At 38.7% G+C, this 105,974-nt stretch overlaps 1 protein-coding gene across 7 annotated transcripts; it reads left to right on the forward strand.

Annotated features, from left to right (window-relative positions):
* Positions 1–1,652: 1,652 nt before the first annotated feature.
* Positions 1,653–105,213, forward strand: DPY19L1 (dpy-19 like C-mannosyltransferase 1). Of its 7 annotated transcripts, none has more exons than XM_053218235.1 (23): positions 9,397–9,824; positions 27,647–27,671; positions 28,317–28,404; positions 32,176–32,313; positions 35,404–35,524; positions 36,347–36,440; positions 50,077–50,134; positions 61,441–61,532; positions 62,473–62,572; positions 64,728–64,805; positions 73,381–73,467; positions 75,602–75,661; positions 76,198–76,278; positions 82,427–82,528; positions 86,856–86,927; positions 88,890–88,939; positions 91,102–91,126; positions 92,184–92,303; positions 93,951–94,125; positions 94,828–94,927; positions 96,096–96,221; positions 102,399–102,580; positions 103,945–105,213. In XM_053218235.1, the coding sequence occupies exons 1-22, from the start codon at positions 9,527–9,529 to the stop codon at positions 102,553–102,555; spliced, it is 2,247 nt and encodes a 748-aa protein (XP_053074210.1). In that variant the 5' UTR covers positions 9,397–9,526; the 3' UTR covers positions 102,556–102,580; positions 103,945–105,213. The 7 variants fall into 7 exon arrangements, with proteins under 7 accessions (XP_026931048.1, XP_053074210.1, XP_053074211.1 ...); XM_053218236.1 differs by having other exon boundaries at positions 102,399–102,572; XM_053218239.1 differs by lacking the exon at positions 9,397–9,824 and adding exons at positions 15,290–15,752; positions 16,942–17,057 and having other exon boundaries at positions 102,399–105,213.
* The last annotated feature ends 761 nt before the right edge of the window (positions 105,214–105,974 follow it).

Raw genomic sequence — 105,974 nt, forward strand, 5'->3', positions numbered from 1 at the left:
ATCATTTCCTTTTCTCCTAAGGTTGTGGGTCTCTGCCTTACTGTTTTGCAGTCACCTGGGGAGCTTCTAAGAGGTACAGATGATTCCCTTCCTGACTTCATTGGTTTGGGTGAGGTTTGGACTCTGGCATTTCTTAAAGGCTTCCGGGTAAGGTTAATGTTGCCAGAGCTCCCGAGATGAGACCTGGCAGACTTATGGTATTTGCTGAGCAGTTGTAGATTTCCCCAACCTTGTTCCCCCAACTTCAGGCTCCAAGAAAAGGGTCAGGTGACACCAAAGACATCTCCCTCAGTACTCAGAATCACACATCTGTGTAACCTTTTAAGTTTTATAAATAGTACGTGGTCTATTGTTATCTACCTTAGTTTTTTCTTTTTTTCTTTTTTTTGGCAGTATTTTCAAGGCCTGTTTCCAAGATCCTTCTTAAACTACTAAAGAAGAATTATTAGGGACATGCAAGAGCTATTTCTCCAAAATATGACTCAAGAAAAAAAAAAAAAGAATGAAGGATGAACTTTGTGAAAATGTATCTCTATTGCTTTTTTCACTTTTTTTCTACAGGCAAAATCTGCATACTTCTCCTGAATGTCTCCCTTACAAATGTACAGATTATTAAATACTAATAAGAAAGGAATTTGAGAAAAATGTTTATTCGTTTTCAAAAAAAAAATGCAAAATGGAAGCAAAATATTGAATAGGTGCTCGTGGTCTGTCAGGCCCCGAGACACCCCCCAGCGTTGGCCTGGGTGCTGGGCGTGTGCCGCCCAGACCCTCCCTTCAGGTCTGCAACCAGGGGTGTAGGTTGCTGAGGGCTTTGGGTCCCTCTTTAGGAACTGCTCTTGGATGTGCACTTTCCCTGGAGATGCCATGCTCAGATCTCTGCCCCTGCTCCTTGCAAGCAGCCAGCACCAATAACCAATTGATGTGATATCAAAGGCTTGTGACCCTTGCCACAATTTGGGATGATTTTGAAGGGCCATCCTAGCTCCAGAGCTCCCTGTTGGATTGGCCAAAGCCTCTGTGGCAACCACATTGCGGCTCGATTTCTCTTTGCCCAATTGCACCTTCCTCACTCTCTTACAGGTTTTGTTCTTGAGAGCACCCCCCTCCCCCAACACACTGCCCGCATGCAGATTTTCATCTCAGAGTCTGCTTCCTGGGCCACGTGACCTACCACGCGGTTTCCTTCCAGGAACCCTATAGTCTGACGGAGAAGTTGGACAAATAAACAGGCAAATAGACTGTGTGGTAAGTAGTATGACAGAAGACAGTCTTGGTTACTGGCTGTAGAGCCCAGGGGAAGGGGGAGGAAAGTTCCTACAGGAACGGATTTCTAAGTGAGATATGAAGGATGACTCAGCTGTCCTAGTGAAGTGTTAGGGGCAGGGCAGGCAGAAGTGGGGCAGTTCAAGAGAAGACCACACATGCAAGTCCAGGGGAATTGAGGGCACAGAGTATTGGGGCGACATCAGAGACGAGGCTGGAGAAGAAAGAGCAGGGGGAGGGAACAGTATGTCACAGATCATGACGGCACATGACGGCAGTGTAGTAGATCATGTGGAGGAATTTGGGAGGGATGAATGATTTTTTTTTTTTTTAAAGGAGCAACATTATCAAATTCTCATTTTGGAAACAGTTATCTGGAAGACGGATGGGCAAAAGAGAAGATGCAAAGTGACCGGTTAGGAGGTGCTGCCGAAGGCCATGGGAAAAATAATGGTGAGTCATGGCCATAAGGATGGAAAGAAAGGAGTTTATTTGGGAGACATTTATGAGATAGAATCAGTAGGTGTCTGTGATTGATGGGATGAAGAAAGTAAGAGAGAAGAAATAAGAATGACTCCCTGGAAAGGGGGATAGAGGGAGTCCTGGTGGATTTACTGAGATTAGGACACTAGAAGAGAAGCAGGTTTGGATTTGGGGGTTAAGGTGCCAAAAAGACATGTCAGTGTGTCATCAAATGCTCAGTTGTGGATACGGGTCTGAGACTCAGAGAGGAGATCAAGGCTGGAGACAGAAATACCCATCAAAGAGACAGCAGTGAGAATGCCCAGGGAATGTATACAGAGTCAAAATGGGAGAAGCTCCTTTTTGAACCCGCGGGGACATCAACATTTAGTGAACAAGAGGAGCTTTCAAGGGAGATTGGAAAAGAACAGCCAAAGGGACACAACAACCAAGTGTGTGGGTCAGAGAAGTCAAAGGAAGGGTGTGGTCAGATGACAAGATGTGAACCTAGCAACAGGGAGGTTATTAGCAATCTCTGGGTGAGCAGTTCTGCAGAGGGTTGGAGGCAATGCCAGACTTCCGTGAGCTTGAGTGGGAAATGAAGAAGCAGAAATAGTAGATCTAAGGAACTCTATCAGAATGTGTCTGAATGAGGCAAGGAGAGGGAAAAGGCCATTGCCTTGAGGAGTTGTTGGTTTGGAGGAAGGTTCTAATAAAATAGGAGTCAATTGGGCAGGCCTAAGGCTATTTGAAGGCAGCCCAAACAGTGGAAAGGTGCCCAAGCAGTAGTTGGCAGAGGGAGGCACCAAGATGGTGGCATAAGATAGGAGAGGTTGGCTGTGTATGGAAAGCCCCATCCTCCTTAGGATGGAAGGAATGAGGATATTGGGTGAGTTTGTGGGAGAACAGGCAGACAACTCCTTCTGATAGTGGCCCATTTCTCTGCAGTGTAGGAGGAAAAATCATTTTCTGGGAGTATGGGAATTGGTATGAGGGTAGCAGGCTTGAGAAACTAGTTGTCTTAGTTAACTCAGGCTGTTATGATAGAGCACCATAGCCTGGGGGGTGGGGGGGAGGCTGTAAACAACAGAAATTTCTATCTCATTGTTCAGAAGTAGGGAAGTCCAAGATCGAGGCACTGACAGATTTGGTGAGAATCTTTCCTGGTTCATAGATGCCCTTCTTTTTTGCTGTGTCCTTATAAGAAGGAAGAGGTGGAGGAACTCTCTGAGTCTCTTTGATAAGGGCACTAATCCCATCCCGAGGGCCCCAATGATCTTCATGATCTAATCGCCCCCAAAGGCCCCGCCTTCAAACACCACCACCCTGGGGATTACATTTCAACACATGAATTTTGTAAAGACACAAATATTCAGTCCATAGCACCAGCGAACATTTGCTACCCCTGCTCTGGAGAATGGGATAGGGGAACATGGAAGGATTTCAGGCAGCACGTAGGGTTCAGCTGCTGATGGAAACTAAGGGTTCCCAGGGGTTACTTCCTTCCATGTTGTAGGATTTGTCCAGTGTTTCACAGCAGCACAGGTGCAGATTTGAAGTCGGACAGTGACATTTTGCCAGGTTGGTGAGAGAGGAAGGCCATGCAAGGGAGAGGTGGGGATCTTGGTACAGAAAGCTGCAATAATGGGCCCTGACTGTCAGGATGGAATAATCAAGAGACTTAGAGGCATTGGAAGTGGGGTTGTTTGCGTTATAAAATGCAGAGGCAAAGCCAGTTGGGGTGGTGACAAGGATCAGGGTGAGTCCATGAGAGTGGGTGGATGACACAGAGTGTGAGTGCAGGTCACCGGAGACAGGGATGTCAGGGAGCTGGGAGGCTGGGTGTTAGATGGGTGTGGAGGTCCCTCGGAGCACTGGGGAAGACTGAGCAGGCTGGGGCCAGGGCTCGAGGAAGTGCCCGTGCGGGACACAATGATGAAGGGCAAAGATGACTTGGAATTCAGAGAAGCTCTCCAGGTGGCAGAAAGGAGCTCTGGGGAGAGACAGAGTGGCCTTGTGGGGGAATGAACCTATCACAGGAGAGGGGGGCCTCTGGAAAGAGCTGAGAGGTGGAGGCTACCGAGAAGAACTGAGTGTGTCAGAGATGGATTGGTGGTCTCAGGGAGCACGAGGTAAGGCAACAGTTTAGGGGTGAGAGGAAAAATTGTGCAAGGCATCCAGGTGCTTACCCTGGAGAATGGAGACAGGAGACTGTACAATGTGTAGGTCAGTCCGTTCCTTACCTGATCCATACCTGGGGGCCTGGGGGCAGGTGAGGGGCTCAGGCTTCTGGCTGGGAGTCAGCAGAGGCCAGTCAGATGCAAGCGAGTCCTGGCCCAAATCTGAGCCTGGGGGTGGAATTCATTGGCTCCAAGTATTTCTTTTCTTTTCTTTCTTTTTTTCGTTTATTTTGAGAGAGAGAGGGAGAGAGAGAAAGAGAGAGACAGAGAGAGAGAGAGAGAGAGAGAGAGAGAGAGAGAGAGAGAGAACGAGTCAGGGAGGGCCAGAGGGAGAGGGAGAGAGAGAATCCCAAGCAGGCCCCGAGCTGTGCTGTCAGCGCAGAGCCTGTTGTGGGGCTCCATCTCACAAACCGTGAGATGGTGACCTGAGCGGACAAAATCAAGAGTTGGACGCTTAACCAACTGAGCCACCCAGGCGCCCCTGGCTCCCAGTATTTCTCAGGTCACGTGGGTGTGAGGGTCACTCGGCATCCCTCAAGCAGGAGCCTGCTCAGGTCTAGATAGATTTGTGGGGCTTTGAGAGCCAGGAGCCATGTTAAGACACCCTGGGCACGTCATGCTTCAATCATTACTTCATTGATTCATTCTTTAATCCATTTATTTATTCCTGAAACTTACATCAGCTGTTTCTTCCCTTCCTCGTTCCAAAAAGGATTTAAGATGTTCATACTAGCACCCACTATATACCAGGCACATAGGGTTTCGGAAATACGCTGTTCCCCATCTGTAATGCCTTTTCCATGTTTCCTTCTGTTCAAAGTCCATTGTTCGAACAAGGCCTAGACCAAGTTTCATCTCCTATCTGCAAACTCGTCCATCATGTCAGCCATGGTCTTCTCTCCTTAGAGCTCCTTCAGTACTTACACTCTGGATCACATACTTTCCTGCATAACCATACTTTGTTCTAGCCTACCCTGCCTCTCTGACCAAGCTGCAAGCCCTTTGGGGATGGAGACTTAGTATCTGAATTTTTAATGTCTCTAATGTCTATTGAGGCACTAGGGACATAGTGAGCCCTCAGTGCCAGAGACTGCAGCTTGGAGAAACACGGACCTCTGCACTGGAGTGGCTCCTGGTGATGCACTATAACTAGGACTAATAATGCACTCCAGGCCTTTCTCAGGAACACCCATTTGAGCATGAACAGTTTAAATTACAAGGTCAGCTACCAGAGAGACGGAAGATAAAACTTAAAAAGCGATAAAGTAGCAATTTACATTTGTTCTCACCAGAGACTAAAGGAATACATTATAACACAGTGACAAGTTAATGTTGGAGCTTTGCTGGAAGTTGAATGTTACACAGATCTACTTTGTGGCACCCATTTTAAATTTTTGGGAAGTGTTCTGGGATTTGCAGTTTCTTCTCTTGACAGGAGCTACTACTGAGAAATCTAGAACCTGCCAGAATCTAGAACTTGCCCCAAGACACTTCTCCAATAAAGGGATCAAGTGACCTAGTCCAAGGAAATGAGAAATAGATGCCACAGTCAAGATTCTCCTTTTGCTTCATTCTGTGGGCAGGAGTGCGAGTGGGAGGAAATGCAGGAAATTTGGAAGTTTTAATGTTTTTATTTATTTATTTTTATTTTTGAGAGCGAGAGTGAGTACAAGTAGGGGTGGGGCAGAGAGAGAGAGAGAGGGAGAGAGGGAGAGAGAGAGAGAGGGAGACACAGAATCTGAAGCAGGCTCCAAGTCTGGAGCTGTCAGCACAGAGCCCAACTTGGGGCTTGAACCCACGATCCGTGAGATATGATCTGAGCCTAAGTTGGACGCTCAGCCAACTGAGCCACCTGGACACCCGAAATTTGAAAGTGTTAAATGGGGTCTTTAAAATGCCAGTGTAGAGAAACAAGGAAATTGGTTCCTAACATAGTCTTCTCTTGACCAAATTTTGCTTTTCATCACCCATTTAACAATGTTTCCTTGCTTGCTTAATGTAGCTAAGCTTTATTTTGGCGCATTTACTTGCCTTCCTTTATTATTTTATGCTCACTTCCCCTCTTTAACCTCCTCTCTCTGTGCCCAAAGTTAAAAAAAATTTTTTTTAATTAAAAGTTTTTATTTCAAATGTCCAAAGCGTAGCTTTTAGTGAGGGAAAGGATTGGGTTTGCACCCTGGGGACCAAACCCAATGAGTGGTTGTTCTGTTGGGTTTCTGTGTCTGTAATCTGTCTGCCTTGGCCCAGTATTTCTACAATGTCACATAAGGAAGTACCTTCCTGGTGCATCTGTAACTCTTGAAAAGCACACGAAAGGTGGCTACTAACTATAATGCTTAATCCATATTCATTATAATCTTGAATTGATTCATTGGATCATCTGTGCACAACACAGTTTTTAAAATGCAGCTTTCAGTTTGTCTTTTTTTTTTAAAGCATCCACCACTGTGTGGCAGGCACTGGCCTAAAGATACAGATATGAATAAAATGCATTCCCGGCTCTTGTGAATGTCACAGCGATAAATGCACAATGAAATCTGGCATGTAACCTTCCATGACTGTTCTAGTTTCTGTTCCACCACCCATCTCATGTGAAATATGCTTCTCGGGGTGGGGGGAGGTTGGGATGGGGGGGAAGAGTGTCAAGAGGAGATGCCTATTATTTTATCCAGGCTTAATGACCCACCCATGGGCATCATTTGTAAAGCATGTGTGTGAAGCAGGAAAACTTAGGGGAGGTCAACTTCTCAGATAGTTGAGAAGCTTGAATCCCACCCAGTGTAGGACTGGTCCAGAGAGCATACAGCTGTCCTTGTTCTTCTGTGCTCTTCTCCCCTGCATCTTCATACCCATTGGAGACTGTCGGCCTTAGGCTCTGGGAGGACAGAGGACCTGCCATCCTCCTTACATACTGGCCACTGATTTGAACATTTATTGAGAAATTACTCTGATGGAAATAAGTTATATACATTGTATTTAATTTTTACAAACCTGACGGGTAGATATTTTTTATCACTCCCATTTTAGGGATGAGGCAACCAAAACTGAAGAAGGTCTAGTAAATTGGCCAAGGTCGCAGGGCTGGCACACGTCAGAGCAAAGGCTGGTACCTGGGCCTAAAGTCACCATGTTTTTTTTGCCCAATACTCCATACTGCCCCTTGCTGGGATTCTTTACTTGGTCTCCAAACAAAGAAGAGCTCTCATCAGCACTGGTGGAGTTTATAAAAACCTACTGGGTGTGTCTTAAATATAGGTGTCTCTCTTTCCATTAAAAAAAACTCCCATAGCCAGGTTCTGGGTTAGGCTCTGTGGGACAATATGAAATTGAATAGAAAAGATTGTCCTCTAGAAAGTTGAGACTGTGGGAGAGGGCTGCAACAAGGTGACTTTCAAGTGTACTACAGAACACAAGGTTTTGAATTATCATTTGATTATGTCATTTCCTGCATTCATTTACTCATTCATTCATTCATTCATTCAACAAGTATTTTCTCCAGTGAAATGGTACCAGTTAAAGGGATACAGTTCCTGAATCCAGCCTCCCATGTATAGGAGGAGACAGACAAGCAATCCAGTAGTTGAAATACTGAACCTCGTTTTCCATGTGTTTTTCCAATCATTTAAACAAAAATCGGTCAATGAATTATTTGTATTACCTTTAACAGACATTGAGTTAGGTCCCTCTTTCTTTCTTTCCCTTTCTTTCTTTCTTTCTTTCTTTTTCTTTTTCTTTCGTTATTTTTGAGAGAGTGCAAGGGAGGGGCAGAGAGAGGGGAGACAGAGGATCCAATGCAGGCTCTGCGCTGACAGCAGGGAGCCCAATGTGGGCCTTGAACTCACCAAACTCACCAACCATAAGATTATGACCTCAGCTGAAGTCAGATGCTCAATCAACTGAGCCACCCAGGCCCCCTCAGTTAGGTTTCTTTTAATCTAATCGGTAATGATTTAAAAATTAATCCAAGAGGGCAACACTGGATCCATCTGACACATTGTTTTAGAATTCAAGCATTCCCTGCTATCCTTTTGTTTTTTGAAAACTAGTGCCTAAAAATAGTTGTTCCCTGCGCCAATAAAAACAACAGCTGAAAATCCTAATTCACAAAATATAGAGTATGAGGGATTATCAATTAGCATGACTTTTTTCCCGCTTACAAAAGAATTCATTGTCTCTTAAAAAGGTCTAACAGTGAATGTATGCATGTATTAACTTCCCTAATAAAGACATCGCTCAGTGGAGAAACTTCACGGTGAGGATCCATAGTCTCATGAAGCCTCTGTAATTACAATAGAGATAAATGATATGATTTACATGACTTACAAATGATATGATACGATTTACAAAATTGGGACTTAAGGACAACTTTTTGGAACAAGCCCACTGGACACCGCAAGTAAGGGGACCTGCCAGTTAACCATACAGCTGTAGAGCTTTGTGCACAGAATTCAGGAGAGCGGTGGGGTGGAGGAGGAGGGATAACTGGGTTTTGCTTCGTTTTAATTCCTTTACTCCCGCATTCCGCTGCTACGTGAAATAAAATACGTTCTTGACTAAAGTTTTGTCTTTTATCAGCAAATAAAGTTTCTCTAAGTCACAAGGTTGCAGCACTTGAAACTAACAGAACATACTTGTTGATAATCTTTCCTTCTCGGGCCGTTCAATTTTGTCACCTTCCAGCCTGGGCTCCCCCCCTGGTTTTCAGTTTACGGTTGTTAACGTCAGGCACACACTTGTGCCTCGACGCTTATCACTCCCCCTGAGATACTTTGCTGCCATTTTAAGTCGAGTTGCACCGTTGGTCGCATCGGCGGAGGGAGGTGCACTGGGCAGCATTCCCAGATGCGAAGCCACACACTGTGGAGTCAGTGTGAAACCGCGGCTTGACTTTTATCCCCTAGCTTTCCAGCGGCGGGGCCACCGCGCCTGCCGAGCGCGTGCACAGCGCCCCCCTTGGTCGTTCCCGAGCGCTCCTCCCCCGCCCAGCCCACCCCCGCGACCAGCCGCCTGGGCCACGCGGGCTTCTTTGGGCTCCACGCGCACCCTTAATCGGGTCCGAAACTTCGCCAGAGGCTCCCGCCCCGAAAAGGCCCTGCCTTCTTCCCAACCACTCCCAGAGGGAGGAACGGCTGCTCCCGGAAGGAGAGCACCACCCTCGCCCCAACAGAGCCCGTCGCGGGCCACCAGCAGGGCGGGGGTCCCGGGGCCGCGGCTGGGTCGGCTCCCCTTCCGCGCCGGAAGTTCGCGCGTGCGCGCTGGCCGGCCGGGAGCGCGCGTCCGGCGCGGAGAGGCGGAGGGGCGGCGGGGGCGGGGCCGCGGCCGCTCACAGGGTGTCCCCGCCCCCGCCCCCCGGCGTTCCGCGGTCGCCGTGACAACCGGAGCGGCGGCAACGGCGGCAGGAACGCGAGTCCGGCGCCGCCTCCCGGCCGCACCGCCAAAGCAAGCAGCCGCCGCCCGGCCTTGCTGCTCTCCCCGCCTCCCGGCCCGCGGGGAGGGAACGGCCCGCCCTCCGCCCGCCTGCCCGCCGGAGAGTGAGCGGCGCCCGTGCCGCCCCGCCAGCCCGCCGTTCCCCGGCCGCCGTTCGGGCGCGCGCAGCGAGCGGGAGCGACTATGCCAAGATGGTCCTGCAGGCGCGGAACAAGCACCGGGAGGCGGCCCCCAAGCCGCCCCAGCCGCCCCGCGCCTCTCAGTCGCCGCTGAGGGGGGCGCCGGACGCCGGCGCCGGGGAGCCCGGGCCCGAGCGCGCGCCCCGGTCCCCCGGGCGCAAGGGCGCCGCGGGCAGGAAGGGGCCCCGCGCCGAGCCCGCCGCGCCGCCCGCCGCAGGCGGGCTCGGGGGGCGCCTGGCGGCCGGGCTGCGTGGGGCGCTGGGCCTGCGGCGCGCGGGGCGCGGCCGGACCTGGACCACGCTCCTGCTAGGTGAGCAGCCCCAAAGCGCGGGCGCCGCCGGGACGCGGAACTTTGAGGCGCGGGCCCCTCTCCCCCTCCCCTGTATTCCCCTCCCACTTCCGCGCCGCGGAGCCCCGCCGCCCTGTCCCCGTCAGTTTGCAGCCTTCTCCGACTTTTCCTGGGACGTCCTCACCTCCTCCTCCCCTCCCCCTCCTCCTTGCTCAGCCTTGCTCGCTCCCTTCCAGTCCGCACTCTGTCTCTGTTTAAAAAAAAAAAAAAAAAAAAATGGCCCCGAGATCAACAGCTGCCCGGCCTGGCTGCGAACTGACAGGTCTGCGCTAACGAGACTTGGGCGCTGCTGATTGGCGCGGACCGGCCGCCTTCCCGTTATCTCGGCCCCTGCCCGGAGGATGGTTTGCTTTGGGTTGGAAGCGATTCCGTGCTGCTCAAAGTAGAAGCTCATTCCCTATCCTAGAAAGTTGCTAAACTTATAATTGAATTTTCGAGTGCTTTTTTTCTTCTTGGCCGCAGACACCGCCGGTGGCACTTTGTGATTCCCCGCAACACGTCACTTTCCAGGTTGTGTTGTGTTTTGGGCACTGGAGCCTTAATCCTCTGCTGACCTGGGAACGTTTGGTGTGGAGGGCTCCCCTCCGTTCCCGCTACCATGCACCAAATGGGTGATATGCAGCGATGTGCTGAACAAATAAAGTTCAAACAGTCACAGGTTGTGGACATACTTCAGGTTTTCTTTGTTTCCTGATTGACATTCTGATAAGGCAAATTATTAGCAGTTTGGATAATGGGCCTAATTTTTCCAAACCAGTGCTTGGAAAATGGGAAACGCTGTAACACCGCCTTTCCTATATAATACATTAATGGACTTTGGCTACTGCATTATTTAACTGTTGGTGATTTATTCTTTGTTATCCTTTCAGATTCCCTTAGTGACCCAAAAGAATTTGGATTTCAATATAGGTGAAGGAATAGGACACAACAGTCAGCTTCCCTTGAGATAACATCCACCACCAGAAGAAGCCACTCAATCATAAAAAACCAGAGTCATCACCGTGTGTGTGTGTGTGAGTGTGTGTGTGTGTGTGTGTGTGTGTGTGTTAATGGTCTCAGGTTGATATTGTTATTAGAGTACTTTTATATATTGTAGATTCAAGCCTCGAAAAAATCAGTATTTTCAGTATATTTCTCCCCTTTTTAGTAGGGAGCTTGAAAAAAACCTTGCCAGTATGCAGGTTAGATAAGTTCACCTTGGGGAGGCAGCATGGTACAATGGATGAGAACAGGCTCCAAATCCTGTTCAGAGTGGTTAAGTTTGGTTTAAGTTTCAAGTTATTTCCTTTGTGAGCCCTTCCTTCTCTGTAACGTGGGATTATCACCTGCCCTACTTACTCTGAGGAGTAGAACTAAAAGGGGTGGCTAATATGTGGGAAGGCACTTTGTGTCTAAAGCCTTTAACAAGTTTTAGTTGCTATCATAAAAGCATATGCATAATACTGACTTGAGATCTGGTGACAGAATGAAGTTGCATTTTTGTCGAATGGCTAGTATAAACATAAACCACTTTGTAGTGAAATATGGAATGACAGCACTTCTTTTTCAGAGGTTACAGTAACAACCATAGAATAATATCTTGCCATTTTCTTTTCTTGTTATTGCATTTACTTTGAATCTCCTTTTATTGGATACCTTATATTTGGATTTCGTGAGCATTATATTTAATGTTTCTACCTAAATACAGTTTTGTATTAATAGAGCAGTGTGGCACTTTACCTGACTTACCCCTTTGGGCATTGAAAAGAGGTACAGTGAAGGAGCGGTCCCTTATTTTTGGGTGGACTGGTCATCAGATGTATGGAGGTTGGATGATTTTCTGTCCCTGCTAACCACTTAAAAGAGGCCACGGGACAGCCTGAGAGGTGATTCTGGAGAATGGGATGTAGGTTGTTTGGTTCTTCCTCTGGCCCTGTTCCTTGGGATCCTGCAAGAAGGAGCAGAGTTTAGACATTTTTGAAAGCCTCCTCATTCCCTTCCTTCTTGCCCTTCACAGAATGAGTGAGAATTGAGCTGACACTGTATAGGTTTACAGTATGGGATTTTGCTATGACAAAAATGGTTCATTTATGTTTTGGGAAGAAATTTTACAACTTGAACCTCCCTGATAGAAACATACATTTTTAAAAGTTAGAAACTGACTGGAGATTCTCAGTTCTGTTTCTTGCATCTCCTCCATATATGCTAAGCACTGATGGACTCACTATGTACCATGGGGGCCCTTTCCACTGTTGGGCAGTGTTAGTCACTGTTGCAAACATCTAGTCAACAAACGTGTTTTTCTTTTTCTTATTTGGATATCATTTACTATTTATTTAGTGGTAACAGTCATAAAAAGAAATATTTTTCAAATGTGTGTTTTTAGAAGTATCAGTCCAGTAGCTCCCTATATCAGCCAGGGGCAACAGTGGTATAGTAAGAAGAACCATGATGGTGTTTCTCCATCTTTTTTGACCATAACCCACAGTAGGCAATACAATTTACATTAAACCTGCTCACACTTCTGAAAGTGCAACCCAGTACATTTATGCACATTTCTGTCTGTTATTCTGTTTAGGTTTGTCAGTGTCCTGGCAGGAAACAGATTTAATAAACGGACCGTTTTCAAAAGTGAACAGTTTTGTGGAACCCACAGAGGGCATCGAAACACCCAGGCTGTCAGCAGTGAGAAAGTGCTACCATGTCTGGGCCTAATGGGGGAAGGGGAGCTTCATCAGGAGCTGAACCCAAGGAGAGCTGTGATGTGGGAGCAGGATCTCCCCCCAAGAGGAGTGACCCCATACTCTTCTCCAACCTTCTACTTTCCCCACTCATGCCTCTCACTGGCTGACCAACTGGAACCCCTCGGGCAAGGGACCCAACTGAATCATTCTGTAGGGCTGGGAACTAGGCAGAGAAGGGAAGAGAATGGATTTAGATAGGCAAATGAAGTCTGACCAGCAAATATGTGCATATGCTTTAAAACAAGTGTCATGTTAACAATCTTACTTCTGTAATGTACTGCATACTCTGATTTTCTATTCTGTCCCTTTTAAAACAATGCCATTTATAAACTGTTGAGTTTTATGGTCTAGTGTATAACACTAGAAAAACCTACAGTGAAAACATTGCCTTAGAAGAACTGTTTTCTGATTTTTTTTACCTATTTCAAACTAGTTGGGTACCTGAGCAAAGCACTTAGCTTCTCCGAGCCTCAGTTTGTAAGCACATGTAAAAATGGGAAGCCTGGACTAGACTGGTGGCTCTCAATCTTAGCAATACTGGACTAGAGTCATCTGGAAGCTTCAAGAAATCCTAATAGCCAAGCCACACATCTGACCAATTAAATCAAAATCTGGGGATGGGGTGAGGTGGAGGGAAATGTCAGTAATTTTTAAGTCCGATGTCCTGTCTCTCCGTAGAAGCAGCTTGTCTAGCATCACGGGGCTGTAATTCCTACATGGCAGCAATCCCCTAGTACTAAGTGGTTCTCACCTCCCCTCTTTTAGGCGGGGACACACAGTCCAATTTGCCCACGTTTCTCCTAGTCTATTGTTTTCTCAAAACTGGGGCTGTGAGTTGCCATTCATCAACTGATATGGCTGTTATTTTAATTAGAGTTGAGAGAAGAGTGATGTGTTTCTTGTACCCATGTCTATTATCAGAAGAGGGAAGAAAAAAGCATAGTTGGAGAGGGCTGTGTGTTTCAAGGAGAAATGGAAGGGGTGCTATCCTTTGTGGAAGTGAAGAATATACATGTTAAACATGCAAATTGAGCATGCCTGTGGTGAAAGACTGCAAGGTAAGATGCCATTTACAAAACATAATAAATTTGTAACCTGAATATGGAAGAGAAAGATACTGAAAACTACTTTTTTCCCCCTTTCATCTGTCCTGCTTGGTTCGTTAACATACCTGCCTGGTTCCTAGGATCAGTGGCAACCGCACCCTTGCTGAAAGCTGGTTCTGTGTTGGCAAGGCCTCTCAAACACAAAGTGATGACATGTTGGGTTGGATAATTCTTTGCTGGGGGGTGGGGAGGGGCTGCTGTCCTGTGCATGGTGGGATGTTCAGCAGCATCCCTGGCCTCTACCTATTCGATGTCAGTAGCACGTCCCCCGTTGTGACAACCAAAATGTCTCCATATATTGGCAAATGTCCTTTGGGAAGCAAAAATGCTTTTATTCTCCACAATTTATGGGAGTGTGAAAGCCCATATAATAGGAAAGAAATATGGCTTTTTAGGGGCAGAAGGGGTAAGAAAGTGGGTGAAGGCAGAAGATTGAGGCTAGGTGTTAGCCATAGGACTGGGTAGGAGGCAGTGTGGTGTGTTTGAAATAGCACAGGCATCTCAATACTGACCTGCATTTGAGTCTTGTTTCTACACTTAAAAGTTATAGATCCCCAAATATCTCTGACTCTTGCTTGCTTCATCTTTAAAATGGGGATTATATGAGGTGCCTGGGTGGCTTTGTCAGTTAAGTATCCAACTTCGGCTCAGGTCATGATCTCACAGTTCATGGGTTCCAGCCCTGTGTTGGGCTCCACACCGTCAGTGGGATTCTCTCTCTCTCTGCCCCTCCCCAACTCATGCTTTTTCAAAATGAATACACTTTAAAACAAAAAATAAATAAAATGAGGATAAATGCCCCACACGGTTATGGTAAAGAATAAATAATATCTGTAACAGCAGCTCTATTCACATTTACCAATTACTAAATGCCTACTACAGCTGATGCTAGCTTTGGGGGATAAGAGGGAGGACAAGACAAGCTGTATGTAGCCCCTGTCTCCAAGGAACTCCATTCTAAAAGGGCCGGGAACAAATAAGAATAATAGTACATTGTAGTAAGTCCAGTGGAGGAAAGAAAAAGGGCTAAGATAGAAAAAACAGGAGAGACCCACTTCAGGATCAGAAAAATTTTGGGGGAGTTGGCCTTAGAGGCAAGACCTGCGGGTGAGAAGATGCATACTGTCCGGAGAAGAAGGGGCATTGTGGATATGGCACACGACATGTGCTGAGGTAGACCAGAGCTTAGCCTGTTCAACATGAGAAGGCCACAAACCAGAGCTCCTTAAGGAGTTGGGGTTTTATTCCTAGCATGATGGGAAGCCACTGAGGAGTATTAAACAGGAGAGTAACGTGACTTAAATTTTATTTTGGGAAATCTACACTTGGGAAAATGGGCTGTGGAGCACAAGGGCAGAGCTGGGAGCAGCCAGTGGGGAGGCTCTGGCAGGACTCCGGCAAGAGAGTTGTTGGTCATGATGAAGGGGATAGATTTGAGATCTGCTTTGGAGAGAGAAATGGGAGGGTTTGCTGGTGAATTGGGCTTGGATTGAGGAAAAGGGAAGGGCTAGGAATAATTTCTCAGTTTTGGCTGCTGTAACTGGGTATATAGGGTGCATTCACTGAGATCGTGAAGACTAGGGGCATGGTGAGGGGCTGGGTTTGAGGGAAAAGATTGGAATTCTATCCTGGACGTGTTTCCGTTGCAATATTTGTGAGATGTCCAAGTAGAAATGTCAAGCAGGCAGTGGGACATAAGAGAAGATGTCAGAATGGAAACAAAATAGGACATCACCAGCAAATGGGTGTTAATTCCCAAATTAATGGGAATTAATAATAACACCTTTTACTGAAATGGGGTTTACTCTGTGCCAGACATAGTTCTAAGTGCTTTAGATAAACTCATTTATCTTAGACTCAATTCACTGCTAACTCAGGCCTGACCATGACACTGTGATTGCCATACCTGTTTTATCAGACAGGGGATCTGAGGCACACAGCTTTTAAATAACTTGCCCAGGACCATCTCTAGAATGTGGAAGGCTCAGGATTTGAATCCAGGCAATGTGGCTTCAGAGTTCGAGCTCTTAACTGCTCTGCTGTATTTCATCTTCTCCAGGGTGAGTATAGCGAAAGAAGAAATGAAGCCCCAGGACTCTGTTCAGAGAAATGGCAACATTTAATGCTCAATTAAGTGTTAGCTTTCTTGTTTCTTCCTTCAGGGGAAATAAAGCAGAGAGGGATCATGCGTGGAGGTACGGGGACAGGAAGTGGAAAGAGAGCATATTAGGGTGGCATAAAGGATGAGAAAAGCTGAGGAGCTGTGAGGCACAGGGACCACTGGCCATCTTGGTGGGATGGCTGTCAAGCAAACGCTTAGCCACAACCGAGCATCAGCTCTAAGGATGTGTTAATACATAGATGTTGGGCCAGTACATTTCCTTAGAAAGCCAGTGAATAAGATGGGAATTTGGGATTTAAAGGGTTTCTTCAATGTTTAAAACCAGTTTTTTCTTTCTGAAATAGACTCTGGTTAACTCTAAACAACAGTCATAATCACATAATCACATTTTTTTAATTAAAATACACAATTGGAGGGGTTCTGAGTATGTTATATTTGTGTGTGCTCAAGTTAACAAATGTGATGAGTTTAGATTGTGTAAGTATAAAGAGACATTACCAATATGTGATTGATTCTTGGCCCATAGTATGGCATCATTACTGAAAGCAGATACAATTTTATTATACACATATGCATATTTGCATGTTGATAAATTTGAACTGTGGCCATTTTTATAAGTTTTATATGCTTAGCCTGTTAGGCTGTATTAATGTGTCTTAAAATTTATGTTAATGAGATACTTACATTATCATAGAGACCTATAAGCCTGTGTGCATGTTTCTAAGCAGGCCAGCTTTAGGCTGCGTACTTTGTATGTTTAGTTCTAAATTCTTGTGTCGTTAGTTTATCTTTTGCCATCGGATTGTACTTTACCCAAACCATCGGAACATTACTCTTCCAGGAAGGAGTCTGCTAGTTTTCTTTAGTTACCATTCTAATGAGTATTTGTCCTCAGAGTTAGTAAAAATTACATCTATTTCTAGGTCAGGACCTTTATGCTGCTGTTTAATTCTGTAAAAGGCAGTTTCATAGGAAAGATCAATTCTTCATGGATGATCTTTCACAATTCAAGAATCATTGAATAGGAATAAATTTAAAAGTGGAAGTATTGATTTGTAGAGTACATAAATCTACAATTGTTGTAACTTTTCTCTTTTTTGTTTTCATACTACTTTTTATTTTCTCAGCATTGTCCTTTTTCCTCCCTGAATACATTTAAATTAACAGCTCACATGCATATCTTCACGTTTGTCTGGCATATTCCTTCATGTTTGACTTCCTTTCCAGAGTAACTGATTGTCAGGTATGTTTTTCACTACTGTCACTACACATGATCAACGCTTGGACAGCATTTTGTAATTTTAACTTCTTGTAGCAAATGTTAACATAATAACCTAGTCACCAAAATCACAGGAGTTCAGTGTGATTCATTGTACTAAGGATGGGGTGATTTTATCTTCTAGTTTACAGTAGTGCCAACTATATCTTAAACAAAGTTTATAAATTACTTGGCCAATTACTTAGACAATTTTTTAACTTGAGATTGTTGTAATTCAGAAGAGTGAGGCTTTAGTCATTATTTTTATACAACTCAACTCAAATTTGCCCAAAATGCTATTGCTCTGCGTTGAATTTGTCTATTAGTTCCTAACAGTAATCACTAGTTTTTTGTAATGCAGCTTTTCAGTGCTGTTATTGTCAAATCTCAGAATCTTTTCTCCACATTAAAAAAAAAATTTTTAATGTTTTATTTATTTTTGAGAGGGAGAGACAGTACAAGTGGGGGAGGGAGAGAGAGAGAGAGAGAGAGAGAGAGAGAGAGAGAATCCTAAGCAGGCTTCAGGCTCTGACCTGCCGGCACAGAGCCTGATGTGGAGCTCAAACTCATGAACAGTGAGATCATGACCTGAGTCAAAGTCAGATGCTTACCTGACTGAACCACCCAGGCACCCCTCTCCACATTTTAATAATCATCATAAAGTACTTATATAACTGGCACAGTGCTACTGTTTTCCACCACATTTAAAGGGTTTTTTTTTTTAATAAGACCTCATTTCTCATTCTTTTGTCCTCTTTGATCTCCATGGAAATATCATAAGAAATCCAGAGTGAAAGGTTGGTTACTGGAATTTTACATGCGAAGAAAGTAAAGTAGGCCAGGTGAATGGCCTGACATCATTAGTGAGTTCACAGGGGGAAGTTTGAGATTGAAGTTAAGGTCTCTTGGTTTGTTAAGCACATCTGTCAAATTGTAGGTTTCAGATCTATAGTTTAAGGCAGCTGTCAAAGATACATTAATGGGAAAATGACCTGATAACTCTTTTGGCAAGAACACTCCTTTGCTGGCTTCTGCTTATTTGGGGGAGTCACTCTCTTCTATCCTTATGGTCAACTTGTTAGTTTCCATTTTGTTTGTGCTTAACTGTTTTTGAAGATGATTAAATTGTGGATTATTTTTTATTGTGTTGGTTGGGTGTTTGGCATTAGTATAAAAACAGTAAAATAGTAATCAGTGGTATCGTGGTTTTCTTAACCATTTAAAGAATAAAGTACACTTTGTGATATCCAAGGGCAGTTTGCAGTTTGGGGGATGGAATCTATAATCTAAAGATTGGAATGGCTTCTTGATTAATAAACTTGCTAAAATCTTTTGCTTCGTGTGATGGGTCTGGGTTTATATTGTGCACGTGTGGGTTTTCTTTCCCCCTCTAATGAAGAGATGCAGCATCTACACTTTTCACATTAGGTTTACTAAAGTTTTAACAGTTTTTCCATGATTGCTCAGAAACATTAAATGGGCTAGCGTATTATTTTGGGTCTGTATTTATTTAGCTACCTAAAACACTGAAATGCCTTTTTTCAATAAGGAGAAAGTTACTTTATGAAAATGGTTAATGTAGGTAACTGAGTTAGAAATATTTGTATTCATATTATCTGAGAATAAGACTTTTAAAGGAAGTTAGAATTGATTGCTTTAAAAGCCCATATGCTGGGTAATTGTTCTATTAAGTATTCCCTACTTTAATATATGTATATATGTAAATATTTAAAGACGTGAACATTTATTTTGTATATTTCTCTGTTTAGAATAGCCTAATTATATTCTCTTTGAGGATGGTGATATATATTTTCTGTGCTCTGTTTTCATATATTCACCTTAAAATAAGCCTTTGTCCTTGATTTTTGTATTATTTCTAAAGCATCTCCTCCCACATTTGAATGCATTCTTTTGGTTAAATGTGCTTATTAAACATTTTCATGCCTGAGCTTCCAGTCACAAGGACATCAGTGGCCAGAGTCCCAAAATCCAGGATTTTCCTCCAGGCCTTGGTGCATCCCAGTCATGTGACCTTGCACCTCATGGGAAGATAAGAGCCATATTTGACTCATAAGGACTCCTGGTTCTTTTCCCTTAATGTGTGAAAGTGTTTTGTAATCTGCAACTGATAAACAGATGTTAGACATTGTCATTGTAATTGAGAGCCTCCTAATTTTTTCCTGTTGTAATGTACTGTTTTGCTCAATGCCAAATATATGTAGGAGATTCAAATAAAGCCATCATCACATAGATCACTGAATTCTAGATCTTACTAGTAGTGTCTTCAAATCATGCCTGAATATTAAAGGGGTCCTGGTTCTTAAGACTGAGTATCTCTATTAATACATTGAGTGCATTCCTTTTTTTCTCCATTCAAAGAAGAAAACAATAAAAGGACCAAACCTACAAAGACTTTTAGTTTGGGGAGCAGGAAGATGAAAACAAAACCAGAAAATAACCAGGGAAGCAACTTGGAGAATGTGAAGTCCGATGTATTAGTGGTAATTGTTGTGGCTATATGAGGTCACTAAGTGTGAGGAATAGAGATAACCAAGTAAAAACCACTTATTAACATCTGGGAAAAATGAGACTTAGACTAAATAACTTATAAGTCATATAAAATCCAGGGACTCTTTCTTTTTAGGAGTGACATTCTTGCCAAGAGAGGTTAAAAAAAAGGATTTTATTTTCAATTTTAGTTCTTTCCCTTTCTTAATCATTGTTTTCTGCTATCAGGATTTTGACAGTTTTGACTTTCTATCAGAGTATCATTTGAATTAATATTTGCCTTTTCCTAATAAAAATTGCTAAAAGTGTAGATTTCCAAGCCCCCCAAGTGAGAGAGATTGAATTAGGGTCTTTGAGAATGTAATCTTAACATGCCCCTCCTAGGTTAATGTTTTCAATCCTAGTTGCGTATTAGAATCACCCCCAGTGCCAAACCTAGCACATTCAAACCTCCCAGGTGACTCCACTGTGCTGTCAGTGTTGACACATTGTCCTTAAAAGTGTTTACAAGTCATCTGAGGGATCTTGTTAAAATGTAGATTTGGAGCCCGGGATTCCGGGATGGGACCTGAGAGTCTGCATTTCTAGGGAGCTCTCACGTGATACAATTACTGCTGGAGGGCACTTGGAATACAGAGAACCATTTCTCAGGTTACATTTTGTGGACAACTACCTACACTCTGTTCCAGTCATTTTTGTGCCAGTGATAATTAGCCTTGACTGTACATCAGAATCCCTTGTGAATTAAAAAAAAAAAAAATCCCTAGAGTTTCAGATTTAGGGGTTCTGGATTAATACTCAAGTATCTCCAGTTTTATTTAGTGCCAGGGATGATTCTAATGCAATCCCAGGGTTTAGACCACTGTGACTTTATATTATTGTATTAAGATAGATTCTCTGAAACTTTCTTTTCTTTAGTGGCTCAGCGCTTTCCAACCTTTTTCATGTCATGGCACACGTAGGAAATGATAATATTTGTGTGGCGTGGGGTGGGTGAGTGCTCTCTTCAAAACCTGGAGGTTACTGACCCCCGGGACTCTGGTGCTGCCATCCTTAACACTCCAGGCCCCATTGGCTGTCAAACTCCTTTCCTGGTGTTCAGTGGAGCTCTGAGAGCCTGACACACTATACATATAGTGAGTGGGCCCTCAGTGAATATTGTCTTGTTATTGCCATTATAATTTGTGTTCTGTACTATGTATCAGTGATGGAACTTCTTTTTCATGTTCGAGCCCAGTGAACCTACAGCTTTACTGTAGCTGTCTTCTTTTCTGGCTGTCCACCAGAAATCCCTACCTAAGTTGTACTCAAGTCCTGAGCCCTGTCCCTCCCTCCCACCCCCCTTTGATAGACCTTGCCCTGAGAAAGTCATTACTGATCTGCCTTCTCAGATTTTTTTTTACAGTTTGTAGACTTTGTGCCCTTTGTTGAGTGCCTAATGAGTTCTCTCATTATATTGCGTGTGTACCTAAATCATATCTCTCAAATGTTTTATTTTTGATGTTGGATAATGTTTCTTTAAAAAAAATTTTTTATGTCTTTATTTTATTTTGAGAGAGAGACAGAGTGTGAGCAGGGAGAGGGGCAGAGAGAGAGGGAGACATAGAATCTGAAGCAGGCTCCAGGCTCTGAGCTGTCAGCACAGAGCCTGACATGGGGGCTCGAGCTCACAGACTAAGATCATGACCTGAGCTGAAGTCAGATGCTTAACCCACTGAGCCACCCAGGTGCCCCTGATGTTAGATAATATTTCTTTAGTGTTGTTGGTTTCTAGGAAAATGTGTTGTGCATCTAGTAGGCATTTAGATACTTGTTGACTTTAAAGCACTTATAATTCTCAAAAATCTAGGTGCTAGAAAGAAGGCAGGAGCTGAGCTTATGGTATAACAACTGTTTTCTCTTTCTTAAACTGGATCCTACAAAATGTCTTTTCACTTGTTACTTGATTACACAGAAACTGGCCTCTGTTTCATTATAGGTACTATAGACTGAAAATATGATTTCTTCCAATATATTAATTTTATTGTATTATATAGGCCTTCATGTAATGGGAACCCTTTGAACAGTTTGGAATGCTTAGATATTGTCTTTAGGTATTTAGGTTTTTATTTAATGGGGTGCATTCTTTAATTTCTCTTACATGGTGATTGTCATTTAACAGTTCAACCCAGTGAGGTGCCAGGCGTCATGCTAGGACATGTAGATATTAAGAGGAATTAAACACAAGCTCAGCTTCAAGGCCTTTCCATTCTAGCAGAGGAAACTGGCGTGTGCATGACTAGCTATTTAGGTGCTGTAATAAAGGTATTTTAGCTAGGATGGCAGGATCAGCTTCACAAAATGCCACATTTGAATTCCTGTGATTTGAAGGATAAAGTGGGAGTTTACAGACAGAAGCAAAAGCATAGCATCATGAAACACTTGGTATTTTAGGGGACTGTTGCCCAGTGCAGCGCGCATGAAAGGCATGTGGTGGGAATCAAGTGAAAACAGACCGGAGTGTGGGCTCCATGGTTTGAGGCTTCGGGAGTTATGAGACTTTTCAGACAAGGGGATGAGATGCTTAAACCTGTACATTTCGAAATTGACTTCATTCTCCAGGATGGATTGTTGATGTGGAACAAGGAGACAGACTATTTACTGGTGGCTTTACCTTCTGGAAAGAAACTTAAACTCTGAACAGACCCTTGAGAACAATAAGAAATGATTAGTAAGGATTGAGTATAGAACTTGTCAAGGTTGATTTGGAAACCTTGTCCAATAGATTTAAGGGGAGCATCCTTAACCTTTTTTTATGTCATTTGTCACTTGAGGGTTAGGGAGGCTAAAACTCTTTAGAATGCTTTAAGTATGGATTAACCTCAATTTAGGAATAAATTGTATTAAATTTTGCAAGTCATTATGGTCTTAGAATACATTTTTCCATATAAATATTGTTACAAGATGAGGTCAGCAAATGCCCACAAATGGGAGAGGAGGCAGTTCCTTCCCAGTGGGAAGAAAGGGAGGTTTGGAATTAGAACCCCTGGCTCCAGGTGATTCTTGCCGTTTATCAGCTATGTGCCTTTGGGGGAAATGACCTCTGGAAGGCCTAGTTTTTCATTTGTAAAATAGGAATAAATACTCCCACTGCTGTGTGAGAATCAAATGAGACAGTTTGTGAAGGTAGCTCTGAGTTTTAAGTCAAATGCTAGTTACGTAGTACACATGTAAGGGACAATGTAACATGGATGGGATAATATATTCAGGATCAGAAATATCTGTTGGCTGCAGGAGAGCCTCCTGCAGGTTAGCACAGGAGAGCAAAGGCAGAGGCAGCCCACCTTGGCTTCATGGTTCTTGCTCTCACACCTTGAGGAGGTGGAAAAGGAAAGGAAAGGACTGTGCATTAGAGTGCAAAAGACTCAGCTGAGTATCTTAAAGATGCAGATCACAGGGCTCTACTTCGCAGCAATCCAGATGGGGGTTGGTGGGTGTATTCATAAAGGGGTTCTGGACTTCTGAGTCATCTGCTGGGGTGAGGCAACTTGGGGGAAGGGAAGAGGCTGGGAGAGGAGGAGGTGAGGGCCAGCAGGGGCTGGGTGCCGGGCAGAGAGGGATTAGGGTTTAGGAGCCATTGAGGGAGGATTGAGCTGAACCTATGGAAGAGCCCCTTCTCCCATTTCTTTTTCCTTTCCTCCTGCCCTCCCTGCTGCTGCTGACCACTGTGGGCCAGGCATTGGGATGGGGACAGGGGATGTCCCCTCCCCGTTTTCCCAAGACACTGGACTTGCTGGTGTGGAGCAATCCAGAGGAAAAGAACAAAGGCCACCTTGGGGAGCTGTGGCTAGAAGGAGAGGGGTCAAAGGGAACTGAGCTGGGGTGGACTTCTGGGACCTCGCCTGCTCACCTGGGGGTACTCGTCCTCCCCTGCTGCCTGCTGCTGTGCTGCAGTTGAGAGGGGAACTAAAAGCTTAGGCACCTGACTGGTTGGTAGAGGGAGGTTGGTGGGGGTGTCAAATTTGCACTAAGTAAGTGGGGACTCAATTTTTGGAAAAAAAAATCTATTACTTACATACAAGTGTATGTGTGTGTATCCATCAATCAGAGTACATTCAACCTTATTATGTGGACATGATTTAGATGATTTCGTTTCCCCTTTAATTATATCAAGTTGTACCCATTAATTCAGCAAACATTTCATTTGAGCTGTGTGCTCCAGTATGTGGTCAGCTTCCTGTAAGTACTGTGGTATAAACCTCAGTAAAACATCGTTTCTGCCCTCAGGGAGTTACATTCTAGTTTGTTTAAACAAGATTCTAATAACAGGAGAAGAACAATTTTCAGTGGCTAGGCCTCTCAAATCCCATGAAACTGAAAATTGATATAATGTGACATATAATCTGGTACAGAATTTCTTTAATCAGAAAGTGGAAGGAGTGTCCAATTTAGCTTCAGAGTGTTGGTAATTTAAGTGCTTCCAGCAAAACACAAGAGCCTTTCAGAATTCTCAGCCATAGGATTGCAATCTTTTGAATTAGATTACAAAGCAAACCTTTCCTTGAACACTTTTCTTCTTATGGAATCGGCTTGGATTTTTGAAAGTTCGGGTGTTTTTCAATGTTCCGATTAAAAGAAAAAAAACATGCTAAATTCACCACAGTACCTTAGAATGACAAAAAAAAAAAATAGCATGTGTATTAAAATGGAAAAAAAGGGATTATCAATTTTGTGACACTCCCAAAAGACTATATAGACAGGGTTGATGATCACTGGACTAAATTTAGAGAAAAATCATTTATAATCTTTTCTGTAGGCAAGAATGCAAGAAAAGCTCTTTAGGGGTGCCTTCAGAAGTTTTTGTCATTTTATGTCTTTCTGCTTAAATTATATGCTCACAAGGCAGTATCTGCCTTACTGAGGCTTTCATTTTCAAATGAAAAAAAAATGTATATATATAAATATATGTATACACACACATAGCTTATTTCAATTTTGAATAAATTAAATCATAACTCTAAATTTTTATGTAAAAATTAGTAGTTTCTGTAAAGTATCCTGCATATATCAATAGATAAATTGCAACTTTCCACCCCTTTTATCTTAAGGAAAAAAAAAAAAAGAAAGAAGGGAGCAAGATAATTTAAGGTAAGGAAGCCCCGGCTTTTGTCTTACCCTTGCCCCCGCAGTCCTCCTCAAGAGGCCAGGCAGTGTATGGCTTTCACGTTAAAGTTCTTGTCTTCAACTTCCCTTTCTCTGTTTACTTGCTTTGTTTCCTTGGTCAAGTTCCTTCAGTTCTCTGAGCCTCAGTTTCTCACTATATAGTGGGGAAATACTGGTGTCTACCCCATGGGATAGTTGTGGGGATCTACTGGGTTGGTTTAGGTAAAGCACTTCAAAAGTACCTGGCATGTAATAAGAATGAAAATGTCAGCTGCTTTATTATTATTACTACTAAATTGAAAGGAGCAAAGGAATTGAAAACACTGAGCATATTGTGAATCGACCCTGGGGGCTATGAAAGAGCTCCATTCAAATGCCCCAAATTCCAAGAACAGTTTAGTGCTTCAGGGATTGAATTAGAGGAAGGCACCAAAGGCCACTTGGTACCTTCCTTCCTTCCGTTCTTCTCCTGAAGAATTGTGGTATTCTGAGGAAGTAAAGAGGTGATTGCCTTGAGAAATCCTATTTATCACTCCAGAGTCCTGAAGGTTAGAGGCTAATTTAGAAGCAGATGTGAAATGCACTGCCAGTGAAGTCAGTAGAAGGCAGGATGCCCTCTTTTACCAGAATTACTTAGTATTGTTCTAGAAGTCTATTATTATTGTCAAGTGGGAAGAAGATACTAACAGCAAAATTATAAAATATGAGCAAAATTATTTAAAAAAATTTTTTTAATGTTCATTTATTTTTAAGAGAGAGCACAAGTGGGGAGGGGCAGAGAGAAAGGGAGACACTGAATCTGAAGCAGACTCCAGGCTCTGAGCTGTCAGCACAGAGCTGGAAGTGGGAAGTGGGGCTCAAATCCACGAACCATGAGATCATGATCCAAATGGAAGTCAGACGCTTAATGGACTGAGCCACCCAGGTGCCCCGCAAAATTATTATTTTTAAATAATATTGTTCAAAATAGAGAATTGAATATAAACCAAAAAAACGGTAATAAAATTAATAATTTAGTACGAGTCAAAAATAAATACATGGCAAAATAATTACACTTCAAAAATAAGTACATTAACAATATTCAGTAAAGTGTAATAAAAAAGATTTCATGGATATTAGCAGAAAAATGTTAAGCTCACAAAGGAGACTTGAGAAATATGAATTAACTATGTAACTACTATATTAATTCTACCGATAGGATTTTTGTCAAGGGCAATTGAAAAGCAAGTTGAATAATTGAAGGTATGTACTATGTTTATGGGTATATACATATGGATTCATGTCATCACCGTGTAGCTTCTTTCCAAATTAATTTATAAATGAAACTCCAATTACAATCTCAAAGGGATTCCCAAAGTAGAAGGGTGTAAGGTGTTCCATACATTAAAGATGGCATTTACATTCAGTGAGAGAACGATTTATTCAGAACATGATAGTTAGATTATTGAGAAAATAAAGCCCAAATCGTGTTATGTATGGTGAGGTGAAGTCTTTGAAGGCAGAAACCAAAAAAGAAATGGATGGTAGATTTGTCAACAAGAAAAAATCAAAATTTTGGAAGATCCAAGTAATATATATAACAAATGTCAAATGACAAACCTAGTTAAATATTTGCAGTTTTAGTGACCCAGAAGGAGTGATCTGTCTTTTATAACCATTACTATCTCCTAGGTAACATGCATTTTTTAATATTTAAAAATGTAAATACTTGTTTAAGAAAAAGGCAATAAGATCTAGACTGTTTGGTTTTCATTTCTAAGAGTATTTTATAGTTCAGTTCCTTAGTAGTTATTTAATAAGAAGCCTGCAATAGGGTGAATCTTGTGGCATAAGAAAATTGGTATCGTTTGGATTCATCTTAATATGTTTTTTGTACTTGGACAGAAAGCAACTATTGATTCTCCTATGAGACTGATTTTATTATTAGCTTATTTTCTCTCCCTTACCTTTTCTTTCTTCCTTCTGCCCTGATGAGAGAAAAAACAAAAACAAAAAACCTCTAAAAGGCCTGAGATATAAGGGAAGTTATTTTAGATTTCTTTCTAAGTCAGCATGACTGTACATAAATTTGGTTTAAAACAAACACCTGATTTATGGCCCACCACTCCTACATTATACACCTGCTTTGTAAATGAGTAGCCTAAGGAAAACCATCTTGTCCTTAAGATATCGATCATTGCTCTTACTTGCATTCCTTGACATTAAACTTATGTTTGCTGCCTGTATGCTAATCTGTAATCTTTTGAGCTTTTACAAGATGTAAAAAAGTATATAACCTTGTAAAAACTGTTTACTCTCTGAAGCACTTCTCTGTGAAGAGCATGTTTCTTGGGCATCTGTCCTAACTTGGGCTCCCGTAAAACTTTCTTATTTTAGAGATTCTAAAATGTTTGCTTGTTTTGTGTCAACAGCCCTCCCTCTTCCTTCCTTCTTTACTATATTTCATGATAAATTTGTTTAAAAATAGTAAAATTTATCATAAAAATCCAGATATTGCAGCAATATACAATAAGCGATAGTTTCTTATTTTATTCATCCTCAGTGCGGCGCCCTGAGGTCACCATATGTCTTTATTCTTGAGTTATTTCTTACTGTTGTTTCTATTCCTCTGGCAGTTCTGTTTGTGGAAGTTTCCATGTGAGGGTTCCTTGGATAGTTTTTGGCAAATAAAGGGCCCACATTTTGTTGAGTGAGTGAATGAATGAAATTTATAGATACATGCCTAATTCTTTTGTAATCAGGCTGTTGGATTTTAAGCATAGCCCTGGGGTTTCTTCCAAAGAGTCTCTCTTCTTTCCCCAATCGCTAAGAATCCAACATTTTATATCCCAAATTTTACCATGCTTATTTTTGCAATGCTTTTCTGTAAGGTGAACACGTTTCTTTATGCTAACATAGTAATTTAAATTTCTTTTTTCTTCCAGCTGCCTTTGCAGCAGTGTTGCACTGGTAAGATTGTTTTCTTCTCATGTATTTTTATGCAGATCATTACAACTTACCAAAACTATTTCCCATATATATAAAGAAAAAAATTTCAGTATGATAAGGATGAATATATATATATTAATTACTACAGGCAACACAATAACTTGAAAAAGTAGTTTAATTGATAAATCAAGGTCAGAATAATGTAATTTTTTAATAAAAAAAAGAGATCCATTATTGAAGAGGTTATATTTGAGGCTCTATTTCACTTAACGTTAATATAGTGTTCATGTTGAGAGGAAGATTAATTCTTTTAATCTTCTGGATAGAGTGAAATATGAATTTCATTAATCAGATATTTCTGAAATGGGAACCCAATGACATTTATAGTTCATTTATAGTTTTATTGTACGTAGTTTAAAATATTGTTATTCTGGTTCATTCTAATTTTAAAATCTAATTTGAATGTGTTTTCTAATAGAAATTTTAATAGAAATGTTAAGACATACAGAGTGGAAAAACAAATGTGGACACCGTTATCTTTGACTTTCATTACAAAATTATGTGCAAATTTCTAGATTCTTTTATGTTTGCTCTTGGTTTCTTTTCAAAATAATACTTAGCATTAAGTTCAACACTGCTGCTCTGTTAACTCTTTTGTTTTTGCAGGAGCCATATAACACACCTCTTTGAAAATGATCGCCACTTTTCTCACCTCTCAACGTTGGAAAGGGAGATGGCTTTTCGCACTGAAATGGTTAGTTTTCATGTGGTATTTTAGGAATCTAAAAACTTGAAGCTTTTTATCAGGGAAATTTTCAAAGATGTTCCAAAGTAGAAAGAGCAGACACCTCCCATGCCCCATCCTGTGGCTTCAACACCTGGAGACACAGCCATCTTTCTTTCATTCCCTCACCTCCGCACAGCCATCTCTTTTTAAAGGAAGGCTCAGACATCGTATCATTTCGTCTGTAAATACTTTCGTATGTATCTCAAAAGAGGAATTTTTTGTTACCCACAATACTTCTGGCGCACTTGAAAACGATAAACAGCAATTGCTTAATACTATCAAATGTCAGTCAGTGTTTAAGTGACCTACTGGCTTTTTTTTTTTTTTTCCTTTTTACAGTTGGTGTGTTGGTAGGCTTGAATTAGGATTCAGACAATGTCTACACATTGCGCTTAGTTGATGTATCTCTTGTCTTTTAATCTATAAATTCCACTTCTGATTTTTGTTGTTCTGCTCTTTATTTGTTGAAGAATCCAGGTTATTTATCTAACAGAATTACCCACAGTAATTCATGTCATTTATTATGTTCCACTGCCCCAAGTTTCCTGAATAATTGAGAGAGACCTGATAACTGAAGATTCAGTGGTGTTCTTTTTGTCTGTTTTTTTTGTTTGTTTGTTTCGGTAGGAATATTTCATAAGCGGGTGTACATTTGCTGTATCATACAAAGAGGCACACCATATCTGGTTGTCTCACTTTCTGTGATGCCAAGATTGATCAGTGGGTTTAGATATTGTCATGTTGATCCTTCCATTATAGCCTAGCCATCAGCCTAGATCAGTTAATTCATTAAGATTAGCAAATGTTGATGATCTATTCTAATTATTTTTTTCCTGCATTTGTTAACTGTAATTCTTCTATAAAGAAGAATTTTCCCATAATATTTATTTATTTATTATTTAATTATATATTCTCTGGTGTACGCTTTGTACATGTAAGACAAATAAATGCTTGAGTTTTTCTTTTTATTTACTACTTTCTAGAAAAATTAGTTGGTTTCCTAGCATTTTCTTCTGGTAGCTGATGGAGTTCCATCTTTTGGAATAAATCATTATGAACTGATGAATTTTAACATGTTTTATAAACTTGTAAAACTGTCTTTAACTAATGAGAGTCCTTGCATTGACTTTGTGTCCCTTTGATGTGACCTTGCTAATCTTCCATAGCTTTCATACTTTCTGGTACTATTAGGTGTATCCTTTCCAGACCTGGAGTCATCCAGTTTTCCAAGGAGCCCCAATTTCTCTCAGTAGCAAGTGGTAGTTAGAGACCACAGTTTTGGTGCTAGAGGTGTTTATTGCTATTACAGTTGACCTTTGAACAACAAGGGGGTTAGAGGTCCTGACCCCCGTGCAGTCAAACATCCACGTATAACTTTTGACTCCTTCCAAATTTAATGATTAATAGCTTACTGTTTACCGGAAGCCTTACTAATAGCATGAACAGTTGATTAACACATATTTTGTATGTTACATGTATTATTTTTTTTTTAATTTTTTTTCAACGTTTTTTATTTATTTTTGGGACAGAGAGAGACAGAGCATGAACGGGGGAGGGGCAGAGAGAGAGGGAGACACAGAATCGGAAACAGGCTCCAGGCCCTGAGCCATCAGCCCAGAGCCTGATGCGGGGCTCGAACTCACGGACCGCGAGATCGTGACCTGGCTGAAGTCGGACGCTTAACCGACTGCGCCACCCAGGCGCCCCAATTACATGTATTATAAACTATATTCTTCCCATATAGTAAGCTAGAAAAAAGAAAATGTTATTAAGAAAATCATAAGGAAGAGAAAATATACTGTATTTATCCAAAAAAATCTGAGTGGAACTGCGTAGTTCAAACCTGTGTTGTTCTGGGTTCAGATGTATTTGATACTAGATTGGCCATTGTGTCTAAGCCTTTTTAGTAAACAGAACTAAGAAACAATTTTTTAAAGAGAAATTATGGTCTTATATTCATATTTTAAAATGCAAATTTAGGATGAGTTTTTTTACTTACTTTGTATTAAATTTATATCTTTATTGTTAGCTTAGGAATCTTGGTTTCAAGTTACTTGTTTTTGAGGAACAAAAGTACCAAAGGTATTATTAAACATATGATTATTGAAAACATTTTAAGATTTTCTTGCATTTCTTTTTGACTTCAGGATATATTCCATTAGGGATGTACAGTAGAATTACTGTATCTTACAGTTATTTGAACTCTTCCAACTTGATAGTTAATTCCTTTATTTTGATGTTTAGGGTTTAAAAAATTTTTGTTTTGTAATTCAGTAAGATATTTACATGATTCCAAAACAAACCTATAAAACACGATAGGTTGTAGTAGGTTTCTACGGCTAACATAACAAGGGTACAATAAACCAGGTGGCTTAAAAGCAGAGATTTATTCTTTCAGAGTTTTGGAGGCTAGAAGTGTGAAATCAAAGTGTGGGCAAGGCCACGTTCTGTCAGAAGGCTCTGTGGGACAGTCCTTCCTTGCCTCTTCCTAGCTTCTCATGGTTTCCGGCAATCCTTGGCATTCCTTGGCCGGCTTTGGAATTGCCATCACTCCAGGCTCTGCCTCTGTCATCATGAGACATTCTCCCCTGTGTCTCTGTGTTTAAATTTCCCTCTCATTGTAAGGATATCACTTATTAGATGTCCTCGTTTTAATTTGATTATGTCTTCAAGGAACCTATTCCAGATAGGTTCACATTCACAGGTGCCAGTGCGTATGAAATTTTGGGGGATATTATTCAGCTCATTACAGTAGGAGATATTTTTAAAAAGTGATATGAAAGCTAAATACCATAGTAGGAAGAACCATTTTTTTGTTGTTGTTTTCAATAAATATCCAGGTATGCAAATTGCTTTCATATTTATGAGCTTTAAATCCAGTATGGAATTTGACAGCTGATGTGTCCTGGCCGCCAGGGCAGCTGTGGGCAAAATTGTATAGAAGATGCAGTATGTTTCCTGTCTTGCCCCGTACTGCCACTTATACTCCCTCACAAGGGGAGCAAGTACTAGTACTTGCTTATTTTTTGTTCTTTGTATTATTCCAACCTCAATATGTCCTATTCGCTCATAATGGGAGTACCACTGCTGTCCTCCCCGACCCACATGATCCCAGTCCTATGGGGTTCTTACCGTATTCTGAGCTGGAAGGAAAGAAAACAGCCTGGAAAACTGGTTGGCATCTGAATGTAATAATTGATATGTAATACATCAATATGTAGCCTTCCTAATATATTTTCATTCTTACATGCAAATCTGGAGGAAAGATGACTGATAGCAGAATTTTGGGGAATCAGATAAGCAGGAAGGGGGAAACATTTTTGCTGAGGGAAGATTTCTTGGATCATGGTAATTAATGTTCTGTAGTAAACCACTCACTCACCCTGTTCATAAGGTAGCCTTTTCTAACAATTAAATTAGTATGGGACCTGGGGTTTCTTAGATTATGTATGCTGTCTGAGTTATATTACTTTTTAAATGCTAAAACTATTTTTGAGTAAATTTTGTGTTCAATTATTTAATTTATTTTTTTTGAGTTCAATTATTTTAATTAAGGCAAGGTTATACTAACATATGTAGTTCTTTTTTGTAACCTAAGATTGTATTAGTGATCAGAAACTAAAAGCTATTATTTGCCTGATTGCTTTATTTTTCAAAAACAGTGTATTTTTTTTAAGCTGATAAGAGGCATAGTAATTATGTGCTTTTTATTATAACTATAACATATGTTTGTTTCAGGGACTGTATTATTCCTACTTTAAGACTATTGTGGAAGCACCCTCATTTTTGAATGGAGTATGGATGATTATGAATGATAAGCTGACTGAATACCCCCTTGTTATTAATACATTAAAAAGGTTCAATCTTTACCCTGAGGTAAGTTACTTTTTCAATTGTGATTTTTTTTTTTTTTTTTTTTACTTTTTAAAGTGTTACTTGCATTAAATGCTGATTCTAAATGTAAGGTATAGTTCAATATATTCTATTTCATCTTCTACTTTAAAAGAAATTATATATCTTCTTTTGGAAAGAACTATGAAAAAAATTATTAATTTTGGTGGGCTTTAGCCAGTTTCATGGGAACTGTCATGATTTCATGGTTTAGAAAATTTGAAAACTATCTAGATTCGGTGTGTTTACAGAGATGATAGCAAGGGAGTGCCATTACATGTCATTTGCCAAATAATGTTTCTTCCCTGTCTGGGATTCTTCACTTAATTGAATGAATGCCCTTTTTGCGGGGAGGGGAAAGATGGATCCACCCAGGAGGTGATCTCAATGATATCAGTAACTTTTTTGGCCTCTCTTTTACTGTCCCTGCCTTCATTTGACACATCCCTAAGCATTTTCCAGGGCTAAATTGAGATGTGACTCAGTGACATCCTCCTTGACTTGATATGAGGTTCCTCTGTTAACACACTGCCCCTCTGACTCCCCCCTCTTAGCTTGCCTGAGCTGCTAGACAGCATGTTCTCCAGCTAGGGCGGTGGGGGCCTTGGCCTCTGGGGATCTCAAGCTTGGGCTCTGTACCAGGACTTAGCAGGGCTCTCCGTTATTCCCATTCCACGAGAGAGGAGTCCCAAACTCCATCCAGATCAGTGAGTTAGCTGATTGATTAATGAGGAGATAGAGATAGAGGAGGTAGAGACAAAAAACCACCAAGTTCCAGTGTTTTGGTTTTGTTTTTGTTTTTTTAAGTTTATTTATTTTGAGAGAGAGAGAGAGTGAATGGGAGGGGCAGAGAGAGAAAGAGAGAGAGAGGGAGAGAGAGAGACAACCCCAAGCAGGCTCCACACTGTTAGCACAAATCCCAATGCAGGACTTGAACTCATGAATTGTGAGAACATGACCTGAGCAGAAATCAAGAGTTGGAAGCTTAACCTGCTGAGGCACCCAGGCACCCCTGTGTTGTTTTACTAATGTACTGCTTATGAGTACTTTCTATAACTGTGTATACATTTATTTTTACAGAAATGGGATCACATAGCAAATATTCTTTTATAAGTCCTTTTTGTCTTTTAGGATATTTGTAACAATCTTCCTGTGTCATCTTTTCGTCTGCAACATCATTTTTGGTGGCTGTATATCCAATCTCCCATTGTTTATTTAGTCCATCTTTTATGAAAATTTTGGCTGTTTTCAATTTTTTAAATAGTCTAATACTGGCATGAGCATTCTTGAAGCTAAATTTCTATACATGTCCTTACGTTTTTTAAAGTATAAATTTGTTGATGTGGAACTATTTGGTTCAACAAAATATATACTTTAATGACTTCGGTATGTGTTGCTAAAGTGTTTTCTAGATAGGTTATACTAATCAAAATTACCACTGGCAGTGTTTTTGAAAATGTTTGTTTCCTTGAATCCCTGCCAATTTGGTAGACAAAAAAATTGAAATCACATGATATATTTTTCTCATTGCTATATATGTGTGTATATATGTATTTTGTTTGGTGCTATACATTAAAAATGCATTTTTACTTATAAAAGTAATGGTTTATGTCCTTTGTCTATATTCCTATTGCAGTTTTGTAGGGGTGCATTTATTATATTCTGGATGTTAATACCAGGCTATTTGGGTAAACCTTTTCCTCCGGTTTTTGTTTGCCTTTAATTTTGTGTATGATATGTATGTATTTTTTCTGTATAGAAGTAGCATACCTATTAATCTTTTAAATTTATGATTTTTCATATTTGTAAAAAAGTCTTCATTCTTTATTTTAATTATTTTTTTGGCATTTATGTTTTGAATATTTCTGGAATTTATTTTATTGCACAGTATTGGAATAGGAATCTAACCTTATATTTTTTCAAAATGGTCTCATGTGTAACCTAACACTTTGATGAGTGGTCCATCTTCTTTCTCCCTACTGATTTGAAGTAGCTTTCTTTATTATACACAGAATTATTCTACGTATATGCTTGCATCTGTTTTGGGGCTTTGTATTCTGTATTGGGTTAGGTTGAGGTCCTGGAAAGCAGGCTTTCAGATGGAGATTTGCATATAGGAAGTATCTAGAGGAGTGCCCTTGGGGGCAACACCTAAAGGGGATGAAGGAAGTTGGCTGAGGCTGGAGGAGTTGGGCTCTGATGCAGTCGCAACAGAGGCTGCAGGCAATCCCACCCAGAGCTCTGGAACTGAGATGGCCCTGCTGGGAGTTGTCCTTGGCCTTTACATCCCTCCCTATTGACTAGTCTGGTATTGAATGCCCAGTTACCCGTGGGTTGCCTTTGGGTCACCTTTGGGTCAAGGTGTAACCTATAATGAATTTACTGTCCTCCAGTTGAGGGTAGTTCCCAGAGTGGGACTCTGGTGGGAGCTGTCAGCCACCAACCCTCCCAGCCCCTGAAGAAATGAGTGTCTCAGCCCTGGAGGAGGATATGGTAACACTCCTCGAGGCCTCTGCCATGATTACTTTGATCTGTCTGGCTCTTCTTCCCGCATCACACTGTTTTAATTTTTTTAAGTAGCAAGTTTTAGTATCTGTTAGATAGAATATTCCCTTCGGTTATTCTCCTTGTTATATTGCCACATAGCACTTCTAGATAGACACTTGGGATTTTGCTTAGCATTGTTTTATGTTTATGAGTTAATTTGAGGGAGAAGTCACATCTTGAGAAATTAGATCCATTCCAGAGGACAAACTATCTTTCTATTTGTTCATCTCTTCTTTTATGTTCCTTAGTAGAATCTTATAGCGTTTGAAAAATATAAATCTTGCGTGTTTCATGTTATATTTTATTCTTATGTATGGGTGAACAGTTGAAGCCTGGCTAATGAAGAATCTATGTAGGGGATTGTAAAGTTTACTTGACTAAATTTAAAGGGAACCAAGTGGGTAAGTGTAGGAAAGGAAGGTTTAATAATTATCAAAATATCTCAAAAATATTCTAGTAATGAAACTGTTGATGATAATATCTTTTCTCTAAAAATCTAAAAAAATGCCTCTATTTTCTTAAAAATAGGTAATCTTAGCCAGCTGGTACCGGATTTATACCAAAACAATGGACTTGATTGGTCTTCAAACCAAGATATGTTGGACGGTTACCAGAGGAGAAGGACTCAGTCCTATTGAAAGCTGTGAAGGCAAGGTTCTTTCTGTGATATTGTGTCAGAGGCTTCTGCTAGATTCAATGGCTTGGGAACACTGGAATTAATTGGAGACTGCTTTACTTACATTCTGCCCTGCGAGGCTGGGCTCATTTGGGGCTGTCGGTTGGAACACCTACATATGCCTTTTCCATGCATCTTTGGCTTTTGAGCCGGATAGTACCTCAGGGTAATCAGGCTTTTCATGGACTCCAAGTTGGATACTGCTTGGCCTCTTCTAGTCTTAGAAGTCACATAGTATGGCCTCTGCCATTGTCTGTTAAAGCAGTCACAAGCCCAGCCAGACTCAAAAGCATGAGCATAGACCCTCCCCTTCCCCAATACCTCGAAAGGAGGAGTATCTGAATTTGTAGCCCTGTTTTAAAACCACAGCAGTTGGAGCGCCTGGGTAGCTCAGGGAGGTGTCTGACTCCTGACTTCAGCTTACATCATGATCTCAGGGTCCTGTGATCAAGCCCCGCCTTGGGCTGTACGCTGGGCTTGGAGCCTGCTTGAGATTCTCTGTCTCTCTCTGTCTCTGTCTCTCTCTGTCTGTCTGTCTGTCTCTCAATAAATAAACAAATAAATAAGTAAATAAATAACTTTAAAAAATAAAAATAAAAAATAAAACCATCACAGCTACTGCCCTGTTCTCATCTCTGTTCTGCAGTAGTGTCATGTGTTCCTATGGGAACCAAGGCAACCATTGAAGATATCTGTGCCATTTTCAAAATAAGCACATTTTAATATAAATTGCCAGACACACAGAGTAATTTATAGTTAGAACATATGTTTTTTTTTTATTTTTTATTTTTAAAGGATTGGGAGATCCTGCTTGCTTTTATGTGGCTGTAATTTTTATTTTAAATGGACTAATGATGGCATTATTCTTCATATATGGCACATATTTAAGGTAAGACTATTCATCGAGAATATTTTGGTATGTATTATAACACTATATACTAGAACAATAAAAATGGTGAGATAAAGATTAACTTTGGTTCAGTTTTATAATATTTCTAATAGATCTACTTGTAGATACAAAATTCTTTCCTATTTGAATGATTTCACCATTGGCATAGCCAGCCAAACTTAAAATAATTTTAGAGGCTTAAATAGAGAAGGGTGGGGATATTTGATTAATTTTAAATATTTATAGGCTTTTAAGCATAAATAATATATTGTTTACATAAAATATAAGGAAAGGACCACTTATTATCAAATGGTGTTAACAATTCTATTTTGCTGATGTTAAAATAGAAATATATTTTATACAGATATTTAATATCTGACCTGATATACTTCACAGTTGAATAATAGTCCTTAAAGTAAAAGATTGACAAATTTTGTAAGCATCTTTATTTTTCTTCTTTTTTTTGACAGTTTGTTACATTGTGTACTTGTTTGAACAATTTTACCTTGAGAATATGTTTAGAATTTTTTTATATTGCTTATAGATTCCTTGTAGTACAGAAGTATGAGCATAGGTATATGACTTTCAATTTGGGTTAATGAGTTTGAATCTGCTGTTATACCATTATCTTTGCCTTGGAAGTACTGGTATTTTCAGTATAGTGCCTCAAAGATCTCTTTCATTCCTAGCTCAGTGTTTGAGCAGATAACAGTAACTTGATAAATATTTGTCAGATGAGGAAGTTATTAGAAGATCAATTTAAAGTATATTTGCATATAGATTTAAGATACTTTGATGCTAATATTTCTGATTTAGCTATAACAAAGTTTTTTTAATCATGTCACTGGAGGAGACTGAAATGAAAATGCGTGATTAAAAGATGATGTGGAAAATTTTGTTTTTGAAACAAGCCACACAGATATCTTAACCAGAAGTATATATTAATTGGTCAAGAGGAAGCCCACCTGAAGGAGAGCATGGCCAGTGTGCCTTGTATTATGATGAGCCTAAGGTCTCTGCTTTGGGAGGGGGTCCATCATTTTGCTAAGTACTGCCTAGCTGTCTAATGGATGGGTAGCTTTATTGCGTTTGGGATATTTGATTTTGAGGAAAAGAAGTTAAAATATGGAACAACAATATGGCATTGTTGCTAAATTGCCAACCTATAGTTATGCTACCTTTTTAATTGAAAGAAGAATTTCTAAATATTTAATAAGCATGCAGTATCATTTCCTTATAATGCATCGTTTTGAAGGCCAAGGGTATGACATCCGCTGCAGAGACTCCATTTTGTGGTTTTGACTGAGAGGTTTTCGGTGGCTTAGGCCCTGACCTGAGATTTCTCAGTCTTCAGCCCCCACTGTCCCCAGACAGCAGTTTTCTCCCTACATAGGAGACACATGTTCATTTGTCTAGTCCACATAAAGTACGTACCAAGTGGCTTCTTTGTGAGCTGGTGCGCTTGGGTTTTGACAGCATGTGGTGAGGTGAGGTGGGAGATGAAAGTGGTGCTGAGCGCATGTAAATGGGAGACAGCCAACAAGGATAACGTGCTTCTAGTGCTGGTGGCAGAAGTTTGTTCTGGGTGGAGGGTTGCTTTAGCCGTCCCTTGGAGGGTCAGGGCATTTTGGATAGGTGGGGGAGGAAGGAATTCCAGGGAGAGGCAAAGGTAGAAAACGTTGGATGTAGAAAGCAGATGAGTTTTACTGGGATGCAGATTATTGAGGAACATTGTTGAAGATTAAGATTGGAGAAATGGTTTGGCTGGTTGGTGCATGACCTTGGCCGGTTTGAGACCTATTCCAAAGCAAGCGAAGACATTCAGAAATTTGACCAACGGAGAGACAGGATTCAAACTAAACTACGATCTCATGAGACCCTTGATTTTCACCTGTCACTACAGTTAGACAGTAACTCCTTTAGCATAGCATCTGTCAAACTGCAGGGTAAGGCCTACTCGGTGATTTTAGAATTAATTTAATTGGTTTGGCGCAGCAGTATTTTTCACATGAAAAAGAAAAGAATACAAATGTAAATAATAGATTATACAACATTTTGTAAGATAGGTAAGATTTAGAGAAACTTCTATTTGCTATTTATTGTATATATGTGTATACATGTGCATGTGCTGAGTTGTAATGTAAAGTCTCATTTCTTATACTTTGAGTGTAAAAAAAAAAAATCTATAGACCACTGCTACTCGGTATGAGGGAGTGATTACCTTACGCATTTGAGTCTTTCCAAATAGCTGTTTTTGGTTTCTCTTCCTGGCTCCGAGGGCTGCAGCCTGTTTCAGCTTCACCCACTTGCCTGTTTTGTGCCCCAGCCTTTCAGGTGTTGCTTGACTCTTGGACCCTGAGGGTGGTCTGCCTTATGCACCTGGGCTTGGATATAGACCTGCAGTAGTACCACAAGTTTTCACTTCTCTCCTTCTCCCTTTGCTCTGTTTGCGGGCATTTTTTTAACCCTACCTGAGTAATCACTTTAGCTTGAGCCAAATGCATCCTAAACTCATTTCTTTCCAGCCCCAAATGAATATCTAGTTCTTGTACATTAATAGAGCCCCTTCTAGGGAGCCTTGACTATTGCACTGTGCCCTGAGGGCAGATGTGTAAATTAGAGTCCAGTGGTGATCCTGGTTTATATTGTGTTGAAGAGAGTCTTCAGTCACGTCTTTTCTATCAGTTTTTTTCATCGTATTTTAGAATGTTCTTAACATGAGTATTTTTAGAGGTCTTAAATTGCTAGGTAGTTCTTATTGTTTTCTTTCTTGGTGGTTAGTTCTGTCAACCTTCTAACTTTATAAAGTGGGATAAAGCTGCAGACTTCTTAACATGTGGGTTAAGAATAAAGAGGAGGATATCTATAACTGTGGTTAGAATCTTTTTATAAATTGTATTATATAAATTTACAGGCAGATTGAGTATGACATTTTTACTCCAGAAGTATATTTCTTTTTAAATAGTACAGATATAAGTTTTCTGAAGTCAGATAAGTCAATCCATTTCACAAAAAAAAAAAAAAAAAAATGGGAGGAGAAACAGAAAACACAGCCAAATGGTGAAATGGGGCTGGGCTGCCAAGCTCTGACTTGAGATGAAGTAAGATGTTTTGTCAATACAACCTATTCATGATGTATCTCTTTTTCTGGTATTCTCAGTGTTCTGTTTTTGTTTTTGTTTTTAATAAAACATATGTTGTTATTTTCTAAAAGCTGTTTTGTTAATTCATGATTACAGTTATCTATTTCATTAGATACCCTGACATGTTTCAGCTACAGACTAACAGTGTCTGGAGGCCAGTTTCATAAGACTTGGTATGTGCAAGTTTCCATTCTGCAGGAAGGAGGGTTCTCTGAGGGAACCTTCAGGGACTGTTAGGAGCTCAGCTGAGCTAGGAGAGGGAGCTGAGCTGTCAAGTATTGGAGTCGTCCATTAAAGCAACAAGCCAGAAACAAAAGAGTTAAGCCTTCTGTCACTTACTGTGATAACGTAGCATGAGTCTAAAACTGGAGAAAACACAGACTATCCCTGGCCCACTTCCCCCCATGGAACAGTACACTGGTTGATAAGTGGGGGACCAGTGTAGACATGGGGGTCATCTCACTGTTGAGGAAGCCCTGAACAAAAGGCTACAGCAGTTTTATGGACCCTGAGGTAGGTGGGGGAAGGGCAAAGGGGAGATGGCTAGGAATGGAAAAGTACTGGGTACTGAGTCAGACTGGGGGAAAGTATCTTCAGAGCTCCCCCTCTCATCCCTCTATAAGGAGCCCTTGGCAGAGGCATCTGAAGAGGACTTCTGCCCAAAGTCTCAGATAAAGAGACCTAGGAATGAAGGCAGCTGGGGGTAGGAATGCAAAGATGTGAAGGAAGGCCATGACTGGCCAGGACATCCTGAGTCCTCAGAGACTGCCATGCACCAGGTGTGTGGGGGGAGGGTAGCTGTCTCAGTGAGGCCTGTCAGGTAAACCTTTGTAATTGTCTGTGGTTGGGCCTTAGAAATTATCTATGGGTTTTTAACCAGGAGCCCAACTCTGTAGGGCATCTGTGGGCAAGGTCATGAGGACAAAGGGGCATCTGGAAGAACGGGCCTGGTCTGAATGTCCAGCCGAAATATTGTCAGGGGAAGAGCTGTCCCCTGTTTCCAAATTCATCACTGCATCCTGGCTCTCAAAGATATACCAAAACAGAACAATTTCTGTAGGTGAAATGAGCGTCTTTAGCTGATGCCAGTAGTAAGGCATGTGGAAGCCAAGACAAAATATGGACAACAATCTGATCTAGGCTCACCTGGGTATTAATCTCAAGTTAAATAAAACATGAAGGGCACCTGGGTGGCTCCGTGGATTGTGCATCCAACTTAAGCTCAGGTTGTGTTGCGGTTCATGAGTTCAAGCCCCACATCGGGCTTACTGCCTTCAGTGTGGAGCTGGTTTCAGATCCTCTGTCCTCCTCTCTCCACCCTTCCCCAACTTGCATTCTTTCTCTCTCAAAAATAAACAAACATTAAAAAGAAAAAAGTATCTTGGCATGAGTCAGTACTTGGTTCTGTACTGACTGCTTTCTATGGTTTGGTGTCCATCTGTCATCTTGGCGTTTTCCTTCACCACCCAGTGTTCCTTCATTGCTCTCTTATAATGGGATCTCTTGTGCCATATCCTATGTATTCTTTTTTCTTGGTTTATTTTTTCACTCTGGTACATCTTCTAGTGACTAGATGGGAGGTAAGGTTTTGCATATTTGAAAATGTATCTATTTTGTCCTTATATTTGATTGATAGTTTTAGCCAGTATTGAACTCCAGATTGGAAATCATTTTCCTTCAGAATTTTGAAGGCATCACACTATTGTTGTCTTGGTTCACATGGTGCTGTTCAAGTCTAAGTTATTCAGATTCCTAAATTTTTGTATGTGACCTTTTCTCCCCTGTCTTTCCTTCTGAATGATTGTAGAATTTTTTTCTTTGTCACCGTGGTTCTCAGATTTCACAATCTGTCTTGCTGTAGATCTGTTCCCCTTTATTATCTTGTACGTGTGATGGGTTGTTTCAGTGTTGCAGTTTGTGCCCTTGATTTCAGGGAAATTTTCTTGGATTATTTCTTCACTTACATCATTCCTTCTGTTTTCTGTTTCAAAACTTCTGTTTTTTGAGTATTGCATTTCCTGATCTTCTAATTTTCATATATTTTCCTATTTTTAATATCATTGCTATTCTACATTCTAGAATACTTTGTCCACTTTGTTTTTCCAACTCTTCTCACTTTTTCATTTCTGTTATCTTGTTTTTAATTTTCAAGAAATTTTCATTTGTTCTGTGAATGTTCCTTTTTTAAAAAGTAGTATTTTATTTTTGTTTCATGGATTCAATATCTTTCTCTCGGTGGATACTAATGATTTTTTTCTTCCCTAAACAACTTTGGTTTCTTCTGGTTTGCTTTTTTTTAATCTTTTGTCTTCACCTACCATGTTAGAGGTTGTCTTTAGCTGTCTGGCTATCCTAGGCTGTCATGATTGAGACAGGAGGACACAAAAGCAGTATGGAAGCTCCATATCGTGGGTGGAACCTGTTAACATTGAGTTTTTATATAATTTGAATAAATGACGTGGGAAGAACTTAGAGTGACTGCCAGTTCTTTGGTTTGCCTTTAGATGTAAAAGAAAATATAATGTAACAAAGGTTTTTCAGGGTTGTGATAGGGAGGTAAAGTGTTTCATCAAGTTAATTGGAATGAAACATTATAGGAGAATTTTTAAGAAGTGACTGGGTAGGGGGGAAAACACCGAAATGAGTTAGGAGACACTGTCTTCTGTGTGAGACAGAAGATACAATAAGATAATGCTTGCAGGGCACCTAGAAGAAAATTTGCTTTCAGAAAATAGTTTTTAATTGAATGAAGTGAATAAATAAATTATTGGGGAAGAAAAACTTAGCTCTTGATTGCTATTTGCAAAAGGCACAAAAATGATATATTCTTTTTTTTTTTTTAATTTTTTTTTTCTTCAACGTTTTTATTTATTTTTGGGACAGAGAGAGACAGAGCATGAACGGGGGAGGGGCAGAGAGAGAGGGAGACACAGAATCGGAAACAGGCTCCAGGCTCCGAGCCATCAGCCCAGAGCCTGACGCGGGGCTCGAACTCACAGACCGCGAGATCATGACCTGGCTGAAGTCGGACGCTTAACCCACTGCGCCACCCAGGCGCCCCAAAAATGATATATTCTTATCTAGCATATAAGCTTTATTAGCATTTTACCAATTTAGGAAGTATTTTTTCAGTGGATTCATTTGAAGCTTTTCCTCTTCAGATTCCCATCTTAAGATTATTTGTTTACTGAAGAAATACGTTTCTAGCACTTTCAGAGGTAACTCTGAGGAAACAGAGTAACAGGAAAGCCATGGGTCTTTCCTAGGGGTCAGACTTGGGTAGCAAACTTTGTTGGTTTGAAGTGTCATTTGCTGAGATAGTGACCTAAAAAGGGACAAGTTTTTGAGAAAAGATGCCAATATTTTCAACCAATAACTTTCATCAATTTATGTGTACTGAAGAGAAATACTTATCTTTTAAATATTCATATACAACTGTTAGACCAAATGACTAAAGATGTGCTAGCAGGCCAAGTTAATAGAACATTCCAAAAAATAAAAATAAAAAAGCAAAAAACAAACAAACAAAAAAAACCCCTCCACAACAAGAACATGGAGCTGAAGAAATTCGAGCTGGTGCAATTCATAGCTTATTTAAGACATATTTTAGTCAAAAATCCAGCCTGCATAAACAATAATGCTTGATTTTTTAATGAAGCATGAACAACAGAAAAATGTCAAATAAAACAATGGAAGCAAAGCAAAATTGGCATAAAGAATAAGAAGCCCAACTTTGCCTTGAAACAGGTAGTGGTAGGGGGAGTAGTATATTGATCTATAATAAAGAATTGATATGAAAAGCTACTCTATTCTGCCACAGAACCTAAAAGGACATTGAGTCACTTCATCGATAGCTTGGATTGGATCATGAGAAGAGACTAGAAAAACTGGTTATATTAACTATGACTCTTCACTATCATTATTCAGGATAGAAAGGGGGGATGTTAAGCAAAATTAAAAGGAAGATTTGGATATAGACTAATCTTCCATGCTTTCAGGGCTTCTGGAATACTTTTAGAAATAAAGTAGTCAAAAATTCTTTCTGGTATCAAAGAAGCATGAACCTGTAGTGACCAAAGAAAATAATAGAGTAGAGCAGAAAATGAGATGATGAATGCATTATGCTCTGTGACTGGTTGGTTTCTCTTGTGGAAGAAAAGGCATTTTCTGATGACTAGCTATGTCTACAAAAGAATGGCCAGGATTTTCTGACAAGAGCTGAGAAGCAATGGAGGATAAAGTAGAAACAGAGAAAGGTAAATATTCAAGAAGAGAAGGAAGAGATCAGAGACAGATTAGAGTGGCCACAGTGATACAGAGCAGCAGACATTAAATGTAGAGAAGTTCATTAAAAAAGGTCGTTAAAAAGTTCTCCTCAAAAAGCCACCCCAGTGTAAGAGAGGAAGGGAAAAGAGGCACAGGGAACCCGGAACCCTGCCTCCTGTGAGTTAAGACTCTAGGTGTGCCTGGGATGAAGGAGAATAGCTGTGGATTATGGGGAACAAGCTGGAGTGTTGGGAGAGAACCGTTGTGAGAAGGGAAGTGAGAGAAATGAGCTCAGAGGGGCAGGCTTTCAGGAAGGTTCCAGGGTGGTGTCTGAAAGTAGCAACAGAGGAAGCTACTGGCCTCGCCCCCGGGCCTTGAGCCATTCAGGAGCATGGTGGTGTGGGGAGGAGAAACTTCTTCTCAGAGGAGGGTGAGGTTTCAAGACAGGAGAGGGAAGCATCTGGGTAGAGACTGAGGGTGCCGTGAAGGAAGTTGTTTTTCCATGGAATGGAGGTTCTGAAGGGTGCAGTGAAAGGTCTGAATGGGGAGTCAGGTGGTGTGGTGGGTCACAGTAGAGGTTCCACTGAACACATGACACTGATGATGAGCAGGAGTCTGTATCTAGGCCAGTGACCAAGGACAGCAGTAGCATGAGGTGTGGGGTGTTTGAAAGTGCTCCCTTCCCTCCCCTCCCCTGAAAGAAAAGAATGCCAGCCGCCTTTTAAGTGGATTGTCTTCATGTTTTTATTTACTCCTCAGATACCTTTTGATTCTGCCATAGACAACGCTCAGGCTGTGTGTTAGGCACTATGGCAGCCACCATGATGATTTGGGAAGTTCACAATCTGGTAGATAAAAGATTATGTTTTTGGCCCTGGCAGACAAAGAGTTAAATTAAAGGCATTAATTAGTTGCCTCTAATAGACTGGGAGGGCTAAGCTGAGACTTTTCCTAGCCTTCCCGATTATCATTCTTGTTCCTTACCTTTACTTTCTGTGGCTTTCTTTAATGCCCCAGAGGAGCCAAAGAATCCACGTGTAAGTTTAGGGGAAGGTGCTCAGTGGGCCTGCCAGGTGTTTCTTCATCTGGCTAGCAAGGTGCCTAAGTCTTACGTCTCTAACTTGAGACTGAAATTCTCTTAATTCAGTTGTTTCTACATTATTCTCTCATTTTCTCCTTCTTAAGCATTTATACAAGAGTTACTTAACTTCAAGAGTTAGTTAATAACATTTTGAATTAACTGATTAGTTTTTCTTTTTCTCATTGAGTGTTGAACTTTGTATGTTTTACCATTTTTTGGTAAATGGAGGTACAAACATCAGTGATTAATGAAGCCCACAAAATATGATGATTGGTTTGAATCCATGTCACTTAAAGATGTGAGAAGAGAATTATAAGTTATTAAATGTCAGCAATGAAAAGTATTTTTAAGATCTTTCACATTCTTACCCCCTCGTTTTACATCCAATGAAATTGAGGCTGAAGAGGTGAATGAGTAAATATGGTAAATGTTTAGCAAACTTAGAATATTATAAAACTTACACAATAGGAGCTTCAGAATTTTCTGATAGTTGGTGGTAATATTGCAGAAGAAGCTTTTTTTTTTTTTTTAAACCACTAGGGAATGCTGAAATATCAACTATAATGAGGGAAAAAAAAGTCAGTCTTAAGCTTTCTGATTATTATATCTTTTCTGTTTAGAAAAATAAAATGACCTATGTGGTTGTTTGTACGGATCATAGGGGAGGGAGTTAATGCTGGAGACACTATTTTAGATTTGTTGCAAGTCACATCATTTCAAAACGATTGTAACTCAGATATTCCTTGTAGGTAAGCAAATTTTGTTCTCCCTTCCAACTATACAGGACATGAAAGTGTAGGGGAAAATCTGCCCCCCTGGTTAGTTAAGCACAGCTGTTGGTGTTCATGGAAGAGGTTGGGCCATAACCTACTTTGTGGTAATTTGCTGAAAGGGGAGTTTTGTCACACCACTTCTGCCTTTGGGAAAATGTCCAGTTCCAGTTCCGGAGCCCCACAGGTCGTATGGCAATTGAATAAGGGTGGAAGACTTCTTGAGCAGACCTCATCATGAGTTTTGGTTGCGAGATAAAATCGGACTTGTGATCCTTCTGTTCTTGTCCTCCACATCCCTGTCCTTGTCTTTACTCTGCCATTAAAAAAATTCAATTCATAAAATTTCAGTTTTGATTCTTTTTCTGTTCAGGGTATTTTTAAAAGGGAATTTTACATTAATTTCCCAAATTGGTGGTGTTGTTTTGAGTCTCTTTTGTGTTTTAGGTTGGTTTGGATTATAATCAGATAATGAGGTGTCTTTCTAGCCAGGTGCTCCAGGGACATAAAAAAATAATGCATATTCTCTGTATAATTAAAGTACTATATGTATTCATAAAATTGAGCTTATTGATTATCTCATTCAAATTGTTAGTATGTTTTCTTCAGCTTATATGATCTACCAAAATCTGAAAGTGCTAAAATACTTTACTATGATCAGATGTTATTATATCCCTGTATTTCTAGAAGTTTTAACTCTAGTTATCTGACTGCCGTGCTGCTTGTCCATAAAAGTTTTATTTAAAGAAATAGAATTGAATAAATGGAGAGAGACATAATCTCCAGCTGAATGGGCAGACTTACATCACATAAATGGCAGTTCTTCCAACATTATCTCTAAATTTAATGACATTCTGATCAGAAACCCGACACTTTTTTGTGCATGGGAAGGGCATTGGTTAGAATTACCTTTAAAAATGTTAAAAAATAAGAGTACTTGAGGGTGGGGAACTTTCCTTATCATATGTTAAAATTACCATAATGTGGGGTGCCTGGATGGCTCATTTGGTTAAGTGTCGGATTCTTGGTTTCGGCTCAGGTCATGATCTCACGTTTGAGAGAGTTTGAGCCCCGTTTCGGGCTCTGAGCTGACAGTGCAGAGCCTGCTTGGGTTTCTCTCTCTCCCTTTCTCTCTTCCCCTCCCCTGCTCACTTTCTCTGTCTTTCTCGAAATCAATAAATAAACTTAAAAATAAAATAAAATTACCATAATGCTACAGGAATAAAAACAGTGTGATATAGAAAATACAGAATTAAGTCAATTGGCTGGAAATAACAGATTCTAATATTGTAAGAAATTAAAGTAGATAAAGGCTGAATTTCATTAACACTGGAAAAAGGAATGTTTATTTGATAAATGGTGTTAGCATAATTGGCTATCTGTGTCAAAAAGAACAAAATTAGGGCTTTACACTTACATTTCTGTGGATGAAAGATTTAAATGTAAATTACAATGATACTGGAAGATATTTTAGAACACTGTATCATTTTGAGGTAGGAAAGATCTTCACAGACAAGACAGGAAATGCAGAAGAAATAAAGGAAAATATTGACATTTAACTACATAAAATTAACTGCGTAAACTTTTATATTTCTTTCTGGCAGAATACACCATAAATTATTAAAAGACTTAGTCATACATATGACAGTCAAAAAATTGATACCCTTAATCTTTGAATAGGGAAACAGACAATCCAATAGAAAAACAGACAAGAATGTGAACAGGCAATTCATGGAAGAGAAATGCATATTGTCTCCAAAACCCATTAAAATGATGCTCTGTATAAGCAGGAAGGAAGTACAAATAACAGTGAGAAAAAAGTTACCACCTATCCAATGGGGAAAATACAAAAGGGTCTGGGCACATCAGGTTCTGTGTTATGGAGAAGCAGACCCCTCACATGCTGTGGTGGGGGTGTATGTGGACTGGTATGGCGTTTTCTGGAAAGTTCATTCTTTGACTTGGCAGTCTCACAGTAAGGTCTGTCCTATAGAAATGAAAGCACCAGCATATGCATGTACAAGGATATTTATTTTAATGTGTTTTTAATTAATTAATTTTTTTATTTTAGAAAGAGTGTGAGTGGGGGACAGGGGCAGATGAGGAGAAAGAGGGAGGGAGAGAGAGAGAGAGAGAGAGAGAGAGAGAGAGAGAGAGAGAGAGAGAGAAAATCTAAGCAGGCTCTGTGCTGAGCATGGAGCTCGATCCCATGACCCTGGAATTATGACTTGAGCTGAAATCATGAGTCGGACGCTTAACCCACTCAGCCACCCAGGCATCTTTTTAATGTGTTTTTATTACAGTAAGAAATTTAAAAAATATTAGTATGTCCGATAATAGCAAAAAGACAGAACAAATTGTAATACATTTGTACTATGTAATATTTGACGTCCGTTAATAAGAACGTCTTGAGTTACATGTATTGGTTAGGAATCATCTTCATAATAGATTGTTTGGCAAAGGAACAAATTTCAGAGAGGTGTTAGTAGTATGATCAAATTAAAATATATATTTGTATGGGTATAGAAAAAGATTTGGGAGAATGGACACACACAGATATTATTATTTATCTTAGGTGAATAGGATTTGGAGAAGGGTGGCAGGGAGGAGACCAGTTTTTAAACTATATAGATCTTTGCACTTTCTGCTCTGGTGGAATGAGTTCAAAATATTAACATTTATTTATTTAAACCCGTAACTCTAGCTTACATATTCTAAAGTCTCATGACTTTCAATGAAATTTGGGGTTGGCCTGTTTGCTGGTCTTTTTAAGAAGACGTGCTGGGCCTCCAAGGGGAGAATGCTGGCTTTTGCTTCCTGGCCTGTACTACTACTTTCTGGCTCCTTTATTTGTCCCTCTTATTTCTGTGATTCTTCACTTCAGCCATTTTCTGGCCAGTATGCTGTTTCTTTGCCCCTTCATAGGTCATTTGTGCTAGTCCAGGTCGATAGTTGGTGGAGAAAAATTACACAGTTCTTCCATTAGTGTCCTATAAATGTGTGGTGTTCAGTGTCTGATGATCCCTTAAGATGGCTTAGCAGTCCATCTGTTTCCCCTCGTTAGCTCCACTCTTAAATGCATGTGGTATTTCAGACAAGCCTCTTTCTTCAAACTTTAGCACTGCCACTTCTCTAGAGCAGCAAGTGAGGGGCTCAAGACTCTGTAGGGAAAATGGCAACGCCAGAAACTACGTGCTGCTCTGAACACACACACTTAACCTTCCTCTCGTACCAAGGCTGATTAGCCACCTATGCTGGGGAGGCCAGCCCTTCCTATCTCCTTCTGGGGGGATGTGAAGGGTGTGTGTGCTCGTTCCTTGGATTGTCTCCGCCATCTTGTGTATCTCCTCTGTTTCCTTATTCATTCATCTCCAAGGGTAAGTATCATGGCCTACGATACCTGTGTCTGATTCTTCCTTACCTTCCTGACTTGTCTGTGTTATACGTGTACTTGTTGGGTAGATAGAAAGAAGGAAGGCTATTTGGGCACAATAATGAGAAAACAACATGAGCTAAAGAGAGTAGAAGACCTCAAGAGTAAAGATGAAAGAAAGGCAGCACACCTAGAACAGCCTTTTTATCCCCTGTCCAGATGCTTCTGGCCAGGATGGGAGGAGAGTGAGGGGACGTGTATTACTCTTACCTAAGCAAATGAAGATTTAATTGTTTCAACTGCCAAACTATGGCATTGTGACTTCTTAGCTAGAGTGAGAAGCCTGATGGCTGTATTTTGATTTTTGTGTTCTTTTATAAATTTTTGAAAACAGATGAAAGGTAAAAACTTCATCTGTAAACTGATGTTTGCCAAGCATGTTCTATAGGAAAGCTTGGGATGGGGTTTGGGAAATAATGAATTAATCAAATCTTTAATGGGCTGGCATGCTTTCTGAATTTCCAAGAGTAGGAGACCATATGGTGTTTTCTACCTTAATGACCACTAAACCTTTTTCTGCACTTCTCTCCTCCTCTTTCCTTAATCTATTATCCTGTGTCTTCAGAAAAATAGTTTGAGAACTGCTGGAGGACACAAATAAATATATGGTACGAAAGAGTGAAAAAAAAAAAAAAAAGAAAAATATCAGCTTGCTTTATGCCCAGGAATGCGACTATTCACAACTTTTTATTCCCTGTCAGTTTGGGGTTTTTTTGGTACATTTGGAAGATGGAAAATGACTTTTTAAAAATGAAACTAATTTTGACTAATGTTACGGTAAAGGGAATAAACTATTTTGTAAATGAGCACAGTAGAGTGAGGTCTAGTGTGGCTAAAATCTGTGTAGTACTAGAAGTTTATCATATTATACTATTTCATGGTTTCATTAGGGTTGACCTGAATTTCGGTTATTTGAGTTATGTTTTCTTACCTTCTTTTCCAGCGGCAGCCGATTAGGAGGCCTGGTTACAGTGCTGTGCTTCTTTTTCAATCATGGAGAGGTACGTAGTCAACAAATATTTTCAGAATTTTTAGAAGATTGTACTTCCAGAAATACAAGTTTCTTCTTTAGGTAGTCAATCAAATGTTTTTTTAAAAATTTAGGAGATTTTGCTGATGGAAATACAGGTTTCTTTTTAAAATTTAATTTCCTTAAATTTAGTCTATAGTAGCATTCTTTAAATGCTTGATCTTATTTTAATACAAATTTTACACTAGCATTTATTTTAAGTTAACTTTTTGTGAATATTATATCTTTTGTGCCATATATCTCTTAGTGATTTGAAGCAAGATGGGTCTGCATCAATTCTTTATATAATTTAAAAGTGCGGAAGTTCACGTGTAGTGATAATAGAAATAAGCCAGCCATGGATGTAGTTAACTTCCTTGTGTGGGGGTAACTTTTTTTTTTTTTTAAGTTTGTTTATTTATTTTGATAGAGCGAGAAAGAGCCCAAGCAAGGGAGGGGCAGAGAGAGCAAGAGAGCGAGAGAGCGAGAGAATCCCAGGCAGGCTCTGTGCTGTCAACGCAGAGCCTGACGCGGGGCTCCATCTCACGAACTGGGAGACCATGATCTGAGGTGAAATCAGGAGTCAGATGGGTCGGATGCTTAACCAGCTGAGCCACCCAGGTGCCCCAGGGGATAACTTTGTGTTGTTGGAGCTATATAGTATGTTTCTGTTTTAATGCATCTATGTTAAACTTGGATGCATTTTTAAGTCTCCTTTGCAAATACTATTCCTGTAAATTTGCACATATCCAAGGGTTTTCTAAAGAGAACCCTATTATAAAAAAGTATCGACTCTGTCTCCAGGCTACCTGTGTTCAAATCCTGGCTCTGATGTTTAGGGGCTTTGTGACCTGAGCAAGTCATATGTCTCACCTGCCTTAGTTTCCTCTTTGTAAATGGGTGTAATGATGTTACTCATCTCATGAGATTATTGGGGAGATGAAATGAACTCATGAGTGTAAAGCATCTAGAACAATGTTTGGCACATAGTAACTTATGTAACTATTACCTTGTATTATTATTAATAACTTAGTTTAGATTAAATTCTAATATAAATTCAGGATGCCAGTGAAATCCTTCCACTAAATGAATTGTAGTTGTACATGAATTTCTATTAATAGATCTCTATCTGGTTTTCTTTCATGGTAAATTTTGTATGAGGGAAAGGAAAAAAAATTCAGCTTGTTTTGTGTGAAGTAACTTAATCCTTTTATGCATTTATAAACTCAGTGTCTACAGTATTTGAATATGCACACATTAAAAAACCCTAATTATACTAAAATGTAACTGTAGAGTCAAGGTTGAACTTTTTTTTTATTGTTATATTAACTAACATAGGCTTAATATTTAGAATCACAGAAATTTAAAGCCAGAGCAGCCTTAGAGAACAGAGCATTTGAGATAAATCATTGCAGCATGGTTTATCTGACTTTTGAGCAAGAAAAAAAAAACATTTGGTTTTTTTTGCCTCTTTTTGACTGTGGATGCCACTCAGTGTAATAGTGCGGACCATGAGACATGTGGAAGCGTAGATCCTGGGAGAATGACCTAAGAACTAGGAAGTAACTACTTAACAGTGGAGGAAAGGAGCGCTGAGTGTTCACTATGAGATGTTGGAGGAAAGAGATTATAGAAAAATTTGAAGCCAAGGTGCAGTTTTAAAGACGATGGTCTGTTAAGCAGAAAGGTCTATTGTGTTACCCTCAGTCTAAATTAGAGGTGGTCAATTCCCGATCTTATATTTTTCTTACATGATTTTGATGCTCACATAACATGAACATCATTCCTTACAAGGCTTTTCAGTTTATACCAATGAAATTTGGACTATTCTGTTCATTTTTCGGGTTGATAGACTTTCCCTTTGATACTTTTTGGCTATTTGGTGTGTGTAAACATGCTTAGACATCCCTTTCTACTTAGGAAAGGGTCAACTAAATGTGACAAGAATTAGAATTGCAGTTACACTGAAATAGTCAAGTAGATAATTGTACTTAATCAGTAACTTAGCTTTGGAGTAGAAACGTGACCATTCTGAGTAAAAACATTGAAATTTCGTAGAATAAACTGCAGTTTGGGGTAAAGTGAGGGTGAGAACTTAAGTAACTAAAACCATTTATATTATAATTTAGTATTTATTTTGGTTTTCAGACTGTGATTGTCAGACCCTATTTTTTTTCTGAATTTTAAAGATGTTGCTCAAAGTCTATAATTTTTATAGAAGGGAAGCATCTACTCTGGTCGTACCTATTCACATGTTTAGTGAACTGTTCTAGAGCTTCCTGGTGTTTTGCTCACCGGAATTGCTGGTGGTTACTAATCTGGACCCCTCTTTCTTAGGAGAGTTATCTTAATCATGCGAGTGAATGGTTTGTATGCCAAAAAATAGTTATGGGTTGTTACTTGCTTTTAAATTCTATTTCCATTGTTTAGTTTGCTCTCTACTTGAGTCTAAGATAGTATATTTTGAAAACAGTCTTTCACTCAGATGATTTCATAAGGGAACATTTTGGCCTTAACAAAAGAACTACACAATGTATAGTATACAAGAAGTAATCAAATGATTTAAAACAGAAATTTAAAACCTCCAAATCTGAAACCTGTGAAAATGTAACAAAGGACTTATTAATTGCTCATAGTAATAATAATATCGAGCTTGCACATTTCATAATAAAAATTATGTAGATGTTTTCACTTGTCAAGCTTTTTTTTTTTTTTTAATTAAATGTTGATTCTGTCCCAATTGGGAATTATTGCTAAGATGAAAGCTAACAGTTTTGCTCTGCCTTTTAAATCCTTCCTAATTACAAGATCAGATGTATGCCACATGGGTTGATACTGTAGGATTTTTAGCATACTGATTGAAAAGCATTTAGAGGAGTGTATCAAAAAAAACCTAAATACAATATTTCTCTTTAATTTTAGACTGTTAAAAATTCATTATATGTGAAATAGGTTTGTTTAGCTTTTTCATGATGAGATTTTTTAGAAGTTATTACTAAGATGACTAATGGTGTTTTATGTGAAACATGTTCCCAGATAAAATGATAGGCACATGTGAGGAGGAAAATTCTTTTTTTTTTTTTTTTTTTGAAACCAAAGTAATTCAAAGTAGTATATGAAAGGTTTGCTTTAGAGGCATATCTAATTAACCTTTCTTTATTACCCATAATATATTTCTGACCCATATTGGTTTCTTAAATATTTTTGAACTGAACTGAGATAATGTACATGTTCCTAATTAGTTATTGACACAGTTATGTTATTTAAGATTTGGAAAGCAGTTCTTAGAACACTTTGAAAACAGTCTCATTAATCCTTGGGATGTTCTTGTATGGTAGATAAATAGGAGATAATAATATTCCAGTTTGCATAATAATTGGAAGCACTAAAAGGTTAAATGTTTGAGTCAAGGTTGCTAAGCTGGGACAGGATTCTAAGTTTTCTGATTAACCCGTAATCTCTCCAAACTTCTCTCAACACAGATAACTCTCAGAAAAGGGAGTAGGATTTCAAAGATAACACAACAGTTTATCTTTCAGGAGTAAAATTACAGAGATCTTTCGTTGCTAATTTGTGGAACTTTTTCTCTTCCCTTTCTCTTCTCTCTTCCTTTCTTTTTTTTTTTTTTTTCTTCTTCCCTCTCTCCCTTATTCCCTTTCTTGTGATGGTAACATTTTGGCCAGGACATTTATTCTGGGTCTTCTGTTTATTCAACTCAATTAAAACAATGTATACAGAGGGCTCATTGTATGCCAGGTACTTGTAGATGCTGAGGATATGTCAATATGTCAGTAAAACAAGGACCCCTGTCCTTGTGGATAAGCGTCTGAAGGTCAGACCATCTTCTGTCTAAGGTGGGAGAATCCTGGCTTTTGGGGAAAGTAGCAAGGAGGCTATCACAACAGGAGCAGAGAGTAGAAGGGATGAGGCCAGTTAATAATGGGGAGTAGGATGTGGAAGAAGCCAATTGTGTAGTCCTTGTTGGTCACTATAAGGTTCATTTGGAGTAAGTAGGAAGGCCATTGAGGAATTACATGCAGAAGAGTGATGCAGTTTAAATTACTTTTTACATTAATTTGGAAAATTGTGTGAGTATAAAGATGTGTTATTTATTCAGGCTATTGAGAGGTGTGTTTATCAATTTGTGAATTTACATTAAAATTGCATTAACTCCAAAGTCAAAAAAAAGTGTGCTGGTCTTAGATGGGAATGTATCTGTTGATTAGATTTGAAAACCGCCTATAATATAGTAGAAAACTAGCCTCTTGATGACCTGGGCCCTGCTGGGTTCTCAGCACTGTCCAGGCTCTTCTCTTTGCTTAGGGCCCACTGCCCTTCCCCCTCTACTTCCCAAAAGGACCACCCCTTTTCCTTCCTCAGAGCCTTTGTATGTGCTGTGCCTTTGCCCTGCAAACATCCCTCCCTTTTTATCTCCTAGCCATCCTTCACATCTGGACATTTGTGTTTGGGTGTCAGTGATATTTTTCATTCTACAGATCTGGGTTTCCATCTGGTAGAATTTCTCTTTGGTCTTAAGAACTTTATTTAGCGTTGTGGTGAAGATCTGCTGCCAACAGGGTCTCTTAGCTTCTGCCTGTCTAAAAATGTCCTTATTTTGCCTTCTTTTTTTTAAGTGTGTTTTTGCTGGATAAGAATTCTAGGTTGATAGCTTTACCTTTTGGAACTTTAAGTGTTATTCTATTGTCGTCTGCTTTCCGTTGTTTAATGAGAAGTCAGTTATCATTCTTCTTATTACTCTGAATGTAGTACATCTCTTCTGTGGTGGTTTAAAGACTTTCTTTTTATATTTGGTTTTCATTGGTTTGATGGTAATAAATTTAGATGTGGTCTTCTTTGTATGTGCCCTGCTTACGGCTCACTGAACATCTTTGTTCCCTGGGTTGATTCTTTTAAATCGGTTTTGGAAAATTTTTAGCCAGTATCTTCAAATATTTTGTCTTTTCACTTCTTTGAGGATTCTGATTCCATGTATTTTTGATGGGTTTTTCATACTGTCTTCCTCTTGTTTTTATTCATGTTTTGTTTTGTTTTTTCTATCTTTGTCTCTATTTAGATATTTTCTCTTGCCATGTCCTTGAGTTCACTGGTACTTTATTCTAATACATTCAATCTGCTACTCAGTCCGGTGAATTTTTCATTTAAGATATTATGAATTTCAATGTTAGAATTTTGGGGTTTTTTTCGAGCTTCCATTTCTCTATTGAAAATTCACATCTGTTCACCCAGTCTATCTTATTCTATAAATTTTAAAACCTAATTATAGTTATTTTAAAGTCCTTGTCTGTTAATTCCAACATATATGTTGTTTATGGCTTTAATTCTGTTGACTAGAGTTTATCTCTTGATTGTGGGTTCTGTTTCTTTGCTATTTTGCATGTGTCATAGCTTTCTATCTTATGTAAGACATTTTGTATGAAAAAATGAGAAAGCCTGAACTAGATAATTGCTTTCATTTGTTTTTTTCTTTTTCCCAGAGAAGGACCATCTTTTCTCGAGTCAGGCATGTAAGGTGAGGCCCTGAGCATCTGGATCTCACTATGAGTCCTGCTTTAGTTGGGCAGGGCTATACTTTTCATTGTTTCAGTTTGCCTCCAGTTTGAATTAAGGAGATCTCTGCTCTTAGGCTCAATCTCCAGCTTCCCAGCTGCTCAGCCCAGGGCATTAGCTCTTTGATCTTACCAGCATTTGAATTGAGAGGGGGTTTGTTTTCAGCCTTTTAGTTACTTTCAGTCCATCTCTGAATTCAACTTCCCGCAAGTTCCTGGAAGCTAAGCATTGTATGAGATTGTGAGATCTCTGCTTTTTTATGCCTCCCCACTGCTGCCTACTCTGCCAAATTTGTGTGGGGTGTGTGTGTGTGCGTGTGTGTGTGTGTGTGTGTGTGTGTCTGTCTGTCTGTCTTCAGGGTTGGTGTGAGGGGGGGAAGTTGTCAAAAAGATTTATTTTTGTGTCGTGGCTTTTCCAGATTCCAGTTTTTGTTGTTAGAAGTCTATCTGTTTTATATCTGGCACCAGCAAAAACTGTCTGTGGAAGGTCCATACCTAAATTATGCAGTTGTTCCCAGGTGTAAAAGTAGAAGCCAACAGATGTTCTGTCTCTTCTTTTGGGCTCTATCTAATTCCATTGTACATTTTGTCCTAAAAAGGCAGTACCAAAAAACTACATGTTTCTTTACTTAATGTACACATTGTTCTAGATTCACTTCATTTGCCAATTGTAATATTTTCCCACATTTGCTCTCTCTCTCTTATACATGCTCCTACACATTACAGACGTTTTCCTAATCCATTTAAACTAAGTGCAGACATGATGACATATATTTATGTTAAATTAATTCCTAAAGATTTTGTGGGTTTTTTGGGTACTATTCTCTGCCTTTGATATGTCCCCATTTGTCTTTGAACATATCCTTTCTGGAAAAAAAAAAAAAGTTGTTACAGGATCACCTTGCACTTTTCTTATCTCCAGATGTGGAATCCACTGTTTTCTTTAATTTTTTTTTTTATTTAAAACAAAATTTTTTTTAATGTTTATTTATTTTTGAGAGAGAGGGAGAGTGTGAGTGGGAGAGGGGCAGAGAGAGAGAAGGAGACACAGAGTCCGAAGCAGACTCCAGGCTCTGAGATGTCAGCACAGAGCCTGATGCAGGACTCCAGCACACTAATGATGAGATCATGACCTGAGCTGAAGTCAGACACTTAACCGACTGAGCCATCCAGGCGCCCCCTTTTAAAATTTTTGTAATGTTTATTTGTGTGTGTGTGAGAGAGAGAGAGAGAGAGAGAGAGCGAGCCTGAGCACTGGAGGGGCAAAGAGAAAGAAGAATTGCCAACCAGGCTCCACACTGTCAGCACAGAGCCCAATGTGGGGCTCAAACTCATGAACTATGAGATCATGGCCTGAGCTGAAATCAAACTCCAGACATTAAACTGACTGAGCCACCCAGCTGCCCCAAATCCACTGTTTTCTAAGGAACCTTGGACGCTTTTAGTGGAAAATGATATTTATTTATTTATTTTTAAATGTTTATTTATTTTGAGAGAGAGAGAACAGGGGAGGTGCAGATAGAGGGAGAGAGAGAGCATCCCAAGCAGGCTGTGCACCATCAACACAGAGCCCGATGCAGGGGTCGAACCCACAAACTGTGAGATCATGACCTGAACTGAAACCAAGAGTCAGTCACTTACACGACTGAGCCACCCAGGCACCCCAAATGGTATTTAGAGACCACAAGCAGGGTCCTTGCTGAACTCACTGGTACTAGGGTGTAATTACTTTTAGCTCTTTTCAGCAGAAGGCTAGTAAATATGCTTTTAAAAAATCATTAATTCCTACTGATTCCTCCAATAATTATTTTAGGGTTCTTCTTTACTTTCCCCCACTCCATATTTTCTTCCTCTTTCCCCCAATTTAAATAAATTTACTTATTTGCTTTATTCTATAATATACAAGAAGTAGTTTCAGAATTAGTACACTAATCCTGTTACCAATAATGAATTTGCTAGTAAGACTCAAGATTTTTTTGCAATTCTTTTTCTTGCAAGAGTATATTCTACTAACGTTATGCAGTCAGTTCAAAAATTAAACATTCAGAAGTGACTTGAATTATTTTTCTCTGTTACTATTTTGATAATACAATTAAAATCACTTATAGTTTATACTGCCTTTATATCTTGACTAATACTTTCATACTATAGACAGAATTCTGATTCTTGATCACTTTGAGAGGTATAGTTTACAACCACATGGTAAAGGAGATATATTGTTAGAATATTGTCAGATAATATTTTCTATTTTAAATGAGTAAGAAATGGTCAAGTTTGGGTCATTGCAGCAATAGATGGAGGCATGAAGATGTGACTCAATGCTTTTCCAACAAAGTTTACAGATATCACAGATGTATACTGATATCCTGAAAGTTCAGAGACAAAAAAGATAATTTTCTTTTCATAGAATCAGCAGAAATTCTTTGTTAAGGTAGTAAAACTTAATACTAGCAATTATATATTACTGCCACATTAATTCTTGTGTGAGCCAAAATTGTGTTACAAATTCAAATTGATTTATATGACTGGTTAATTGGGCAGCATATCATTACGTGGTACAGAAAGAGACAAAAATTCCAAGAAAGGTACCTCGCTTATTATCAAGGTGCAACACCATCAGCCAGCCACACAAAGCCCACTCCGAGCTAAAGGTCTTCCTAAATAGTGGTACTGCCCTAAGTAACATCAAAGAGATGTTCAAATTGTGGCTGTTACTCCTAGCAATTTTTATGGTTAGCATCTGAGGAATAGAATTTTTTTTAAGTTTATTTTTTTGAGAGAGAGAGAGAGAGTGAGAGCATGTGAGTGAGGGAGAGGCAGAGAGAGAGAGAGGGAGAGAGAATCTCAAGCGGGTTCTGTGTTGTCAGTTCAGAGCCCAGACCCAAGCTGAAATCAAGAGTTGGATGCTTAAGCAACTGAGCCACCCAGGTGCCCCAGGAATAGTATTTTTAAACCTGTACTGTTCTCTGCAGGAAAGTAGCCAAACCCATGGGGGCCAGAAATCTTTTTTTGGAAGCAGTTTTAAGTGCAGGGTTTAACACAACATTATAATGAACAGTAAGCAATATAAAGCAATGTTATAGCTAATATTGTGGTGCAGCATTCAGAAGGGGGATAATTTATTGTAAACCTAGACATTATACCAACAACAATTTATGACTAATCCTACAAATATCAGCTCTGGCCAAAACTCTTAGAACAAGCCTTAAACACGATCTTTCTGATATTAACTAATTTATAATTCACGAATTAGTTGTTCTCCTATTTAGTTTTACATTATGAAGAGAAGTAGATTAGATTATGCTAGATCTCTAATAGTATAAGTAAGCCATTTGAAAATAGAGCTTGACAGGGGCGCCTGGGTGGCTCGGTCGGTTGAGCGGCCGACTTCGGCTCAGGTCATGATCTCGGGGTCCGTGAGTTCGAGCCCCGCGTCGGGCTCTCAGAGCCTGGAGCCTGTTTTAGATTCTGTGTCTCCCTCTCTCTGACCCTCCCCCGTTCATGCTCTGTCTCTCTCAGTCTTAAAAACAAATAAACGTTAAAAAAAAAAAAAAAAGAAAAAGAAAATAGTGCTTGACAAATGAAGTTGCCTACTGCTGAAATTCCTGGGTTTTTGATTTTTGAGTAGATGATTTGAAATTCAGGCTTTCCTAAGCAGAAAATCGGAGCTGTTGTTGTCAATACCTGGGCCGTATCATGGTGCAGCATTATTTAGTGCTTCAAAATGTGTGCCAGAAATTATATACTATAAGAGGACAGTTTAAAGAAACAGATTTTCATTGAGTTCATTTTCATAATTCAGGAGTTTCTTGTATTTTGTCTGAGTGTGCGTAACACAGTGTGTAACCCCATGTGAAGGAGCTCACATGTTTATTCCCTTCTATAAATCCTAAATTTCACAGTGATGCCTTTAGAAGGCATTTTGAACTATCATCCTATGTAGAGAACTGTATTATAATTAGAGGAAAATACTTACTTGTTGAGACTTAAGGTCTGATTAAAGCAAACCTGTTTACTATTTTCAAATTACTTGGGGTCATCTGGACCAGCAGTTATGTTTGTACCAGATCTAGTAAAGCACATGGTGTCATTGGAGAAGCAATAAGCACTTTCCCATACATTTGCATTCATTCACTCTTAACTTTGTAGAGACAGATGACCTTGCTCTTTGTTTCAGTTCTGTAATTTGGCCTTCTCATCCTACGTTTTACAAGGGATGTAATTGAGTTTTAGAGAATTGAGCGACTTCAGCTAGTAAAAGAAATGAATTTCTAAGAGATGGCACCATAGTTGAATTTGGGTAATAAAATAAACGTAGGTAAACAGTCTGAATGGAGAAAATTCTCAAATTGTGAATTACATAGTTTAAATATTTTCTTCTTGGTTTTTGCACAGAGATTGATAGCTTTATAAAGTATGGTTATATATCTCTACTATCAATCATACTGAAATTTCTAATTAATTTGGTAAACTAACAGATTTTTTAAATTGCCTTCCGGTAACAATAAATATGCATTTTAAAAAGACTTTTTCAATCTTTTCAGAATTCTCTTGTGTGTATAGTTCATTTATAAATAGGTATCTATGTTAAATTTCATAGAGGATGGTGAATTTTGGTTAAAAAGAGAAGTAAATTGGCTCAAATTTTCTATAGCAGTAGTGGAAATATCTAATAGTCTGAGGCAGAGCTAAAATAAAGGAAAGGTTTATTTCCTTTATTCACTGTGGTCTTTGTAATTCCATGTAGTCTTTAAAGTAACTCTGCTTGGAGCACCTGGCTGACTCCTTTGGTAGAGCTTGTGACTCTTACTCTCGGGGTTGTGAGTTCAAGCCCCACGCTGGGTGTAGAGAGTACTTAAAAAATAAAAAAAATAAAAAATCTTAAAAAAATAAAATTAAGTAAATCTGCTTGACTTGAAAGATGTAATGATTTCATCTAGTGTGAGTAGCTTAATAGTAGTAAAATCAGATTGTTTATATGTCATTCAGTGTAGTTTTCCTTTAATTGAAAGATAGACTTATTAATACATTTCGTATAGATGCAGAAAAATGATAAGAGTACTAAAACTGGGATGGAACATTATTTATTTATGTCCAAAGTGAGTTCTTTAGTAGAGTTGGTACATTACATTTTAGGATTTGTTATTTTTTATTTGATCCCCTCTGCCACTTTTAAATATTTTGCAGCCAAGGGTAGCTTGGGCAAAGAAAAAGTAAAAACAGAAATGGAATGCTGCCCACCTGCCCTCCCCCCACTTTTTTGTAAAGCAACATTGTGCATAAAAATACTGACATTGATAACTACGAAGAGTTTTGAAGTATTGGTTATGGATAGTTTTGCTGAAATTCAAGTGGAAGAAGACAAACTAAACAGGTTTCCACCACCAATTCAAAATGAAACGTTTTTCATTTTGGCAGAACATTTTCTTGCTCGTGCTTTCCCCACTTTCCTTTTAGGCTGTAGTTGAAGTCTGTTGGTATTTGTTGTTGACAATTCATGTTACTATTTCACAAGATCTTACACCATGTGTGTCCCCCTCTCAATAATGTTTAGCTTCTCACTTTTCAGTTTTGCTGTTGGTGGAAAACCTAGCAGCTTGTTTTCCAACATACCATTTAAATTATGTGTGAAAAAAACCTTTTTTTGTGTTCGTAAATAGCTGCTTTCGATTAGTATGTCTTACTTAACACATTCAACAGACAGACCATACACTATGAACTTTGTGTTTAGTGCACACGTGTGATGTGGACACCACCTCTCCGCGAAAGCTTCTCCTATCCGTTCCTTGTACTTCAGATGTTGCTTGTGACTCACATTCTCAGGTAACTTTGACTTCTCCTTAGGTCTAATTTGTTTGTTTTGCATTGAATAACTTAAGCTAGAATTTTTTAAGCTTCCATAATAAAAACAGTCAATGGAATGAAATAATTAAGACGATGCCATTGCTAGGTTGAATCCATGGTTATTTTAAGTGTATACCTTCAAAATATTTAGCACAAAAACATTTTCTTCAGCTGCCTTCCAGTCTTCTCCCTTTTTCCTCTCCTCTCCTCTCCTCTCCTCTCCTCTCCTCTCCTCTCTCCTCTCTCCTCTCTCCTCTCCTCTCTCCTCTCTCCTCTCTCCTCTCTCCTCTCCTCTCTCCTCTCTCCTCTCTCCTCTCTCCTCTCTCCTGTCTCCTCTCTCCTCTCCTCTCTCCTCTCTCCTCTCCTCTCTCCTCTCTCCTCTCTCCTCTCTCCTCTCTCCTCTCTCCTCTCTCCTCTCTCCCCTCCTCTCCTCTCCTCTCTCCCCTCTCCTCTCCCTCTCCTCTCGCCCCTCGCCCCTCTCCCCTCTCCCCTCGCCCCTCTCCCCTCTCCCCTCACAGATTTTCCCTTTGCTCAGCCCGTATTCGGAATTCAATTTATCTGCAGAATACTTAGCACTTAGAATATGCTACTTTTTTATACACATCTTCTGACTCTCCAAATGAAGCTATTGGGATGGAGCATTAAATATGTTTGATTATAAATTCGCCAAAATACAGTTTGAAAAAATTCAATGGATATACTGACCCAACTGCCCTTTCTCTCTGGCAAGCTTTGTTTTGTTCATGGAAAGGTGTTGGAATTGAGTGTCAGGGAGTATAATTTCTAACCCATATGTTCATTTCATGTCTGGTTTATGTTATAACCAGATTATGTTTAGGGATACTAATTTGCAGCATTTCGGGGCCATGCTAGAATATCTCGTGGTTAAACTTACTCATATTTATTTTATCTTCCCAAGGGCTACAAAACTTTATAGAGGAAGCCTGATTGCACTCTGCATTTCCAATGTATTTTTCATGCTTCCATGGCAGTTTGCTCAGTTCGTGCTTCTTACTCAGGTACGGTGCTTACAGTTTTAAATGGAATTAAGCTCAGTGTGTTTGATTATGTATACTCACTTGTGTAAAATTATAGAACTGAGATATTACATGATTCTAAGTCCTAAAATGTTTTTTAGTTAATACTTTTAAAGAAAGTTCAAGATAGGGAAATATGTAACATTTATGTATTAGTGAGTGCTCCTTATTGACTTACTAGTGGAGTGCCTTTATTGAACTCAAACTGAAGAGCCTACTCATATTTGTTATTCGGTGTTGCTAGTGTGCTTAAAAGAGGACCAGCGCTAAAACTTTAAGTATTTCTCTTAAATAAATGTACTTCTTTTATGAATAACGCTGTACATTCTTACCCAGGGCATAAATGCACGCAGGATAACATAGGACAGAGAGCAAAACAGTTCTTATTTATAGAGCTCCCCCACCAATCTATAATTTATCATTTTTCTGTGCATTCTTGCCCCCTTCTCCCTTCAAATAGAAGTATATGAAGCAAGGTGAAGGTGCTTGCTGAGAGAGGGAGTGAATTGTGGGTGGTCTCTCCCTATGCTGCTCCCCGCCCCTAGCTACTTCTGCTCCCTCATTGTGCTTGCCATCTTCCTATTCATATAAATCAGATTAAGAGTTGCTTTGTAATCTTGGAAATGTCTTGCTTGAGATATGAAGTAAGACCTGGGTTTGATTCCTAACTGTCCACTAGCCGCTTGACTTAGACAAACTGCTTAACTTTGCTTAGTTTCAGTTTTCTCCGTTGTGAGATAGAGAAAATGAAAGAACCTACTTTATTGGGTTAGGATCAGATGAGGGAATGTATATTAGACTTAACACATTGCTGGTACTTAGCAAGATGCCAGTAAGGTCAGCTGCTTTTATCATTATTTTTTAAAAAGAGGCTCTATTTGTACTTCATTCTTTCTTTGATCTTACCTTTTAGGCTCCCTTGTTTCCTTTAGCTTGGTGACATTTTAAATGTGTCTGCTTAAATATGTCCCTGAGAGACACTCCTTAAGAGTCTACCCTTGTAGGCCTGCTGTGTATTGCTTGGCTCTGGGGTGGAAAGGGAGAGTTCCCGTTGCTTCCAGCTAGGGGTACTAACCTGCGTTGTTGTTTTTTTTTTTGGGGGGGGGGGTGAGTGGGGGAAGGCGTTGCACAGAGTGAGGGGCTTATGTTGAATAACGAGGCACACTTCCTCCCAGTTACCATGTCATATTAGTCTCATCCTTAGGCAATAACCCTTGGGTAAATCCCTGGTAAAGGGAAATCTTGTTTTTCTTGCTAATGAGAAAATTTGTTGTAGATCATTTTGGAGATAAATAACTTGATGAATGAAATTTTAAGTTCTGTGTTTAAGCATTCAGCCACTTTACAGCTCATTTGTACCATGTTTGTGTGGTAGGGGAAGCATGGAATTTAATCTGAGTTGCTTTCTCCATGAAGAAGGGTGGAGAGTCATTGTTTGATCGAGTAACTATATTTTATGAAGAGGTACATTGTTATCATTTAATCAATTAATTCATCTAAATAACTCCAGTACTCCTTGAATTCTTGGTAAATATATATGCAGGTTTCTTCAAAACTGTGAAGAAAGTTAAAAGTAGTGAAAACTATCCTTCTAATTTGAAGTTTGATAAATTTGATTATAACAAGTACTTGAATATTTATATGAAAGAGAACACTAATGGAGATTCTTGTAAAGAGTGACTAATAAGCAGAACTTAATGCATTTTTACACACACACTCATTACATGATTACTTTTGAATTCAATGTACCTTTCCCAATTATGTATTAATTATCATACATTATAATTAAATTTTTATATTTTTTGATTGGGCAAGGCACTTTGTAATTGTACATGTTGACAGTAGAGTCACCCTGACATTATAATGAGTATTGTGTTGAATAATCCACAAAGTAGAAAATTTACATGGTTATATAAGACAGCTGTGTATGGAAGGAAAAACATCAATATTTGCTATATTTATATATTGACCATATTCAATAGTAAATTGGCAGGTAAGAGAGAAACTAAAGAATTTCCTTTTAATATAAATACAAATCAAAGTGAGAAAAAACAAAAAATAATCTTTTTTTCATTCTTATAGTTATTCATTATGTATGTAATTTTTATTTATAATTTAACTTCTTCTTAAATTTCAGATTGCATCATTATTTGCAGTATATGTTGTGGGATACATTGATGTATGCAAATTACGGAAGATCATTTATATACACATGGTAATGGTTTAAATTTTTTGTTTTTCGATTTACTTTGACCTTAAACTCCTTGTTACTATTTGTTATACACATGGTTGAAACTCATAATAGGATTTCATAACTAAAAAAAGTGTCATTCAAATATTGTGATATAATTAACAGACCGTGTTTTAAAATAGGCCACCCAGAAAATTTTAATTTGGGTCATGTTATCTGGTTTGAGATTGTGCCTGACTTGCTACAAGTAAAAGAGAGAATTCGTGAGAGAGAAACATAGAATGGTGTATTATCCAGGAGCCTTCTGTTAAAATGAAGTGGAATGTTCATTTCTGAGCACCAACTATCCAGGCATGTGGGTTGTACCTGAGACTAGAACTACACAGATCCCAGCATCCATGTTAATCACATTCTGGGAGAATGGGGAATGCGAGAGCACAGAGGGTAAATAATGAACACAGTAAATGGACAAAGTATATAGTATTAGAAGGTGGCACAGGACTGTAGAAAAAAAGAAAAGAACAAATCAAGGTACCTCAGGGTGATCAGGAGTGCCAGTCTTTTTTTTTTTTTAATTTTTAATATAATTTATTGTAAATTGGCTTACATACAACACCCGGTGCTCATCCCAACAAGTGCCCTCCTCGATGCCCATCACCCATTTTCCCCTCTCCCCTACCCACCCCCCCCATCCACCCTCAGTTTGTTCTCTGTATTTAAGAGTCTCTTATGGTTTGCCTCCCTCCCTCTCTGTAAATATTTTTTTTTTCCCTTCCCTTCCCTCATGGTATTCTATTAAGTTTCTCAAGGTCCACATATGAGTAAAAACATATGATATCTGTCCTTCTCTGACTGACTTATTTCACTCAGCATAATACTTTCCAGTTCCATCCACATTGCTGCAAATGGCCAGATTTCATTCTTTCTCATTGCCAAGTAGTATTCCATTGTATATATAAACCACATCTTCTTTATCCATTCATCAGTTGATGGACATTTAGGCTCTTTCCGTAATTTGGCTATTGTTGAAAGTGTTGCTATAAACATTGGGGTACAAGTGCCCCTATGCATCAGCACTCCTGTATCCCTTGGGTAAATTCCTAGTAGTGCTATTGCTGGGTCATAGGGTAGTTCTCTATTTTTAATTTTTTCAGGAGTGCCAGTCTTAGGTGGTGGGAGATTAAGATATCAAGTAAGTAGTTAGGGCAGGTCTTTAGGGAGAAGAGGAGAGGAAAGCAAAGATTGGAAGGAGAGGGAGTTAGCTAAGTAGATGTCATGGAACAGTTAGAACAAAGGTCCTAAGACGCTGGATGGTTTATTTTGATGAATGTTTATTCTTCAAGAGTATCTGTCATTGTCACTAATTTTTAAAATGTAATGTTTTCTTTTCCCTATAATTTTGATATTATAATATGCCATTATTGTTTTTTATTCTCTATAAAAGGACATTATAATATATAGGAAAGTTTTGAGTAAAGTTGTAAAATTAACAAGCATGAGCCCATCCTCTAACTGAAAAATAGAACCGTCATTACTTGGAAACCCTTGTGTGCCCTAGATACATCCCCCTCACTTCTCCTAGGGATAATCAGTCTCCTGACTTGTTAAATTATAACTAACTTGCTTTTCTTGGTGACTTTACCTTTTATGTATTCCTGAATAATATACCCTTTTTATTATAGGTTAGTATTGTTTTTAAGGTTTGTAAAAATGGTATCTGTTTATGAGACTTACATTTTTACTTAGGTTTCTGAGATTTTGATGTTACTGGAGTTCAGACATTTTCTTTGCTTTGCACTTTCCATTGTATAAACAAAGCACAATTTATTTACCCATTTTCTTGTTGAAAGACATTTAGGTTTTTTCCTCTTCTTTTTTCTTTTATGAATAATGCTGTATATTGTCACATGTACCTCCTGAGGCATATATACTAAGAATTTCTCTAGGGTATTTACCTAACAGTAGAACTCCTGGGCGGTAAATTATATACATGTTCAGCTTTTTAATTTAATCCTGTATTGTTTTTCAAAAATGATTAGACTACTTCAAACAGTAATGGATAATATATAGCTCATATTATTGTACATCCTTTTTTTATTTTGTCTTTCGTGTGAGTATAAAATGGTATCTTATGGCCTTAATTTGCATTTTCCCTGATTGTCAAGAAAGCCAAAGATCTTTTCGTGTGTTTATGGGCCCTTTGTGCTCCCTTTTTTGTGACGTTCCTATTCCAATCTCTTACCACTTTCTCTCTTATGTCCAAGAGAAAATGGCATCTGTTTTATTCACTGCAGTATAATCCACCATTTTCATTATTTATTTTTATGCTTTTATGCTTAACTTGTTCCTGATTTGGCCAGCTATGTAAAGCTGGCTTCTTTGTCTTTCTAACATGTCCTCAAGCTTTGAGCACCTCTTAAAAGAAATTAATAAAAGCTAAGTTTCATCAAATGCTTTTCTAAAGTGTCTGTCTAGATGATACTGTGTATATTTCCCTCTAATATGTTACTGTGGTAAATTATATTAATTGATATTATATAGCAAGAAACCTTGCTTTTATGGACTAAATACAATTTTTATATATTACTGGATTCATTTTGCTCTTCATGAATTTTTTAAATCTCTTTTTTTATCTCTTTTTAAATCTCTTCGTGAATGGGATTAGACAGTAATTATCCTTTTGTTACACTTGCCTTTTTTTCCCCCCAAACTGTTTGATATCATTTTTAGGTGTTTTTTGTTTTTTGTTTTTTGTTTTTACATTGCAGCAAAAATCAGAATAATTGTGTAGGGGCACATGGGTGGCTCAGTCGGTTACATGTCCAACTCTTGATTTCCATTCAGGTCATGATCTCAAGTTCGTGGGATCGAGCCCTATGTCTGTCTCTGCTCTGACAGGGTGGAGCCTGCTTGGGATTCTTTCTCTGACCCTCCCCTGCTCGCTTAGTCTCTCTCTCTCTCAAAATAAATAAACATTTAAAAAAAATAATTAGCATTTAGAGTTGGTCAGTCACACGGTCACACAGGTGACTATGGGTAAGGTGTTTGAGTCAATTACAGTTAAAAAAGTACTAACATTACTCAGGTTTATTTGTAGTAGAACCTGTCTTGGGTGAATGGTATATGGTTTATGATGTGACTTACTAACTACGGAACTAGTTTCTTATTGTGAAATACCTTCTTTCGTTATCACTTTACAAGTTCCTAAATCCCTATAGTTATATAAAGGAAAATAAATAATTATTTCCAAACAGAAATTTTTTCCATGTTTTTATTGTGGTAAAATATACATAATGTAACATTCACTCTCTTAATCTTTTTAAGTGTACCCATCAGTGGTATTAAGTATATTCACATTGTTATGCACCCATTACCACCATCTCTCAAACTTTTTTCATCTTTCGAGATAGAATCTCTATACCCATTAAACAATAATTACCTATTCCCCTTCTTCCCCTCCAGCTCCTGGAAACCCCCATTCTGCTTTCTAGGTCTATGATTTTAACTGTGCCAGTTATTTTTTTCTTAACGTGTTATTTTACTTAGCATGATGTGTTCCAGATCCATCCATGTTGATGCAAATGGAAGGATTTCCTTTTTTTATGGATGAATAATTTTTGCATTGTGTATGTGTGTGTGTGTGTATGCACACACATCACAATTTCAATATCTATTTATTCATTGATGCAAACTTAGGTTATTTCCATGTCTTGGCTCTTATGAATAAGGCTGCAGTGAATATGGGAGTACAGATACCTCTTTGAGATCCTGTTTTCATTTTCTTTCTTTGGGATTGCTGGATCATATGGTCATTCTGCTTTTAATTTCCTAAGAAACCTCCATACTATCTTCCATAGTGGCTGTACCAATTTACATTCCCACCAACAGAAAACAAGGGTTCCTTTTTTCCACATCCTCTTCAACACTTATCTCTTGTCTTTTTTATAATAGTCATTCTAACAGGTGTAAGGTGATGTTCATTGTGGTTTTGTTTTGCATTTACCTAATGATTAGTGATGTTGAGCAACTTTTATATCTGTGGGCCATTTGTATGTTTTCCTTAGAAAAATGTCTGTTCAGGTCTTCTGCCCATATTTAATCAGATTATGTGGGCTTTTGGGTTTCTTTGACTATTGAGTTGTAAAAACTTACATATTTTGAATATTAACTCTGCTAGATGGTTTGCAAATATTTTCTCTCATTCTGTAAGTTGCTTCTTCATATTGTTGATCATTTCTTTTGCTATGCAGAAGCTTTTTAGGTTGATATAGTTTCGCTTGTTTATTTTGCTTTTGTTGCCTATGCTTTTGAACTCGTGCAGGACTGTTTGTGTCTCGATGGGTAGCTGCTGTTGAGGTAAGAGCTGAAATGGACTCAAATTAACTCAATTTCCCATTGAAGAGTTCTCCTGGAAGTTGTAACTCTTAAGAGACTCCCGAGTTCCAGAACAGTTCCATCAGACAGATTTGGCCAGTGCAGTTGTTATTTAGGTGAGCAGACCTGCTATTCTCCCAGAATGCTCCAGCCACACTTGATGGTTTTTTATATCAGATTTATTCTAGCCCCATAGAATTTAATTGTAAGTTGTCTCTGCCTTTTCTTTCTGTGGTAGATTTTATTTAAGATTGGAAGGAATATTCCCTGAAAGTTTGGTGATATTGCCTATTAAACTATATGGACCTGTTGTTTTCTTTGTGGACAGATTTTAAATTACTGATCTAACTTGTTTCATGATAATAAGACAGTTTAGATTTCTTTCTTGAATAGTTTTTTATAACTTTTTCATTGCTCGGAATTGTCCCATATCATCTAAGTTTTACAGTTCACTAACATAATGGGGCACCTGGGTAGCTCAGTCCGTTAAGCGTCCTACTCTTGGTTTCAGCTCAGGTCATGATCTCATGGTTCATGGGGACTCCTGCGTCAGCACGGAGCCTGCTTGGAATTCTTTCTGTCCCTCTCTCTCTTCTCCTCCCCTGCTTGCACTCGCTTGTGTGCTTTCTCTCTCTCAAAATAAATAAACTTAAAAAAAAAGTTCACTAACATAAGTCATTCACAGTGTTGTCTTATTTTTTTTAACCTACTAAAAATACAGATACTCAAAAAAAGACAAATACTAAATAATTTGTAATAATCTCTATTCTGCACCTTTTAAGTTCTTAATTTTCTTGTTTTTTCAAATTTTCAAATTTTCAAAATTTTTCCCTCAAATTTGAATTCACTGATGTTTTTGAGCAATGAGTTGTTTGTCAAACATTTCCTGGGTTCTAAGGATAGAGCAGTGAAAAAAACAATAAAAAGAAAGAAACCCTTCCCTTCTAGAGCTGGTATTCTAAATTTTTTTTTTTAATTTTTATTTATTTTTGAGAGAGAGAGACAGAGCGTGAACAGGGGAGGGGCAGAGAAAGGGAGACACAGAATCCGAAACAGGTTCCAGGCTCTGAGCTGTCAGCCCAGAGCCTGATGCGGGGCTTGAACTCACAAGCCATGAGATCATCACCTGAGCCAAAGTCGGATGCTTAACCGACGGAGCCACCCAGGCGCCCCTGGACCTTGTGTTCTAGAGTACAAAGAAAGCAAATATGTAAGATAAACAATATGTTAGTTCCAAAGGTATTAGGAAAAGAAAGCAGACAAAAAATGTGCTGAGTGTGTACTGGAGGTCAGAATTGAAAAGGGTGCAAAGATAAGGCCTCACTGAGAAGGTTACATAGAGATAGCTGAGGGAGTGGAGGTAGCGTCTGTTAGGTTAAGAGAGACAGCGGGTACGAAAGCTCTGAGATGGGGGTGTCCCCGGTATGTTCCTGCATGTCCAAGATATGGCTGGATTGGAGTGAGATGGGAAAGGTAATGTGAAATGAGGTTCCAGGTGTTAGTGGGGAAGGCCGTAGAAGTTCCGTAGGTGTTTGTAAGGCCTTTGGCTTTCCCTTAAAGTGACAATCAAAGCTTTTGGAGGGTTTGAGCAGGGAAGTGACCAGACTGGCTGCTGAGGTGGGAATGGATCGCAAATGTCTCTGCAGACCTTTAGGACCTCCTTTTTTAATACTGCCTTAATTTTCTTCTTGAATACCCTTGACATGGCTTTACCTGATTGTTGGTTATGAATCTGTTTATTCAAAGTGATGTTATTCTGCTAATTTTTGCCAGAATTGATTGGGAAAGTTTAGAATTAGTCTTAAATTTTAGCACTTATGGGAAAAAGATATTGTCATAAAATTTTGAGAATTTGGCTCCTTACCCATTTAGTAAGTGTATGTGAATAATGTACCATGAAAAGTTAAGTTCGTTCCAGGAATATGAGAAAGGTTTGACATTAGAAATTATATTAATATAATTTATCACATCAATATATTTTTAGAAGATCAACAATATGATCACTTCCTGTGATGCTATAAAGGTATTTAATAAAAGTCAATATCTATTTCTTATTTTAAGATCGTAATCAAATGAAAATAGATGGAAATTTCATTGAAATTAAAAAATTTTTTTTAATGTTTATTTATTCAGAGAGAGACAGAGCATGAGCAGGGGAGGGGCGGAGAGAGAGGGAGACACAGAATCCGAAGCAGGCTCCAGGCTCTGAGCTGTCAGCACAGAGCCCAACACGGGGCTCGAACTCACAAACCGCGAGATCATGACCTGAACCAAAGTCGGTCGCTCAACCGACTGAGCCACCCAGGTGCCCCTTCATTGAAATTTTAAATATATACATATACTTCAAAAGCTAGTAGCATCACACAAAATGATGCATCAATAGAACTATTCCCATTAATGCCAGAAGCTTGACAGATAATGCCTATTGTCACTTTTATTACTTAATTTTGTTGAAAGAATATCAAACAATACAATTGATTAAAAAATAAGACTTTCAAAAATAAAGGGAAGACAAATATTATTTGCAGGTGATATGATTTTGAATACCTAAAAAAACAAAAGTTAATAAACTACTACTAGAAATAATAAAAGATTATATTCATTTCTGTATATTTACCATAATTTTTTTATGCAGTCAGAAAACATGATGAAAAAATATTCCTGATAGAATAGCAACAGAAATAATATACTTTGAAGTAAACTTAATATGCTGGATCTACATGAAGAAAATTTTATGCTCTGCTAATGAATAAGTATAGGAACACTTAGAGAAATGGAAGCAATGTGGTATTTTTTGATCTAAAGATTCATCAGTTGACAGATTATAGCTATAAATATGTGATATATATTATTGAATAAAACAGTTCTAATAAAAATGTCAGTTTTGAAACTTAAGCTGATTCTAAAATTCAGATAGAAATTCATATATGTGGCTCAAAAAGAAAATTTCTAGAAGAAAACATGGATTATTTTATTTTTAAAGCTTTTCTGATAATGGAAGACCTAAAAGAAATGAATGATAAATTTGATGATCGTAAAAATTTGGAAAACAATCATAATACAGAAATGCCACAAAGATAAAAATGAACTGGGAAAAATATTTACAGTATGTTTGTTTGATAAGGAGAGATTTTTTTCATAATATATAAAGAGAGCTCTTAAAGAAAATAACTGAAACCCAGTAGAAACATGGGCAGTAGGAATAAGCAATTCAGACACACAGTAACAAAAACAACAAATAGAAGAAAAGATGGTGCATCTACCCAGTATTAAAAGAATGGAAAAGTGAAATAATGAGGCAACATTTTTCTTATATTAGCTTGTCAAACAGGGGCATCTGGGTGGCTCCATCAGTTGACCGTCTGACTCTTGATTTCGGCTCAGGTCATGATCTCCTGGTTCGGGAGTTTGAGCCCCGAGTTGGGCTCTGCACTGAAAGCACGGAGACTGCTTGGGATTCTCTGTCTCCTTCTCTGCCTTTCCCCAGCTTGCATGTACACTCTCTGTCTCTGTCTCTGAATAAATAAACTTAAAAAAAAAAAAGATCATTCTCTCTGAATAAGTTAAAAACTTAAAAAAAAAAGATTGTCAAACATTTAAAAGAATTGGCAGGAGTGTGTATCAGCAGGAGCTCTGATATCCCATTGATGGAGGGTAAATTGGTACAATATTTTTTATGGCAATAAAAATAAAATAATTTATCTCACGAGTGTTGGACATGTATATAAGATATACACCTAAGGATGCTTATCATAGCGGTGTTTGCAACAGGAAAAGCAAAATAGCAGCAAAATAAAACTGGAAGGTACTTACCTGTTCAGCAGTAGTCATAGGACTGTTCAGTAAATTATGGAACCACTTTAGAGTGGTGTACTTTTTTCAGTTATTCAGTGGAATGAATTAGATTGGTTTGGATTCATGGAAAGCTCTCAGAAACAAAGTCAGAGTAAAGCAAGCAGTAGCATAGCTTATGGGCCAAGTTTCCATTTGTGGTTTTTAAAAAATACAAACTGGAATTTGTACATGTGACTATGTGGAAGGATGCACAGGAAACTGTTGATGGTGGCGATCTTTTGGGTTTTGAAGTGTGGGATAGAACATGAGCTGCTTTCATTGTCTGTTCTCTTGTGAATGGTTTGAATTTCATCATGGGCATGTACAATTTTAAGAATAAAAATCAGTGTTTTTTATGTGCATTAATTATATTTTTCTTGGATTTTTCCAGATTTCTCTTGCACTTTGTTTTGTTTTGATGTTTGGAAACTCAATGTTATTAACTTCTTATTATGCTTCCTCTTTGGTAATTATTTGGGTAAGTGCCTCTTAAGTATATGGCTGTTTTTGAAACTAATGACTGACCAGTTTTTTTAACCACTGGCTTGGGATTCATGAGTTATTTTCTATAAGAATCACCTGAGGTGTTTTAATGAATTCATCTATATGTGATAGAGTATTCCAGTACTCACTTTTCAAACAGGAAAGAAACAAAGGAGTTAATACTGGAAAACATAGCCCCTTGCCTCATACCTATACTTCTCTACTTTGCCCTTTCTCCTTCCTTGTCTTTTCTGTCACCTAAGTTTTGGTCCCAGGTTTCACTTGAGAAAGGTTTCATGCTTTCTTCTTGTTCTTGTTTCCTCCCCTCTTTGCAGTTTTTATCTTATTCCTACTCCACTCGCTAACCCCCCTTGCCTCCCTGTGGCACTTCGCAGTAGTCTCTCCTGGTTTTGCTGTGATCAGAGGTGTGGGGCCCTGGGTTCTCTTAGTTGTTTTTTTTTTTCCTGTTCTATTTGTGTGAAATATTTAGATAGTTTCAGTCAGGTGATGATTCAGTTGTATTTTGCTAAGTCACTACTGAGAGCAGGTTTAGATTATTGGGAGACTGTCTGCTAGAATTAGAACAAATGGTGAGAGGTCATCTAACTCCTTCTGCCACTTTTGGCAGGATGACCTTCTAAATATAAATCTTCCTAAATTTAAGGACTTCCAGAGGTGGGTATGCCTTTTTTATTCATGGATCTCACCATTATAATGTTTAGTGTACCTAAGAGGAAAAATACTATTCCTGTGTTTAAAAGTGCATGTGCTTTAGCATTAGGCTGCTTTCCTGAAGACAAAAGTGTATTGTACTCTCTTAATTGAAATATATTCTCTTTGAATAATTGTTTAAGTTACTCAGATTATTTTGGCTTTCTTGATTTCTAGAACTCATGAACAAATTGGGAACTTCCTATTTCTTTGCCCCATTTCACAAATAATACTTAAGATCCTTTTCCCCCAGAAATATGCCTCTTCCCACTCTGGACCACGCTACCCTTTTTCAGGTTGTGTGGCTCGAGTATACTTAGTTGCAGGTATAAGTAATTAGCATACGGTGATGCGTTTTCAACAATGACAAAAAAAATCACTAAGTGAGTTGCTGTAGTTTGAGATTAATGATAGTTCTTACAGTCAGTGAACTCTGTTTCTAATCAGGAAATGTTAACAGTGTACTCAGTTCTATATTTTACATGTGTGCACAGGCAAGTCCTTATCACTTATATTAAAGCACATGACTCTTGGTACTTGTATTCAGGTACCAATAAAATCTAACCTAAGTACATTTTACAGGAAACTTCTCTTCAGTTCAGTCCAGGACCCACAGTGTGTCAGGTTTCCTTTTAGCTGCTTGACACTGAGGTGTGTCTTAGGTATGAATTAAGTGTATTTATGTATATTTCCTATTTGGGTGTGTATAAAAATAAATGATGCCCACAGTTACAGAATATAGCGTATTTATGCATATTCAACTATAAACACTCATTTGCCTATTTTTATTTGTAGTTATCACTTTGAAACCTGAATCCTATCACCTGTTGTGTTCTCAGATATTCAGAAACTTCTGAAAAGATTTAATTTGGGTTCATGTATTTATTTATGTTTTGATCTGTAGCCGTACTTTTGCCAAGTTGCAAGTGCATTTAGCCCCCTATAGGTAATATACTTTGGGAGTCTGTTCATGTCCAGGAGAGAGCGAAGATTTGATAGAGGAGAAGTATTTGGTTGGTCCACTAAAAACTCATTTGTAGTTTATTCTAAGAGTTGATAATATTTAACTTAAGTAAAATTTTATGACTATAAGATACTGTCTAAAATTCTGAAATTATTATATACTTTATATATGTTATTATACTCTATTATATATTATATTGATTCTTAGGTAAATCAGAGATGTAAAATCAGTTGTAGAAATGTATGGTAATTTGTTTTCAATTTTACAAAGTCACTAACTAACCTAATCTACTTTGGATAAAATAGGACTGTTGCTTAAAGTCATCCAATGCTATATGGAATATTGACAATGTGCTGAGTTTTAGACTCTAGAGAGTCTTATTATAAGTGGTTTTTGGTGCTTGAATTTATGTATATAAGTATTAACTGCATGCTGTGTTATTTTCTCCATGAAGGGTATACTGGAAATGAAACCACATTTCCTGAAAATGAATGTATCTGAACTTAGTTTATGGGTAAGAATCAATCTATTTGAATGTGTAAGTTTTTCCTTCTCTAAAATGTATCTTTGATTTTATGTTTTACTTTTAAGGAAATTATCTATTTTTACGTAATGCAAGATATCTAACAGCTTTATGACATAATTAGGGCTCAATTTTAATGGGCCAAATTGCCGTTTTCATGTGGCAAGTTAAAATTAATATTGGATAAGTGAAGAATTCTAGTTTTACTTATTTTATCACCCATGTTTGTTTCTGGGGAGCAGTGCGTGTGTAGAAACTGTTAGTACAAAGGGAATTTAACTGTAATTCCGTATAAATCTCCTATAATTATTATAATGTTGATAATATTGTATGTATATATTTTTATTTTTGGTGATTTTGGAGTAGCATTCTTTAAGCTGCATTGTTTAGCATTTTTTTTCTTGGGTATGGAGCTAGTTATTTCACAGTTGATTAAAGCATTTATATTTTTCTTCCTCCATTATATGCAAGGAATGGCTATCAGAAGCATCAATTTATTTTTGCTTTATTATGTTTTTCTTTTGTAGGTTATCCAAGGATGTTTTTGGTTATTTGGAACTGTCGTACTCAAGTATTTGACATCTAAAATCTTTGGCATTGCAGACGATGTAAGTGCATTGTTGCTTAAACTTGAAAGACTTTAAAAGAATCAGACAGGCTAAGAATGAATTACCTGAGTTATTAAAGTACCACTATTTAAGCCAGATTCTAATGTGAAGTCTATTTACTTATTTTTTTTTATCTATTTACTATAATAGAAGTAAATGTGACTCTGTGTATAGTCTCTATTCTCCAATATCAATTTCTTGACACAGTTCTGTTATTTTATCCTTCTGTATCATAAATATTTTAAAATTTTAAAGCAAGAAAGCTCTAGAGTCCTAAGCTCAAATGTTAAGGTCCATACAGTCATTTTTCTCTGGTTTCTTCATAATTCCCCGTGGTAACACATCAGTATGCCATCTTCAGAGCCTCTGAATCTATAGACTGTATTATAGCCTCATTCCTCCCATCCCAGGTTTCCCAGTCAGTGCTTGTGAAAGGTTTATTTATAATTTATACCTAATTTATACCTACATTATAGGTAATTTATAATTTATACCTAAATTATAGGTAATTTAATCCAAGTGAGCCTTATTGAGAAGAGAAGGGTTTTTCTTGTCTGTTCTGTTTTGGTATCAGATGGAAATCTGCTTTATAACTTTAAGGATTCCTCCTTGCATAATTTTGCTTTGCCTATTTTATTTTGGTGTTTTAGTAAACACATTAATTAAAAAAGAAGCAACACAGCAACCAGCAAAAGTAAACCATGTACTTTTTTCTGTAATTTATTTTAACAGGCTGTCTTTCCTCTATTCGTAATAGATTAAAGCTGTAGTTTTGACACTGTGTCTTGTGAAGTCCTGAGACTTCCAAGGAGTCTTCCGTGGGCTCCACCTACTTCCCAATCATCCTGGAAGTCCCCCCGCTCCACCCAGTGCAGTTTAGCTTTAATTTCTTACACACTGGATAATTATATAGGTTTTCATTAGAACAAGGGAATTTTTTGCTTAAAAAAGATTGAACAATTGGGTTGTTCAGTGGGTGATCTGCAAGCTGTGGAAAGACTTTTTAAAGTCTAAAACTGGCGTCTAAAATTACCTGTTAATTCATTCAATACGTGCCTGCTTTGTGCCTGGCAGTAGAATGCATCCTAGAGACACAAAACTGAGTAAGACACGGTCTAGTGTGAGGTGGAAACGATTTCTAGCAACTGTAATACAATGTGAGGAAGGCTGTGTTAAAAAAACAAGTACAGAAAGCTGCAGAAACATAGAGGAGGAGAGGGGAAGGCTCCTGCCTGAAGTCACCTGCAAAGAGGAGAGCTAAAAGGTGATCGAGTCAGTGAGGATGCAGAGAATGAGCAGGAAAGGAAAGAGCCCAAGTCCTGGGTGAACGGAATCTGTTTCCTCCCTGGGAGAAGACAAACCAGTTAAGGTATTGATTCAGGTTAAAGTGATGTCGTCATTGCTGTCACAGCCTGATGTTGTAGCAGGACCAAACCACAGTTATTTCCAAATCAGAAGTAATTTAATTGCAACTTTAATATTTCTAGGAATCTGTGACACCGATCAAGGACATCAGCTCATAAATTCTGAATTTTGACATTGGTCAGAGGAAGAGAATGGCAAGGTCCCATAGCTCTCAAGAAGTACTTTCATTCACCCCTTTCTATTAAGATAATTAGACACTCGCCTGTTCTTTAGGAGCCAAGTGAGCCAATTTCTCAGTACATCCTGCTTCTGTCACACTCTTCTTGGTAGAAGCTTGAGCTTGTCTACCAGGGAAGCTCAGTACTCAGTGACACAGTTTTCACTGGGAGCTGGTAACATAGGCACCCTCGGCCTGACACAATTCAAAGTTCCAGACTCCCAGAAGGAATGTAGGTGCTAAGGATAGGCCTGGGTTTGTACAATTTGGGCACAGTGAGCCACTGTTCATTCTCACTTAGGGTGGAAGGAGCCATCTGAAATCTAAGTTCTCTGATGCCAGCCAAGTGCCAGCTTTGCAAGCAGGGTTTTCAAAGGATAGCAGTCAGGCCTACTATGTTAACTCTCACCTGAACATCAGGTCTGCCCCATCTTTTCCTATCTTCCATGACTTACTGGATCTTCCGTGAATCTGCATACCACTTCCCAGTTGGTCATAGGTTTGTGGAGAGCTTGGGCTCGAGGATCCCTGCCCATGTGTGCAGCTTTCTAGTCCACCGGGGATGTGAGAACTTCTTTACCTCCTTGCTGGCTTTCTCATTTCCAGAATCTTTTAAAAATTTCTAGGTAGTCTTCCAGTCCGCTGTTCACTGCACAAGTAATGAAATACTAGGCTGGCAAAGCTATGAGCTTTCACCTTTCATTTCCTGCCATTCCATACTTTTATTAATAGTGTCTCTGGGCATAGGCATTTTGCTGTCTGCCCCCAAACAAGACAGGACCCTCCAGTAGCAAAGGTTCTGCTTTTCATGCTCAGCCCCAGCCTCGGGGACTATTGGTCCCACCAAGCGTGGTGCTGATCTGATGGCAGATGGGCCAGCCCAGGCAATAATGCCGCAGACGCCTTCTACGTCCACTCAGAGTTCATCAGCTCTTGTATGAATGAGTGCTTCTCGGTTTGCTTGCCTTGTGGTCAGTTTCTAGAACCTGATATGGTTGTTTTTGGCAGTTTTGTCCAGTTTTATAGTTGTTATTGGGGAAAAGGATTTGTCAACTTCTCTTCCATAGGAAGTACTCATTTCCATCAATTCTTAATTGTTCATTCAGTCTTGTGTTTCTCGGATAACCTCACTTGCTCACAATGTAGTATTCTTCCTGTATATTGGATTTGGATTTGGTTGTTAATATTTTTAAGGATTTTTGTCTATATTTATGAGAGAGATTAGTCTGTGGTTTTATTTTCTTACAATGTTTTTTTGTCTGGCTTTGGTTTCAAGGTAATGATAGCTTCTCTATTTCAAAGAGAATTTATGTAGAATTGATATTATTTCTTTGCCTACAGTGTATGGTAGAATTTGACAGATAAGCCTGCAGGGCCTGGACTTTTCTTCATGAGAGAATTTTCTACTACAAATCCACTTTTTTGAGGAAGTTATTGGTGGTTTATGTCTTTAGAGGAATCTTACCCATTTCATATGTGTCATCAAATGGATTGTATTTAAAAAAAAGTTTTTTTATGTTTATTTAATTTTTGAGAGACAAAGAGACAACAGAATGTGAGTGGGGAGAGGGGCAAAGAGAGAGACACAGAATCTGAAGCAGGCCCCAGTCTCTGAGCTGTCTGCACAGAGCCTGATGCCGGGCTCGAACCCATGAACCATGTGATCATGACCTGAGCTGAAGTCAGACGCTTAACTGACCGAGCCACCCAGGCGCCCCAGGATTGTATTTTTTAGAAAAATTATTATAGCGTGGGGCACCTGAGTGGCTCAGTCGGTTAAGCATCCGACTTCAGCTCAGGTCATGACCTCACTGTGAGTTTGAGCCCCGCATCAGGCTCTGTGCTGACACCTCAGAGCCTGGAGCCTGCTTCAGATTCTGTGTGTGTGTCTCTCTCTCTGCCCCTTTCCCACTTGTGCTCTGTTTCTCTCTCCCTCTCTCTCTCTCTCTCAAAAGTAATAAATAAAAAAGTTTAAAAAATTAAAAATTTATTACAGGATTCAATTAGTGAAAATTCTAATTAATATTTTTGCATGTATGTGAAATGGTTTTACATTTTTTTATTTATTCTTATTTGGATTCAGAGTCAATATTGTATTAGTCTCCTATAAAGAGCTGTTTTTTGAGGGGTTTTTGGGGTGTGCTATTTTTCCTGTTTTCTATTTACTGTATTAATATTTTCAAAGTACCACCTTTTTTGAGTCTTCTGGTTTTGTTGAATTTCTCTTTGTCAACAAATTCTGTCATCCTCATTTCTTATTTCTTTGTGCTGTTCTGTAGCTTTTTCTAATGCTCGAGGGAAAGTGCTTGGCTCTTTTGTTTTCAACCTCTTTTTCTGATAAATGCATTTAAAGCTATACATTTCCCTGTAAGTAGTACTTTTTGTGTATCTTACAAATTAACTATTTAGTGATGTTCTTTTTAGCCTGAAGGTTATTAAATTTTATGCTATTTATGTTAGCTTCTAGCCAAAAGGATTTTTAAAGCCATTTCTAGTTAGCTGTTTTCCAGTTTTATTGCATTTACGATTAGAAAAAAATAATTTGTATTATATCAGTTCTTTAAAATATATTGTGGTGTGGTATGGTATGTGAACATTTAAAAAAAATTTTACCATGTTCAAGGGTAACATGTAGTCTCTCTTGTGAAGTTCGTATTCTCCGTGAGCATATTATTATTCAGGTGTTATGTTAACATTTGTTAACCTTCTATTTTAGTGAGAAATATTTATTTTAGTGAGAAATATTTAACATTTCCAATGAACACTGTCAGCTTACCTATTTCTTTATCAATTTACCTATTCTTACCTATTTCTTCTTACCTATTTCTACATTCTTTTCAGCTCTTGATACACTTTGAATCTATACTGTTAACTGCACATATGTTCATGATACATATGACCTTGTTTTGCTGTTCATTTTACCAGCATATAAGGTCATTCTGTCTCTTTTCATGTATTTTTTGCTTGAATTCGGTTTTGTGAGATGTTACTATTGCTAACCTAGATTTCTTTGGTCCAGTTTATCTAATATATCTTGTTCTCCTCTTTTATTTTCAACCTTTCTATGTACTTTTGTGTTAAACATGTCTTTTGTAGACAATATATATTTGAATTTTCTTCCTAAAACCTAATTTGAGCATCTATCCTTTAATTTGTGAATTTAAGTTCTTTAAATATATGGCACTTACCATTATATTGGGACATTTCTTCCATTGTATTTCAGTTTCCAACTATTTTACATGCTTTTTAGATTTTTCTCCTTTTCATTGGATAGACAGATTTCTTATGCTGTTTAAGGCACTGTATGTTCTTCCTGTTGATTTCTTTTTTTTTTTCTTTTTCTTTTTTTTTTTAATTTATTTTTGAGACAGGGAGAGACAGAGCATGAACAGGGGAGGATCAGAGAGAGGAGACACAGAATCTGAAACAGTCTCCAGGCTCTGAGCTGTCAGCACAGAGCCCGGCGTGGGGCTTGAACTCACGGACCGTGAGATCATGACCTGAGCCGAAGTCGGCCGCTTAACCGACTGAGCCACCCAGGTGCCCCCCTGTTGATTTCTTAAACTTCTCAGCATACATTTCCTCCCCAACAAAATAGAGTATTTTGGAATTTTCAACACATTCCCACCACCCCTTATTTAGTTCCCCTCTCCTCCAATCTTCCCACTTCATGTAGGTATCATTTAGGATTTTAGCTATTGTTTGTTTTACATAACTTCCCCCTTTTCTTTGGTCCTTACTCTTTTAGACAATAATGAATTGCAAATTTAGCCAATGTTTTCTCATTTGTTAAATGCAAATAATCCCACTTTCCTCACATGACTTTTTGTGGGAAGCAGATGAGAGGAGGTAAGTAAGACCACTTGGTAACATGTAAAGAATTACATAGGTAAATTGATCGTCATTCAGAAGGTGGATTTTATTCCAAGGCCTGGCCATTTTTTTAAAGTTTATTTATTTATTTTGAGAGAGAGAGAGAGAGAAAGAGAGCAAAGAGAGAGACAGAATCTCAAGCAGGCTCCAAGCCATCAGCACAGAGCCCCACACGGGGCTTTAACTTACAAACTGTGAGATCATGACCGGAGCTGAAATCAACAGTCTAACCAACCAAGCCACCCAGGCACCCTTTTCAAAGAGTCTTTTCAATTCCCTTTTCAAAAGTCAGAATGAATGTTTCCTCCTTTTCTTTCACTCCATTGCACTTTGTTCCTTATGATTGACAGATGTCTGTATGTGTTACCAAGCCCGCCCTCCCTAGAAGGCTCCAGAAAAGGAGATGGGTAGTGAATTTCATCAGGCTTAGCACACTGAGCAGGGAAAACCTAAGGATGAAAGCTCTGGTATGTTGATGATGGATCGTGGAAGGCAGGGTGTTGTTGGAGTTACCATTTGTCAGCAAAAGAAGGGAGAACCACGAAGTTGCAGCTCTTTAGCAGAAGCAAGCCTGGCATGGGGACAGCGAGCTCGCCAATGTAGTGAAAGCTATTTTTCAATGCTATTAAGATGAAAATGCACTATTCCACCATATGGCGTAATCTAATGGTACCTCACTTTATTCCTTCCTAGGCTCATATTGGCAACTTATTAACATCAAAATTCTTCAGTTACAAGGATTTTGATACTTTATTGTATACCTGTGCAGCAGAGTTTGACTTTATGGAAAAGGAGGTAAGGTGTGATTTCTAGTTTTCCTTCCCCAGGTTCTGGTCCACTCATTTTTCATAAAGGGCGCTCCTCTTATCTCAGACTCTCCTCTGTGCTGTTACCTCACTTGGAAGGAAGAGGAAAGTGATGTTTTACAGGAAGATGTTCCTACTTACATTAGTACAGCACCCTGAAATGTATGGTCTTTTCTCACTTTGATAATTTGGAAGCATGCATTCAGACTAGCAATAGTTTTTTGAATGAGTAAACACAGAGGCATTTCAAGATGCCTCTTTTCAGGGACAACATTACTTTAGTGACGCTCCCGAGCTCTTACATTTCCATTCATTCAGTGGTTGTTTGTTGGAATAATCTCATTGCTTTGAAATATCATTGAGTTTGAGTTTGTTCATTCCAACAGCATTTTTCTTTCTAAAACTGTATTCAGACGTTTAAAAGGAAATCAGACAGTAGTGTGGTGGATTGGGAGATGGAAGTCTGCAGTAGTATTCGATGTTGTTGAACACGCGACTCTCATTTTGTTCTCTCTCATAGCTTACTAGTTTCTAGTAGTGTGCTGCAAAAAGATATTGTGAGGACCAAATGAGATACAGAGGACAGTACTTTGATATTTTAATGATATTTTTTATAAAATATTATTTTGCAGTAATCAGTGAGCTGGTTTGGTTCAACAAACACATATATATGTGTCTTTTTTAACACCACCCATGCGGCCCCAATTTATTATGATAGTTTACTATCTGTGAAACATTTTCCTTCAGAGCTGTGTGTGTGTATATATTACACTGGTCAACGGTACTTTGTTGACACTTTCATTTTCCTCTTGCTCCCCACTGGGTTCCCTCTGTGTCCTGAGTTACACAGACCAGTGGATGATAGTGCCCCACACTGCAAAGTCCTTTCAACCAGACATTCTGAATTGGGCATGTCCTGCAGATGTCCTCTTTACTCCAGTACCTACCAGTCTTCATTCCCAGGTTCTGGCAAGTTTTGACATATAATGGCTAATAAAAACTGTATGAGTGAATGTATTGAGCCCACTGAAAGAAAGGAAGGAAGAGTATCTGCAAGACATTAAAATACGTATTCACAGCAGCTCAAGACTCCTTCAAGCAAGCGGTAAAAGGAAATAGAAGGTAAACACCAGAAGGCATTAGGACTTGGTGGAAGTCCTCTGACATTAGTTAGATACACATGCCGCTATCACCTGAGAGTAAGAACCATCGGGTAGGTGATAGAAGAAATTGCTTATTGAGGCATAGCCTGGCTTCAGTTAATATGAAGACAGTAGCAAAGCTGTTTCCAGCCTGCCATTCCTCATCTCCATGGGTATCTTCACAGGGACCGTGCTGTAGAGACAGAGTACTGTGCCAGCTCGGAGAGTGCCTCCATTGTTTGATACATCCATACGGTGGGGAAAAGGGAACAGTTTAACATAATGCATTTGAGAATGATTAATAGATTTGTCTGCATGTAACTTAAGACATCTGACATTAAATATTGTAAAAACCAAAAGGCAAATGACTAAGTGGGATGATTTTTGCCATAAATATGACAAGTGAAACTAGGGATTAAGGTAGAGAGTATAGGAGATTGTCCAAATCAAGAAAAAATTTCAGAGGACTTGGGGTGCCTGGGTGGCTCAGTCGGTTGAGCATCTACCTCTTGATTCCAGCTCAGGTCATGATCTCACGGTTGGTGAGATCGATCCTGCATCAGGCTCTGTACTGGAGCGTTGAGCACAGAACCTGCTTGGAATTCTCTCTCACCTCTCTCTCTGCCCCTCCACCCGCTCTCAAAATAAATAAATAAACATTTTAAAAAAATTTACCGAGGACTCTTACCCTTCCTCATCACAAAGAATACATCCCCACTCCCACACACCTATGCAGAAATAGGTGAAAGGTGGGAACAGACAACCCATTGGGGAGGAAATGCTGACAACTGATTAAAATGTGAAATTGGTTGTTTCCTTTTTATTTGTTTGTTTGCTTGTTTATTTTGAGGGAGGGGGAGAGGCAATGAGAGAGGGAGAGAGAGGATTCCAAGCAGACTCCACACTGCCAGCACAAAGCCCGATCGATGCAGGGCTCAAACTTATAAATCCTGAGATCATGACCTGAGCCAAGATCAAGAGTCAGACACTTAACTGACTGAGCCGCCCAGGCTTTCCCTAAATTGGTTGTCTTCTTTATTTTCTCTGCATTTTTTAGTTTTTACAATGAGCGTATATAACTTTTATGCTTAGACTAAATCCAACAATTCATAGAAGTATTAAAAGAACTTGTAATTCTAATATTGCACGCACATGCTCACCTCTCTCCCTGTGTGGTTGTTTCCCTTGCATTTGTTCTTCTGCATACACTCTGGTGGATCTTTTGGTATTGAGGAAATTGTATGATTTTGTTTCCTTTGTATTAATACTTTCATATATCCACTCCAGTCCCTTCTGTTGGTTTCCTACTGAGAATTATATTGAACTTAGTTTCTTCTTGCCTGGCCACAACTCCCCCCCCCATTTCTTTTGTAATACTATAATCAGTGACGTTATTTTACTTCCCATGTACTCTCCCCTCTGACCCCTGTTTTAAGAGATCCATTGTATCTGAATTGTCTACACATGTAACCACTCATGCTACTCTGTCACTGTTATATCTGTTACATCCTTGTCATAGTGTTTTTAACACTGTGTGTTCTGGCATTGAAGCCTCTCCTGCCATTTCTCTATTGTGTGAAGCTTGCTCTCCAATGGATTCCTCAGGAAGGGCCATAGGAACAGTAATCCCTGAGTTTTTACGTGGTCAAATATTCTATCAGTGGCTTATATAAGTGAAATTCTGGCTAGATTCAAAATCTTTGGCTTTTTTTTTTTTGTATTTTTGTATTTTTCCTTGAGTGTCTTTTTAAAAATATTTATTTATTTATTTATTTATTTATTTATTTATTTATTTATTTATTTATTTATTTTGAGAAAAAGAGAGAGAGAGAGATACCCAAACAGGCTCCATGCTGTCAGTGGGGAGCCTGACTTGGGGTCTGAACTCATGAACTGTGAGATCATGACCTGAGCCAAAATGAAGAGTCAGACGCTTAACTGACTGAACCACCCAAGCGCCCCTAAAAAATACTTTTAAAACAAAGTTTTTGAATGTATTTTTAAAATTGTTTGAATTCTTTGTTAAATTGTTAAATACTTTTAACACAGTTTTGACACATTGCCTTTTTAAGGTAAACACCTGTATTTCACACCTTTTCTTATATTTATTGTTAGTTGTTGATAGCAAATGTCTAAATTTTAAATGATAAAATAGTTTTGGTTATATGATTTTTGCCTAGACATAGGTCTAGACAAAGACATAATGTAAAATTTACAAATTAGAAATACATATATTTTAAAATATTAAGTACTATGCAAATGCTTGTAAATAGTAAAATAAAACCATAAAAAAATCTCCTTTTAATGGGACTTCTAACTGAAGTATGCATTTTGGGTTAATAAATTATCAAAATTACTTTCTAATACAGAATAACAAGTGAGAAAATTGGACTAATGAGAGGGAAAATCAGAAAATACTACTTTGTAAAATTAAAATGTATCAGTGTTTTTAATATGATTAAAGCTAGATTTCTCTTGATAAACATATTTGGGAAAATGTACATTATTTAACTCAATAATATAGTATTATTTTTGTGAAGGTAAATGTTGGTGGTAAGCAAGTCAATTGCAACTTAGAAATTTCAAGCCCAGAATTGTTTAAAAGTGTGACTTCAAATAATTGAAATATATATAGGATTGCAGTGTGTAAGTCTTTGGTATTAAATGTTTCTGTAGCTTTTTCTCTGTTATTAAGAAAATGCAAAAATGTTTTTATTTCTCTTGTAAACATTGGTCATTACTGTGTGTGTGTGTGTGTGTGTGTGTGTGTGTGTCTGTGTGTGTGTGTGTGTGTGTGTGTCTTAGTGTGTCTTAGTGTATCTTAGGATCATGGTTACGATTTTTATCCCCCACCAAATGTACAGGAAATGCTCATGCTGTTTAAAGTTAGAGTCCTGCTGACCTTAGGCAAATGGTAAGTTGAGCTCTGTAGTTGGAAAAGCTGTGTACAAAAAGTGAACAGTAATCTTCCTAGTCACATTTTATACTTACCAGTGTTCGTGTTTTCAACTCAGCATTTTAGGGATGTTTGTTTCTATGGAAATGCATCTTCATTTTTACGATGGGAGTCAATGGGTATATTGGACTGATACTCATGTTTCTCACTTATATTTTTTGAAATGAAATTTTGTCTGAAAATATTTTCCTCTAACAAAACATCTCTTTGAATTGCAGACTCCTCTGAGGTATACAAAGACACTGTTGCTTCCGGTTGTTCTGGTTGTGTTTATTGCAATCATTAGAAAGGTATGTTGATTTGATTACTTAAGAGCTCTTTTTTATAATAAAACATTTTGTTGTTTCTATCCTAGTAGTTAAGTAAACTAGGTTACACGTTAATATGACACAATACATCATATGAATTTGTTGAAACGTTTCTGTATTTTCTTAATTACAGCCCTTGATGAACATTATAAACCTTAAAAATATTCTATCTGCCAGCATAAAATAGACATAGGAAAAGGATGGCTCGGGTTTTGATGGTCATACATTTTGAAAGACATGATCAAAGAGACCATATTGACCCAGATACAGTTATTTTTGTCTTTGTAAATTACTACTGACTGACTTTTAACTTTATGTAATATTTTCTAAAATATTTAATGTATGCCTTTCTAAGTCATTTGTGCAGTTCTCACTAACTCCTGGATTGAGTTTATTATTATTGATCAAAAGGAAAAAATAGAATACTAACAGTGTATTACCAACATCGATAAAATTGTTAGACTTCCAACTTGGCTTTGATAATGAAATTCTAAGCCCAGATTTAAATCAGGTCAGGGAAGTTCCAATCTTTAGCAAAGAGCAGGTGTGATATTCTCTTTTTTCTTGTAAGAGTTGGTGAATTCTGTAATTGCAAGTGTTTTAAGAGAATAAATAAAGATTAATCTATTATCAAAAAACAGATGATAGATCCTAAAAGTTTTCTGATTTGTAGTTAGTGATTTCTGGGTTAACAGAATGTCGTGTATTTGTAGAATATTCTGTACTATGGTTATTGTTCACATTATATATTTGTACTCTCCCCAGCCATATCACATGTGTTATTTCACCTGCTTATTTGACAGCTCTGTACGGTACACAGATATTGCCCCCATTTTGACAGATGCAGAATTAGAAGATCATAGAAGTTGTTACCAGCCTCACATCATGTCCATTAAAAAGCAAGGAAGGAATAAGAATCAGACTCTGCACCTTTCCCTCCTTCTTGGGTGTAGTGTAGCATTCAGCTTTGTAGTTGCACCAGCTTTTCAAATCTAATGAGTTTGTGGTCAGTTTCTGCTATATGCCAGGCTCTGTGCTTCCTTTGCACTTTTGCATACTTTGTGTAGGTGTGCAGCTAGTAGGTAAATCAGAAAGTACCAATGTTGGCAATCCAGAATCCATTAAAAAGGCAGCAACCTGGATGGCTAGAGATGACAAAAGCAATTACATCAGGTTAAAAAAGCTGAGATGTTTGATTTAAAGAAGAAGGATTCATTTGGACAAAAGATAATTATTTTCAAATATTTAAAGCCTACCCCTTGGAAATACGATTACACTCATTCTGGCTCCTTAGAATTATGGCCAATTCTACGAGGTTGGACTTTGGACCAGAATTGATCTGGACTGACAAAGTGTTGTAGATTCAAGCAGCAGTTGGGTGGTTCTTCCAAGGGCTAGATTAAAACGTGTGAGTTGTGTCCAAGAGGGCATCCATACTGGGGATAGGATTTCAGATTAGATGACCTTACCTGGCTGCTAACTGTGCAAACCCAGTGTTTAATTGGTTGTGCTTATCAGTCTCTGAGGCAGTTGTCTGGGTATATGGGGTATATGTGCATGATTAAGAAGAGGCATTGCTAGTGACCTTGGCATGGTGGAGTTCACTGAATGTGGACTGGAAGCCAGAAGGTCAGGTTTCACGACCTATTAATGCTTCCTAGTTGTTGTCCACCTTCCAGGAGATCATCTAATCCATCTGAGCCCATTGCTCATGTACGAAATGAAGATAAGAAAATCTATTTGAACAGGGTTGTTGGGTATTAGATATATGATCAAGTACTGTACAAATGTAAGATTAGGTTGTTGTAGTTATTATTTCCCGAGTCATCTCTTATCCCTATACTTATATTTTTAAGTAGAGTTTGAAAATTTAGAAAATACTTTAGTTACAATTTTGTTTTTCCCAAAACAACTCTTCTTAAGTCTTAAAAAATCTATTTGCAGATTATTAGTGACATGTGGGGTGTCTTAACTAAACAACAGACACAAATGAGGTAAGTATGCTATTAATCATTTTGTTACATTATCTATTAAATAGATATCTACAAGGTATTAATTTTATAATTCATGTGGTGTGGTACACTCAACATTTGATCATGGATGTTTTCGATTATTGTCATTCCCCTTCTTTGCTTTTCTCATGATCCCCTATCCATGCAGAGCTCAGTAAATTACTTATTCATACCTCAGATTCCATCCATACAATCTGATATTAGGCCTACACATAATCTGTACTTGAAGGACACAGCTTTGTGCTTCAGTTTATCAGGGAAAATAAATTATTCTGTTGTTGGTTCTAGGACCAATGGACTGGACTGCCTTTTGAGAGAAGAGCAGGGAAATAGAAAACTGATTCCATACTTTACTTTTTACACAAAATAAATTCCAGATGGAGCAGAGATTTAAATGTAGGAAAAAACCCAAAACCCCAATATTAAGCAAGAGATTATTTTAGGACTCTTAGGATGAGAGAGGCCTTGTTAAGTATGACATGAAACCTGTATGCTAAAAGGAAAGACTGAAAAGGCTGACTAGATAAATATTTTGGTTTGATGAGATACTTGTAAGCATTGTTCAGAGAAAAAGACAAATTGGGTACAATAGTCACAATATATGACAAAGGACAAATGACTCATGTATAAAGGACTTCTATGAATTAACAGGAAAAATGCTAAAACCCTATTGGAAAATGAGTGAAGTACACAAAAGAGGCAATTGAGAGAAAAATAAATTGTCACTTTCCCTTTTCCCACCACCCTCATGTGCCCTGGACCTCCTTGCTGCTCTGTAACCGTGGCCCTGGCCCGTTGCTTCCTGCCTGGCAGTTTTGCACTGTTTGTACCCCAAGGCTGTAATTGTGCCTCTCCTCCCCACAGCTTGGCTCTGCATGTGGCCAATTCCTTTAATTCTTGTTTAAATGTTACCTCCTTCAAGAAGCCTTTCCTGACCATCACTTCCCTGTAGATTCCTTGTCTCCTGGCTTGTTATTCTTCGTCATCATATGCCCTTATCTTCCTCTCTCTGAATTTATCACCATTTATACTTGAACATCTCCTGTGGCACTGCCATTCTCCCCCACATCTCTCTTCTCTGATCACGGTGTCTTTGTACTTAGCCCATTAAGGACTACTTCCTACTATAGGGTTATGCACTATCTTTCTCTTTGCCTCAAGTGCTCTTCCTGAGGGTTGCTCAACCTCAAACTCTCTGCTTCTTCAGGCCTTGCTCAAATGTCACTCAGTGACCCCATTGATTGCTATACGCCTTCCCCATCACCCCCTGCATCTTTTGCCCTGTTTTCGCTCTCTCCACGGTACTTCTCACTGTTTGACAAATGTTTACTTACTTGCATTTTGTTTCTCCCTTTACTATATGTAAGTTCTATGAGGGCAAAGATTTTTTTCCCCATCTTATCTACTGCTGTGTCTCCAGTGTCATCAGTGCTCAGTGGGATTGAGGATGGGTAGGTTTGTACCTTGTAGTCCTGAGGGGTTCATTTTAGTAGGGAGAGACAGATGATAATAAGAAACCAATAAATGAACATCTTTGAGGAGATAAAGCAGGGAAATGGAGTAGGAGTGATTATGGAGAGGGGTGGCACGAGACCAGAGGGAGATGCAGGGACCTCTAAGCGCACATCTTTTCTCAGGAAAATTAAAGCTGTCAAGTAGAACTAAAGAGGGAATTTTGTGGCTATTTGTATATTCCAGAACCACTGATGAAAAAATCTTTTATGTGGTTTCCTAAATTATCTCTATAGCAGCCCCAGCTTGGGGGGGGAGCTCAGGTACCCCTGGGGATGAGAAGCAGGGGAACATAACTATGAAGTCTTCAGGGTTCCCTTCACTTCCCTCCCTGCTTTGGCAGGACATCACAGGGAGGGGCCTGCTACACCACGGTGTCCCTTTTGTTGGCCCAGGAATTGTCCCTGTAGTCAAATGTGCAAGGTATGCTCCAAGGTCAATTTTTTAAAAATAAACTGTCTTTTAAAAGATTATGGCACCAGTTTGGGTTCATAACTTTGTGATTTTTGTTTACATATATATGTCCTTGGAATATTACAGAAATTGTAAAACTTGTATTTGTAAGATAAAAATGCAAATAATTGAAGTGCTTCAACCATGATTCAATAGTAATATTTCTTATTCCATTTCAGAAAACACCAGTTTGATCATGGAGAGGTAAAGACATAATACTACTAAAACATACTTTATTTCAATGTGTGTGTGTGTGTGTGTATGTATGTGTGTGTATATATATATATATATATATATATATATATATGTGTGTGTATATATATATGTGTATATATACATGTGTGTGTGTGTGTACACACACTTTTTTTCTTTCAGTTCCAGTTTCTAAGTATCGGTATTTGTCACTAACCATCTTCAAAATAGGCCTGTATGTGTTTTTATGAGACTGTTACAAACATGACCATTCATTTGTTAAAACCGTTAAGTAGGAAACCCATTTGGTCTGCTCTGATCATCCTCAGAAGATCCAGTTTATTGCTCAATGCATGTGGAGTGTCTTTTGCTTGACTGGAGATGGCTTTCCTCTCTACTCACCTTGCCCTGAGGCTTTGGAGGTGTGACTGGTTGCTCCTGCCATCTCCTGGTGGTTTCACTTGTTTATCTTTTTTTCTTTCTTGTTTTGTTTTGTTTTTACTTGAGATCTAATTGACATGTAACCTGATACTGATTTCAGGTGTATGGCATAAGTAATCAGATTTGTAGACATTGTGAGATGATCACCACAATAAGTCTAGCTAACATCCATCACCATACGTAGTTACAAAATAATTTTTTTCCCCTGGGATGACCTTTAAGATCTACTCTCTTAGCAACAGCATGGTGACTATAGCTAATAATACTGTATTGCATATTTCTGCCTGGTTTTGATGGCTCTTCCAAGGCAGACTCTGGGCTCTTAAATAGTACTTACTTTTGTTTACCGCTTTCCTGTGTTAATCTGATGGTATCATCAAGGTAGATTCAGAGATGTGGGCTTTGGTAACTATGGACTTAACCCTGAGCAGAATTCTAGAACAACTTGCTTTAGTGACTTTATCATTTTAGGCTTTTAATAAAATGGAGAAGTTTGAAAGTGAACTTGTAGACTCGTTTATTTCAGAAGTCAAAGTATTGTTGCGAAGCAAAAGTACTCTTCTGGATATTCATCTATTTAACAATATATTAAACTGTAGGAGTAAAAAATATTTTCTCTTTCTTTCAGCTAGTTTATCATGCATTGCAACTGTTAGCATATACAGCCCTCGGTATTTTAATTATGAGACTAAAACTCTTCTTGACCCCACACATGTGTGTTATGGCTTCTTTGATCTGTTCAAGACAGGTAAGATCGTTATGTTGGTGTTGTAGTTGCTATGATCACTTTACCCCAGCCTATGTCATTGAATGACCCTGAAATAATATTGAATAACTCAAAATTCTTTAAATTGTCATAAAGTTCTTCATGGATTTATATTAATTGTTCATAAAGGGTAAGGGCCAAAACAGGTCATTTATCCTTCTAACTTCTAAGACATTCCTTGGCATACAACAGACGCTCAAATAGTACAGGCTGAATTCATGAATGATCCCTACAGATGTTGATAGAAAGCAGAGCGTCATTGTAGAAATATTTTTTTGTTGTTTTGACATTCCTATCACAAAGAATTCTAGCCAGTGATTTCAAGTTACAGTTGCTTTCAAATAGATGTTCTTTTTCAGTATCAAGCTTAAAAAAATATTTTTCTCATTTGAGTATACATTTGTATGCATATCCCTGCCTTTTTAAAATTTAGTGTAAGCCATTTTGGTTATTTGCTGCTTATTTTCCCTGGATAACTGTGTCCTTGCTCTGTATTCACAGATTGATGCTTCTGCATCGTGTCACCTTTTCATCAACCAATTAGCCAAGGTCCAGCAGCAGTACCTCTTTTAAATTTAACAAATATTTACTAAGCATCTATACCATACTCTAAGGATGAGGGTAGAATGGTAGATAGAAAAATCAAGAAGAAATAATATATATCTGCCCTCAAGAGGCTTGAAATCTAACTCTAAAGACATATAGAGAAATTAAGGAGAGAATAATAGGGGTAAAGTGTTATTATTGAGTGTGGACTATTAGAATGGAAAAATCAGTTTCCTCAAGTTTCCCAATCAGAATGTTGGTGTTGTGTTAAAGAGGGACAGCTTTCTAGAGACCTGCGTGTCTTGGTATGAAGCTGCTGTTCCTGATTCCTCTGGGCTGGGACAGGAAAGGAGGCTGGCAGGAAGCCCTCACCATGACTGAAGATAGAGAGCATGGCCCTGGGATGGCTTCACAGGTGTGGGACCTTTGCAAACGCACGAGGGCCCACACTCAGAAGGACCCTACATCTAGTTGGGTGCTCTTCTGTTGGTCTTTGGAACTTCTAAATACTTTTTATTTTTTTTTTATTTTGTATTTTTTTTAATTTTTTTTTTTCAACATTTATTTTTGGGACAGAGAGAGACAGAGCATGAACGGGGGAGGGGCAGAGAGAGAGGGAGACACAGAATCGGAAACAGGCTCCAGGCTCTGAGCCATCAGCCCAGAGCCCGACGCTGGGCTCGAACTCACGGACCGCGAGATCGTGACCTGGCTGAAGTCGGACGCTTAACCGACTGCGCCACCCAGGCGCCCCAGAACTTCTAAATACTTTTTAAACGAGAGACCCTACCTTTTCTTTTTGCATTGGGCCTGACAAATTATGTAGGTGGTCCTGGCCTTACCTGAAGCTAGAATTAGCACAAATTGAGAGAATAACTTCTTAAATTATGTCCCACCTATGTAAGGCTTATGGTAAAATTCTTTTAATCCCCCTGGTCATTGTTGCTGGAATTTTTTCGTAGGATAATTAATCATTTATCTGTGACTCTACCAGAGACTGTGTTCTTCTCTGGGAAGAACTTATGTTTATTTGATACAGGCTGCTTTGTACTAATTATCAACATATTCTTAATTTGGTTTCAGCTATTTGGATGGCTCTTTTGCAAAGTACATCCTGGTGCTGTTGTTTTTGCTGTCTTAGCAGCAATGTCAATACAGGGTTCAGCAAATCTACAAACCCAATGGAATATTGTAGGGGAATTCAGCAATTTGCCACAAGAAGAACTTATAGAATGGATCAAATACAGTACTAAACCAGGTAAGTTTCCCTCACGGTTTCATATGCCCCTGCAAAATCTTAAACCCAACTTACTTCCAGTGGCCTTACTCTAAGTAGTGTTGCTTCTAGATTATTCAGAAAAAGAGAGATGTCAATCTTACTTAAATGGTTTGCCAAGGAAATGTTATATATATTTTCTTAGTAATCTGTTTTGCTATTTTCCTTAAATACCAATGTTTTTTCAAAATTTATCCAAAATTTTACATTGTGAGATTTAAAATAATTTTTGTTGTGCTTATTTTCCTAATGAGTTTTTATTCTTAGTCCTGCACATTCCTCCTTGAAATGAACTCATGGATTTTGTTGTCTGAGTATCAAATGACTGAATTTTAAATCATTTTCCAGGATCCCTTGGTGCTATAAAAGTTTCCTAGCCAATTTGATACTTCTTTCCTAGGGGCAGGAAAGATTTCTAAGACATTACAAAAACAAACAAACAAAGAAAACCCCAGAAATCCTCAGTGATGAAATGAGGAGGCTCTAACTTCCCAAGAAAATTGTTTACCCAGGCCAGGTTGCTGATAGCCATTTTTCCAACTTCAGTGTTTCTTCCATTGAATCTTTAAGTTGTGAACCTTTCTGGGCCTCCTTTTTTTCACCTGGGAAGTGATTGAGTTGACCCAGAAGGAGACCCTTGTGGCACTCACTGAGTCTCCTGAGACCTTCTTTCCTGCTTTGCAGACGCGGTGTTTGCGGGTGCCATGCCCACCATGGCGAGTGTTAAACTCTCTGCACTTCGGCCCATTGTGAATCATCCACATTATGAAGATGCAGGTTTAAGGTTAGTACACAGTTCTCATGTTGCCCAAAACAAATTTCCCACACAAATAGTGAGCGAGGGAACTAGCAAAATAACGAGGCTGTGGTGAATGGGGATTTATAGAGTTAGGGGAGAAAACAAGGCTGAAATAAGAGGGCTGAGTTCGATACAAACTGGTAAGGCTCCACAGGGCAATAAATCTACAACCTTTTCTGCCTTTTGTACGAGGCAGCAAAATGAAATCATAGTGTGTCCTTTTTCTCCAGGTGAGCAGGGCTGCAAGCCACCTAGGTTCTTTTAGTCATCACCGTCCTTATGCTCCCCAGAAGATTCATTAGCCTCTAGCTTTTATTAAGGTGCCCTTTTGGCTGTTTTTTCGTGAATTCTCAAGAAAATTGAAACAGTTGAAACAGAATCTCATTCAAAGAAGATTTTATTCTGATTTTCACCTGTGTAGCCTACTAGAATGATCTTGGTTTTTGTTTTTCACTACTTTTCATAAGTTAGAGTATTGTGTTCTCTTTTAAAAAGGACATAGATTTAATTTTCATACAGTTTCTGGGGCTAGGTCAAGCTATCCCTGTCACTGGGTGACTCCTCTTAATGTATTCTTTGTGTAACGGTGAGACATACATTTTATAAATAAAAAAACTTTTTCATTAAAAAACCAATTTCCACAAGCTTATTTCCAGAGCAGTTGTGTGGAATCGGTTTAGGTTTTTTTTGTTTTGTTTTGTTTTGTTTTTTTTGTATTTTAATCTAGGACCAAAATGGAGAGCCATTTATGCCAGTTATTGTTGCTGTCGAAGTCGGGACTGTGTTGCAGCTCTAGTGTGGTGGCCGTGTATGTGTGGCCCACCCTGCCCACACACAGCACGCCTCACTCTAATGTATGATAGAGTTATGGAGAATACGAAACAAAAACAAATGAGCCAATGAACAAAGAGACTAAGTTTGGAAAGGAAGGGGTCCATCAAAGTGCATCTCTTCTCCCAGGACTCTTGTGCTGCTTCTAAATGTCCTTTTGACCTCCCTGGGGCCCCTGAGCAGCAACTCTGAGAAGAAAGTTCTCTTGACCTGACTCTTCTGTAGACTCTTCCTTCCTGTTCCGTTCAGTGCTTTCTTCCAAGTACGTTGACTGCATCCTTTTAATCTTGAAACTCTTTTGCCCAATTATCTTTCTTTAAAGAGCCAGAACGAAAATAGTTTACTCAATGTATAGTCGAAAAGCAGCTGAAGAAGTGAAGCGAGAATTGATAAAGTTACAAGTGAATTATTACATTCTAGAGGAGTCCTGGTGTATAAGAAGATCCAAGTGAGTATTCAACACAGTTAATATTTTATATGCATAAGACATGAAAAATTAATTCAGTCTTATGGCAAGTGCTTTACTAGTCGTATGTGTGAGATATATATAACATTTAGCAAAGTATAAGTGGAAAGAACTTTTTAGATCATTTTTTGAATTGCAATTTTTTCTTTTCTGGTCATTACAAATATGTTTCTTTTATAATGATTTGCATGTGTATCCAACCATAAAGGTATTATATTGGTACTGATTGATAATTTCCCAAATCGCTCATATTTGCCTGCGATGTTTTTAAAAACTTTTATTTAAAGTTGGATGTATTCTCTTTTAAAAAGACTTGCAGAGTCTGAAACCAAATAATGGAGAGTCTCATTGTAATGAAGTCAGACAGACAGCTGAGAGTCAGAGCCTCCTTTGTGCACACCACATCTCTGCACGTCACGCCGTGCCCCGTGAGAGACGGGCCCCCTCCCGGCGTCCCCTTACAGTGACACTTCTTTCTTGCTGTTTCACATCTTATTTGAGTGGGAAAACAATTAACTTTACCGTGACCCACATTTTCCTGGCTTTATAATTTTTAAAACTATTTCCACAGAGAAATTCACCAAGCAGAGTATAGCAGAGGTTAGTAAGATCATAAAAGCAAATATGACTTGTAAAGGTGACTGTTTAGAGATTTTGTACCTCGGTGACTACACACAGACGACTGTAGCTTCTTGGCTGTTAAAATACCAAAGTGCTGGATCCATGAGGAGCACAGACATGAGCAGTTTCGTTAGAAAATAAGAGTATTTTATGGAGAACTATTAATGTTAAAATTCTCACTACTCTTTAAACAGAAGCCTTCATCTCAGTGATACAAAAGGGTGTTAAGACAAAATAATTAAATATTGACTCAGGAGTGAAAATAGGTCTGTGACATAGCCCACAAGGAAACTCCAACAACTGTTGATTACTGAATGATTTTCCAATGAATATGTCCCAAGTGACTTGAATTTAATCAAGATCTATACAACATGTTTATGTTCTTAGAGTCATAATTTAGAAAATGTTTTATGTCCTTATAAACAGAAGAATACATATGAAATTCATATACCCACTTTTAATTAACTTTGTTACATAAATTTAGAACAAAGAAGTCATAAGCATCTCTCATAACAATTTTATGAGGATATTGTAATAAAGGAATGGTAGGCTGACATTTGCGATTAGAAGAACTTGCAAGAAGAACTTCTTGTCAGAGATTTCTACCAGCATTGTGATCTTTATTGCCAAGGGCTTTGCTCCCCAGTTCGATTATCATCCTGAGGCACTTATAGGTTACTGGAACATAAAAATAATGTTTTATGACCTTTTTGTTCCCACGCTGATGATGATCCTTGATTCAAGATTCTTCATTTCTTCCCCCAGATCTTGCATAGTATTTTAAATATGTGTAAATTGCAGAGATTGGGGCACTTTATATTCTTTTTTTTTGTTTAATTTTTCTTTTACGCTTATTTATTTTTTGAGAGACAGAGCACAAGTTGGGCAGGGGCAGAGAGCGAGAATCTGAAGCAGGCTCCAGGCTCCGAGCTGTCAGCACAGAGCCCAACGTGGGCCTCAAACTCACAAACCGTGAGATCACGACCCGAACCGAAGTTGGACACTTAACCGACTGAGCCACCCAGGCGCCCCAAAGGCATTTTATATTCTAAGATGTTGATGGAACTCCTTGGATTTGCAGTGCTGTAGTAGTCTCATGTTCTGATGGGCAGATTACTGTTTTATACACAAGAAGGGATGAAAGACAAATTTAGGAAGCATGGCAACAAATCTTGCTCACTAAACAAGGTCAGCAGTAAATTCACTGGCTTTGGATCCTCTCCATTTAGCGCCCACTTCTGGGCACCAAGACTGAGAGTTTGGGGTGGGAGTGCGTGCTCGACCTTCCTGTCTGGATCTTGACTTGCCCCTGTTGTGTTTTTCTGGCAGGAGTGGAGAGAAGGAGGCTAAAGAAGTGACTTTCTCTAATCTGTTTTCCGCACTCAGTAACTAAAACAGCACTCTCCTTTTACTACAGGATTTAAGCCAGACTGATACTAAATCTCAGGAAACCTTAGACAGGTGCACTCTGCTTAAACCTTGAAACAAAACACAAGCTGTGCTTTCTGTTTTGCCAGGGAAGCAAATGGGGAACTCAGAAGAGGAAAGGGAATAAGGACTAATATTTAGTGCAGTTGGAAGACTGCATTTCTTGACAGAACTTTCTACCAGGACTAGGTAGAAATGCCTTTAATGCCTTGGCCCCCACTGTCCATTTCAGTTATGCCTGAGACATTTGTAGGTTACTGGAACAGAAAAATTTGTCAGAACAGGGGGAATAAATGGAGAACTCAAAGAAAAGGAAGAAGAAAAGGAAGAGGGACCTAATATTTATCTAGCACTTAATCTGTGCCCAGCATGTTGGTGAGCCCTACATTTATGTGATCTTATTACCAGTGGCTTTATTTTTAATTTTTGTTTTATAAAGTTTCTTTATTTTTGAGAGAGAGAGAGGTGGAGAGAGGGGGACAGAGGATCCAACGTGGGCTCTACGCTGGCAGCAGAGAGCCCAGTGCAGGGCTCATACTTACTAACCATGAGATCATGACCTGAACCAAAGTCAGGTTGCTCAGCTGGCTGAGCTACCCAGGCGCCCCACCAGTGGCTTTAATTGTGTGGCTTGATTATTCCTTAAATACTTGACACCCCATGTTCAAATACAAGTACGAAAATATACTCAAATGCAAGTTGTAGATGAGTTTTTAATTAACTATTTTCTTCTCAGTTCTCTGCTTTCTATCTCATTAATTCCGATAATAGAGTTGACATAAAATTAAAACACATGAATTCAGAAGAAAATTATTCCCATTTTCAATAATGCTATTTAAAGACCTCGCTGGCTGACTTGGGGGAGCTCCAGTACACGCAGATAAGTACTAAAGGATGTTACACTCAGGCAGACAGAGCTCACAAAGGCAGCTCTTACCTTCTCTTTTTCCTGCAAACAGTTGAGCTCAGGAACTGGGTAGTTTTCTACTGCCTGTATGTTTTGCTCTCTACTACCCATGGCCTGCAGTGTGGCAACAGTTTGTCCTTGGCATGTGTCAGAAAATTAAATGGCTTAGAAAACCTAAGCCCTCTTATTTTATCATATATGCTCGGTGTTGGTAGAATCTAGTGAACAGCCTTCATGGGAACACTCACTGGGAGATAATGTGATAGAGGCAAAGTGAAAATTGTGTAGCCCTGTGATGTGATAATAGTGCTGCTTCTAGAAGTTTAACTTGCAGTTGGGGCACCTGGGGGGCTCAGTCAGTTAAGTGTCCGACTTTGGCTAAGGTCATGATCTCACGGTTTGTGGGTTTGAGCCCCGCATCGGGCTCTGTGCTCACAGCTCAGATCCTGGAGCCTGCTTCAGATTCTGCGTCTCCCTCTCTCTCTACTCTTCCCCTGCTTGCACTCTGTCTTCTCTCTCTCAAAAATAAATAAACATTAAAAAAAATTTTTTTAATTTAGCTTGCAGAAAGATATAGGCACAAGAATGTTTATATCAATGTCATTTTATAATGGCAAAATGAGAAACAATTAAAATATCTACCCATAAAAGAGTGGCTAATTAATAGGTGTACTAGCAACTATTAAAAAGAATGAAGTAGGTCTTTAGGTACTGAGGTAGGAAAATGGCCACATTTTATTGTTAAGTGAGGAGTTCCAGAATAATCTCTTGTTTGTAAAAGCAGCCCAGGAGCATCTATATACATAAATCTGTCCATTCCTATATTTGTATGTGTGTGTCTGAAGTTGGATTAAAAAGGTCTAGCTGAGGGTTGCCTGGGTGGCTCAGTCGGTTAAGCGTCCAATTCTTGGTTTCAGCTCAGGTCATGATCTTGCGGTTCATGAGTTCGAGCCCCACATGAGGCTCTGTGCTGATAGTATGAAACCTGCTTGGGATTCTCTCTCCCTCTCTCTCCCTGCCCCTGCCCCACTCACTCTGTCTGTCTCTCTCTATCTGTCTCTCTCTCAAAAATAAATAAATGCACTTAAAAAAATTTAAATGGGTGTAGCAGAATGTATGCTGGATTGTTTACACAGGTCACCTCTGAGAAATGGCTTTGGAAGTGACAGTGACTTTCATTTTTTTATTTTTGATAGGCCTATATTTTGACACTTTTTGGATGATTAGTCAGTTTCAAATTAAAGATGTTATTGAGAAGAAAAAGGCATGTGCTGCTTGCCCCATAGTAGAGGTAGGGAAGCGGGGCTGCACTTGGGGATTAAAAAGACATGTTGGAAATGTTTCTTTCTCTTAAAGTGAAGCAACTATGACAAAACATAAGCTGTTGACAGTTCTCTATAATTATTCTGTATTGTGTATTTTTCTGTTTTTGTTTGTTTGTTTGTTTGTTTTAATTTCTCAAATAGCACATAGGAGATTGTGAACTCCCTTTTGCCCTTTTTGTTTTTGTTGATATTTTCCCAGAGTCCAAGCCAGTTGTCTTAGAGGAAAGGTCCCATGTCTGGATTTGTCTAATTCCTTCCTTGTGATTAGATTCAGTTTGGCAAATTGTGGCAAGATTATGACATCAGAGGGGTTGTATACTTTCTATTGTGTCACATCAGGAGGTAGAGATCGCTTTGTTCTATCATTGGTCATGCTAAGTTTGATCACCTGATCTCTCTATATTAAGGAGGCACATCTCCTATAGAAGTAATAGGAAATCTGTAGAGATACTTAGAGGCCATTTGTTTATCCTCTTTCTCAACAACCTTTCACCAGATAGTTCTTGCATCCAGTTTTGACTCTTGCCTGAATCCATTATTACATTGGTGATTATAAAACAGGTAATATAGATTTGAAAGTGGTATGCCAGGTACTGATCGATAGGGGTAAGGATGGATTTGACAAATAATAAATCATACGGGATACCTGGGTGGCTCAGTCGGTTGAGTGTAGACTTTGGCTCAGGTCATGATCTTATGGTTTGTGGGTTTGAGCCCCTCATCGGGCTTTGTACTGATGGCTCAGAGCCTTCTTCAGATTCTCTGTCTCCCTCTCTCCCTGCCCTCTCTTGCTCACTCTCTCAAAAATCAATAAACATTAAAAAAAAATTGCTTTAAATAAAAATGTCCCTAGAGTTGCTGGGCTATCTATATGGAAAAAATTAAAATTAAATCTCTGCCTCACACCATACAGAAAGATTAATTCCAGATGAGTTATAAGTCTAGCTGTGAAAAGCAGACTCTAAAACTTTCACAGAAGAACACAATGCATACTCTCATGATATGTTATAGGGAAGGATTCCTTAAACAAGACATGGAAATCATAAGTCCTAAAGAAAATACTGACATTTTGGAATATAATAACATAAAAATCCTCAATGTAACAAAAGCCAAAAAGAAAAAAGAAATTTGTGAACCCCAGTGAAAGCTAGCAGTTATATCTGTAACACTGCTTTAGATTTAAAATAAATGTTAAAGCCATCTGCAGAAGTTATTGGGACTGATACCACATAATATCAATTTCACTTCTGTTCTTCATAAACTATATTGCTTTTAAAATTTAATTGTGAAAAAAATAAAATTTAATTGTGCATTTAGCTAAAGACTTGAACTGAACACCACTGGGTTTTCTTTAAGTTGACTCATTCTAGGAGACAATAGTGGGAAGTTGCATAAATGTGAACTAAGCATATCTGCCAATTATAATTTTTGAGTCAATATAACATATTACCTCTGTCTGTGTTCTGGGCACGGTGCTAACTAGGTACAGTCTTTCTCTCTGAGTCCTCATAACCCATACCCACATCATGGTTATTCCCCATTTGACAAATCTGGAGAGAGACTGTGAGCTCTCCAACACCACATCCTTGCTAAGCCAACTGTTGCAGAATTGAAGCAAGATCTGTCTTACCCCACCACCTGCATTCGTGTATTTTGTACGTCTGTTTCCTTCTTTATAGTCCACTTGCTGCGTTCACCTTGTTCTAAAGAGAATTTATGGCAGCTTAAATAAATATAGATAACTATAACAGGATTTTTTAAACTAAGTGAATTTACATAGAAAAAATGAAACGAGGGCAGGAATAGAAAAAGTGTGCTCTGCTTCATCTGCCGTGTATCATGTTCTTTGATTTTTAATCTGTATGTTAATTTTTCTAGGCCTGGGTGCAGTATGCCTGAAATCTGGGATGTGGAAGACCCTGCTAATGCTGGGAAACCTCCCTTATGTAACCTCCTGGTGAAGGATTCCAAGCCACACTTCACCACTGTATTCCAGAACAGTGTTTACAAGGTCTTAGAAGTTATAGAAGAGTGACTGCTGCCTACAGAGAAGTACATCAGTAATGGTTTTAATGTTTTGCTAATAATTCATGCCTTGTTTTTAATTCAAATCCCAAAAACTTTTATAGGTAACTGTTTTCAAATAGAAAACATTTCGTGTGGTCAATTTGAATGTCGTTCTGATTGTAAAGATACTTAACACCTTAATCAGTTGGTTACTATTTCAATGCACCCCTTAAAATTTGCTATGCAAATGAGTATATGTTTGTACCTGACTTAAATATTTGTTCTAAAGTGAGCGAGCAAAGCTACTCGTGTAAAAAACATGATGGCTCATGGCAAGGATGATATGAAAGTATCGTGAGCTCTGAACTATGTAGGGGCTGATTTTAGTTTATGGACTATTGATGCCCCTTGCTTCTTTTTCTGCCTCTTGCTCTCATCTTTTGGACATTTCAGTGATTGTCATAAGCTCCTCAGTCGTGTCGGCCCCTGTCATCAACTTCCGTGAGAGCAGATGGGGCAGACATGGGTATTTGCTATGTGGAATGATCTGTTGATTTCACTTCTTCACGTTCTGCTGTGTCTTGTTGCTCTTGTTAATGAAGCATTTTCTGCCCATTACTAATCCAGATTCTTGGACCTAGTGGTCAGGACCAAATTCTTCTAACCACCAACCATGTGACAGCGTGTCTGCTCTCTCTTCTTCTCTCCCGCTTACTCTCCCAGCATTCTTTGTCAAATAAGTGTTATTTACTCATTTAGTTAGAAAGTACTTATTCTTGGTTAAAAAAATTTAATGGCAGTTGTGTATGTTTCTCATTTTTAGTATTATTCAGATGTTTATATTTTAATACCTTTAAAACATTTACAGAATTTTTCATGTTTAATTGTAGTTTTAAGAACCACTATTTTGAATGACTCAAATGTAGTGCATTTGAGTAGGCATAGTTTACAGTGGAACAGTAGATGTAGTATGTGTAGTTTTTCTTTTACTATTAAGATACAATAAAACGTGACTAATTTTTCTGTCGGAAAAGTAAATGAATAACGAGAAGTGAATGGAGTTTTTATATTTTACTTTTTAAATTGCCTGTCTTTAGTAAGACAAAGCCTTAAGCCTTATGTTATAATTTTGACCCCCAAAACTATCATTTCAGTACAAAGGAATGAATATATTCAGCCTTCCTCTTTATTTTTTTTCCCTTCCTATTTATTTTTATTTTGAAAGAGTCCCCAACCTGCTCCGAATTCCTAGTATGAATTTTTGTTTCTTAGAAGTTAATTTGTGTGAAATGAGATTCTTCAAAACAGCGAATCCTCATAGTTCTGAGAAACGGTTTTAAGATTTTAAATTCTAAGCAAACCATGACTCTGACGGACTACACATTTAATTATACAGTGTTCTCTTTATTAACCGCAGGCAGATTAACCTCACTGTGGACTGTCCTTGAGACCTGAGTCCTCAGGGATGGCTTCCGGTGCCCACTGCTGGGAGCCACTGAAGAGCTGTTCCCTTTCTGCCTTCTCACCAGAGCCCAAGGACGAGCCTGGTCTGGGGGAAGCACTAGCTTGCTTAGAGCAGACAGCTGCAAGGACAGCCTGGGCTGGCGAGCGTGCAGCCCTCCGGCCTGCCCCAGAGCCCGCCTTCCCGGGGAGCCTCCTTCCGGCCGGAGCTTCTGTGCCAGTGTCTTCAGGTGCCCGCCCCCTCCTCCTCGCTTGCTGGGTGACTTTTATTTCTTGGGCTTTTTGCCAGTTTCAGAAAATAGGGAAGCAGCTGGGGAGTTGTGGACTGGGAGTAGAATTTGAGCAATGATGCAGCAATCCAGAAAAATGGCAAGAGGGCACCTGAGGCCGAGGTGGCTGAGGGTCGCGGTGGGAGGGAGGAGGGAAGCGTGCTCCGCTCTGTGACTGTTCTGCACCAAATATGGCTGTTTTGTACCTCCAGCGGTTACAGGTTTTTAAAAATTGTACTTTTAAAGCCATCCTTTATCCTCCCCACCCTCCGATAATTCCCTTCCCAATAAGTTCCCATGTAATGATTGGAGATTCTGTACAGGAAAAACATGAAAGTACTGTTTTGATTGTTTCGTATGCTGGGAAAAGTTAAAAGTGGTCAAGTTTTTTTTTTTCTTCCCCACCCCCAAAGAATCCTTTTGTAATGGCATTTATTAACGTGACTCCACCAGCAAGCTATGATTATATTTCAAGCCAGTGAGTTTCGAACAGAGGCCTTGGGCTGCACTGCACACTCAGCCTTGGTCACATCTGGTAGCAGCCGGTGCTGTAGATTATAAATATCTTTTATGGCAAAGTAGAATAGTAGTAGTTTCGATATACATGACAAACAGTATTAAAGCTCAGTATTTTACTCATTTTTAGCATTTAAAAATATTTTTGCTTTAGTGTGAGGAAGGTAAGGATGGGCAGAGAGGCGATTAAAAATAGCCGTTGCCGTGACAAAAAAGAAACAAACAAAGTTGGGGCAGGATTTCTGTGAGATAAGCCTCTAAAACTGCTTAGCAGAAGAAGGATTGTATTAAACTAGAACAATGATACTAAGGAGAACATGAAAGGATGTATCAGGAATAAAGTGATATTGCATAGAAGTATTGTATTTTTATGAATTTTATGCCAGTTGTTTTACATGTACTATGTATGTTAAATAAAAAAGATCATGAAAAGTATAGAAGGTGGGTTTTTTTAATTATTATTTTCATCTCTGCCTTGATTGTTGACATGTTCAACCTCATTCTCTATAGTCAGATAACCATGAACTCGTTTGTGGGAGACTGCAGTCCTGAATAATGGGGAAGGGATATAACACTGGGGTCCGTGAAACTGCTTACTCCTCTTTGTTGGTGGCAGTGTAGGTACTGGGGTTATCCATACTCTTCTTCTATTTATGCTGTTACAGATTCACATTACTTTATCATTTACATCAAGGGACACAATAATTCTTTAAAACGATCGTTTGGGGATAACTTTAGAGCTGCTGAAAGCATTTTCTCATACATTAAACAATAGTTTGGTCTCATGATATTTCCTAAACTATAGCTCCATGTTCTTGCTTGATACAAGCATCAGCTTTGTCTGTTTATTTATTTATTTAGTTGGCTGTAGGAAAGACAGTTTAGCTCATGCCCGTACAATTAATTTATTTACAAAGCGACACCTTCATTCTCTGACATCTTGGGGGAGTGTTCATTGGAATGCGGCGTTCTCAAATGGAGTGGGCATCAGAATCACCTGGAGGGTTTGTTAAAACGATTGCTGCACCCTGCCTCAGAGGTTTCTGATTCAGTTGACCTGAGGACCCGAGGTGGTTGTATGGTCTGAATGTTTGTGTCCCCCCCAAAACTCATATGTTGAAATCCTGACACCCGAGGTGATTGCATTAGGAGGTGGGACACTTGGGAGGTGATGAGATCATGAGGGTGGAGCCCTCATGAA

The sequence above is a fragment of the Acinonyx jubatus genome, chromosome A2 (assembly GCF_027475565.1).
Source record: "Acinonyx jubatus isolate Ajub_Pintada_27869175 chromosome A2, VMU_Ajub_asm_v1.0, whole genome shotgun sequence".
NCBI classification, from domain to species: domain Eukaryota; kingdom Metazoa; phylum Chordata; class Mammalia; order Carnivora; family Felidae; genus Acinonyx; species Acinonyx jubatus.

What these genes read in the sequence shown, in the direction of transcription:
- DPY19L1 (XM_053218234.1), top strand. Translation starts at nt 9,527, where the DNA reads ATGGTCCTGCAGGCGCGGAACAAGCACCGGGAGGCGGCCCCCAAGCCG. An exon ending in TCTTTTTCAATCATGGAGAG is followed by an intron (nt 50,135 to 61,440) that starts GTACGTAGTCAA and finishes CTTTGTGTTTAG; the next exon opens with TGCACACGTGTGATGTGGAC. An exon ending in TTGACTTTATGGAAAAGGAG is followed by an intron (nt 82,529 to 86,855) that starts GTAAGGTGTGAT and finishes TTTGAATTGCAG; the next exon opens with ACTCCTCTGAGGTATACAAA.